The sequence below is a fragment of the Astatotilapia calliptera genome, chromosome 14 (genome assembly GCF_900246225.1).
Source record: "Astatotilapia calliptera chromosome 14, fAstCal1.2, whole genome shotgun sequence".
NCBI lineage: Eukaryota > Metazoa > Chordata > Actinopteri > Cichliformes > Cichlidae > Astatotilapia > Astatotilapia calliptera.
The window spans coordinates 33,883,608-34,027,786 of record NC_039315.1 but is presented as its reverse complement, the minus strand read 5'-3'; the positions used below and the strand labels follow the sequence as shown (position 1 = coordinate 34,027,786).

The 144,179-nt window shown below is 43.5% G+C and overlaps 1 protein-coding gene and 1 long non-coding RNA gene across 2 annotated transcripts; both read right to left on the bottom strand.

Moving 5' to 3' along the window:
- Positions 1 to 117,165: 117,165 nt before the first annotated feature.
- LOC113036847 (uncharacterized) lies at positions 117,166 to 117,480 on the bottom strand. Its single transcript, XR_003274511.1, has 2 exons — positions 117,379 to 117,480; positions 117,166 to 117,299 (listed from the first exon to the last, which is right to left on the bottom strand). It is a non-coding gene; the product is annotated as an uncharacterized LOC113036847 (long non-coding RNA).
- Positions 117,481 to 118,667: 1,187 nt separating this feature from the next.
- Positions 118,668 to 120,244, bottom strand: LOC113035733 (extracellular tyrosine-protein kinase PKDCC-like). Its single transcript, XM_026191377.1, is given in 4 exon segments — positions 118,668 to 118,688; positions 119,356 to 120,011; positions 120,014 to 120,157; positions 120,160 to 120,244. Coding segments are annotated over 4 exon segments (888 nt in total). The 5' UTR covers positions 120,227 to 120,244.
- Between the last annotated feature and the right edge of the window lie 23,935 nt (positions 120,245 to 144,179).

Genomic DNA, 144,179 nt, shown 5'->3' with positions numbered 1-144,179 from the left:
AAATACTAATACTCAAGATGGGGCTAATACTCAAGCAGTCGCAGTGACCCAGCGCTCTCCACAACTTAGCGGCTTACTTTTTATCTTTTGTGTTTTTATTTCACTTTTCCTCTGATTAGCAGGAGCACTTGTGCAGTACAGCAAGGCTGAACTGCTTATGTTCTAAACCACAAAAACCTGCACACTTTCACAGACAATGATTGGGACTCTATCCCCCAGAGATCTGAAGGAACACAGACTCTAATTTCACTATACCACCGGTGAAGTGGCGTAGGCGATGGAGGCACAGGCAACAGAAAAGAGGGAAGAGAGCAGGGCTGAGGGCTAAGCTAAGTGCTAACCCACACAGACCGACTATTCTGAGTCTCCTCCTCACCAACTCATGGTCACTAAACAACAAGATGGATGAGCTACAACTGCAGATCACTTCGCGGTGTTTGGATTTTTGTGTAATGGTTGTAACAGAGGCTTGGCTGGACTCTTTTACTCCAGACACTGTGATTGAGCTAGCAGGCCATGCTACATTCAAAGTTGACAGGAGCAAAGAGAGGAGGTCCGTTAGTGTATATGAATAACACGTGGTGTACCAACACCACAGTTAAAGTTGTCCACTTCTGTCCAGACATAGAGTATACGATGGTACAGCATAGACCTTTCTATTTGCAGAGAAAGCTCACAGCAGTCACAATAATAGCAGTTTATGTGCTTCCCCAAGCTAACGCTAAGTTAGCCATGGAGCTTTTTCAGCGCTCCATTAATAAACAGCTAACAACGCACCTGAACTATGCTGTGATTGTAGCGATTTTAACCATGAAAACCTGAAATCTGTCCTATCTGGATTCTTTAAAAACGTGAGCTTTCCAATGAGGGAAAATAACACACTGGACCAGGTCTATACCAACATTTCAGATGCTTACAAAGTGTAGAAATGCTTAGCTGATTTAGAGTTTAGAAATGTGTTAACATAGAATGTAGAATTATTGTAGAGACACTGACACTGCCCTCAATGTAATAAAGGCCTGACTGTGTCATGAACTTAGGAGTAGATTGTAGGAGACCCCCCCCCCCCCACTTGAACTATGAAAGTAAGACAAAGAGGAGTTAATGCTGAGTGGAAATTCCCCAGAGGATACCTGTGTGGGGGTCTCAACATTTGTAACTGGAGAACTGTGGTCTGGAAGGGAGATGGGTTTTATGACCTCTAGGGAGTCACCTACACCCACAGTGTTTTAACTGTCATGCACACACATCCACATGCACACTCACTCATGTGCACTCACACATACACACAGGTATGCGTACACAGTCACACACGAGCACTCACATAGACACAGACACAGAGTTTGCAGCACACTGTGGGGGGGTTTTATGATGGGGACGCCTCTATAAAGCTGGCTGTAACTAACAAAGGGGTGAAGATTTTGCAGAGGGACACTGGCCTCGTCTTCCCTTCTAGAAGTGCATGCTTAAATGAAGATGAATAAAGATGAATAAAGGTTTTGTGAAATAACTACTGAGTTCCGGTGCCGTCTCTGGAAGTTTCGACGAATAAAAGAACCGGGGTGAAAATGATTTTGTAGCAAAAGCCACCCCCTCACCTCAGACTCTCTGATCATCTCTCTCTGTCCCTGATCTCTACTTATAGATCTCTAATTCAAAGGCAAAGGCCATCTGCAAAAACAGTACAAGTGTGGACAGCGGTCACCACAGCCCTACAGGATTGTTGTGACAACATGGTTTGGGGTATATTTGCAGAAGGAACAGACTTGGAGGGTCACACATTTGCCATACTCTAATACGCTGCTTGAATGACTATTGTCCAGTTGCTAACGTCCATAATTGCCAAATGTTTTGAAAAACTTATCATGCACTCAGAAAAATTATGGTTCTTAAATGGTTCTTCAGATGTCTTCATGGTTCTTTAAAGAACCATCATACATCAAAGAACCTTTTTATTTTGTGGATGGTTCTTCAGATATTACAAATGGTTCTTTAAAGAACAATAGGTTCTTCATCCTTAGCTATCTAAGTTTGATGGTGTAAATGGCATAAATATTTATTCACTATAACGAGGCTGTGAATTATACTGTGTGTTTTCTTTGTGTGCATGTGTGTGCGAAGGGGGAGGGCGGATTACCTGGCAATTACCCTTTAAGAGAAGATGGTAGGAAACTGAATATTCAAATAAAAGTAAGAGTTGCTTAAAAATATACTGGTGGCAGGGGTGGGGGGAGCCTAAAGACCCTAACCCCCCCCCCCCCACACACACACACACACACACGCACATACCCCTAACCCCGCAAACCCATTATGAATATGGTGAGTTAACAAACAGTAGACACTAGGGCTGTACGATTTTGCATAAAATGAGAATCACAATTTTTTGGCTTAGAATTGAGATCACGATTCTCTCACGATTTTCTTTTCCAGTATAAATATTTATTGCACTTATTAACTCCACATCAACTTCGTAACAGTTGAGACTGAACATAAAAACAATAAATAAACATAAAAACAACAAATGTCTCACGTTTTGTTGTTGCCGCAAAATGTTGTACTGCTTGAAATTCCGTCTCCACCGTTGCTCGACACTGCGTGTATAGAGCAGGTAGTGCAACAATAGAAAAATAGTTGCGGGACGGCACTGTGTAGTGTTTGTCTAGGGTGTTGATCATTTTCCTAAATCCTTCGTTTTGCACAGTGTTGATGGGAGCCATATCTTTGGTCAGGTGATAAGTGATAGCCTCCGTAATTTCTTTGTGCCTGCGGCAGTTCGACGGGTATAGGGAAGCGCTGTGTAAGGTTCTCGTTATTGGTTTTTGGGTGGTTGATCGGGACGGATTTTCTCCTGTCACTTTCTTGTCATCCCTGACGTGCTCTCCGTTGTTTTTTCCCTGCTAATTTTAGCATCACACGGCACAGTTTCTGTATCACGTGGTATAAGGCTCCGCCCTTGTCATTTGTTGAGCAGGAAGAGTGAGCGCTTGTTTTCATGCAGAGTACGTCCCGGATCAAAATGCGGTGCAATCGTCGTCTTTTTTTTTTTTTTTTTTTTTTTTAAAATCGTCATTTGGAAATGAGATCGCACATTAGTATGAATCGAGATCGTGATTTTCTAACGATTAATCGTGCAGCCCTAGTAGACACAATACACACATTCAAATACTGTACTTTAGTTTTAAATTATAATAAAGCATTACTATTTTCTACTCCAAGGCATTACTTTTGAGATTATTATATATTTTTGAAAATATAGCATAATGATAATACTAGTTATTGTAAACTTTACAAACCACCCAGCAGTATGTAAAGTCAAATTATAAAATACAAGTAAATAACAATTGCAGAACAGAATGTCAGTGTAATGAACACACACTTCGTTTTGACAAAGCACACTGTTTAGGTAAATGATCTGAGTAGTTGTTCATCACTGAGCAATTTGTTAATATGTGTTTCAAGCCAAATAAATGACAGGGAGAGAGAGAGTGACGTCAGAACACGTCATACTATAACCTCCCGGGAGTGGACGGAGGGGGTCAGTCGTTGGGATGTGCATGCGCAGACAGAGTGCGCGAGCGGCGGGCCTTGGCCTTTCGGGAAAAAAAACACTTTCTCACGGCCGGTGACAGCGAAACGGATAACAGTCTTCAGTACCTGCTGGACTTTGAAGCTCTGGATTCTGGGACTGTTGGAAAAGGTAAAACATTTTCATTAAAACCTTATTACTGTTTTGTTTTTGTTACTCGTCATTGTAGCTTGCTGTTAATGTTGTGCTAACAGTAGCGATTAACTAGATACGTTAGCCGTTGACGTCAGCGCAATTTAGTATCCGGTATACAGAAACTGTTTTCCTAACAAAACCACTGTTATAATTAAGTGAAGCTGCTCCCAGCTAATTTGAACCTTTGGCTTCTAAAATATGTGGTTCAATTGCGTGCTGCGTACATAACCTAATGTCAGCTAGACCGAAATTAAAATTTTATATAATGTTAAAGTCACTAAAATGGCGCCTGAAGCCTGTTGTGATGTGAGCTCTGTGTCTGTTCTAGAACCTCTGAAATTCTGTAGATCTGAGCCATACATTAAATACTCACATGAACCTGTACTTTGAATTCTGTATGAGCTGTATAAAATACAGCTATGCATAAGTGTTTTGAATGAATAATTAGATTAGATAACTCTTTATTGTCTAATATAGAAATGAATAGAAATGTGACATGAGAAGGTGTATCTTTGACTGTTCCTGTATAACTTATTTTCGGACTAGTTGACAAGTTATGCTCCGGTCATTTGATGTTTCCAAGATAGATGTTCCTTTCTAATATAGTTAAATTTTCTTTGTATATTTCATTTATCCACCATCATACATCATACATACAGTGGGGCAAAAAAGTATTTAGTCAGCCACCGATTGTGCAAGTTCCCCCACTTAAAATGATGACAGAGGTCAGTAATTTGCACCAGAGGTGCACTTCAACTGTGAGAGACAGAATGTGGAAAAAAAATCCATGAATTCACATGGTAGGATTTGTAAAGAATTTATTCGTAAATTAGGGTGGAAAATAAGTGTTTGGTCACCTCAAACATGGAAAATCTCTGGCTCTCACAGACCTGTAACGTCTTCTGTAAGAAGCTTTTCTGTCTCCCACTCGTTACCTGTATGAATGGCACCTGTTTGAACTCATCATCTGTATAAAAGACACCTGTCCACAGCCTCAAACAGTCAGACTCCAAACTCCGCCATGGCCAAGACCAAAGAGCTTTCGAAGGACACCAGGAAAAGTATTGTAGACCTGCACCAGACTGGGAAGAGTGAATCTACAATAGGCAAGCAGCTTGGTGTGAAAAAATCAACTGTGGGAGCAATCATCAGAAAATGGAAGACATACAAGACCACTGATAATCTCCCTCGATCTGGGGCTCCACGCAAGGTCTCATCCCGTGGGGTCAAAATGATCATGAGAACGGTGAGCAAAGATCCCAGAACCACACGGGGGGACCTGGTGAATGACCTGCAGAGAGCTGGGACCAAAGTAACAAAGGTCACCATCAGTAACACACTACAACAGCAGGGAATCAAATCCTGCAGTGCCAGACGTGTTCCGCTGCTGAAGCCAGTGCATGTCCAGGCCCGTCTGAAGTTTGCCAGAGAGCACATGGATGATACAGCAGAGGATTGGGAGAATGTCATGTGGTCAGATGAAACCAAAGTAGAACTTTTTGGTATAAACTCAACTCGTCGTGTTTGGAGGAAGAAGAATACTGAGTTGCATCCCAAGAACACCATACCTACTGTGAAGCATGGGGGTGGAAACATCATGCTATGGGGCTGTTTTTCTGCCAAGGGAACAGGACGACTGATCCGTGTTAAGGACAGAATGAATGGGGCCATGTATCGTGAGATTTTGAGCCAAAACCTCCTTCCATCAGTGAGAACTTTGAAGATGAAACGAGGCTGGGTCTTCCAACATGACAATGATCCAAAACACACCGCCAAAGGAGTGGCTCCGTAAGATGCATTTGAAAGTCCTGGAGTGGCCTAGCCAGTCTCCAGACCTCAACCCCATAGAAAATCTGTGGCGGGAGTTGAAAGTCCGTGTTGCTCGGCGACAGCCCCAAAACATCACTGCTCTCGAGAAGATCTGCATGGAGGAATGGGCCAAAATACCAGCTACTGTGTGTGCAAACCTGGTAAAGAGCTATAGTAAACGTTTGACCTCTGTTATTGCCAACAAAGGTTATGTTACAAAGTATTGAGTTGTATTTTTGTTATTGACCAAATACTTATTTTCCACCCTGATTTACCAATAAATTCTTTACAAATCCTACCATGTGGATTCATGGATTTTTTTTTCACATTCTGTCTCTCACAGTTGAAGTGTACCTCTGGTGCAAATTATTGACCTCTGTCATCATTTTAAGTGGGGGAACTTGCACAATCGGTGGCTGACTAAATACTTTTTTGCCCCACTGTACAAGCTAAGAAGAGGTCTTTATACTAACAAGAGGTATCAACGCTGGGCCAAAGTTCAGCACATGGTTAAAGTTTGTAATCCAGCCAGGGTGTAAATATCACTCAGCAGCAAGAGTTGAAGCAGGTAGCATCAACACATAAATCTACTCTACCCGGCTTAAATCACAAGAGCACCTCTGACCAAAAAGCTGTAGATTTTTCTTATTTGCACAAATTAATCCAGATTCACATTGTGTTCACAGCTCCAACAAAATGAGGAAGAGGAGGGGGAGAAACACAATTAGGTTGAATTACAATTGGATGGAAGGCGAGGACAAGTAGAAGGAAGCTTAGGATGAGGAGGAAGAGAAGCAGCAGGAGCGTCTTTAGGGATCCCTATGATGTCATTGAGGTTTGTTTCATTAATATGGTCCTCTCACAAAGAAAGATGACTTGTTTTAGTTCTTCCTGTATTAAATAGTGATGTGCAAAATGTTGTGAAAAACCATGGAGCAGGTACGTATAGTGCATCTGCAGGTAAATGAACATCAAATTTCTAAGACAGACTGAAATCTGTATATTTATCACCCTTATGATAAAACCCATGTCAGCTATTAGTTTATGGACTTTGTATTTTGAAGCCTCAACATTTGCTTTACTGCTGTTGCTATGTTGGGACCATATTAGGATGAGGGATCAGAATCTGGAGTCATGCACACTAATCTTTCATCCATAAGATTCGTACAGCAGATCCAAGTTGTGCCTTAAAAACAGGAAAGTCGTCTGCATAGAGGAGAACTTTAATAGCAGGCTTGTACAAAGTGAGGCTTTGTGCTCACATTTGCAGCAAACTCTCGTTTTACTTCTGTTACCCTGTTTTGATGCAGAATTCATTTGAAATCAGGCCAGAACCGGACTTGTTTTTTATAATGTGTTCTTGTGAATTGATTGTGTATCGCATATGTTTGATTTGACTTTCTGCAAGACAACAGTCGTCCACTGGCCAAAAAAGTTTTCCAAATACCTCCACGTGATCAAGCCTGGATTTAGAAAAGAATAGCAAAAAAAATCTGCACCTCCTGCTTCAGATGCAATTTGTGTTTCTGTGTACAGAGGCAGCGGCGAGAGGGGAGACCTCGGCTCATCCAGCTGGAGAGCCTGACCAGGAGGAGTCGAACATTAACTCAGCTCTTCCAGGGCACCCTGCAGACTCGGCTGTTGGCATCGACGAGGGATGACGTGAACGCCAAACTGGAGTCCATCACAGGTCAACTGCAGGTATGCGAGTCAGACCTTCTGAGGAGGGTTTCACTTTTCTCTCTTCTTTATAATTGACTCTTTTCTCTCTCTCTCTCTCTCTCTCTCTTTCAGCTCCTTGTCTCAGAGTGTGAGGGATTTGAAGCACAAAGGGAGGAACTTGTCGTTTGGTTGGCTGATATGGATGTCCGCCTGAGTGAGGTTGACCAGCTGACAGGAAACACCAGTGAAAAACTGAAACAACTGCAGGTGTGGGCTTGTTTTGATATGACATATATTTGATATGAAACATATGTCAGAGACATGGTCCTAAACTGGACTAACAAAGGACCATGAGTACAACATGAAACGTACATTACATAGCGTAAGGCTGATCATTGATCATTTTAATCATAAACTTGTTGTTGAAATATTTTTATTGAACATGCAAGCATCTGCTGATGAAAATGTGTTGATTTATTAGTCTGTTATGAAGCTATTGCTATTCCTAATGTGTTTTATCACTTTCTGATGTTTTAGTAGTGATGTTGTGCTGAGGGTTAAAATGCCTTTTTGTCTTTTGGTAACTACAAAATGACAATAAACCATTAATATATGTCTATGCTGTGCTCGTATTTATTTTACCCTACACAAATTCAATTTATGATACATTTTATTTTGAAAGATTTAAAATGGTTTTTAAAGAACCACTCAAAAATGGTTCTTTAAAATGGTTCTTTAAAGAACCATTTTTAAAAAGGTTCTTTGAAAAACCATTAAAGGTGCCCCAAAGAACCATTTCTTGATGGTTCTTTGGGGTACCTTTAAAGGTTCTTCAATGAACCACTGAAAGAAATGGTTCTTCAAAGAACCATTGTTTGAAAGGTTCTTTGTGGCACCAAAAAAGGTTCCTCTATGGCATCAGTCTAAAGAACCACTTTTGGTTCCAGTTGGCACCTTTATTTTTCTGAGTGTGTCACACATTAAGGCTGTCATTCCTGCAGACCTCCATCCATACCAGTTTGCATACGAGGCAAACAGGTTAACAGAGGATGCCATAATAACAGCTCTTCACACAACACTTATATGAGAATGCTGTTTGTGGACTTCAGCTGCACCTTCAATACAGTTCAAACCGACAAACTGGTTAAAAAACTAAGCAACTTAGGAGTCAGCGGTTCTTTGTGCAACCTGGATACTGGACTTCCTGAGGAATAGAGCCCAGAATGTCAGGATGGGAGAGCACACCTCGTCTACCCTCATTCTGAATGTAGGCATTCCACAGGGGTGTGTGGAATTCCTCAGTCCCCTCTTATACTCACTTTTTACCCATGACTGTTCTCCAGTTCACACCAGTTACGCCATTATAAAATTTGCTGATGACACCATCATCATAGGACTGATTGAGTACAACAATGGTTCGGCCTACAGAGAGGAGGTCCAGCATCTGAAGCGATGCTGTGACAACAACAACAACAACATCTGAACACAGCCAAGACCAGGGAGATAGTAATCGACTTCAGAAGAACAAAGCGATCTGAGCACCCCACCCCCCTTATTGATGGGGACGAGGTAGAAAACTTTAAGCTCCATAGCTTAACGTTTGGGGTCCATATCTTGGCCGACCTTACTTGTCCACAAACATTTCCACCAGGTAGGAAAAGCACAACAAAGGCTATATTTTCTCAGGAAGTTGCATCAGGCCCAATCAGGGGTGGAAGTAACGAGGTGGAGTAAGTGCATATGAGAGCATGAGGGTGGGAATGGATGTTTGTATCTGTGTGTGCCTGTATGTCTGTGTCTATATGTCAGGTTGGGTGTCAGGCGCCACCTCTCTGGGGACATCTCAGGCCCTCCAAGGTTTGGAGGCCTATCTCCCCCTACCACCACTTCCCCTGCCAGTGGCGGACCCCCTCAGACATCAGTGCGTTGGTGGTTCTTTGTGTCCGGGGATGGGCGTCCGGGTACACACCGGCTCACTCCTTGGCGGCCGCTTATCGGGGCCTGGAGCCTGGGGCTCGCTCGGGCCACTTCGGAGGTGGGGGCTCGGTCACTCAGGCGCAGCTGGCTGCCGGCGGAGCTCACGGGCGCGTCACTGCAACTCCCCCTGGCTTCTGCTCCGCGGCTGCTGAGTGAGCCCTCATCTGGGACTCTCCTCAGCTCTTTCCGGGACAGTGGCGCAGCTGCCCCTCTGTTGGTCTTCCTTGGTCTCTTGTGTTCTGGGGGCCTCTGGATGTCTGGAGTTTTGATCTCCTCCACACCTGCTTCACGCCCTGGAGGACGGGGCTGTGGCCCCCCCACACCCTCTAGCAGATTATTACATGAAGGAACCTTTTAAAAAACAAAATCAAGCGCGTCCATGCTCACAGGTGTACACACAGGTGATCACACCCACAAACTACACCCTTTTTGGCTCCTACCTCAAAGCACACTGTGTTCTGTTGATCTTATGTGCTGCACAATAATGTTTAACATTTAGTATTTACTGTCATATTCCCATATATCATTGTGATGTTGTTTATTCTATTACTCGTGTTCTCTTCTGCTTGCTTTCTTTTTTCTTTCTCAGCAGGTGATCCAGGTGATTGATATATGCATTTTTTTTTCTCTGCCCGTTCTGTTGGTTTTTGTCTTTTGCCCTTCTCCCCCGTCCCTCTTCTCAGCTGTTTCTCTTTCCCTCTTTCTTTCTCCCCTTCTTTCCCCCAGTCAAGTCTGTCCCGTATTCAGTAAGTGAAAATAAAATAAACAATAAAAGGTGAATCAAATGGACCATTACGGCAAGGCTGGGATGGTCAGTTTGGTAAAGTAAATCCGTTGGGCATCTTTCTTTGCCTTTAGACAACAATTCTGATGGCAAAAGAGCCAAACGGGACAGGCAAAAAAAAAAACAAAAAAACCCGGCATTAATAAGTCTAAACAAAACACAAAAGCTGTGAGTATTGAAGCAAGAACCAAACAGTGTTTGTGCTACATACCTGTGAGGAGAGCATGGTAGTGTAAGCCTCTTTCCTTGTCTTCATGTGAACATACATCAAACAGGTAGGCCTTGATGGGTCCATCGATGAAGTCTGCAGCAAAGTCAAACAGCACGACTCCAAACATCACCACCACGATGGCCCATATGCTCTTCAGAGACCTATCTCTGACGAGTGCTGGAAAACAACAGTACACATCAGCACTCAGCACGTACCACAGAGAAAGATTAAAATAATAATACACTGAAAAAAAAAAAAAAAAAAGGGGTGGAAGTAACGAATTACAAATACTCACGTTACTGTAATTAAAAATATTTTTTGAGTACTTGTACTTTTATGAGTAATTTTTCAAGTGTGTAATTTTACTCGTACTTGAATACAATTTATATTATGTAATCTACTTTGCTACTTATAAAAGCAAAAGTCGCTACTGAGTACGCCCACAATTTGAATTAATATTCAAACCAATCATCTGGATTTTTGCAGCCAATAAGGCCGTGCAATCGCGACTGCGCCAATTTAAGACGTAAGCAAAGAAAAATCTCAGCTGCAGCAGCAGGCACAGGTGTCTAGAGGTACTAAACGGTGGAGTATAAACTAATTTATAAGATTTGGAGACAAAGGGCCTGTGCTTCGTACCGCGCTAAGTGAGTTAGCTGGATTAGATTGTTGACGATTTCGCGTGATCCTGGATCGTTCGGTTCCCCGAAGCCCATCCGGGACTTGCTGTCATAGCAACAGAGCCGTAAGCGTAAACCTGCTGGGGAGCAGGTTTACTTTATGTAAACAGGATTAGATCGTGGCCACGCAGGTATGTCCGCGTCATTCATACGAAAGCAACAGCGATATTCCACCACTGTTTCACCATAAATAAATAACATCAATGTAACTAAAGATAATGCAGCACTTGATCCTTTTATTGATTTCACACAGATACATACAGGTCATTCCCTAAAAAAGGGAAATGTACTATTAACATTCTATTACATGTATGTGATTATTACAGATGTAATTCATATTTCAGAGTAGTAATTGCAGATTACTTCGTGTAATCAAGATGGGAGACCACAGCTATAAAAGCGAAGGTGGATTTGGGAAGTCTGTCGCAGCCATGTCCTGTCCGTTTACGCGAGCAACCCATTGCGGAAGGTGCAAGATTGATAAGGAGAGTCCTCAGAATTCAGCGTATATTGCGGGACAGACAGGATCCTTTAGCTCAGCGCGACAGTGTGCTCATAGAGAGATATCGATTTTCCCGTGAGGGTATTATTCACTTAACCAACTTGTTGACGAGGGGGTGCAGGACCACCACCTGTCTTTTTTTTTGCTCTGCCCTTTTCTTGGTTGCTGTTATGAACAAACAAACAGAGTATTCCAGGGTCTCTTTCCAAGAGACGACAAGCAATATAAGTGATAAATATTACCATTCTGTAGAATATTCTTATATTTCACTTTTACTTGTTCCCATGTTCTAGTGGGTCCTGTTGTGGCTCTAATGTGAAAGGGGATATAATATAACATATTATAATATAATATAATGTAATATAATATTGGATAATATGGTGTGATATGATAAATCTACCCTACCGCCTACTGGTGTTGGCCAGAGGGGCCGATGGCGCAATATGGCAGCCTGGCTTCTGTCAGTCTGCCCCAGGGCAGCTGTGGCTACAACCGTAGCTGCCTCCACCAGTGTGTGAATGTGAGAGTGAATGAATAGTGGCATTGTAAAGCGCTTTGGGTGCCTTGAAAAGCGCTATATAAATCCACTCCATTATTATTGTTATTATTGGATTACTTACGAGTTTGATTTGTCAGCAACTTTCTGCCAGCCCTCTCTCCTTGCTTTTGCAGCCTTTGCAGTGTTCCCTTGCGTTTTAATTAAACTCTGAAACTCCTGAAATCCCTCACTCAAGAGTTCTTGCTCTGCTGCCGAAAAATACCGAGCGCGCTCCTTCGCCATTTTCGCCAACCAATCAGCGGGTTGCCGATCACTGTTTCTGCTATCGATGCGTATCCCCTTTTACAGCACCCAGTGATCGCACATTACTTCATCCAGCTGTACTAATCGTCAACAGCAGGTGTGTTCGGGGAACCGGATTAGCGAGCTCACGGTTAGCGCGATGATTTGATCTTGGATGTTTCATTTGATCTTGGATGTAGTAAGCGACGTACGAAGCACAGGGCCCAAGAAGCCAAAATGGAGACAGAAGACAACACTGTCAACCGTGAAAACGATGTAGAAAAGACAGAGGGCGAATGCCCGTGGCCGTACCTGGAGGAATTTTTTATGTACAGGGGAGAAAAGGAGAAACTTTGTTTGACCTCTACAGTGATATCAGCTTAAAAGACTTCAGCGTCTAATCTAAGAAAACACATTGAGGTAAGAGGTTTTACAACTATACCTGTACGTTATTGCTTTTTTATTTTTCATGTGTGTTAAGGTTATTAGTTTGGCTAAGATATTGTCATTGCCATTGGTTAGTCTGATATGTGTGTGTGTGTGCATAATTGAGCTACAATTCGAATGAATGTTTTAGCCTATTATTTGGACAACCACCGTCATTAGAATGAATTAAATCTTTAGTTATTTAAAACTCACAGGCCTACACTCAGCTGGCCTATATTAAAAAAACAAAAAACAAAAAAAACAAAACTGGTACACAGTGCTGAGCTGCATCTCAAATTAATCTTCCAGCTCTCAGTTGACATGTAGCAAAGCCCGATTAATGGATTGCTGATCAGTATCATTGGCCTGATATAGGTCTATCATAGTGACATGGCTCTTAATCAGTAGGGTTATGTTTCGCAATCTGATATATTTATTTTAAAGAACATAATATGTATTGTTTTTATTTGTTAGCTGTGTAGGCAGCATTTTTTTTTGTGTATGTGATCCTTTTTCTTAATTTAAATTTGCTATATACACACATTTTGCTCTCTTAGTATTTTTAGAACCTGACTAGTACTGGAAACTTTAGGCTAATACTGATAAAGGACTTAAAATATTTAGATACTGACACACTGTTTGATACTCTTTTTACAGATAGTATGTATACAGATTACAGAACTTAGAATGTATACAGAAATACTTTTTTTTTTCTTTGCAATGATCGTTCAAAATTGGTTTACATTTGTGAATAAATACAGCAATATATCTGCAAAGTTTAACCAAATTCACCACTTTTTTATACTATGCTAAACAATAAACAATGAGGAGGTAATTCAGCAATTTGAATCAGCTGTGTTGTGTCACGGCTGCCGATGGCGAGCCGTGTGGAGTTGGAAGAAGGACCCAAGATGCAGGCAGTGGATGAGATACCGGTGGTTTTATTTACAGAGGTGTAGTGGCAAACAAGCAGTGGGGCATAACAAATAACTAAAGACACCTAAACTGGGAGGACTAAAAATAACAGACCTGGGAGCATACGACAACGGGATGAGAAGCAGAGAGACGCAGACGAGGAAGAGGACACCGTGGAACACAGGGTAACAGACTGACACGGAGTTACACAGACGAACCGGCAACAGGCAGGAGAACACACAGGGCTTAAATACACACACCAGTAATCAGGGGATGAGAGACAGGAGGGCAACACAGCTGGGAGGAATCGGAGCTGACGGGACAGGGGAAATGAAAACTGAACACACTCACATCAGACAGAGACCTTCACAATAAAGCAGGAAACTCAAACACGGGGAACCAACCAAGACACAGAACTAAACAGCTTCACAAACAGACGGGTTGACACCATAGACAGACAGAGACACAGACGCAGACTCAAAGGCAGACCGAATATAACACATAGAACTCAAACAATCATCATCATCATCATCATCATAAACTAAAAGCACTGGGTCACCGACCCAGGACCATGACATGTTGTATCAAGGACACATTTAAAACCTGCAGGACACCAGCCCTCGAGGCCTGTAGTTGTCCACCCCTGCTTTAGTTGAATAATTTTTAAAAAATGTGTTTTCCATTAGTGTTAATCACAGTGGTGTTATGAATTAATTTACAAACCTGATGTATGATAACATTTATCTCTACAGAGGAAACATCGAAGATTGAGCAGTACAATATCACTGTGGCATCAACATCTCGTCAGCGAAAGACCACAGCCACACCAAACAATCTCTCAGCAAATACACAAGCCAAGTTACCAGACCTGATGTTGAGAGCTGCAAACAAACTGTTCCACAAGCAACTGTTGACAAGCTTGTCATCAATTTCATATGTGAGGGTCTACAGCCATTTGCAGTGGTAGAACAGCCTTTCAAAGAATTGATTACTACATTACAACTTCAAGCCAATGTCATTTCCAGACTTTCCTGTCTGTGCCAAATCTATGAAGTTGCTGATCACATTAAGACAACTTTGGCTGCAGCATTGGATAAAGTCAAATTTGTTGCTACCAATACTGATTGTTGGTCAGCTCATCAGAAAAGTTACCTTGGAATCACATGCCATTAGATAGAAGAAGAGTCCCCAGAAAGAAGATCTGCAGACCTAGCGTGCAAAAGATTGAGAGGGTCTCACACATTTGACATGCTTGCTGGTGCTCTGGATGATATCGATTGAAAATACAAGATTAGAGGCAAAGTTGTAAGAACCACAACTGATAGTGGATCCAACTTTGTCAAGGCCTTCCACGTGTTTGGGGCACAAAATGATGCAGATAAAGATGAAGCAGACCCAGATACTCTTGACCTGACTGACCATATTGACTACCATGAGTGAGATTCTTGATGAAGACTGGTTTGGAGTATCAACTCCCGCCTCATCAGCGATGTGCATGTCACTTGCTAAACCTTGTGGCAACAACCGATGCTGCCCTGGCAAGGAGCATGAATGACAACTACAAGAGGCTCTTCTGTGCAACCTTTGCAAAATGCCAGGCCATTTGGAACAAACTGTCCGGTCTCATTTGGCAAATGAAGTGATAGAGGACAAGTGTGAGCTACAGATCATTCGTCCCAATGCAACACGGTGGAATTCAACCTACCTTGCCATTGAAAGGATAATATGCATCATTGATGAAAAGGGGGAAGATGCCATCAGGAGCATTTGTGAGGACTTCAAGATGAAAATGTGAGTAAAATTGGACACCAATGTGGTTGCAAATTTTGTGAATTTTCCTTAATGGACGGTTAAAAACGTGAGCAGACTCTTAATATTTAATCATAAGATCTCTATTATAGTCATAGTGGGTTTTGTTGTTGTGTCTTACAGGTTGAGTCCTGCAGAAGTTGCATTCCTAAGGGAGTACTGTACCACCATGAAGCCACTGGTGAAAGCTTCAAACATACTTCAGTCTGAGTCCACTTCCTTTATGGGATGGCTCCTGCCAGTAATCCAACAACTACTGTCCAAACTTAGCAGGCTGGAGACATCAAGCAAGACATGTGTGCCACTCATCGGAGCCCTGCAAAATGGCCTTCAAAAGCGTTTTGGACCAATGATGGAGGATCCAGAGTTGGCTGCAGCTGCAATCCTCTTACTCAAGTTCAAGACTTCCTGGACTGACAGAGCAGATGTAATAGAGGCTGGTAAGACCAGGTTTTTTTCAATGATTCATATGATCCCATTTTTTCTGTATTGTTACATTTGAGCATATGCTTAAGAGAGTGTTTCACCTAATATGTTGTAAGTTATTCATGGTCTGTCCTGAATACTAAACAATCCTTTTTGAGAATTTGCTGATTTTAAGTTTGTGTGTTCAAGAATAATCACTGAAATTTAAATAACACAATTGTGTTATCTACTTGCAATTACAGCCTTGACATAGGGGCAGTACCCTCCATGGAGAAGGAGGCTAGAGGGCAAGATCAAAGTAGCACGGAGGGAGGTTAGCCAACTAACGGAGTTGCAGACAGGTGCGACAAAGAAGGTGCATAAGAAATACAGCAAGCTGTCCATACCTGAGGCCTTGGAGACTGCCAAGCAAAGACTCACAGCCTTGGCCAGCCGCTTGAGGAGGTACACCAGAGAGATAGAAGGCAGGAGAATAAACCAGCTGTTCTCCACAGAACCAGCAAAGGTGTACTCTCAGTTGCAAGGGAACAATAATAATAAGAGAACAGCACCACCCAGGCTGGAGACCGAGCAATACTGGAAGGGCATATGGGAGAAGGACGCAACCCATAACGGCAATGCTCAGTGGCTAGCAGATCTGAGGGCAGACCACAGCGACCTCCCCGAACAGGGTCCAGTAACCATCACAGTGGCAGATATCCAAGAAAGGGTCTCCAGTATGAAGAGTTGGACAGCACCAGGGCCCAACATGGTTCACGCCTACTGGCTAAAGAAGCTGACTGCACTCCACGAGCGTCTGGCAGCACAAATGAACCAGCTGCTAGTTAACGAGAGACACCCGGAATGGCTAACCGAAGGTCGGACGGTGCTGATCCCCAAGGACCCCAAGAAGGGACCGGTCCCCTCCAACTACCGACCAATAACCTGCCTCAGTACTACATGGAAGCTCCTGTCAGGCATCATATCGGCTAAGATGAACAGGCACATGGGTCAATACATGAGCAGGACACAGAAAGGAATTGGCAAGAATACCAGAGGCGCAAAACACCAGCTACTGGTAGACAGAACAGTCAGCCGAGACTGCAAGACCAGACTGACCAACCTGTGTACTGCCTGGATTGATTACAAGAAGGCCTATGACTCAATGCCCCACAGCTGGATACTGGAATGCCTAGAATTGTACAAGATCAATGGGACCCTAAGAGCCTTCATCAGGAACTCAATGGGGATGTGGTGCACAACACTAGAGGCCAACTCCAAGCCCATAGCACAAGTCACCATCAAGTGCGGGATCTACCAAGGAGATGCTCTGTCCCCACTGCTGTTCTGCATAGGCCTGAACCCCCTCAGTGAGATCATTAACAAAACTGGCTACGGATACCAACTACGGAATGGAGCAGTTGTCAGCCACCTCCTGTACATGGATGACATCAAGCTGTATGCCAAGAGTGAACGAGACATCGATTCACTGATCCACACTACCAGGCTATACAGCAATGACATTGGAATGTCGTTCGGACTGGAGAAGTGTAGTCGGATGGTAACAAAGAGAGGGAAGGTAGTCAGAACTGAGGGGATTGAACTACCAGAAGGCAACATTGCAGACATAGAGGACAGTTACAAGTACCTGGGGATCCCGCAGGTGAATGGGAACCATGAAGAGGCTGCTAGAAAAGCTGTAACCACCAAGTACCTGCAGAGGGTCAGGCAAGTCCTGAGGAGTCAGCTGAATGGTAAGAACAAGATCCGGGCCATCAACATGTACGCCCTGCCCGTGATCAGGTACCCTGCTGGGGTAATAGGCTGGCCAAAGGAGGAGATAGAAGCCACTGACATAAAGACAAGAAAGCTCCTTACCATGCATGGAGGGTTTCACCCCAAGTCCAGCACCCTGAGGCTGTACGCTAAGCGGAAGGAAGGGGGCCGGGGACTGGTGAGTGTCAGCACCACAGTCCAGGATGAGACAACGAACATCCAAGAATACATTGGGAAGATGGCCCCAACTGACCGAGTGCTCAGTGAATACCTCAGGCACCAGAAACCCAAGAAAGAGGAGGGAGACGAGGAACCATCATGGAAGGACAGGCCCCTGCACGGTATGTACCACCGGCAGATAGAGGGGGTGGCTGATATCCAGAAATCCTACCAGTGGCTGGACAAAGCTGGACTGAAAGACAGCACAGAGGCACTAATCATGGCAGCACAAGAACAAGCTCTGAGCACAAGATCCATAGAGGCTGGGGTCTATCACACCAGGCAAGACCCCAGGTGCAGGCTGTGTAAAGATGCCCCAGAGACAATCCAGCACATAACAGCAGGGTGCAAGATGCTAGCAGGCAAGGCATACATGGAACGCCATAACCAAGTGGCCGGCATAGTGTACAGCAGGGGTGCCCAATCCCGGTCCTCGAGAGCTACCATCCTGCAGCTTTTAGATGCATCCTTGTTCCCACACACCCGAATCAAATGAATGGCTTGTTATCAGGCCTTTGCCAAACACGATGGCATGCTGAAGAGGTAATCAAACCATTTGATTCAGCTGTGTTGGAGTAGGGATGCATCTAAAAGCTGCAGGATAGTAGCTCTCGAGGACTGGGATTGGGCAGCCCTGGTGTACAGGAACATCTGTGCCGAGTATAACCTGGAAGTCCCGAGGTCAAAATGGGAGATGCCCCCAAGGGTGGTGGAGAATGACCGAGCTAAGCTCCTGTGGGACTTCCAGATACAGACGGACAAAATGGTGGTGGCTAACCAACCGGACATAGTGGTGGTAGACAAACAGAAGAAGACGGCTGTAGTGATCGATGTAGCGGTTCCGAATGACAGCAATATCAGGAAGAAGGAACACGAGAAGCTGGAGAAATACCAAGGGCTCAGAGAAGAGCTCGAGAGGATGTGGAGGGTGAAGGTAACGGTGGTCCCCGTGGTAATCGGAGCACTAGCTGCGGTGACTCCCAAGCTAGGTGAGTGGCTCCAGCAGATCCCAGGAATAACATCGGTGATCTCTGTCCAGAAGAGCGCAGTCCTGGGAACAGCTAAGATACTGCGCAGGACCCTCAAGCTCCCAGACCTCTGGTAGAGGACCCGAGCTTGAAGGATAAACCACCCGCAGGGGCGTGCTGGGTGTTTTTTTTAAATATATATATATATACAGTGGGGCAAAAAAGTATTTAGTCAGCCACCGATTGTGCAAGTTCCCCCACCTAAAATGATGACAGAGGTCAGTAATTTGCACCAGAGGTACACTTCAACTGTGACAGACAGAATATGAAAGAAAAATCCATGAATTCACATGGTAGGATTTGTAAAGAATTTATTCGTAAATTAGGGTGGAAAATAAGTATTTGGTCACCTCAAACAAGGAAAATCTCTGGCCCTCACAGACCTGTAACGTCTCCTGTAAGAAGCTTTTCTGTCCCCCACTCGTTACCTGTATGAATGGCACCTGTTTGAACTCATCATCTGTATAAAAGACACCTGTCCACAGCCTCAAACAGTCAGACTCCAAACTCCGCCATGGCCAAGACCAAAGAGCTTTCGAAGGACACCAGGAAAAGTATTGTAGACCTGCACCAGACTGGGAAGAGTGAATCTACAATAGGCAAGCAGCTTGGTGTGAAAAAATCAACTGTGGGAGCAATCATCAGAAAATGGAAGACATACAAGACCACTGATAATCTCCCTCCATCTGGGGCTCCACGCAAGATCTCATCCCGTGGGGTCAAAATGATCATGAGAACGGTGAGCAAAGATCCCAGAACCACACGGGGGGACCTGGTGAATGACCTGCAGAGAGCTGGGACCAAAGTAACAAAGGTCACCATCAGTAACACACTACAACGGCAGGGAATCAAATCCCGCAGTGCCAGACGTGTTCCGCTGCTGAAGCCAGTGCATGTCCAGGCCCGTCTGAAGTTTGCCAGAGTGCACATGGATGATACAGCAGAGGATTGGGAGAATGTCATGTGGTCAGATGAAACCAAAGTAGAACTTTTTGGTATAAACTCAACTCGTCGTGTTTGGAGGAAGAAGAATACTGAGTTGCATCCCAAGAACACCATACCTACTGTGAAGCATGGGGGTGGAAACATCATGCTATGGGGCTGTTTTTCTGCCAAGGGGACAGGACGACTGATCCGTGTTAAGGATAGAATGAATGGGGCCATGTATCGTGAGATTTTGAGCCAAAACCTCCTTCCATCAGTGAGAACTTTGAAGATGAAACGAGGCTGGGTCTTCCAACATGACAATGATCCAAACCACACCGCCCGGGCAACAAAGGAGTGGCTCCGTAAGAAGCATTTGAAAGTCCTGGAGTGGCCTAGCCAGTCTCCAGACCTCAACCCCATAGAAAATCTGTGGCGGGAGTTGAAAGTCCGTGTTGCTCGGCGACAGCCCCAAAACATCACTGCTCTCGAGAAGATCTGCATGGAGGAATGGGCCAAAATACCAGCTACTGTGTGTGCAAACCTGGTAAAGACCTATAGTAAACGTTTGACCTCTGTTATTGCCAACAAAGGTTATGTTACAAAGTACTGAGTTGTATTTTTGTTATTGACCAAATACTTATTTTCCACCCTGATTTACGAATAAATTCTTTACAAATCCTACCATGTGAATTCATGGATATTTCTTTCACATTCTGTCTCTCACAGTTGAAGTGTACCTCTGGTGCAAATTACTGACCTCTGTCATCATCTTAGGTGGGGGAACTTGCACAATCGGTGGCTGACTAAATACTTTTTTGCCCCACTGTGTGTGTATATATATATATATATATATATATATATATATATATATATATATATATATATATATATATATATATACACACACACACACACACACACACACACACACACACACACACACACACACACACACACACACAGAAATATATTATCAAATATAACCTTTAAGGACAGATACTGTTACATCATCCAGCTTCTCCATTGCTCAGTCACCTGCAAGACAAATGTTTTCATTAGTGTTATGTTAAAAACATTTGAAAAGTTGAATCTTAATTGAGTCCCATGAGAATCAAATTGATTCACGTCAAAGAATCGTTTTGATTGTTCAACATTTTTACCCTTTTTAAAGCTATAATAGAAAAGAAATGTCCAGACAGCCAGGCTGAGGTCTGAAAGGGTTATACAATATTGCCCAGTGAACTTTTACTCACCCAGATTTGTGTCATTGAATTATGCTGACTAGGGCTGCCAGATCATGCATCCATTGGACGGAAAATGTACAGCTTATTGCACCAGCAGCATCTGCTCTTATATAACCATCATTAGCTTATAGCTTTAAGTGTTTAAGGTATGTGCTAACTAAAAATAAAGGCAAGATGATAGTTTATTATATTTTAAAGAAATTTGCAGATTGCTCATTGCTATCTAAAATATAAAAGGACACCGGAGTATATTTTCGAGCATCTCACACTTCTGATAATCAGCTGTCTGCTTGACGTTTATTCAGCTATGTAAAAACTATAACTTTAATCTCAGCCAAACCGATTTACTCAGAAACAAATAAAATACTGAAAAAAGCCAAACAATAACATTTTTAAGTTATTTAAGTGACTTATATATCATGTTTCACCTGAGTAGTGAAAGACGGCGGTGGTTTTGAAAATGGTTCGCCTGGAGTCCGGTGTTCTCACGGGCTCTAGTGAGCGTTAAACCCCGGCTAGCTATCGAACTAGTGGGTAACAGATGTCTCCGAAAATGTCGGAGGGCTTTTGAAAATGTTACGATTCGGTGTTGTCAGTGTTTTGTTTTAGGCGTGACTGTTATGTGCTTCCTGCTTTACTTTGAAAGTCTGTCTTATCTCAGTGTGTTCAGTTTACGCTTCCTTGTCTCGTCAGTTCTGATTTGCCCCAGCTGTGTTTCCCTCCTGTTGTCCATTCCTTGATTGCTCCCTCTATGTATTTAAGCCCTGTGTTTCAGTTTGTCATATGGTGATCTTCCCCCCCGGTTGTAAATAGTTTGGTGTTTTGCTGTAAATAAATGTCCTATTTTGCTTTGATGTAAATAGTTGTCGATACTTTCGTTTTGGGATTTTGGTGGAGACCCATATTAGTCTTTTTTGTTGGTTCGCCCTCCTTAAGAGCAGTAAGCGTGGGGGCATTTTTTCCTTACTTTATTTTTCCTGTGTTGCACGCCGGTTGCCTAGGCCGGGGTGCAACAAAAATATGTGGTGTCTTGATAAACTGTCCAGATATTTGAAGTTTACACGGCTACATTCTCGCCTGAAAATATGTTAAACGTTTATTTTGTGACCTAGAAAGAGTAATAAGAGAAATTTTAAAACTAACTAGCTGCCGCCATTTTTGGAAACTGAGCTAGGCTATGAATTCTGGGATACAGCTTCTTCGTCTTCGGGGTTTAACGGCAGCTGGCATCCTTGTACATGCAGTGCTGCCATCTTCTGTTTCAATTTTGAATCGATACACAGCCCTACTTGTTTTACCAACCAGCCTGATTCCTGAATAACACTGTTTTGAGCCCACTTTAATAAATCCAGTTAATATCAAAATATTAATTTAAACCCACACCTTGTAAGGGAATTCAAGCAGCTAGTAAATCAGTCAAAGACAATTGGAAAACCCTGAATGTGGTTAATTAGCTCTCTTGCTAATTGAAAGAAATTCTCAGTGTGCCTATTAACTTAAGTTAATACAAACAGCTAACACTGCCCCTTATAAATAGCATAGCTAGGAATTCTCACAACATTACAGTAGATACTTCACTAAATGTTCTCTGAACCACATGCGAGGGCTGCTAAGCTAACGCTAGCATCCGTTAGCATGCTACATTACTTAGTAACATTACTTGCTAAATTTATTATTCTGTCCGCTTGACTTTAGAACAGTGATTAGACTACACACTACTTACATTCAAAAAATTAAAATTGCTTACCTCTCTTTCTTGACGAAGTTTTCTCTTACAGTTTTTCTTTCAACGCTCAGGTGCAGAAGATTCCTGTGACTCCAAATTCAAACGGAGTTAGGTAACAACTAACATGGAAGATGAAGGGGGTGGACATCTCAATTTTTGCTTCTATATACAATTTAGTGGTTTGTACGTTCATAAAACACAGTCAGTATGATAGGTAAATTTTTTCTTCATTGATTTAAAATAAACTCTTATAGGTGTTATTTCATTTTACCTTATTTGTGACCATTTTTTGTTTTTACAGTTACAGTTTGTAATACCCCCCTCCCCCCCATGAACTTGGTATTTCCCAAACTAGCTCCACACTGCAACATATTTTCTGCTTGACTTTAGTCTAATACAATGGCCTGTTGGAGGTGTGTGATTTGCTTCGTCTTTGTGGCGTTAACATTGAAGTCTCTCTTAAGTCACATTAATACTGCACACAGTCGCAGTCCAGATTTCCGTGTCATTTGTGGAGTCGATGGATGCGACGAGGATTACCGTGTTTTCAACTCGTTTTACCACCATCTCAGACGCACACATCCACAATACATCGCCACTGGGAACCCGCCTACAGGATGGCTGACAGCTTCATCCGATGCAAATGTATTAGGAGGCGAAAATTTTGGTACAGCCATTTTTGCCGACTATACTGCCGAACCCAGACAAACTGTTAGCAATGGCACTGAAGTAGAGCCACCACCACTAGACCCCCCAGTAACATCGGAGGTGTTGGAGGAGGAGCGACAGGAAAGTCAGAACGTGATGGAGCGGCTGAGCTTCAAACACCTCATCAGAATCAGGTAATGTACTTTATGTGTTTCTGTGTGTATGCGCGTGAATTTTTAAATGTATGTGTGTTGTTTAACCTTAACCAAGCACAGTTACCCGAATTCAGCTTTAGTAAAACCGTAGTAAAGCCTAACTAGAGAAAATGTACTCAGTTCAAGTGAAGATTATAGTTTTAAAGTTATGTGTTTTCTAAGATAAACTACTTGATTAGAATATTTTAATAGGTATGAAGGCCAGTGCTGAATTTGCCCCAATGCCAGTTTTTTGTATGGCATTAATGATGGAATTATTTTTAAAACCCACCCACTGTTTTACAACTGATACTCTATTCTGATGAGATAGAAATGTGTAACCCCCTAGGGTCATGTGCGAGTGTAAATAAACTACTAATGTTTTATTACACCTTAGGCAACATAGACCCTAAGTTTAGATCAAAGTTGGCTTCCATCAGACTTCTCGCAATCGCAAAGTCTAGGGACATAGATGAGTGTGGGGTAGATATAATACTACGGAGAACCAATGAGGACTTGAAGTTACTGTACGATGGTGTTGTGATTAACACTGTCAATGGGGAATTTTATTTAAACGGAGCAGTTGTTGCTGTGTGTGGAGACACTCTGGCCCAGCATGAGCTTGCAGGATTTAAGAAAGGAGTTGGTTTTGCGTATAGCAAATGTCATCATTGTGAGTGTACTTTTGATGAAATGCAAGAAAATTTCAATGAACATAGTTTCACCAGACGGATATTGGACGGACACATTAGGCAGTGCATTGAAATAGAAAGGGCAACTACTGAATTTTTGAAATCCTCGCTCAAAACGACTTTTGGCATAAATAGACAAAGCTAATTAGTTGATTTCCCAGGTTTTAATCTCATAGAGCAGATGCCACAGGATATTATGCATGTAATTCTTGAAGGAGTGGCACCAATGGAAATTAAGTGTGTGTTGAAATACCTTGTTTTATCTGGAAATTTGGAATTGAACATGTTTAATTCTGCAATGCAGAACATTCCTTTTTCATCAGTGGACATACGTGACAAGCCTTCACCAATTAGTATTGCTACTTTAGCTTCAAGTAACAACAGACTCAAACAATCCTCTGGACAAATGCTTATATTGATCAAGATTTTGCCATTCTTATTGTACAGTGTTGTAGAGAAAAATCCCTTTATCCAGTTTATTTTGGATTTAATTGAAATTGTTAAAATACTTTTTGCCCCAGTTGTGTCTTTACAAACTGTGTCCAAACTAAAAAAAACGATAGAAGATCATCTTAAACAATTCAGGCAACTATTCCCAGAAAAAAATGTAATACCAAAGCAACATTACATGCTGCATCTTCCCTCTTAAATTATTGCCCTAGGACCTCTAATACGTCATGAGATTCGAGTCTAAACACAGTTTTTTTAAACAATGGTCATCCAAATTAAACTTTAAGAAAGTGTGTAAGTCTCTTGTAAACCACAATCAGCTGCTGGAGTGTTGCCAAAGTGAAGCAGGAACTGAGCATTTGATATTTGTAAATGAGAAAGAACTAGGTCCTATATCAGAGGTTGCTAACATGGACCATTTGCAATCAAAGGTTGTAGATTTTTTGGGATTGAAGATGCTATACATCATGAAGTTAGAGTAAAGTGGCTTATTTTACATGGAAACAAATACATCTGTGACAGGTCTCTTGTACTCATTTCAGCAAATGGTTTAAACCCTATCTTTGGACTTGTAAAAAACATTTTTATTGTTAATAGTTTACTTTATTGTTTTGAATACCAGGTGTATGAAACCTTGGGTTTCAACAAAGACTTTCTTGCCTATGAAATTGCAATTCCCAACCTTGCCCAAGCAATGGAACTGACTGATGTTGAAGACCTACTTGATTTTACGTCATATTACCCAGTCAATTTCAGAAACAGTGTCTATGTTATGATAAAATAAAATACAACCTTGAAGATGTCCTTTCTTTAAAAACCTGAAATAAATACCTTCCAATGAGTGACTTTCTTATTTCAAAGAAAAAGGTGAATGTTTCTTATTTTGAGATAATTTTTGTTTTACACTCTATCTAAAAGCTATTTTTGCTTGAAATAAATGTAAAATGGTTCATTTTTAGATATACAGACTAAATAAGAAAAAAAAAGTAATATATACTTGAAACAAGTTTAATCATCTAACACATGAGACTGGAAACTAGCTTGTAATGTTCAAAACAAGATGGACAAGATAATCTGGCTAAAATTAAGACAATAAATCTTGTCAAGCTACAAGGAATTTGCAGTGTTCCTAGAGTATTTAAAAGTAGAATGGGAGGGAGAGTCTTCAGTTTTCAGGCCCCTCTTCTGTGGAACCAGCTTCCAGTTTGGATTCAGGAGAAAGACACTCTCTGTACTTTTAAGATTAGGCTTAAAACTTTCCTTTTTGGTAAAGCATATAGCTAGGGCTGGACCAGGTGACCCTGAATCCTCCGTTAGTTGTGCTGTAATAGACGTAGGCTGCCGGGGGATTCCCATGATGCACTGAGTTTTTCCTTTCCAGTCACCTGTCTCTCTTCCACAGCATGTCTTTATCCTGTCTTCCTTCTCTCACCCCAACTGGTTGCAGCAGATGGCCCCGCCCCTCCCTAAGCCTGGTTCTGCCGGAGGTTTCTTCCTGTTAAAAGGGAGTTTTTCCTTCCCACTGTCGCCAAAGTGCTTGCTCATAGGGGGTCATATGATTGTTGGGTTTTTCTCTGCATCTATTGTTGTATGATCTACTGTACAATATAAAGCACCTTGAGGTGACTGCTGTTGTGATTTGGTGCTATATAAATAAAATTGAATCGAATATTAGAGTTGGATGTCTCATGACCGGTCTTGGTCTCGAGACCGGTCTCGACGGACTTTGGTCTTGGTCTTGTCTTAGTCTCGGATCCCTCAGTCTTGTCTTGGTCTCGCTGTCTCAGTCTTGCTGTCTCAGATCGACATAGTGGTCGGGAGATTTAGAGTCAACAGTATCCATGACACACAACGTAACGTTCGATAATGTGTCATGCGCAAAAGCATTGGCTCTAAGAGCTGTGTAAGTGCTCTAAGAGAGTGCTTAGTAGTGAATCAGAAGAATTGACTCCCATTGAGCGAGAACCGGCTCCTCACTTAATTTCCTTTCGCTGCTCAGCTCTCACACAGTGGCTCAGCTATGCTCCAATCCCTCAATATTGTGGCCAACCACATGCGAGGATATAGAATAATATCATTATGTGAAAAACAGTCAAGTGGAGCGTGCATCTGTCCTCTCAGTAAGTGAGTGAGAAAGTAGACAGTGGTGAAGAGGGCAGTGCGAGTGCATCGCAAAAAGAGATAAATATGCCTGACACCGTAAATGAAGCAGCATCTGGCTGCAGTTTAAAGACTTTTTTGTCTTCATACATATATATATATATATATATATATATATATATATATATATATATATGAAGACTTTTTTGTCTTCATACATATATATATATATATATATATATATATATATATATATATATATATACACATACACACACACACACCGTAGCATAGAAGCTGTTTAGCAAATGTATTAAAATGTATTAAGTGAGCTGTGCCTCTTTTGGTATTTTTAATATATTGTACTTATAAAGTTTTAATTCTTGTCACCTATTTCTCAACTGCACGGGATTAGACAAATCAGCTACTGCGGAAATATGGCCTTTGGTTGTCAAAGTGTTAATTTTTAGACAGACCAATCAATAAGCAGCATTGCCATGCTAACAATCAAAAACTTTGATGATCCTGATGCAACGAGACAAAAACAGCAGCAAAGTAGTTTGAAACATGCAAGACAGTAGCCAGGGGACTGTGAAATTTTTCTTGTGAATTTTGCCATTCCACGTCCCTTGCCTATTCTAGAACTTGTCAACAGCATTTCTTAATCTTTCTCGCTTTTAATTTCAGACTTAACACAAGCTGACAGATCACAGCTGAAGGGAGCAACTAAGCCGCTGAGCAGCTTTCAGTATGAAACTCAGTTGTTAGTTATGATAGGCTTCACAATGTAGTGTTTCTGATTTCATAGAACAGATTTTTTTTTCTAAACCAAGGATTAAAACAAAGACCTGCATTCACAAAAGATTTGAAAGCTTAAAGTGTTAGCAGTTGAGCTATATTCACATTAGTTCAGTGTTTACACTATTGATGCAACACCACAAACACAGAAAGCTAAAAAAAAATAGGTGGCACTGGTGAAGGTGATTTACAGAACTTTATTTACAAGCGCAAGATGATAACGAAGGTGATTTGACTGTGAACTGTGAACGATGAGGAATAACATGAGACTCTAATAACATTAGCAAACATGAGTGATACTAAACTACGTGAAATACTAGATTTAGAGAAAGGCACTTTGGAACTGTGACAAGGGGAATAGGTACAGGGGCTCGGAACAGCAAACACAACCAGGAGGTTCTGAACACTAGAATGAGAGGAGACGAGGTTTAGTGGCTGGGTCAGTCAAGTGCTGGTGAGTATGAACCACAAACAGATTTTATCTTACTTTGGCAGGTGGAGGAATTTCAATAGAGGGGTAAGTGGTCCGATGTGAGGCAGTGTGGGTTCCGTCAAGTACTGTGACAGAAGGGCAGGCAGATGAGTGAATCCAAAAGGTGTTGTGATGCAAAGAGGTGCTGAGTACAAACCAGCGTCCGGATGAAGGAGTGTATTGCCAGAGGGTGGATGTGGCAGGCAACAGGATGGCTGAAGGTAGGAAAACACAAGGTAAATAAATATTACTATGAACAAAACTCTTTCTGTGAAACACTATGACGGTCAGCACTAACTGCGGTTAGCTTATGACTTGGCGAAGAGTAGTGGTGAGTGCTTGTAAGTACTGGCAGCTCAATTGCCAGCATGTGTGGAGACATGCAGGAATGCAGCGACTCCGCCTACGGTCGGAGACTGGGACTCCAGCACTCACCCGGACCATGGCACATAGCTTCCCAGACCAGCTTCTATGGAGTGAACATTCTAGTCCTTAGACTTGTTTTAATATAGCTGATATATTAATATAGCTACTTTTCATGTGTATGTGCCAGTGAGTCATTCTTATGCCACCTGCCTGGATAAAGAATAATAACCCTATTTACACTCTTTGCGGGATTATGAGGGGAAGGCCACATTGACTGAGACAGATACAGTGCACAGGAGCAGTCATGATCCCTTGCTCATTCATCCTTCATCCCTCTCTTCTTTTTTGCTTTTACTGGTCACAGCTGGACAAGCCCGTCTGTCAGCTTTCAGTGAGGGGAATAAACAGTAGGAAGGCAATTGGTCCAGCTGACCTGTAGAGGTATGGAGATTTCTAAGAGAGAGGGCAGTAAACTTTTCTTTTAACAAATTGTTTCTCAGAAGAATGGAGATGTGCACTTGTATGGACTTATGTTTTAGCTAAATTAAAGAGAGTGGCGAAGATCACTGAGCAGCACTGTGACTTCATGCCAGAAAGAGCACTACACTTTGATGAAGAAGAATAGAGGAGGTCAGAAGGAGGTGCACTCTGCCTTTGCAGATCTAGAGAAATTATATGATAGAGGGCCATGACAAGAACAGTTGTACTGTATAAGGAAGTCAGGCATAACAAAAAAGTATGTGAGGGGGTGTAGGACATGTATGAGGACAGTGGAGGTATAGTATGGAGAGAATAAAAAATAAGATGAAAGGACTAGAGGCAGTTAAGGTGGATGAGTTTAAATACCTAGTGTCAATCATCCAAAGCAACAGACAATGCACAAGAGAGTTGAGGACAAGAGCGTGGGCAGGCTTGAGTGGGTGCAGATGAGGGTAAGTGGTGATTTGTGACAGAAGGATGACAACAAGAGAGAAAAGGAAGGTTTACAAGATGGTAGTGAAACATTGCTGATCTAGAGATGGCAGCACTGAAAAAAAAAGACAAGACGCCAACCATGAGGTGGCAAAGCTGAGAATACTAAGATTTGAAGTGGGAGTGACTAGGATGGACAAGATTAGAAATTAATTTTTCACAGATAAAATGCTGGTTGAGAAAAGCTAAAGAGTGTGAGATGTGTAAGATGATGAGTCAGTTCACTTACCAGAGAGAAGCCATTTTAGTCTAATTATAAATGAAATGATGGCGTTGAGGCTGTCGTTTTTAACATCTACATGGATGCTAAAATCAGCCACAATAATTCTTATAGAAAGTCTGAGAAATCCGCCGGAAAGTAAGTAAGGGGCAGCCAGATGATGGACAATACAACCATCATTTGTATTTTCAAGTGGGGAAAATGCACACGCCTAAGAATAAGGCTTTCAATTTAATTGACATGCTACAATGAATGATTGCTGGAATTGATTAACTGAAGGTAGGATAATGTACTGAGACATTTTTGATATAAATCTGCAGCCGTTTACCTGGATGATGAAGAGGAAATGAGGGTAGTTGTTTCAGCTAGATAATAATTCCAAAAACACAGGCAAGGAAACTATCAATTATTTTAGAGAAAGAAATTAAAGCTGCTAGAATGGCCCAGCTAATCACCTGGCTTAAATCCAGTTGGAAATCAATGGAAAGAACTAAAACTCAGAGTTCATAGAGGGGACCCATGGAAATTGGATGGGTTACTTATTTTACCCACTGCACATGCAGAAAAGAATCTGATAAATTACCACAGTTCTGCAAAATCTGAAACTGAGCATTGCATTGTATTTAACAATGGAAAAATTTTGCATACTTTCCCTGACGGATGGGAATGCATTGATTCATTGTTTTGAGAATATCAGTTATTGTGCTAGAACTTCTAATTATTTAACAATTCAAGTACTGTATTTTCTGCAAGATAAGGCACACTTCAAATCCTTTTAATTTTCTCAAAAATCGACAGTGCACCTTGTAATCCAGTCTGCCTTATGTATGAATTCTGGTTGTGCTTACTGACCTCAAACACATTTTATGTGGTACACGACAAAAATCTGTCAAAAAATGTTTTAGTGTGACTTTGGTAAGCTACAAAGCCGCATCCCTTGATGGATTGTCGGAGCATTATGGCTACCGTAGTCAGGATCCTCGCAGAGTAATCTGGGTCCAAACTCTGCTTCAGGTACCAAAGTCAAACAAACACTGTTGCATCACTGAGAGTTAAAAACTGTCTAAATTCTTTTGTCTTTAATAAAATGATCAGCGTTGCTGCTTTACCAGGTGTAACAATTAACTCATTCACTGCCAGCCATTGGCAGTGAATGAGTTAAACCTATTGACTCATTCACTGCCATTGACGGTTATAGACGTCAATGGCAGTGAATGAGTTAAGTTTAACATCCAGGCATCCATGAAAGCAGAATTTATCAAATTTAACGCTGTTAGAAGTTAGCAGGAAGTTAGCTCGCTCGTTTCCACCTAAACATGATATACCATGTTCTGACTGAGAGATTTGTGAAAAAATTAAAATGTAATCACTTCCTATCACGGGACCGAGTGGTCTGTACTGGCAGGAAACAGTCATATTGCAGGAGGAGAAACAGAGAGTTGAGAGGGGGGGTGACAAGAATCCAGGGAAGCTGAGTGGCGTGGAAAGGCTGACCTGAGATCTGGGGTTTTCAGATGGAGTGTGATGGCAGGAGGGCAGGCAGGTGAGGCACAGAGTGATTTCCACAATGATTCCACAATGATTCCACAAGGATCCTGAGTCCGAGAGTAGAGTGTGAGCTAGAAGCTGAAGCTTCGGTGCGTGTGTCAAAAACATCAACACACTGCTTCAGAAGCACTGTGTCGAAGCTTGATTCGTTTGGCCAGAGTCACGTGATCAGTGACGTCCGAAGCTTCATTTAGAACCTAACTGCTTCGGTATCTGATTCAATGGTTTATAAGGAAGCGAATCATTCGAAGGATTTGTGGAGTGTTTTGATGGTGACAGATAGCGAACCACTGATCATTCCACTGAGAGATTTGGAGCCAGCGAGGAATAGAGGAGGTTCTGTTGTGTGGGAGAATTTTGAGTTGATTTTTGTCAATCGGGTGGGTTTTCCAGCTTTGTGTTCTGGCCGTTTGCTTTTGTTTTGTGCGTGTTTATTATATCTGAAAACGGGAAAAAGGTAAAATGTCAAAAATCTGCTTCCATAATATAAATATCATTAAATAACTTAACTTTGTTGCTTAACTTAAAAAACTTCCACTTGACTCTTTACATGTAATGTTGTAAAAATATTTTATTGTTTAATTAATCTGAAAATGTTAGTCTGCCAAATGTGCAGCAATTTAATTGATTTATTCTCTTTAGCTGATAGTTGGTAGGGCCCAGGTAGAATGTATAACTGCATCTCTACCAGTTTCTCTGCACTTCAGCCTCCTCTGTGCCATGTGAAGGGATTTTCCTTAAGGCAGGAGAAATGATCTCCACGAAAAGGAACAGGTTCGGCCATCGCACAGTAGAACAAATTCTCTTTTTAAAGAAAAATCAAAAAGGGTTACCTTAAATGCATCATGATTTTAATTTGCAAGTTCATAAGCATTTTCCTTTTCCATTTCACAATCAATTCTACCCCCAGGTCAAAAATATGTCAGGGAAAATTTCCCTAATATAATATTATTTATAAATACATCCGTATTTATAAATAGCGATTAATTGCATAAGTACATGGAGGCAAGACCTCAGAGCAGAAGCATACTCCATAATGTGTTGTACATTATTATATGTATATATTATATGTAACGTGGTATTTTTCAATTATTGTATTTACCAACATCAAGAATTCACAAGCAAAGAAAGACCACACCATGGTGCATGTTTAAACAAGGAGAGTTTACTGGTCAAAACTATTTATTAAACAAATAAAACACATTTTTTTAACCACCAAAAAAATACACGTTCAAAGCAACACAACAGCGGCCCAATATCAGACAGAATTCCACTCTGTCGAATGGGCAATCATAATGAAGCAGTTGGTTTTATTTTGTGGATTCAAGCTGCTCTTCATATTTTTGGCCACCAGATGTCACCAGAGAGGACTGTGTTGAAAAGCTTCGAGTAATGAACCGTTTTTAAGTACAAGCTTCAGAAAGCTTCATTTGGCCATCACTAGTGTGAGCCAAAGGTTTGAGCCAAGGTGAATCCAGAAACTGCAGCACAAGAAAGTTTTGTTAACAAGGTAAATCACATAGAGAACTTGAAACATGAGGGCCGATTACCAACATGGGTTCTAGCGGGGAATGAACATCAGCATGAGGCTTAAATCACTCTGGCTTGATTGCCTGCAATTGGCTCCAGGTGTGCAGGAGCTGAAGGAGGTGGCCCTGCCCAGGGGCGGATCCCAGGTAGGTTCAGGAGCCTCATGGAAATTCCAGCCACCTACCGCAAACCATGACACTTCCAACATAAAAAAAGACAGAAAACTAAACAGCAGTAACTTTTGTAGTGTTACTGAAGTTGGACAAGCTGGTATATAACGATGTTCTAGTGATCGCTAGTGACACAGCTATGTTAGCATAACATAAACACAGTGAAGCTTAAGGATGAATGCTAACTTTTTTCCACTCGATAAAAGTCAACAAATGCAGTCGCATGGCAGTATGCTGTAAAAGGACCAAACTTCAGTCAGGAGGACAACTGAGATAATCCATCCATAATACGAGGTTAGTCATTAATATACTGCAACAACATGGGAATAGAGCAACTGCGAGAGAATTCAGTATTAATCAATCAATGGTACGGAAGTGAAAATGTAATTATTTTATAATAATAATTAGAATAAGAATAAGAATTATTCTTATAACTATAACCATTATTATTAATATTAATATGCAATGATGAGTTTAATATACATTGCTCGTGTGCGACAAGAGTATTAATGAAGTGCAGTACAAGGGCAACCAGCCCATCTGCAACAGAGTGCACTCAGACATCTGGTGACTTCTTTGAAAGTCCCAAATTAAAGCAGAAAATCATCTAACCTGATGGGTTGGGATGTGAAGCAGAGTGAAGCGGTTTAGAATATCAACACAGACAAATGTATATGCATCAACACACACACATACCTTTGTAAATTAGTACCAAAAGCAAGCACACACATGCAAATGAGGAAACCGAAGTATCCAGACAAAGCACACAAGCATACACACAAACACATGCTAATTAATAGAAAACAAACAGTTACTCAGGCGGTCTGTAGGGACTGGATTATACTGCGTCTCTCCTTGCTGAACAAATTGCTCTCTAAATTCAATCAAACACACCAAGCTCTTATGTGAGTCTACGGGAGGCTATAATCAGCCTGGCAGAGACTGCGAAGATGAAAAATGGACAAAAGAAAAAATAAACAAATAAATAAAAATAATACAGCACACATAAGAAAAGAAAAGAAGCCGTCCCCTTAAACTACTCAGTGGAATTATTTATTTTGGCACAGAGTTAGCAGTCTTAAGGAGCAATGTGTTGATTAGGTGCAGTTGATCTCTGCCTTTGGAAAGCTTCAGGCTTCAAGTTCCCACAAAGTGCAGCAGGCAGCATGGGAGCTGCTCTTTTGATTTTTGCAAGTGATGGCTGCAGCTTCCAAAACATTTCTCTCACTAATTCAACTTCTTTTCCTCATGTAGTCAACCTCATTTGCTTTTAGAGTAATACAACTGTGAGCAACTACTGGGAAATTAATTTGGGTTTACTGAAAACATTGCCATTGACAAAGACAAGTGAGCCCATTCTGATCCCAACACAAATCTTGGAGAGCCTTCAGTCAGCTGTTTTGTTTTGCTGATTTGCAGAATACCTAACTTCAGAAATCAGATTGTTGTTTCCAAGATGAAACAAGGTAGAAATATATTTCTACCTTGTTTCATTAAAAGCAAATATATTTGGTTTTGCTTTTTGCGGGTCATTGCAACAAGTGCCTCACCTTCCACTTCTTGTTGAGTTCTTCCGTCAACTCTTAGTACTTCTACAGCTTCCCGTGTTTTATATCATACACACACACACACACACATACATATATATATATATATATATATATATATATATATATATATATATATATATATATATATATATTAGGGGTGCAACGATACACAAAATTCACGGTTCGGTTCGATACTTTGGTGTCACGGTTCGATATTTTTTCGATACAAAAAAAAAATGTTCATGCCTTTTTAATTTGTCATTTATTAAAATTATAAATATATATTTTAACACAAAAGTACAGTTTTTAAATTTAACCCTAACCCTTGTGCGTGTTGTTTTTTAGCTCGTCATATTGCAGCCACAGAAATTCTTTTGTCCATGAAACCATAAAGCTGCACTTTCTTTTTGCCTTATAGTTTGATTTGTCATAACTTCTCCGTTTTGTGGTAAGCTTTTCTTTGGCTGTCACTTCTTCACCCTGACCTGTCTTATTTGGCTCAGCAGAACTAAAATATATATCTGTCTGTGAAGGTTCTCAGTCATCCAGGTCATCGTAGTCAAATATAAATCCTGCTGCTTTTACCCACGCACTCACATAAGCTCAGCGATTCTCTGCGCGATCAACCTCTGACATGTTTAAGCTTGCTGCGGGAGATTTCACTTGTCATGTTTGCATAGTAAGGTAACGATTAATAAGACGATGTCAGAGGACTTGGTGCGCAAATTATCATCACTCACAGATCAGTGCTGTCACTCTCTATACACAGTTCGCGCGATTGCAAAGTGAAAGCAAAAAAACAAGCGCAAATTCAAACGTGATTTCAATATGTCACATATTGAGAGTGGCTCACCGATGCCAATGACATAATAACCCAGCTACATTTCTGACAGAATGCAAAAGCATTGACATGTATTTTTCCTTCCTACAATAGCCCGACGGGCAGGGCAGAGATAGATTTTGGTACCCCGACTGGAAAAATCGCTAGCCCCGGGACGTCGGGCTAGCGATATTGCGAGCCCTGTATCTGATTGAGGAATCACTCATCTTTGGAAAAGAGAGTTTATTACAGAGAAATGGCTCTTTCCAAAATAAAAGCTATACTATCCGCTTCTTCTGGGCTATATTCTCAGCAGCATATTAAGCAGCTGTCTAAATGACTCGGCTAAAGTTAGTAGCATGCTTGCTTGTTTTTTTTCTGCTTCCACTTGTCTTTGCACTAGGATGATGTCGGCGTAAATGTGCAGTCATATTCGTTGTGTTCCCACTAGTGCTTTCAGGTTAATCTCGTTGAAATGACCTTAACGCCACAACATGGCAAATCTCCGTTAACGAGCTACCGCTGATCGCCCCGTGCATGGGGCTAGACGGCCAACACGTTAACGAGCTAACTGTGCTAACACACTAGTTCCCACCCATGTAATTGAGCATTGCATGGCACATCCAACATACTGTTTTACTTTAGTCCATGACTCGCTTACCTTCAGGGTCATACGTCACATGAAAACCAAAATAATTCCAAACGCCAGATCTGAATGAGAGTGGGGGAGGTCCATGTTGTAAGGAGAGCTTAACTTCTGTCTCGCTAGCTTGCCCTGCGCTCTTCGTTCTGACTATGCTGTCTGTGTTGAGCGCTCAGTGAATCTGCGTTCGACTACTCCGCCTAGGCTGCACTGTCGACCCCAGGCGGAGTAGTCGAACGCAGATTCACTGAGCACTCAACACAGACAGCATCGTCAGAAGGAAAGTTGATAAAATAAATTACAAATTTTGTATTGTTCGATACATATGCGTACGGAACCGAAAGCACTGTATCGAACGGTTCAATATCGATACGAATATCGTTGCACCCCTAAAATATATAAATATATATATATATATATATATATATATATATATATATATATATATATATATATATATATATATATATATATATATATGAGACAAGGAACATCCAAGAATACATTGGGAAGATGGCCCCAACTGACCGAGTGCTCAGTGAATACCTCAGGCACCAGAAACCCAAGAAAGAGGAGGGAGACGAGGAACCATCATGGAAGGACAGGCCCCTGCACGGTATGTACCACCGGCAGATAGAGGAGGTGGCTGATATCCAGAAATCCTACCAGTGGCTGGACAAAGCTGGACTGAAAGACAGCACAGAGGCACTAATCATGGCAGCACAAGAACAAGCTCTGAGTACAAGATCCATAGAGGCTGGGGTCTATCACACCAGGCAAGACCCCAGGTGCAGGCTGTGTAAAGATGCCCCAGAGACTATCCAGCACATAACAGCAGGGTGCAAGATGCTAGCAGGCAAGGCATACATGGAACGCCATAACCAAGTGGCCGGCATAGTGTACAGGAACATCTGTGCCGAGTATAACCTAGAAGTCCCGAGGTCAAAATGGGAGATGCCCCCAAGGGTGGTGGAGAATGACCGAGCTAAGATCCTGTGGGACTTCCAGATACAGACGGACAAAATGGTGGTGGCTAACCAACCGGACATAGTGGTGGTAGACAAACAGAAGAAGACGGCCGTAGTGATCGATGTAGCGGTTCCGAATGACAGCAATATCAGGAAGAAGGAACACGAGAAGCTGGAGAAATACCAAGGGCTCAGAGAAGAGCTCGAGAGGATGTGGAGGGTGAAGGTAACGGTGGTCCCCGTGGTAATCGGAGCACTAGGTGCGGTGACTCCCAAGCTAGGCGAGTGGCTCCAGCAGATCCCGGGAAAAACATCGGAGATCTCTGTCCAGAAGAGCGCAGTCCTGGGAACAGCTAAGATACTGCGCAGGACCCTCAAGCTCCCAGGCCTCTGGTAGAGGACCCGAGCTTGAAGGATAAACCGCCCGCAGGGGCGTGCTGGGTGTTTTTTTTTTTTTTTTTTTTTTTTATATGTGTATGTGTGTGTGTGTGTGTGTGTGTGTGTGTGTGTATATGTGTGTGTGTGTGTGTGTGTGTGTGTGTGTGTGTATATGTATGTGTGTGTGTATATATGTATATGTGTGTGTGTACACACACACACACAGTGGGGCAAAAAAGTATTTAGTCAGCCACCGATTGTGCAAGTTCCCCCACTTAAAATGATGACAGAGGTCAGCGACAGCCCCAAAACATCACTGCTCTCGAGAAGATCTGCATGGAGGAATGGGCCAAAATACCAGCTACTGTGTGTGCAAACCTGGTAAAGACCTATAGTAAACGTTTGACCTCTGTTATTGCCAACAAAGGTTATGTTACAAAGTATTGAGTTGTATTTTTGTTATTGACCAAATACTTATTTTCCACCCTGATTTACGAATAAATTCTTTACAAATCCTACCATGTGGATTTATGGATTTCTTTCTTTCTCTCACTCTGCACCATGGTACTCATCTGAACTTCGCCAACTTAAAGCTACTGGACGCCGCCTGGAATGTCTCTCCAGGAAAACAGGACTTACTATTCACAAGGACATGTATCTCAGTCATATACAGTGGGGCAAAAAAGTATTTAGCCAGCCACCGATTGTGCAAGTTCCCCCACTTAAAATGATGACAGAGGTCAGTAATTTGCACCAAAGGTACACTTCAACTGTGAGAGACAGAATGTGAAAAAAAAAATCCATGAATTCACATGGTAGGATTTGTAAAGAATTTATTTGTAAATTAGGGTGGAAAATAAGTATTTGGTCACCTCAAACATGGAAAATCTCTGGCTCTCACAGACCTGGAACGTCTTCTGTAAGACGCTTTTCTGTCCCCCACTCGTTACCTGTATGAATGGCACCTGTTTGAACTCATCATCTGTATAAAAGACACCTGTCCACAGCCTCAAACAGTCAGACTCCAAACTCCGCCATGGCCAAGACCAAAGAGCTTTCGAAGGACACCAGGAAAAGTATTGTAGACCTACCATGTGAATTCAAGGATTTTTTTTTTTCACATTCTGTCTCTCACAGTTGAAGTGTACCTCTGGTGCAAATTATTGACCTCTGTCATCATTTTAAGTGGGGGAACTTGCACAATCGGTGGCTGACTAAATACTTTTTTGCCCCACTGTACAACACTATATGGACGATCGTGGCTCAAGAGTTGGGAGTTTGCTTTGTAATCGGGAGGTTGCTGGTTCGAGCCCCGGCTTGGACAGTCTCGGTCGTTGTGTCCTTGGGCAAGACACTTCACCCGTTGCCTACTGGTGTTGGTCAGAGGGCCCGGTGGCGCCAGTGTCCGGCAGCCTCGCCTCTGTCAGTGCGCCCCAGGGTGGCTGTGGCTACAGTGTAGCTTGCCATCACCAGTGTGTGAAAGTGTGTGTGAATGGGTGGATGACTGGATATGTAAAGCGCTTTGGGGTCCTTAGGGACTAGTAAAGCGCTATATAAATACAGGCCATTTACTATAAAGAATCTAAATCTGCTTACTACACCTCTGTTATTGAATCCGCTGAAGGAAACACTCGCACTTTGTTTTCTTCATTGCATAATATTGTTAAACCCCCAGATACCTTTGCCATACATACACACTCTGCCGCAGTTTGCAACAAATTTATGGACTTTTTTACACCAAGATTGAGAATCTTCATCAACAATTTCACATCCTGTGAAATGGTCCATTGTTCTATCTGCATTTTTTTATCCTTCTCAGTTGTCATCCTCTCTGTCCAATTTTGAACTTCCCACAATAACTCAGCTATCTTCCACAATTACTAAATTAAAGTCATCATCATGTAAACTTGATGATGACACCCAGCTCTACCTATCCTCCAAACCCACAGCTACTCTCCCACCCACATCCATTTCTGACTGTTTAAGTGAAATCAAGGTCTGGTTTTCTCACAACTTTCTTAAACTTAATGGCAATAAAACAGAATTCATTTTAATAGGCACCAGATCAAAACTGACTACAGTTCCAACCAGTCTTTCGTTATCCATTGATAACTCTGTTGTCACACCCTCTGCTCAGGTTAAGAGTCTTGGTGTCATCCTCGATAGCACTCTGTCCTTCACAGCACATATAAATAATATCACTCTGTCTTCCTACTTTCATCTCCGTAATATTAACCGTCTTCGTCCCTCACTCACTCCACACAGTACCGCCATACTTGTCAATGCTCTTGTCACATCTCGTCTGGATTACTGTAATTCTCTTCTCTATGGTTTACCTCATAAATCCCTCCATAAACTGCAGTTGGTTCAAAATACAGCTGCTCGTATTATTTCCAGAACTAGATCCACTGAACATATAACACCTGTTCTTAAACAGCTCCATTGGCTCCCAATTCACCTCCATGTCAATTTCAAGATCCTGCTTCTCACTTTCAACGCGCTTCATAACCTAGCTCCTCCATATCTATCCGATCTTCTCCATACATACTCGCCCCTTCGTACACTCCGCTCTTCTTCAGCTTCCCTTCTGTCAGTTCCACCTGCTCGCCTGACTACCATTGGACTCAGAGCCTTTAGTTGTTCTGCCCCGAGACTTTGGAATGCAATTCCACTTGCTCTACGGACCACACACTGTCTCACCACTTTTAAATCACTACTCAAAACCCATCTCTTTAGGATTGCATACACCTGATCTCTCTTAGGCCATTTTTACCTTGCTCAGTTTTTATACAGGGAGTGCGGAATTATTAGGCAAATGAGTATTTTGTCCACATCATCCTCTTCATGCATGTTGTCTTACTCCAAGCTGTATAGGCTCGAAAGCCTACTACCAATTAAGCATATTAGGAGATATGCATCTCTGTAATGAGAAGGGGTGTGGTCTAATGACATCAACACCCTATATCAGGTGTGCATAATTATTAGGCAACGTCCTTTCCTTTGGCAAAATGGGTCAAAAGAAGGACTTGACAGGCTCAGAAAAGTCAAAAATAGTGAGATATCTTGCAGAGGGATGCAGCAGTCTCAAAATTGCAAAGCTTCTGAAGCGTGATCATCGAACAATCAAGCGTTTCATTCAAAATAGTCAACAGGGTCGCAAGAAGCGTGTGGAAAAACCAAGGCGCAAAATAACTGCCCATGAACTGAGAAAAGTCAAGCGTGCAGCTGCCAAGATGCCACTTGCCACCAATTTGGCCATATTTCAGAGCTGCAAAATCACTGGAGTGCCCAAAAGCACAAGGTGTGCAATACTCAGAGACATGGCCAAGGTAAGAAAGGCTGAAAGACGACCACCACTGAACAAGACACACAAGCTGAAACGTCAAGACTGGGCCAAGAAATATCTCAAGACTGATTTTTCTAAGGTTTTATGGGCTGATGAAATGAGAGTGAGTCTTGATGGGCCAGATGGATGGGCCCGTGGCTGGATTGGTAAAGGGCAGAGAGCTGCAGTCCGACTCAGACGCCAGCAAGGTGGAGGTGGAGTACTGGTTTGGGCTGGTATCATCAAAGATGAGCTTGTGGGGCCTTTTCGGGTTGAGGATGGAGTCAAGCTCAACTCCCAGTCCTACTGCCAGTTTCTGGAAGACACCTTCTTCAGGCAGTGGTACAGGAAGAAGTCTGCATCCTTCAAGAAAAACATGATTTTCATGCAGGACAATTCTCCATCACACGTGTCCAAGTACTCCACAGCGTGGCTGGCAAGAAAGGGTATAAAAGAAGAAAAACTAATGACATGGCCTCCTTGTTCACCTGATCTGAACCCCATTGAGAACCTGTGGTCCATCATCAAATGTGAGATTTACAAGGAGGGAAAACAGTACACCTCTCTGAACAGTGTCTGGGAGGCCGTGGTTGCTGCTGCACGCAATGTTGATGGTGAACAGATCAAAACACTGACAGAATCCATGGATGGCAGGCTTTTGAGTGTCCTTGCAAAGAAAGGTGGCTATATTGGTTGCTGATTAGTTTTTGTTTTGTTTTTGAATGTCAGAAATGTATATTTGTGAATGTGGAGATGTTATATTGGTTTCACTGGTAAAAATAAATAATTGAAATGGGTATATATTTGTTTTTTGTTAAGTTGCCTAATAATTATGCACAGTAATAGTCACCTGCACACACAGATATCCCCCTAAAATAGCTAAAACTAAAAAGAAACTAAAAACTACTTCCAAAAACATTCAGCTTTGATATTAATGAGTTTTTTGGGTTGATTGAGAACATGGTTGTTGTTCAATAATAAAATTATTCCTCAAAAATACAACTTGCCTAATAACTCTGCACTCCCTGTACTTTTATGACTGTTTATGTCAAAATTTTATCTACCATGTTTGCTATACATACATTTTTCTTATGTTTTTTATGTTATGTTTGCGTGTTACTGTAAGGTGACCTTGAGGGTCTGAAAGGCGCCTATAAATAAAATGTAGTATTATCATTATTATTATTAAAAAAGACACGAGACTAGACAAGGACATAAGAACTAGCAGGGAAGATAAGGGAGAGGAGAAAAAGTGTGTCTGCCTCCTCAAGCTACTGCCAACAAGCTTTAAAGAGTGTAGGAAGAGAGTACTACCATAATGGTAGGAGCAGGAATGCAGCACTGTCACCAAGTTCTTGCTTATAGGGGGTTTGTCTGATTCTAGGGCATGGCTATTCAACTACGAAGTTAGTTGGGCCAGATTTTCAAACCGAGGAATTTATCTGGGCTAGATGTTTTTTTTTTTTGTTTTTTTTTTTGAAGCCAGTAAGCAGCAGATCATGATCAATTTCAAACCCACACAACTGTATTGAAAAACAAGTATTTTTTTTTATTCCCTTTCCCCTGTAAATCTGGTGACCTCTCACAAATGCACACCAAAAGGTCCGTTTAAAAAAAGGGAGCTATAACTAAACTATTTTTTGCACATTTGAAATAATAATAATAATAATAACAAAAAACATTTTGATAATTCCTTTTCAAATTAAAATAAATATTTCGCTGACCACTCGCTTTTCCTGCCATGGATGGAGCCCCATCCGTCACAAGTATACAGACACGGTTCATATCCAGACCATTTTCCTCAAAAAGAGCTTAAATCTTCTCAAACATTATTTCGCCAGCTGTGTGTCCCTCAAGCCGAGCAATTTCCCATCCAAAAAACGGACATGTACGCACAACTGTGCATTATCAGTTCTGTCTGTGATCTCCTGCTATAGACATTACATCAGTTTTCTTCAGGTCATCTAGCAGCATTTCAAACTCCTCTGATGCCAGAACTTCAACTCTACGAATATTTGAACTGTCCTACAGGGGTACGTTTTTAATAGCAGATGTCACACTTACTTTAATTTTTTCATCACTTTTCACTGCATCCACCATGGCAAGCATGCAGTATTTCACTGTTTCAGAATCTGTGAAAGGCCTTTTCTTCTTCGCCAAGAAGCAAACACGAAGGGAAGATGCTGCAGCTCTCTCTTGGGCTGTACAGGACCCTCACCATGGTAGTACAACTCCGGTTGTAAGATTATTAAATTCGGTAAAATGAACAAGTATTTGTCAGTCCAGGCAGGGTTAAACCGACAGTTTTCATTGTCAATTTTGCGCTTTTGGAGTGAGAAAGACATGCTGTTGTTGCATCATATATTACGATGATTGTTTAATATGTTTACATCACGGTGCATTGTGGGTTAAATATTGCTAGGCTACTAGGAGTGTTGCATTCATAGTCTACACTACACTGTAGGAATTTTTAATTTTTTAAAAATTAATTAATGAATTAATTTTTTGCGTTTTCTCTGTGTTTCTGCCAGGACCACAGGCAGGGCCACTCGCAGGTTGCTTCTGGGCCGCATTTGGCCCGCGGGCCGCCATTTGAATAGGCTTGTTCTAGGGGTTTTCTCTCTATTTTTTTAAGGTTTTTACTCTGTGATTGTTATTGTAATTTGGGGCTATATAAATAAACATTAATTGAACTGAAAATTGAATTCGGCCTTTTCAAAAAGTTATATTTTGAAAGGTAACAGTCTACTGTAGCTCTGATTAGTATACTAGTTTCTGATATTGTCTTGTTTATCATATGGCTAAAATGCAACTTGACTTGGTATGCAACTTGGCATGTGTTTTTGACGCTAACGACTGGTGGCGTGCACTGACAGAAAAGGCAGGCAGAGGCAGAAAGATTGCCTGCAAAGTCTGCATATTCATATGCATTTGTAGGGCTGTGCGATATGACCAAAATCTCATATACCAATATAAGACATCTATCGTCCCGATAACGATATAAATCACAAAAATTTAACATTTTCTGTAAATTCTGTGAATCTCAGGCAGCTCAACTTGTGTGAAGTGTTTCTAGCTGGGCGTCGTATGCCTGGGGTCGAGTGTTTTAACCGATGCATGAAACTAAACATTTTTAGACAGAAGTTGTAACGGACGCCGTTATCCATAAATACTCTGCATACTCTTTCACGTGATTCAGTTTATTTTGAAAAGTCTCAACAGGATCTTGAGCTTTATTATGAAAGGTTTATATGGAAAATAAACAAGCAGACACGCGATGGTTTTACCGTCGTTGTTGCTAATGACAACGCATAAAAACAGGCGCTTGTCCGTCCATAATTTGGTTATATTAAATATAGGAGAAAGAGAAAACTTTAAAATTAATATAGCCACTACAGTGAGCATCAAAACCATAAAAAATATTGACGTAAACAGTTTATTTTGCAACACTACGAAACAATAGCGTAAAATGAAACAATAGATGTTTTTATATTGTCATCCAATATATATCGTTATATCGAAGAGCCCTATGCATTTGTCTACGTACTTAACATATTCAGCATTAGCTTCAGTTTTATGCTGTGGATTTTGCTGCTTGGTCTAGATACACTGAGGCTAATTAGATAAAGGTGAGGTTCGTATGTGGGTCAGGACCGGGTGTATGAAAACATCTGCGGATGGACTGAGTGTGACAAGAGTCAAACAGCCACAGCAAAAAGAACAACACTGACAACTTGTCTCTTCATTTCTTTTCAAGAACATTAATTAATTTGCATCACACACGGTATATAAAAATGTAGTTTTAGGGCCAAAGAGGTGTAATTATTATCATTCCAGTCCAGCAGTCCTGATCTTTAAGGTGTCTAGTATGAAAACAAAGCAAATCTCCTGTGTCAGTGACAGAAACATTGCCAGCTTGTTCACATGTGGTCTCAGTTATACCCTGCTCATTAATGAGATTTAATGAGCCAACAACCAAATGAGGGTTAATGAGCTGGGTGACCCTAACAATACCTAGCACATGCTGATGTGACAGAATGTTTCTTCAGATTGACGGTACTAGTGTCCAGAAGACTACAGAGGGATTCGAAGACAGACCAGAATCACACAGATTAGATTGTGCTGGGCTTTTATATTAAAAAACCTAAATTTCGATGCACTACAAATTGCTTCATGGACTTTGAGAATCCCTAAGATGAATGTGGAAGAAAGCACAATATTCAATATTCTTTCTTCAGTATTATCAATCTCTATTATCTCTCTGGCAGGTAGCTCCATGCCCTCCTGGGTTTTAAATGCACCTTAGAACACACATGCATCAACACTACAATGAGCGGGTGGAGGGAGGTTTGGAGTCTCCTCTCACCCCCATTCTCTGCGGCCTGCTGGAGCGGGAGGGCTAGGAGGAGGAGTTGGCCTTCCGACTGCGGTCTGGAGTGTGGGGCCTCCCTGCTGCTGTGGAGTCGAGGCGGTCTGCCTCGTTGGCCTGTCTCCACGTTGGTTGAGTGTGGAGTAAGTGCATATGAGAGCATGAGGGTGGGAATGGATGTTTGTATCTGTGTGTGCCTGTATGTCTGTGTCTATATGTCAGGTTGGGTATCAGACGCCACCTCTCTGGGGACATCTGGGGACTCCAAGGTTTGGAGGCCTATCTCCCCCCACCACCACTTCCCCTGCCAGTGGCGGACTCCCTCAGTCATCGGTGCGTTGGTGGTTCTTTGTGTCTGGGGAGGGGCGTCCAGGTACACACCGGCTCACTCCTTGGCGGCCGCTTATCGGGGCCTGGAGGTGGGGTGCCCCCGGCCTCTTGGCCTGGGGCTCGGTCACTCAGGCACAGCTGGCTGCCGGCGGAGCTCACGGGCGCGTCACTGCAACTCCCCCTGGCTTCTGCTCCGCGGCTGCTGAGTGAGCCCTCATCTGGGACTCTCCTCAGCTCTTTCTGGGACAGTGGCACGGCTGCCCCTCTGTTGGTCTTCCTTGGTCTCTTGTGTTCTGAGGGCCTCTGGATGTCTGGAGTTTCGATCTCCTCCATACCTGCTTCATGCCCAGGAGGACGGGGCTGTGGCCCCCCCACACCCTCTAGCAGATCATTACATGAAGGAACCTTCTAAAAAAAACAAGCGCGTCCATGCTCGCAGGTGTACACATGGGTGATCACACCCACAAACTACACCCCTTTTTGGCTCCTACCTCAAAGCACACTGTGTTCTGTTGATCTTATGTGCTGCACAATAATGTTTAATATTTAGTATTTACTGTCATATTCCCATATATCATTGTGATGTTGTTTATTCTATTACTCTTGTTCTCTTCTGCTTGTTTTCTTTTTTCTTTCTCAACAGGTGATCCAGGTGATCGATATATGCATTTTCTTTTTCTTTTCTTTTTTCCTGCCCATTCTGTTGGTTTTTGTTTTTTGCCCTTCTCCCCCGTCCCTCTTCTCAGCTGTTTCTCTTTCCCTCTTTCTTTCTCCCCTTCTTTCCTCCAGTCAAGTCAGCAAGTGAAAATAAAATAAACAATAAAAGGCGAATCAAATGGACCATTATGGCAAGGCTGGGATGGTCAATTTGGTAAAGTAAATCCGTTGGGCATCTTTCTTTGCCTTTAGACAATAATTCTGATGGCAAAAGAGCCAAACGGGACAGGCTAAAAAAAAAAAGTATTATCAATCTGTTAAATTGGAGAAAATCTCACGTTTACTCTAAATGTATGCATTATCATTGATTAATGATTAATAACTGTATTGCTTCTATCATCCTAGAATTTGTTAAATCTTTTTGGTGTTAAGTGATTGTTCAGTAGGAAATTAAAGCAAGTCTTCATTGCCCCAAAGACTGAACAGAAAAAGAAAAGAGTACCTCCTACATAATCTCAAAGAAAGAAGACAACACACTAAGAAGCTTGACATTACTGTAGTTGCACCACAGAAACACAGAGTTTCCTGAACATCTGTCTCTTGAACAGCACAATAACACAATCATGTGACCACGGAGTATCATTTGTAGGAAAATGTGCCTTTTTTTTTTAAATAAAGCTTTAAATTTTCCCTTGTGTAAAATATAAACCAGACCAGTCCAGACCAGAGGGACAGACTTGCGTCAGGGCTGCTGCTAGATACATTATGAGAAGGATTCTACATCTGTTAGGCCATGATTGAAATTGACACTTGTGGCATATGGCAGCATGGCATTATTTTACTTCAGAGGTTCATTCACAACAGGGCTGTCTCTCCACGAGAAACCTGACATTACAGGTCTGGAGAGAAGAATGTTAAACTGGGGATACTTTCACTAAAATAGATCTTGACTACTGATTAGATAAAAGTCTACATTCGAATGATATCTCTCTTAAGCAGGACTCAATTATGAATTGTGGGTTTTTGTTTGTTTTTTTTAGCACAAGATAAATGGCTGTCCAACTAAACAACAAAGGGATAAAATAATAAATCTATCTGATTGAGAAATCACTCATCTTTGGAAAATGGCCTGTATTTATATAGCGCTTTACTAGTCCCTAAGGACCTCAAAGCGCTTTACATATCCAGTCATCCACCCATTCACACACTGGTGATGGCAAGCTACATTATAGCCACAGCCACCCTGGGGCGCACTGACAGAGGCGAGGCTGCCGGACACTGGCGCCACCGGGCCCTCTGACCACCACCAGTAGGCAACGGGTGAAGTGTCTTGCCCAAGGACACAACGACCGAGACTGTCCAAGCCGGGGCTTAAACCGGCAACCTTCCGATTACAAGGTGAACTCCCAACTCTTGAGCCACGATCGCCCACTTTGAGTAGCCAAGTAGAGTAGAAAAGCATCAAATAAGAACCAGTCCATTTATCATTTACCATGTACTTTGCATGGCCTTCAAAACAAAGTATTGCTTCCTGTGTCCTAAAATTCCTAGGGAATTTTGAGCCAAGTTTTTCTCTCTTCATTATTGTGGGGCTCTTCTAGCCAGTGGATGTTACACCGATTATTGCTATGAATTTAACACTGAAATTAACAATTCGGGGTGTGACTCAGGTTATTAGGTTTTAGTCAGTCTTCATTTTTGTTGGAAAAGCAGAAAGGAATTTTGGCTTGAAAAACGTTCCCAATAAATACTTAAACAGTGAGCTTCAGTTCCTTAGATGGATCATTTAAGGTCAAATAAGGTTTATTCATAAATTTTATAGCTGCACTTTATGCAATTTATGTTTCATTATCTTTAATTTTCCGCAGAGGAACCGGCATGTCGCAATAAGTAATTATAGATAAGGTGGGGCCAGGTTTCACAATGAGCTCACCCAAAACTCTGGCTGATTGGGACCCACGCCCAGTTTCACACCTTGGCTCAGGCGATTAGAGGATCATCAGGGGGTCCTTTTGTCCCTCTGATGACGGGGTTACTCCCACTAGGTTTATATCTGGGACTCTCCACCATTTGACCTTAGAACTGAAGAAGCTTCTCGGATGAGAGGTGAAACGTCTTCAAGCAACTTAAAGAAGTCCAGACGCTTCTCTTTGCAAGCTCCTTTGACTACGATGACCTGGATGACTGAGAACCTTCACAGGCAATAAGTAATTATGTATGTATTGTATTCCATATTCTTGCACCTTTTATTTATTTTTTTTTTTTACCTCTTACTGTTGTTCAAAAACAACAGCTTTACGAACTTCTTCTTACAGTCATTCTTGTTCTTTCAAGTGCACATGTGTGGAACGTGCCCGTGAATACATGTCCACAACAATGATATGTATGAAAGTCTTTGCATGTCTGCTGTTGCTGTGATATCCATGTCCATCCTGGATGATAATTCAGATTTTAGGGTTTACCATAAGGTAGCTTGGATTAGTTTGTTTGATTATGGCAGATGGTTTGTGTTTAATGTTCCCACCACTAGACTGGCAGTGCAGTGCAACAACATCCACCGGAAAAATAAAATTTTTTTTAGTTATGGCTGAGGTGGCTGATCTTTTTTCGCTTTTTTTTTTTACTTTTTTTTTGGAACAGACGGTATGTTGCCAACAGTTTTACAAATGTCTCTTTTATAATGGAAGCCTAAGGGACAAACTAGGGAGAGGTTTCTTATGCATCTGTGTCTGGGAATTATAAAGGCTCCTTAAATGTTTTAGGTGAATATAAAAACTAATATGTAATATGTAAAATAACTAAGGTCTGGCTAAGCACAGCACTAAAATTTAGTTCTAGTAGATCTTGTGCTTCCTATATTTTCTAAGTAGAGAAGCTGGACATTTTCAGCCAGAATGTAAAATGTAACGGTTAACTAATTAATTATACATAAGAGTAGGTTTGTATTGGTTTATACTGAAGCCCTGGAATAAATACTTCCATGCATATAATACAACACTTAAGTAATGCACACACATTCTTCATTCAACCTGAACATGTGATTGAGCCTGATTTAAAATACTGTCTTAATATTGAACATTTCTGGCCCCCGATACGAATAATTGCTTCAGTGTGAACATAATGAAAAAGAAATTTCATTGACAGTACTGTGCGTTGAGCTGCTTAAACTCTCTTTAATCAGCAGAAGAATTCTGATGCTTATTTTGTTATTCTAAAGACTTCACAATATCCTGCACCTCAGTGAGTGTCATTTCAAACTATCAGTTTCCTCATAACTACTACACCAACTTGCGACTGTAAAAGATCTATTCATATATTATAATATTCTCTTGACAGTGCTGTATGTCATATATTGTGGAGATGGAACCCACAAAGTGGCCTCCTACACTCGATGATTGAAGATACTATCTACACCATTCAATCTAGCTTCTCGCTGTTGTTATGTTTGATTAATAGCAGGCTTGACATGCTGTTCCTCAGATCTCATTTGGATTGTAGCCTGTAGCCGAAAGGCCTGGTGTCATTACGCTATGGCACACACAAGCACACGCAGATGCACACTCACGGACAGACAAACATGTAATCAAATGCCTTCAGACAAGCACACAAACACTTATTAAACACACATTTGCATCACTCAAAGTCTCATTTAGGTCACCCTCATTAGACTTTACGCTCCCTGTCTCCCCTTTCCTCTGTCTCCAGGTTTCTGCATGCCTGTCTTCAGAGAGCTGTTGTATTTTAGTAGACAGGGCAAGACGTAGATGATGCATTCAGTGCAAATCCAGTAGAATTCTCCAGTCAGACTGGGAAGCACAGCTACCAGTGAAGCCCACTGTTGTGATGACAATAGCAAACAGTGAATAATGTTAACTGCTGTTTTTCCACACAGTAGCACTCTCTTATCCCTCATAAAGTGAGTCCCACCTCCTCACATAGCCCCATTTGTGTGATAATAGTCATAAAACTCATTGACGGCTCTGTATGGATGTGTTGGAACGCTGAACCCCAGTCTCGTTCTCCTCCCAAGTTTTCTCATCTCCGCTGCCCACGCGGCTATGCTGATTATACAGCAACATAACAGATGTTTGTCTTGCTTGTCTCTCCCACACATGGCAACTGCAGTCAAATGTTAGTTCACCACAGCTAACCCTGCATTGAGAGGCTGTCAGCAGATGTGTGAAAACCAAGTGCGTGTCTGGAAGGCAGCAACAGAAAATGCATGTGTAGGAGGGTAGACAGTTAAACCTAGGAAGTGTGTGCGTATGTGCGTGCATTTTTGTGTGCGTAATAGAGAGAAAGATTCACTAATTACACAGGTAATTTCAACAAAAGCCATTTCTTCTTCAGCCACATGTGGAAACACATGAGGAATGACACTGTACAACATAAAAATATAGTGGTAGGTTCAGTACTCTGATTTCACATTAGGTGCTAGGATAGACAAAATACAAAACAGGACTAAAAAAAATCCTTAATTCTTAAATCCTGTAAGATGCAGTACCCTCACCAAATTTTTACCTGATCAGGAGTTGTCTTTTTATTCAGTATTTGGTAATCACATTTGCCATCATAGTGCATATATAAATGTAATCTCTTCTACATTTTTTGCACTCATGCAGCCTGAGAAGCATTTTCACAGTTTGCCTTCTGTAACTGTGACATCAAATAATTTGCACAGAATGGCATTACATTCTGTTCAAGCTTTTCATTTTGAACCTCAGTGTAATGTAACCTAGGAAGAACAACTCAAAATGTACATCAAAAGAATGCAACGATTATAGAGCAGGGGAGAGCGTCTGTGCAACATCTGCCCTCTGAGCACTTGTAATTTAAATGATTTTGGATAGATCAGGTCTTTTTGGAGCAAACCTAGCTAAAATATAACACAGACAGCAGCAACCGCAAACAAGAAATTTAGACTTTAAAACGCAAACAGACAGCCTAGTCTGTAACAGCAATGGATGAATTTAGCCAGTGGACTAGCTAATCCAAGACAATTGTTGGTTTTGTGCCCTGGTTGAACTTGCTCCACAGACTTCACTTCATTTGTCACATTGCAAAACGCAGAGGCCACTAGTAATCAATGCTTTAGGAAGGTGTTTGAGGGACAATGACATTTACTAGCTAAGAAGAATTTGCCCGAGTTGCTCTTTATCTTCTGATCTCTTGCATAGAAATAGGTAGCTACTAGTGGTGCAACAGATCACGGTTGATCTGTAATCCGAACCGATCCCACTTCACGGTTCGGCACGCACGTGATCCAAAGATTCGAAAAAGAAGGAAAAAAATTATGTGTATGGTTCGCATGGTCAGTCTGTCAAGCGATAGTTAAGGCCAGCGCTGGCGGTCCAAGTGGAGGAGCAGAGGAGTTTGCGGCATTTAAGCAGCCCTTCGCTGCCCAATCTAACCGGGCTAAAGCTATTACAAAAGCTACTGGGGTGTTTAGCTGCAGATGGGAGGCCTTATTCCCTTGTGCAAAACAAGAGGTTTAAACTATGATGAAGGTGCTTGAGCCACGCTATGATATCCCGTTACGTGTCCACTTCAGTGACAAGATCGTACCCAGGCATGTAGTTTTGGAGAATGCAACACCTAAGGTTTGGAAAAAGGAGCTAATAGCCAAGGTCAGCGGCTCTCCTAACTCATCATAAGTGAACTTCTGAGGTGGGCGTCTTTCTCTGTCAGAGCGCCTCAACCTCACTGGTTCTGTAGTACCAGCATCAGTACTAACAGCATCATCATTAATGACTGCAAGCTCTGGTGGAGTGAGATCTGCGTCCAATTGCTGTTGGGCTTTAGGATGAGCTGACTCAGTTTGACTGTAAGGGCCTTTTGTAATGATTTGTGGATTCCATGTGCCAAAACATAATTCCTCTTCATCACTCATCTCATCCTCATCACTGTACTCTCCTTTATTATCCTTGTCGTTGCCTTTTGTGCGGTTTGGTTTACTCCTGGTCCTCATTTTCCTTTGATTCACATTTTGAGAGTCCGATCCAACCTGATCTTCAACAGGTAAGAACCCGCAAGGGAGAAGCAAATCCCTGTGCAATGTACGCTGGGGGCCGTCTCCGTTTTCCGGTCTGACAACATACACTGGCCTGTCTTTGACCCGTTTGACAACAATGTGAATATTTTGTTCCCAACGGTTAGCAAGTTTGTGCTTCCCTCTAACATTCACGTTCCTTACTAAAACTCTGTCACCTGGAAACAGTTCTGCAGCTCTGATCTTTTTATCAAACCTCATTTTATTCTTCTCACCCATCTTTTGTGATTGTTCGCTGGCAAGGGTGTAACTCTCTTGGAGGTTTTGGCGAAGACCTTTAACATAGTCAGAGTAAGACTTTGGACTGGTTTTGCCCGGGTGAGTACCAAGGACAAGATCAATAGGCAACCTCGGCTGTCTGCCGAACATAAGTTCGTATGGACAGTACCCTGTTGTGTCATTTCGTGTACAGTTGTAGGCATGTGTTAATGGCCTAACAAAGTCTCTCCAATGGTACTTGTCTTTGTCCTCCAGTGTGCCTAACATGTCTAAGAGAGTCCTATTGTACCTTTCCACCGGATTTCCTCATGGATGATAGGGCGTTGTGCGAATTTTGCTTGTCCCAATCAATGTGCAGAGCTCTTTAACAAGCTTAGATTCAAAATCTCTGCCTTGGTCACTAAGCAGGCAGCTAGGGATACCATAGGGGATGATAAGGTGATCCCAAAGAGCCCTGGCTATTGTCTTAGCCTTTTGATCTTTTGTCGGGACCGCGACTGCAAATTTTGTGAAATGGTCCGTCAATACTAACACATTTCTGGTGTCTCGACTATCGGGCTCAATACACAAGTAATCAATGCACACTAGCTCAAGATGGTAAGTTGCCTGGATATTCTGTAGTGGAGCAGCCTTTTGGGGAAGGGCCTTCCTCATGAGACAACGTGAGCATTTCTTACACTTCTCTTCAATGGACTGAGCCATTCGTGGCCAGTAGAACTTTGCCCGAGCGAGATGTAAGGTACGCTCAACCCCGAGGTGACCAACCTCGTCATGTACACCTTTCAGGGCTCTGTCGCAGTACTTTTGGGGCAGTACTAACTGGTACACAAGGGAATCTCTGTCATTGAATTTCCTGTAAAGCACGCCATTACTGAGCTCGAGTTTGTTCCATTGTTTCAGAAGGAGTTTAACATCTGACGATTCAAGATTTGCTTCTCTGGGGCTGGGTTTCAAGCCTCTTCCCAACAGGGCTATAACACGAGCGAGAGAAGGCTCATCCTTTTGTGCAGCGCACCAATCAGCATCTGTCATTGAGGGAAGATGTCTTCTCCATAAGCCTCAGTGACTGAGCTGGGGTCAATAGCAAGACTCTCGACAACTGAGAGGGTTTCTGAATGGCATGACACTGAGTGACGCTGACACAAGGGAGAAAACGTTTCATGGTCAAGATTGTTTGGCATGTTAATGAGACGTTCTTTCATGTCATCAATGCGAGCCTTTTCTTTGACAAATGCCTCATCTTCATGAGGAGGCTCTTGGGGCCGCCGTGACAACCCATCAGCATCTTTGTTTGCTTGACCTGCCCTGTACTTAATATTGAAATTGTAAGTAGACAAGGCAGCCAGCCACCTGTGTCCTGCCGCATCTAATTTCGCAGTTGTCAAAACATAAGTTAGCGGGTTATTGTCGGTCAGGACTGTGAAGCTAGAACCGTAAAGGTAGTCATTGAACTTTTCACACACAGCCCACTTGAGGGCTAGGAATTCAAGTTTGTGTGTGGGATAGTTCTGTTCACTCTTAGAAAGCCCCCTGCTAGCGTAAGCAACTGCTCTCAGCCTCCCCTCTTGCTCCTGATAGAGCGCAGCTCCCAACCCATCCCGACAAGTATCCATGTGCAATACATAGGGGAGTTGTGGGTTGGTAAAAGCAAGAATTGGTGCAGAAGTCAGCTTTTCGATTATTGTTCGGAAGGAGGTTTCACACTCATGAGTCCATTGTTCCCCGAGAGGCTGAGTGGGACTGTAAGAAAGTCTGGGTGGTTCTCTCTTGTAAATCTTGCCTCTCTTCTTCGGTGGCCGGTAACCGGCAGTGAGACGATTCAACGGTTTGGCTATCTTGGAGTACCCTTCAACGAAACGCCTATAGTATCCAGCGAAGCCTAAAAAATATTTAAGCTCTTTGAAATTGGATGGGCGCGGCCAACATTTCAGAGCAGAGATCATTTCGGGATCGGTGTGGACCCCGTGAGCATCCACAACATGCCCTAAATACTTCACAGATGTTTTGAAGAAGTGGCATTTTTCTGGGGATAATTTAAGACCGTAGTCTCTCAAGCGAGTAAGAACTTTCATTAGCCTGGATTCGTGCTCTTCTAATGTGTCTGAGAACACAATCAGGTCGTCTAAAAAGACAAGCACTTCGGTGAGGTGGAGATCACCCACACACTTCTCCATCAGGCGTTGGAAGGTGCTTGGGGCATTTGTAACACCCTGTGGCATCCTATTAAATTCATAGAAGCCAAGAGGACACACAAAGGCTGTCTTAGGCTTGTCCTCCTCGGCTACCTCCACCTGATAGTAACCGGACTTAAGGTCCATGACCGAAAACCATTTAGCTCCACTCAGATCTGTGAATGTCTCCTCAATATTTGGCAGGGCATATGCATCTCGAATAGTTCTTAGATTTAGTTTACGGTAATCTATGCATAGCCTTATCGAGCCATTCTTTTTCCTTACCAATACAATTGGTGAGGCGAAAGGACTTTGTGACTCTCGAATGATGCCTGCATTCAGTAATTCTCTTAGATGTTGTTTGACAACAGGGGTAGGGACAGGCTTAGGGCGTCGGGGGGTTCCCCGGAGGCATCTTCCTTGGGGGGCTCAACCCGGGATAGCGGTCATGTCCGGTTGGGGGCTCTGTTGGCTCTCAGGTGACTGTTTCCTCGCGGCTGCGTGCAGCGGGGCTAGGGGAGGGTCTGTGCTGACGGACGTGGGTTACTGACCTGGTAGCCTGGCTGGCCCTGGGTGGGTCCGGGATGGGCGTGAGGTTCTGGGGGCGCTCCGTCTCTGGGCTGGGGCCCGGGCCGGGCCTCGGGGGCTTGGGTCCTGGTTGGTGTGTTGCCGGGGTTGTGGGCGGGTGGGTGCATGGGGGCCCGGCCCTGGAGCGGGGTGCCGCCGGTGCGTCGAACCGCCTGGGGGGCTCTTCAACTGGTGGGGGAGATGATCACATCTTGCAGGAGCTTTCCTCTCTTCAGGAACTCTCTATGCAGGAGGGGGAGATACAGGAGAGGTGGAGGAAGATCTCAGCCTGGGCGTTTACTGTCTTATGTAGTCTGGAAGATGAGTGGATGGTGGGGTGGGTGCAGTTTTCTCTGTGGTGGGGTTGGGTGGACTGTCCCGGGCTCTGTGGGGCCGGGAGGCGCTGCTGCACTGGCCCCGGTCTGGATGGGCCTGGGCCCCCTTTCCCTGGCGGGTCGCGGAGTGTGGGAGTGCCTACTGGGGTCAGCGGGGGAGCTGGCCCCAGGGAGGGGTTACCTGCCCCTCCCTTCCTTCCCTCCTCATCTCCAGCTGCCTCCCTCTTCCCGCTCCACCACAACCACCCACACATGCAGGGCCTTGGAGTAGGGGTATGTCACCAGGGTGCAGAGGAGGCTACCCCCCCACCCCCTGTCCCCTTCTGGCTGCCTCTGCCTCAATTTTATCCCACAACTTAGACATTCACATTATTCACACTCTCATTACACATACATATAGGATCTTGGGGGTGGGCACAATCACGGAGTCCAAATTACCATCAGGGTGTACACCTCACCCCTGGCGTCGTTGCCCACCTCTCAATTTTAAATACACTTAGACATTGAGGGCTATCAGGAGGGACTATGTGCATACCTGCTGCTCCTTGGCAGGTAGCTCCATGCCCTCCTGGGTTTTAATTGCACCTTAGAACATACATGCATCAACACTACAATGAGCGGGTGGAGGGAGGTTTGGAGTCTTCTCCCACCCCCATTCTCTGCGGCCTGCTGGAGCGGGAGGGCTAGGTGGAGTTGGCCGTCCGACTGCGGCCTGGAGTGTGGGGCCTCCCTGCTGCTACGGAGTCGGGGTGGTCTGCCTCTCCCCACCGCAGGGAAAAGGGTAACACCACCTGGGTCTGGGTGCAGTTCCCCCCTCCAGGGGCAAGGGTACCTAGACCCGGTTTGTAGAGTACGCTTGGGGAGTGTGATCGTGTGTACAGCGTCTCTTTATGTCTGTCTCCACGTTGGTTGAGTGTGGAGTGAGTGCATATGAGAGCATGAGGGGGGGAATGGATGTTTGTGTCTGTGTGTGCCTGTATGTCTGTGTCTATATGTCAGGCTGGGTATCAGACGCCACCTCTCTGGGGACACCTCAGGCCCTCCAAGGTTTGGAGACCTATCTCCACCTACCACCACTTCCCCTGCCAGTGGCGGACTCCCTCAGGTGTCGGTGCGTTGGTGCTTCTTTGTGTCTGGGGGTGGGCGTCCAGGTACACACCGGCTCACTCCTTGGCGGCCGCTTATCGGGGCCTGGAGCCTGGGGCTCGCTCGGGCCCCTTCGGGGGTGGGGTGCCCCCGGCCTATCGGCCTGGGGCTCGGTCACTCAGGCACAGCTGGCGGCCGGCGGAGCTCATGGGCGCGTCACTGCAACTCCCCCTGGCTTCTGCTCCGCGGCTGCTGAGTGAACCCTCATCTGGGACTCTCCTCAGCTCTTACTGGAACAGTGGCGCGGCTGCCCCTCTGTTGGTCTTCCATGGTCTCTTGTGTTCTGGGGACCTCCGGATGTCTGGAGTTTTTGATCTCCTCCATACCTGCTTCACACCCTGGAGGACGGGGCTGTGGCCCCCCCACACTCCCTAGCAGATCATTACATGGAGAAACCTTTGGAATACAAGCGCGCTGATCAACACAGGTATGCACACGGGTGTTCACTGCTCGTAGACCTAAATTACACCTTTCTTGGCTGCTACTTCGAAGCACATCTGTCCTGCGTGCTGCACAGCAACATTGAATATTTAGTATTTACTGCTGTTTACACTTAGCTAGATTAATGCGATGGTGTTGTGTTTAGTATGTTGCTTTTTTTTTTTGTCTTTTTTTTTTTGCTTGTTTTCTATTCTTCTCTCAACAGGTGATCCAGGAGATTTTTATTTTTTTTCTCCCCCCCTTTCTCACTGTCCCTCTCCCCTTCTGTTTTTCCTTTCTTTCCTCTTTCTTTCTCCCTTTCCTATCCCTCACTCATGTCTGTCCGGTCTGGGGCAGGTATTGTTTGTGTCTTGCAGGGATTGTCACTGCCCCTTTGCTATGCAACATGACAGGGCAGGAATGAGTATCATTTCTTTGTACTTGGGCAACATGTTGAAGGATCGTTGCAAACTGCTTAAAGTGTAGCTTACGAATGAATTTGGGACCATCTTGATGTACTAACTGTCCATAAACCCGTAAAAGCACATTTGTCCCTATCAACAGTGGAATTCTACTGTTAAAGTGACACTCAGGAACAACAAGGGCCAAAACAGCTAATTGTTGTTCTTTGCCTGCAATATTTTCAGGAAATGTAATGCAAGTCTGAACATAACCCAAGTATGGCACGTTTTGCCCTCCTGCTCCTTCAATTTCAAGAAGAGCATGTATTGGCTGGATGGGAAGGTGGGAAAGGTGCATCTTGTGAAAAGACTCAGAAATGGTTGTAACCTTTGAGCCTGAGTCCATTATGGATTCACAGGGTACCCCGTCAACAAGTACTGAGGCTGCACAGCGTGGGCCTATGAGACCTTGAGGGAAGAGGAAGTTAGGATCTAGGCTGTCTATGGGATGAATGGGTTCTGTGATTTGCACTTCAGGACCACAAGCTAATGTCTCGGGACTGGGGGAATCAAGGGTTTCAGCTCCTGGGTGTCCCACGACAGGAGCTGCCACTAGTTTAAAGCAAATGGGGCTGTGGCCTGTCGTGCAGCAAAATCAGCCTGTTTCTTTCTCAACTCTGCATGCTTTTCTCGGACAAGTGTGGGATTAGCGTCATTTGTGCAGCTTACTGCAATATGATTGTCTTCCCCACACTTAAAGCAAAACCATGCCCTAGGTGTGCCAGGGACTTTAGCAAATGTCTGTGAGTTTCTGGTGTTGACAGCTAGAGAATTTTTGGGCTCATATTTCTCAGGTTTGGTTGAATGTCTTTGGCTTTGGACAAGCATTTGGACTTGTTTGGTCAACTCGGCTATTTGACTTCCAAGCTTGGCAGTTTCATTCGGTTTTGGGTCCACAGATTTGGATTTAGTGCTTACAAGAGGTTCAGTACTTGGGGTGGTGCTCCTTGGCCTTTGAGTTAAAGTTAACTGTTCAACTTGCTTTGTGAGTTCATTGACTTTTTGTTCGAGTTTCACAGCTTCACTGTCGGTTGGAGTAGGAGTCGCAAGTGGCGCTTGGCCAAAGGTGGGCATACTAAAAACTGAGTGTGCATGTGCAGCAGCTTTTGTTGCACCCAAATGTTTCTTCATGCGGTCCAACTTGGCGAAACGACGCTCTTCCTCAGTCCTTAACATGAGGAGAAGCTCCGAAAATGAGGGTGGAAAGCTCTTTTTTGCTTCAAGCTGGAGACTTATTATCAAGCTTTGGTCCCAGCAACCTCTAATGAATTGCTTAAGAAGCAGTTCATTTACATTTGTAGGAGGGGCTCCCCCTCTAGAAATGACTCGTGTGAGAAGGCTGTGAAGACGGTTCAAGAAGGCAGATGGGTTTTCTCCGCTGTTTTGATTCGAGCCAAGAAAGGCAGTGTAAAGCTCTTCACCGTCCTCAACAACTCCAAAGGCTGAATCAAGCTGAGTGACATAAGTGCTTGGTGTCGCAGTGACCCCCAGAGGCTTTACAATTTCAGATGCAGGGCTAAGTAAGCTCTCAAGTATCTTCCTCACTTTGAGGGCATCAGTCAGAAAAGGGTCACTCTCTAGAAGATCGACTTGGGTACGCCATGTCTCATAGTCGACTTCACCGTTGGGCCGTGGAAGTCGGCCTGAGAAGGTATGTATCTTAGCATGAGCAAGGGGTGCGTGACTTGGCTCATTACGAATAACATGTTCAACCACTACTTTCTGAATATGCGAAGGGTTGTAGATGCTCTCGTCTACATGTACTGGACCAGCAAAAGTGTCAGTATGTGGGCTGAAAGCACTTGTGGGTTCTACGGGTTCACTTGAATCAGTATTGGGAATGATGTCAGCTGTCGTATTAACGTTATGGTCAACGGGTGATCGTGTCTCAGTCTGGGGGTTAGGGCTGGCCTGCAACTCGCCTTGGAAAATACTGAGGAAGCCTGCCCTCCCACTGCCCCCCATAAACTCAAGTTCCTTCAGGTATCTACGGGCCACTTCCTTGCCCATTTCTTCTTGGGTGATATCTCTGACGGTTTTGGAAACCCATTTCACTGTAGGGTCTACAGGGCTGACAACTTCCCCTAAGGTGGAAGGGTCTATCTTTAAGATATAGTGTATGAGTCTGAACAGGCTAAGTGTTCTGCCTTCGGGCTGATGTGGCTCATCAGGGACCCTGACAATGTTGACTTCAAAAACATTAGTTATATCATGTTCACTACGATGTCTTTCAATACCTGTAATAAGCAGGGTTTTCTGGCTATCAACTCTAAAGCGTTCACAAAGGTCAAGTGCCATTTTCGAAAATAAACGTATCACTCAGTGTGTCATATGAGTTGGAGGTAAAACCACTATGCCAATCTCCTGGCTGGCTCGCCACTAGTTGTCACCCTTTTTAACTGAGTAGTCCAAAATCAGTCAAATCCACAGTAATCTGTCATACAAAGTCAAGGAAAAAAACAATATTTGAGAATCTACTCTTGTTGGGTTCAGTTAGGATCGTAAGGAGACTGGCAGTGGTAACTCAACTTAAAGAAGGAATATCCCTCCACTCAGAATGAGACACTGACAACAACTTAAAGGGAGAAAAGTGATTTGAGTGTATTCAACATTTAAATGCTCCAAACATAGACATGAACAAAACATTTAGACCATTTCAAACATGTAAATCTCAACAATGTACAATATATCACTTAAAGTGTCCATAAATGTATCAGGTAGGCTGTCCATTTCAGTTCAGTGCACTTAGTATTCAGTGTTCTTAGTAAGTGTTAATTGTCTTTAGTCACAGTTTTGCTTTTTTGATGCATCAGTTTTTTGTGTTAAGTGGAATCAGATCTGACCCAAAAAAGAAAAAAGTAACAACATAAAGTGTCCTGAGATCTCAGAAAAAACGTTAATCCAAAAAAAATTGCAATCGTTGTATCCTACCACCCTCCAAGGAAACAGGTGGCCTTCAGATTGAGAACGTCCTTTCTAGGCACCTCCAGTGGCATCCAGTCCTTAGATGGCACCGCTCGGTCCTTGCAGCAGATCTCTACCACGTAAAAAAAAAAAAACAGCCTGCACACAACGTGCAGTGCAATCACTCACTTGTAAAATAAAACGTGTTTCTCTAGTGTTATCCCTTTTTTTCCCCTCGCACAATCACACATCTATACAGTTCTTATTGGCCAATAACAATTTATCAACAACAAAAATACATTCCACTGCAAATCATGAAGCATGAAAAGTGTCTCTGTGGTGTGTTAGCTAAAACTTCACATGTAAGCGCATTAGCCCAGGGAGCACATGTGGGTACGCTAGTGTTACGTCTGGTTCAGTTTGGGTAAGAAGGAAAAACAGCCGAGTCCGTGTAGGTGTCAAAAATAGTGATTTTATTTACACACTTCTGTGTAGAAGTGCGGGGAAAACAGTCTTGCATCAACAATCTCCGCCGGGCGGAGGCTTTTCATCCTTATAATACCGTGATGACGTCACACAGTCAGACCTTACTGGAAATGATAACAGTTTGGGCCTGTTCAGAGAGTTTACCTAATATGGACATCAACTGCTAGTTTTTAGAGAAAAACAAGTGTGTATTACATTCGTGCCTTTTGTGAAAGTATATCTATCAGAAAACTGTCCTCAGACGACCCTCCTATTCTTACTAAGTGTGTGTGTACACATGCATGTGTTATATAAGAGCGTGCATGTACTTTAAAGGCCTGTGTACGTGCAGAACTGAACATAGAACTAAGGCAGGGTCCAGCAGGACCCACAGGCTTCTGAGTGGTTACAGAACTGTGAAACAGCTTTAAGCAAATAACATGAATAGTACAGAACAACAATAGACTGATTAAAGTACTGATAATCTGTGTAGATTAATGTTAACATAGATGTGGTTCAAAGATTATTCTATCAACTGGTTCAACAATGGTAAATGATTAATGATTGATACTTCTGATTATAACTGTGATCATAAGAATACAAAATAAAATATCTCCTGGTCACATTCCTCCTCTTTGGGCTGGCTTGCCAGCCCAACTCACACCAGGATTTGTTTCCAAACCAAACAAACACGTTATGACACTTATCAACCCCAACACCTCCGTTGTTTTCCAATTTTCCCACAACCCAGCTGTTCTTTTAGCTTCAGACTCGAGTTTCAGCCTGTCACGCTTCAGGCCCCTTTACCACCTCCTCTTGGAGTGAAGAAACGCCCTCGGATTCTTCTTTCTTCGACTCGCCAGGTAGACTACTGAGCGAGCCAGCCACGTTGCAGAGGATTATTCTGCCTCTGTTCACCACCCGTGTTGTGACTTGGAATACGCCTTTCCCTGAGCTCCCCTCTGCTCATTCACCCTGAGACCACAGGAAGCAGAACTATTACTTCCGGAGCTTGGCACGCTCCCTCCATCCTTCCGGTTTTCATGTTCCAATGCTGCTGAAGGTTTGAGGCAGAGGAGGTTACACCTCTCCATCCCCTGGACGCTCAGTAGCACAGCTCTCGGTGCCAGTTCCGCTCAGATCTCCTCCACGCACTCCTCGAGACCTCATTGTTCTGGTGTCTACTCCTTTCTCTGCAAGCCGATTTACTAAGAAACTAAGAAACTGATAAACTGATGCAGACTAATGAAGTAATAATGAACTTACAACAGTGCATGTAAATGATATCAGTGAGATTAAAATAACATCCATTATCCTAACAACTCCTTTGAAACAATGTAAGACATTCAACATAATACAGGTCAATCCAACAGATCTAATGATTTTCACACTCTTCTAAGTCAGAGGTCTAATGCAAACTAAAACTACATACCATATTATAATGCAACTACTTTGATCTCATATATAAGGTAACATATGATAACAAATTAATCTCCACATTTCCCCCTTTAATCTCTTATCTCAAAGAGATTCCTTACATCATACACTCTAATGTTGCAACGTCCACATCTCCTTGGTCCCGAGACCCTCTGTCCCCCTTTAACGGGTGGAACGTATGGGGGATGACCTCTGCCTTTACGTAGTTCAGATGCAAGCAAAGTTAGATTTACACCCATGACAGCAGTTACAGATGACACTCCCATCAGTCCCCAATTCTCCCACAGCTTTATTTTGGGGCTCTGGTTTTTCACCCCCTTTTTCCCACTTATACCCTTCAAATGTACTTAGAATAGCCCCTCTGTCTAACGGGCTTTTAACCTTTATTTTATTGGTGCAGCTACCAGTATCTTCCAGTCGGGTGATTCTCGGCTTCTTTCTTCGACTTCCGGGGTTAGACCACCCTTTAGTCGTTACACAGATCTGGGGATTATTCTGCCCCACTTTCAAACAAAGATCTGTGTGTTTGATGTCCGTTGTCACCGCCGTGTCCCCCTTTTTGCCACAAGCCTCTCGAACCTCGTTGGTCTCCGGTGTTCCTAGTTTTCGCCAACCCCTTCTTGGTCATTGTTGTGGTTATGGGATCCATCTTCTCAAGGAGCCCCAAGGCCATGACACTTGACCCCAGTTGCTGTGAAGGGTCCCCATATCTCCGTGTCCCCGTCTGGTGTCTGTTCCCTTCTCTGCAAGAGACAGAAAGCCAACACCTCTCCTGCGCTGGCTCTCCTAACCTAATGTTGTTGACTTTGTTTATTCCAATCCTATGCTATGCCTATGTGTGTAAGCGTGCATGCATTTAACCCTCTGCACGTGAAGTCAATAGCTCCAATATATCAATCCGATCCGTTGTCAGATGAAGCTTTTGACCTTCATAGACTAAGTGCCAGCTCCTTATAAGCACATTTGCAGTGTGTGTATAAAAGTGAACAACAGACCTCAAACAAATTGGGCATTCTTAATTCTAACTTGAGTGTAGTACTCAGTTTCTGATCATCTAATTATGCTTCTCGCTGGTCCCCTAAATTGTCTAAAAACCTTTAATTTTGCCATACCTAAATTATTAAAACACAAACCAAATCATAGACCCCCTATATAGCTTTTGCCTTTATGAGCACACTTCAATAATGAGCAACAACCTGCAATCTGTACCAAAAATCTTCATGGTCACACCTGCAATTAAAGATCAAATGCACTTTATACCTGTTTTAATTCTTCCTTATATAGAACCTCCTCAGTTTCAGGTTAGTTGCGATTAGTCTCAATTAATCGTTCTAGTTGTATTTTGCAATTCAGCTAAAAAGCAAACCTGTTAAAGCAAACAGCTTATTTACAACCACCTGCAAATCATAAGAGTAATAAAAGATTCAGCACAACAGACAAGTATCATGTTCAGGATTTCTCTGATCATTAAATCACTATTATTGCCACACTTTGTTTTATTCACCCTTTGGGCAATGTTACTCCACTTGTGTATCACTACCAAGAGCTCCCTAGTGGCCAGTTAGTGAGCTCTGTCAAACTGTCCCCAAATTAGTTATTTGTTATTATTACTTGTTTTCATGTCACTTGTCTGTTTTCTACTGCACCCTTCTCACGCATTCTTAACAAAGCAAAGCAAACATTAGCAGCACATTGACCGCAGTCAGGCATCCACATTCCAGAGGTGCTATAAAAAGATTTCCTGTCAGAGGAGGAGTGTAAATGTTAACGCTGCGCAGTTACCTCTGTAAACAACACAAGACACAAAAATGGCATTTACAGGTTCACTCATCCTCGAATATTTTGTCATCCTGTAAAAAGAAACACACATAAATTCATCCACCCTTTTATCCTATCTAGGTGGAGGTGGTTAACCTTGAGTCATGGTCAAGTCTTGTCATCTTTTACCAGTCAGTCCGTTTGTTTTTATTTCCAGTCTTTCATCCATTCATTCTTCCATTCCTCCATTCTTTCTTTCTTTGCTGATTGTGGAAACCATCGCCGCATTTAGATTTCCGCCCTCAGCAAAATGACGTCATCTCAAAAAGAAAACAAGAACTTGAGATCGGATTACCTCGCTGAATCCTTTTTTAGACAGGGACTCTCGTTTCTAATTGTCCCCACAAGTGTTTCCTCCAGAACCCATTTCAATGCGGAGAAACTCACTTACAACAATTTTCTCGCCGACGTGTAATGCTTGTAATTTCCGATGTGCAGATCTGCTTAAAGAAAAGATTCAGAAACAAAAATCAGTGCACTGTTCAAAATATAAAACAAAATAAAATAAAAGATAACAAAAACAAAAATACCAACGCCCGGGTCTTAGGACTTGTCACTGAATATTCCTCCCATCAATAAAAATACCCACCTAAACCTACACAGAGTCAAATCAACAGCACCTCAACCTTTTCATATTCCTAAACCTATATGTTTTGCGTTCGTGAAACAAAATAGAACCGTTTCCATATTGAGTCATTTGAGCTCTTGAAATGTTTTAATTCTCTTAATTCTGCCAGTTTATTTCAACACTTATTCAATGACTTTTATTCAACTGCTACTTGGTCACTCAAATTTTACCTGTTCAAATTGCCTAGGGTTCAACAAAGTCTAGATCCCCGTTATCATGAAACTTGAACAGGTGTACGATGATTTACTTACAGTAATTTAGAATCATCACTCAACCTAGCTCTACTACTGGCACTGCGTGACTTTTCTCACACTGGAAACCAGAATTTAGTACAGAACTTTAATACCTCAGGCAATCGGGGTCAAGGGCTGCCCCCCCTTTCTCTTCTTCTTTGTCCGTGTGTTCCTCCTTTTATTAAATCTCCATCACAATGATGTGGCGCTCTGAAATAAGACTCACACTGTTAATTCATCGTTTTCACTCTGCACCACTGCTCAGGCTGTTTTCTTTTCTTTTTAGTGTACAGTAAACAATTGAGTCGAGGCCTTAAGCCCCAGATATCTCGCACAGGCATCGTTTTCATAACCAAACCGCTCCGGACCCTGCTCCCCAGACCACACAAATGCCCTCTGGGCTTATTATTGTAACAGATTCTATATTTGAATTTGTTGTGTGCAGCATTGAGCCTTTGTCAGTAAAGCATTCTTCATTGCAGCAGCTGGATCATTGTGTGTCACTTCTTTGTGAATTAAATCAACATTTTGATTTTGGTGCATAGGTATGTATCAGTTTTCACTCCCTCAACGAGTGCATAAGTGTTCATGTGTGTGTTTCTCTTCATTCTAAGTCGGCGCATGCAGAAGTGTGTGTTTGTGTGTTGGTGTATGTTTGTGTTCATCACCTTCCTGTTCTGTAGTTTAGGTAAACCAACGGCCTGAAGCCTGCCCTGGGGTCCTGTCCTCCTCTTTGGGTCTGTTTGCATCCGTTGTTGCAGCTGCCTGCATCTTCTCCTTGTAACTTGACCCTTTTGCTTCTGTAACTCTTTCAGGGTTTGCTCCTGCTGTTGGAGCTTTGCGTCAAGTCTGACGACCTCCTGCTCCAGCAAGCTTCCGCCTGATTTCAAGTCCTGTACGTGAAACTCCAAGTCTGACTGATGAGTTCAATTAGCAGCCAGCTCCTCCGGAGCCATGCTCAATTTCTGTTCTCATGCCTTGAGCTCTTACTGAGGGCAAAAACCTCAGAGTCTTTTCCTTCCACGTCAGATCGGAGTCTGTTTATGTTGTCTTTACTTTGCTCCACGGCCTTCTGCAGCTCTGCTGTTCGGCTCTTCTCAGAGGTCAGCATTCTTTTGCTCACCCTCCCTTTTCCTCCGGGCTTAATGCGCGTCTCGTCACAGCTCTGTCAGCTGACGCAGTCTGGGAATTTCCCCCGTGTAGTGAAACGGGCTTTAGGTTTAGTGCTCTCCGTCTCTGCTGCATGAGATCGCTTTTTTGCAGCACTGTTGACATCCTCAAGTTGTTGTTGTGAGTCCAGCTGCTGTGGCCTTCAGGGGTCAAAGGGTCAAAGATGGTCGCGGAGAGGGCAACAATGGTAGAGGGGAGGGTAGGAGTCCAGGTCAGCTTCGGCTTTCAGAAAAAACAAAAACAAAACAGGCAAACAGGAAAATGATGTTGTGTTGGCTGTGTTGTGTTGGCTGTGTTATCCAGAGAGGGGAGAAACAACGGGGTCTCCTCTCCCCCCTTTTTTTGTTTTTTTTTGTTTTTCTCACCATATAATCAACTCATAACCCCTCAAGTTGACAGGACAACACAGGTACGTGTTAAAATTCTTAAGATCCTGTTTAGAAACCTAAAAAGGAATTTTCTACCATTCAGTAGTCATTTGTCTTAAACAATCAACAAAAACATGTCCCAATTCGACCCTTTTAACCACTAAATTTGTCATGTCCTCACTTAATCATCAGACCAGTATCTTTTCTTTTGAAGTTAAGTTGTTGTCCTGCAACCCAGAGAGTTTATTTGTCAGTAGTGTATAAACTATATCATTTAAAAACAGGTGTATGTTAAGTGTCGCTACTTTAACCTTGCATGTACGTGCACATGTATGTAAGCTGTTTCTTCATTGCATGTATGGGTGCGTCTGTATATGGGTTAATTTAACTTTTTTTCAAACGAGGCATTTCACTAACACGCACATGTGTCTGTTCCTCACACTTCTCATACCTTTCTCTGGTTGTGTGTGGTTTTATTTGTTTCAGTCATTTACCAGGAACATCTTTTCCTTTTCTCCATGTCTTCCGCCAGAGGTTAACACTGGTGAGATTCAGGGACACAGCACCCAGAGCAGTTCAGCGAGAAAAACCTGCCTAAAACTACATTCTCTCTTTTTTTCCGGGAGGGGTGGGGACAACTCTGGTGTCCAGCCGTGAATTTTTAGCCAAAGCTTGGCCTGTCTTCTGCTGCCGTACTCAGGTTTCCAGGTTAAGAAAAAACACCTGTATGAAGACACTAAACATACATTTAGTATTTGTATAAACATAACTGCCTAAATTATTGAACTCTTGAGGAGGGTTGATTTCAGAATCAGAATCAGAATCAGAAACTTTATTGTCATTGTCATGAGAACAACGAAATTAAGAATGGTCCCCGATCATTGCATCATCCCTAGCAATATCAAAATATAAATAAAACAATAAAATTCAATAAATAAAATAGATAGAATACTTAAAATACTAAGTATTCCCACACACATGCTTCAGACCGTGCATAGATTAACACAAGAGTGGCGTGATGGACATTTTTTGTAGTATTCAGATGTGTTATTGCAGTTGGATAACAGCTGTGTTTGAGTCTATTAGTCCTTGCTCTGATTGCCCTGTACCGTCTGCCTGAGGGCAACAGTTCGAACAGGGAGTGGCCAGGATGTGAGGTGTCTTTTATGATGTTTTGAGCCTTTTTAAAACAGTGGGCGTTGTTTAACTCTTTACTAACTTTAAACCCCACCATAACAATTTCTCACTCACAAACTTCTATGCATCCATTTAAACATGCGAAGCCAGCACAAATTCACACTCATACCCCTACAGCAAAGCTTTAACATAACCACAATCCAACTCCTCCCTTAAACGGGAGAAATCACCCTGGATCAACCAACTCTCTATAAAACGTCAAACAAAGATAAACCACAAACATTTCTACACTTCTGTGTCTTCCACGCAGCACAATAGGCAGAAAAACACCGATTACTCACAGTCTATTGAATTTATACTTAACATCACAACAAAAGAAAAACCTGCTCTTTTCACAACTCTCACAGCTAAAGTCACCAACTCCAAAACCACAGAATTAAATCAATATAGTCAAAACTCTTACCCAGAGCCTCTGAAATAATAAAAAAATCACCAAACACTCGGTTACTCTTTTCACTCGCTCCCTCTCACTCCCTTCTTCCTCATTCTCCTCTATACAGCATACACGCTCGCTCCCGCGGACCCGCTCGGCCCCGCGGGCTCACTCGGCCCCCACCTTTTTTCTCTCACAGAGACAGAGAGAGAGACCCTTTTCCTTTTTTCTCCAGCACACATACACACACAGAATCCCATCTGAGAGAAAGAGGGAGAGAAGAGAAAAGAGTTTGTAGAGAGGAAGTTTTTAGCAGAAGTTTCAGATTTAACAGATTTATAAAATTTATTTACACACACAGGTAATTTATAATCTATATACACACGGGCCCGCATAGACGTCGTATGCCAGAAGAGGTTACACCTAAGTTTTTGACTAATTTAAAAGCACCTATAGCCCAGGCCTCGCCTTGCTGATCAATTACCGTTTCAAGTACGCCGCCTTGAAAACGGTCAGATTCCTAAGTTCTAATTAATTTATAACCGTTTCCCGCAGCTGGAAAGGAGCTCCACCTCTGGCGCTAGTATCAAACCCACGCCTTCAGCTTTACTTAAAGCTCTCAGGCCAACGACGTTGTGTGGTCCCGGCCGAGTCTAACTCTGTCGATCAATCAATGCAGTAAGGCAATCAACCATTGAATGCCTAGCCTGTTTAGGGAGTTCGAATCCCCACGGAAGGCCAAATCCGGGCAAAAGCCTAAACGCGCGTCCGCGATTAGGAGTCGCCACCACGGCGCTGAACAAAGCTGCATTCCTAGGGGACCCCCGTCCCCAGTCCTAAATGAATTTACTTGTTTTATAAGCCTCACGGTGAGCTCTCAGCCCCGTTTAATTACCTGACGCCCGAGACCGCGTCTCTGCTAATCGATTAAACCAAAAACCCTACACTAACCAGGTGACTGCTGGCATCCAGCCACCCACATCGGTTTCCACACACCTTAAACCGTATTATTTGGTTCCACACACCTTAAACCGTATTATTTTAACCTCATATAACCTCTTAAACCTCTTAAAATTCGCTCCCACAATGAACAGCAATAAATGTTATCAGTCAAATGTTCCCCAAACTTTAAACACAAATTACCCAAAAAAAATCACTATGGACAAACACCAGAAACCCAGACTGAGTGAATATTATTTAATTAAATTTAGTTTTAACTTCCAATATAGCGCCTTTGGATAAAAATCAACAGGTGGCACTCACCTTTCTTATGTCGCCTGGCGTCACTCAGATAGGCTGCTGGCCTTCGCCCCTGTTTGTCACCCACACGATAGCTGCAAGCTCCCTTCTCCCCCAACCGGAGTTTCGGCACCAAGTTGTTACGTCTGGTTCAGTTTGGGTAAGAAGGAAAAACAGCCGAGTCCGTGTAGGTGTCAAAAATAGTGATTTTATTTACACACTTCTGTGTAGAAGTGCGGGGAAAACAGTCTTGCATCAACAATCTCCGCCGGGCGGAGGCTTTTCATCCTTATAATACCGTGATGACGTCACACAGTCAGACCTTACTGGAAATGATAACAGTTTGGGCCTGTTCAGAGAGTTTACCTAATATGGACATCAACTGCTAGTTTTTAGAGAAAAACAAGTGTGTATTACATTCGTGCCTTTTGTGAAAGTATATCTATCAGAAAACTGTCCTCAGACGACCCTCCTATTCTTACTAAGTGTGTGTGTACACATGCATGTGTTATATAAGAGCGTGCATGTACTTTAAAGGCCTGTGTACGTGCAGAACTGAACATAGAACTAAGGCGGGGTCCAGCAGGACCCACAGGCTTCTGAGTGGTTACAGAACTGTGAAACAGCTTTAAGCAAATAACATGAATAGTACAGAACAACAATAGACTGATTAAAGTACTGATAATCTGTGTAGATTAATGTTAACATAGATGTGGTTCAAAGATTATTCTATCAACTGGTTCAACAATGGTAAATGATTAATGATTGATACTTCTGATTATAACTGTGATCATAAGAATACAAAATAAAATATCTCCTGGTCACACTAGCATACTTTCCACAGGCTAACACAGCTAAGCAATCGTTAGCAGGTTCTAAGACAAATATCACATTTCCGACAAGCATTGTATCCTGACTGGTTTTATGTTCAAAAACTAGACTATGAATCACAATTTAAACTGCAACTGTGAGACTCACCAGGATATTCTTCACAGAAAACATTAATTCCGTAGCGCAACACGTTACAAGACTGAATATCCACACAGCTTCGCGCATCTAGCTCCGTGCAGGCGGATGCAGTGAAAGAAAGTCACCACGCAAGCGCTATGGTGCATTCATGGTACATGGGAAAACTCAGCATTTAACAAAACAGTAACACTTCAAATTAGAATAAAAACAGAATACAATTGGCAATAAAATAACCATGGGTTACACGTAGAATGAGTCTTGAGTTGAATATTTTTAATAGGCAAAAAATACTTATAGAATAAGTTAATAAGTAAATGTTAAAATTTTGTCTTTGTTTCTTTTTTTGCTGAAAATTGATCCGATCCGTGACTTAAAACTGTGATCCGATCCCAACCGTGAGATTTTTGATCCGTTGCACCACTAGTAGCTACACATATTTGATTTGGCAGTTCTTACACTGGATGGCCTTCCTGGCACCCACTTAAGGGGATTTGCATCTCCTACTGGGATCTTTCTCCTGTTAGACAAACGTGTAAACAGCTACACAACATTGCCACTGCTCTCTCTAAATGTGAGTTGATGATGTCAATCAAACAATCACTAAGTGGTCTGATTAAATATTAAGTTGTAGAATGAAATTAACAATTGAATAAAGGTAATCACTAAATGTTCACAAATGAATCCATTAATCACTAACAAAGTGCTTCCATTTGAAAAAAATAAACAAATAATTTTTTTAAAATCAATGAGCTTTATTACTGATATGCATATTGCAACATCGTCGGGTTTAAGTGAGCCAGCAGCAGGCAGTGACGTTTCATATATTAAAATCATGCATAAAATAGACACACACCTACCTCCTGCTACAATAAATATAAAACACATCACCAAGGACAGATGCTCAGAGGCAAACACAAACTGCTGCTTCTTGATCTCAAGGAGCGTGTGAGGAATGTGTTGCCTGCAAGCAGAATTAAGTCATTATTTTAAAGACATAAATCATCTCTTCATTCAGATGAGTAACAGTTTCTGTAACTTAGATGAGTTGCAGTTTTTCACACTAAAATCATAGATAAAGCCTGGAGGAAAGAACTTGTAGCATCAAAAATTAACATTGTTGTCAGGTTCAGTGATCCTAACTGCTTTTGGTGAACTGTTCGTAACTAAAGTTGTCATCTTGATTCACTCTTTTGAGAGAGGAAAGATTCAGTTTTAAAGATTTTTTAAGAGTTACACATACAAAACTTGAAACTATTTATGCTGTTTTATCTCTGTCTATTACAGAAGCCTTGTGTTGAAAACTGTGTGACTGTCACTGTTGTAACTTGTAGAAATGTTGTTGGTGTGTATGTAAAAAAAAAAAATGAAGCATTTGGTTGAACAGCGCCTGACTTTGGCTACGTTCACACTGCAGGTCTTAATGCTCAATTCCAATTTTTTGATCAAATCCAATTTTTTTGTCTGCTTGTTCACACTACAAATAACATGTGACAGCAAACACGCTCTAGTGTGAATGGTTCACAGCCCTCAAAGCAACCCGGATGCGCAAAAGAAGACATCACACACAACACGCTCTGTTTACGGAAGTAAAAATGGCGGCTACAGAGCGAGTAGGTGCTGTTGCAGCAGTTTGTCAATTTCTGCACAGTCGTAACCCTCAGAATCTTGACAAATTAATCACAGAAAGGAGGACACTGAGAAAAAAAGAGAGCCTGTGCTTTAACAATGGCCTTGTTTGGAGCAGTGGCTGCTACCTCCGTGCAGAGGTATATGTGGACACGGAGTCAGAACCAGGAGTGGTGGGATTTGGATCTGAGAGGCTTCACTGACACAGAGTTCATCCACAATTTCAGGATGTCAAGACAAACATTTGAATATCTCTGTCAGCGCCTATCAGCAAGAATGCTTAGACAGGATACTCATCTCTGCCAATCCATACCTGTGAGCAAGCGCGTTGGAATCGGGCTGTATTGGCTGGCAACAGGCGCATGTTATCGGACCATGTCAAACCTGTTCGAAGTTGCCAAATCCACAGTTTGTTCCATCCTCCATGAATTCTGCTTTGCAGTCCGCTATGTCCTCATGCCTGAGTACATTAAATGGCCTTGAGGAGATGACCTGATACAAGTTATTGAAGGCTTCAGACAGCGATGGGGGTTCCCACAGTGTGCCGGAGCAGTAGATGGGAGTCACATTCCCATCACTGCTCCTGAGGACAATCACTGTGATTATTTTAACCGTAAAGACTGGCACTCTGTCATCCTACAGGGCGTCGTCGACCATAAATTCTGGTAAGCATACTATGATCTACTAATTATGAAAAATTGGAAGGAAAAAAAACATGCATTTGAATGGCTCAAACGTATATACAGAGCTGGGCAGAGTAGCCAAAACTCTAGTATTGTAACTCTACAATCCCATTTCTAAGTAAAAGCAAAAAGTAGTCGCCTAAAGAATTATGCAAGTAACCGTTTGATCATAACTGTGATGAACATTTTGTGTTGTTTTCCTTCAGTCTCTCCGTTTTCTCCTAATTACCCACATCTTTCCTGCCTCCTGTGATTGGTTTCCCTATGCATTTAAACTCACTTTACTTGTATAGTTTTTTTATGTAACATATTTTTAAATGATTACTATTACTATTACTATTACGGACGACACAACGGTGGTGGGTCTCATTAGCAACAGGGATGAGACCGACTACAGAAGTGAGGTGAGACGCCTGGCCACGTGGTGTGTTGACAACAATCTCTCTCTGAATGTGGAGAAGACGAAGGAGATTGTTGTGGACTTCAGGAGAATGCACACCCAACATGCTCCTCTGACCATTGACGGAGCGTCTGTGGAGAGAGTGAGCAGCACCAAGTTCTTGGGTGTGCACATCACAGAGGATCTCTCCTGGACGTACAACACCACAGCACTGGCCAAGAAATCACAGCAGCGTCTCTTCTTTCTCCGCAAACTAAGAAGAGCAGGAGCACCAGCCCCCATCATGTACACTCTCTACAGAGGCACCATCGAGAGCATCCTGTCGAGCTGCATCACTGTGTGGTTTGGAGCCTGCAATGCGTCCTGTCATAGAACCCTCCAACGCATAGTGAGAGCTGCAGAGAGGATCATTGGTGTCTCTCTCCCCTCCCTCCAGGACATTTACAGCACCCGTCTCACTAAAAAAGCCCTTTGCATAGCGGCTGATCCCACGCACCCAATGCAAAGCTTCTTCAAGCTGCTGCCGTCAGGGAGGAGACTGCGGAGTCTCCAGGCCAGGACCAGCAGACTGAAGGACAGCTTCATCCATCAGGCTGTCAGGAAGCTTAACTCCCTCCCGATTCTGCCCCCTCTCCCCTCTTCTCCTCCATGGTCTCACTGAACTCTGTCACACACACTCTCTGACTCACTCACTGGCCTGCACCAGTTACCAGTCACTTTGTGGAGCATTGGACTGCCATTACCTCATAAGACTTTGTTGTTATACTATCTCTTACCGTATATTACTAAATCTCCATTTGCACTATTTGCCTATTTGCACTACTCTGCCTGGTTTACACTCAATGTCATTTACCCAATGTCACCAATGTTACACCCAATGTCATTTAGAAAAGCACAGTGTGGAGAAAGCAAACGAACTCAACAACTTCTTCAACAGGTTTGACCAGCCCACAACCCCCCCACCCTCACCCTCCAATCCTCACTCTCCTACCTCCCTCGCTTCCCCCCCTTCCTGACACCATGATACCCCCCTCCTCCAATCCCTCTCTCAGCAGCAAGACATCTCCCCCCCTCCCCTCCTCCCAAACATCTCCCAGTGTCACAGTGGATCAGGTCAGGAGACAACTGAGGAAGCTTCGCCCCAGAAAGGCAGCAGGCCCAGACAAGGTGTGTCCTAGGATGCTAAAGGCGTGTGCTGCTGAACTTGGGGAGCCGGTACAACGAGTCTTCAACCTCAGTCTGCGACTGGGGAGAGTGCCCGCCCTATGGAAGACATCCTGCATCGTCCCGGTCCCCAAAAAGAACCGGCCCAATGAGCTGAATGACTTCCGACCGGTGGCACTGACGTCACATCTTATGAAGACTCTAGAGCGGCTCTTCCTCAACCTCCTCCGACCACAGGTACAACATGCCGAGGACCCACTACAGTTTGCATACAAGGCGGGTGTCGGAGTGGAGGATGCCATCCTGTACCTCCTACACAGAGCCCACTCACACCTGGATGGGGGAAAAGGCACGGTCAGGATCCTGTTTCTTGACTTTTCCAGTGCCTTTAATACCATCCGGCCCTGTATGCTTCAGGAAAAACTGAACAGGATGGAGGTGGACCCCTGCCTGGTCACTTGGATCTCCGACTACCTCACCGACAGACCACAGTACGTCAGGCTGAAGGACATCACGTCTGACACAGTGGTCAGCAGCACAGGAGCACCACAGGGAACTGTGCTGTCCCCTCTTCTCTTCACCCTGTACACCTCTGACTTCTGCTACAACTCTGAATTATGCCACATTCAGAAGTTTGCAGACGACACAGCCATCATGGGGTGTATCTGGGATGATCAGGAAGAGGAGTACAGAAGTCTGGTGAGGAACTTTGTCGCATGGAGTCACACAAACCACCTGCAACTCAACACCTCAAAGACTAAGGAACTGGTTGTGGACTTCGGGAGGTCTAGAGCAGGTCCACTGCCGGTTCAGATAGAGGGGGAGGAGGTGGAGGTGGTCAACAAGTACAAGTACCTCGGGCTGTGGGTGGACAATAAACTGGACTGGTCATGCAACACAGAGCACCTGTATAAAAAAGCACAAAGCCGACTGTACTTCCTCAGGAGGCTGAGGTCTTTTAACATCTGCAGGAAGCTCCTGAGGATGTTTTACCAGTCAGTGGTTGCTGGAGTCCTTTTCTATGCTGTGGTGTGCTGGGGGAGCAGCACAGCAAAGAAGGACTCATCCAGGCTGGAGAAACTGATCAGGAGGGCTAGCTCTGTGGTCGGCATGAAGCTGGACACTCTGGTGACAGTGGCAGAGAAAAGGACATTAAAGAAACTGATGGACATTATGGACAATGCCAGGCATCCTCTGCACACGGCCATTAACAACCAGAAGAGTCTGTTCAGCGACAGGTTGCTTCTCCCCAAGACAAGAACTAACAGACTTAAAAACTCCTTTGTCCCACACGCCATCAGACTGTTTAACTCCTCTCTGGAGGGGAGAGGGAGGGGAAACAGGAGGACAAAGGAGGGGGGAACAACTAAGCTGTAGTGCCTCTTCACCTCACTGTGCAATACCTTTTGTGCAATACTTTTGTAAATAGTCAACAGTGCAATAGACCTCAATACTTGAAATGTGCAATTCACTTGTATTTTTATTTTTTATTCCTATTTATTCTATTTATCCCCTTCGTATATTTTATTTATATTGTCTCTGTATTTATATATATATGTGTGTGTGTGTGTGTGTGTGTGTGTGTGTGTGTGTGTATATATATAATATTCTGTAACTCTGTAACTTCTGTCGGTGCTGGGCTTTTTTGGAAATCGAATTTCCCAGAGGAACCCACCCGAGGGATTAATAAAGTTCTATCTTATCTTATCTTATCTTACCCTTACCTGAATATTGTATATTGTATATTGCATAGCTTTCTTGTTAAATTGTATTGTATTTATTAAAATTTTTACTTTTTAATTATTTTATTTGCATTTTTTAATCACTCTCTTATATTTAAATGTTCATTTGCTATTTCATCTAGGGTTTGAGAGTAATGAAATTTCTATTCTCTGTATGTCCTGTACATGTGGCAGAATTGACAAATAAAGTTGACTTTGACTTTGACTTTGAAATCAATGAGTGATCCTTTATAAATTGTCATAAGTAATCAAGTGTTGCTCAATGTAGTGGTGAACTGTTACTTTTACACTAGTACTATAATAGTAACAAAATATGTTGCAGTAAAACTACTCTTAAAAGGTCAAACTTATACTACCCACCTCACAAACAGATTTCATATACTTTATTAAAATATATTGCATTTTCTGGCACCCATACCCAGACCAAACAGTATTGTTTGACTGATGGCCCGTAATATAAAGACTTGTTTTGGACTTTACGTTTTGCAATTTTGCCTTAAGTTATGAAGTTATTTTGCTGTTTATGGCCTGATAATTATCCTTATTGCTGTTTTAGAGAGGAGCAGTGCTTCAAAGGATACTTGCAGATTTCTGTGAGAATCTGCAGATTTACAGTAGAAATAAAATGTTCACTTTTCTCAAACGTTGTCTTCCCAACAGTTTCACTAACATCTACACTGAATGGCCAGGAAGCGTTCACGATGCCAGGGTTCTCAAGAATTCTGAGATACACACAATGGCAGAGAGAGGGAAGCTATTTCCACCAGTCAGTATCTTTGAACACAGTGAATTGTAATTAAAATTGTTTTATCATTCCTCTTTGTTGATGTGTGTCACCTTGTATTCAAATAATCTTAGGTTACAGAAGAAATCATGGGTGTTGAAGTTCCAGTCTAACTGAAGAACAACAATACTTCAATGAGCGACAAAGCAGAGCCAGGATGACAGTGGGGTGTGCATTTGGCCAACTTAAGGGTCAGTGGAGGTGCCTTGGGAAACGTGCATGCTGCACACTCCACAATGTGTGTGAAAAAACATGGTGAAGCCTACAATGAAACTGATAAAGCTGATCTGCGTAATTCTAGAGGTACCGAAGGAGGCATCTTACCAGATGTTCAGCCAATAAGAATCAGAGAGGTGCTGACAAAATTTTTTCATAGTCAACGTTAAGGCACAAAAGCCATGGTTTCATCTCATTGTCAATAAATTTGAGCTTGAAGTTTAAGTGATGCATTCACAAAATTTAAAGTAAAGCATTCAAAGTAATTTTTTATGGAAAATATTTATTTTGACATGTGTAACATGTACACTTCTTCCTTTGTGTACTGAAATTGCAATGTTGTTTGTCTCAAAACATTGCAAAACTTTGCATATGAAAAGCACAAATTAAATCTGAAAGACCCACTGTCCTTCAGCAGTACTGAAAATCTCTAACAACAAATATAAAGCATTTTTGGATTGTCATGAATGAATGACATGACATGACATGAATAGCATAAGCATAACGTGGAGCATGTCCAGCATAAATAAAATAAAATAAAATTACCTGTGGTAGTTTCTGTGTAATAAGCAGGAAACAGAACTGCATAATGCAAAACTGTTTCTATTTAATAACATATTAACAACCTATTAAAACAGGTAATTATTACCTGGAAACCACTGTGCTATGTAATAAGCAGGAAACAGAGCTGCAAAACAGACAGACAGAAAGACACATATAGGGAGTGCAGAATTATTAGGCAAGTTGTATTTTTGAGGAATAATTTTATTATTGAACAACAACCATGTTCTCAATCAACCCAAAAAAACTCATTAATATCAAAGCTGAATGTTTTTGGAAGTAGTTTTTAGTTTGTTTTTAGTTTTAGCTATTTTAGGGGGATATCTGTGTGTGCAGGTGACTATTACTGTGCACAATTATTAGACAACTTAACAAAAAACAAGTATATACCCATTTCAATTATTTATTTTTACCAGTGAAACCAATATAACATCTCCACATTCACAAATATACATTTCTGACATTCAAAAACAAGACAAAAACAAATCAGCGACCAATATAGCCACCTTTCTTTGTAAGGACACTCAAAAGCCTGCCATCCATGGATTCTGTCAGTGTTTTGATCTGTTCACCATCAACATTGCGTGCAGCAGCAACCACAGCCTCCCAGACACTGTTCAGAGAGGTGTACTGTTTTCCCTCCTTGTAAATCTCACATTTGATGATGGACCACAGGTTCTCAATGGGGTTCAGATCAGGTGAACAAGGAGGCCATGTCATTAGTTTTTCTTCTTTTATACCCTTTCTTGCCAGCCACGCTGTGGAGTACTTGGACGCGTGTGATGGAGCATTGTCCTGCATGAAAATCATGTTTTTCTTGAAGGATGCAGACTTCTTCCTGTACCACTGCTTGAAGAAGGTGTCTTCCAGAAACTAGCAGTAGGACTGGGAGTTGAGCTTGACTCCATCCTCAACCCAAAAAGGCCCCACAAGCTCATCTTTGATGATACCAACCCAAACCAGTACTCCACCTCCACCTTGCTGGCGTCTGAGTCGGACTGCAGCTCTCTGCCCTTTACCAATCCAGCCACGGGCCCATCCATCTGGCCCATCAAGACTCACTCTCATTTCATCAGTCCATAAAACCTTAGAAAAATCAGTCTTGAGATATTTCTTGGCCCAGTCTTGACGTTTCAGCTTGTGTGTCTTGTTCAGTGGTGGTCGTCTTTCAGCCTTTCTTACCTTGGCCATGTCTCTGAGTATTGCACACCTTGTGCTTTTGGGCACTCCAGTGATGTTGCAGCTCTGAAATATGGCCAAACTGGTGGCAAGTGGCATCTTGGCAGCTGCACGCTTGACTTTTCTCAGTTCATGGACAGTTATTTTGCGCCTTGGTTTTTCCACACGCTTCTTGCAACCCTGTTGACTATTTTGAATGAAACGCTTGATTGTTCGATGATCACGCTTCAGAAGCTTTGCAATTTTGAGACTGCTGCATCCCTCTGCAAGATATCTCACTATTTTTGACTTTTCTGAGCCTGTCAAGTCCTTCTTTTGACCCATTTTGCCAAAGGAAAGGACGTTGCCTAATAATTATGCACACCTGATATAGGGTGTTGATGTCATTAGACCACACCCCTTCTCATTAAAGAGATGCACATCACCTAATATGCTTAATTGGTAGTAGGCTTTCGAGCCTATACAGCTTGGAGTAAGACAACATGCATGAAGAGGATGTGGACAAAATACTCATTTGCCTAATAATTCTGCACTCCCTGTATGTATGGTGACTGATCCACACCACCAGGATCTACAGCAAGGACACTGGAATGTCGTATAGTAACAAAGGGAGGGAAGGTAGTTAGAACTGAGGTGATTGAACTACCAGAAGGGAACAGACATCGGGGACCGCTACAACTACCTGGGAATCCCTCACAGGCAAATGGGAACCATGAAGAGGCTGCTAGAAAAGCTGCAACCACCAAATACCTGCAGAGGGTCGGATAAGTCCTGAGGAGTCAGTTGAATGGCAAGAACAAAATCTACTGAGATCTACTGACTTCCGGCTTGAGTGAACGCTGGCGCGTCTGGCTGCCGCTACTCACCGGTTCATTTTTCGATTATTTGGATTTATTTGGATTAATTGGATTATTTGGATTCAGATTTGAATGAACAGGGACATTCACACTCAGCACCAGATCGATCTCTGCCAGGGATCGAATTGCAACTCTTGTCCTCAACTTCTGTTATTTCAGCTGAATGTGTTCTCACGTCTTCTTCTCAGTTAGCGGCACTAGCTTAACTGTTTGAGCTATTTTAGCCTACCTGTTCGTTGCTCCGGCCGGCTCGGCTCCTTTTCCTCCACACAATCGAAGATGCGGACCAAGATGTTCCTGAGCTGGTCGGCACTATTTTGGATTCTCCTGACGCTCGTCTACCATCCTACGGCTGGACTGCTCCGCTATACAGCCGCTGAGCTCCTGTGCCTTCGTGGGCAGCTATCGCTCCCGTCGCCGGCGGAGCTTCACTACCAACCGGGCATCACTTTCCAGCCTCGCCGGAGATACATCCATCGCGGGTCCCGCAGGATTTTCGATAACTTCAATGGAACTAAATCGTTCTGGTCTGCTACTCGCCGCCCTCGCAGGAACCCTGATCGGGCTGTCAACCATCGATCTCTAGCCCACCTGCCTAGGGCGCCCACCGCGATTAGCAAAAAAGAAGATACTCCACTCAACTTCGGTCTTCTAAACATTCGTTCATTGACAAGTAAGGGACCTCTCATCCAAGACCTCCTATCTGACCGTAAGTTTGACTTTTTCTGCTTAACTGAAACCTGGCAACAACCTGATGACTTTCCTCAGCTAAACGAATCTGCTCCTCTGGGGTTTGTTTACTTTTCTAAACCCCGCTGCTCAGGTCGTGGGGGTGGTCTCGCGATCCTTTTTCGCCAGCACTTGAAAGTCCTGCCAGTTAATGTTGATACCTTTAGTTCTCTAGAGGTCCTTGCATGTGAGCTGACTGGACCCATTCCCACTATCATAGCTACTGTATACCGCCCCCCCAAACCTAACCCTGTCTTCCTCAGTGACTTTGCTAATCTACTAACCCATCTTTCATCTCTCTCCCCAAATGTGATCTTGGTGGGAGATTTCAACATTCACATGGACAATAATGACCCTCTGCTCACCAGAGACTTTTCCTCCTGTCTCGAAGGTTCTGAATTTAAACAATTTATCGACTTTCCCACTCACTCTAAAGGACACACCCTGGACTTTGTCTGCTGTTCTGGTCTTACTCCCTCGAATTTTTCTGCTACTGAAATCCCCATAACTGACCACTTCCTCCTTTCATTTAACCTCACTCTCTGCTGCTCTTCTACCAAGCCAACCCGTCTCATCTCGTTCCGCAACATCAAGAACATTGATATGGACATTCTCACTAGCAGTTTGGACAATGTTCAGATTCCGGACTTCTATTCTACTCCTGATGATTTGTTGTTATATTATAATAATTGTCTACACACTGTCCTTGATTCTCTGGCTCCTGTAAAAACCCACTCTGTTTCCTTCGCTCGCTCTGCTCCCTGGTTTACCTCTGACCTCCGAGCTCTGAATGCCAAAGCTCGGCAGCTAGAGCATAAATATAAGAAATCTGGTTTAACTGTTGATTCAGAAATCTATAAATACCACGTACTTCAGTATAAAGACTCCATTAACAAGGCCAAACAAAGCTTCTACTCTGGTATTATCAGTTCTTATGAGGGTAATGCAAGGACTCTGTTTTCAGTTTTCAACAAGCTAATTCAACCCCCCAACGCTTTACCACCGCACTTCTATTCCTCTGAAACATGCAACTCCTTGATGCTGTTCTAGACTACGAAAATCAATGACATCCACCAGCAACTCAGATCAAATGTTGTGTCTACGCCCTCTCCAGAACCTCTTCTCCTTTTTGAGCCGTTTTCCACTTTTCATCTTGCTGATTTATCTGATATTTCCGAGTTAATATGTAAATCAAAGCCTGCCACATGTCATATTGACCCCATGCCCATGGGGCTTGTGAAATCCTGCCTCTCTTCTTTTCTCCCACTCATTTCTGCTATCATTCACTCTTCTCTCACCACCGGTATCGTTCCCTCCTTATTGAAGACTGCTCTAGTCACTCCTATACTGAAAAAACCTTCCTTAGATCCTAACAACTTTAACAACCTTCGTCCGATTTCCAATCTACCCTTCATTTCTAAGATACTCGAAAAAGTGGTTGCAGCTCAACTTCATTTACACCTGATTAATAATAACATCTACGAGAGATTTCAATCTGGTTTTTGCTCATGTCACAGTACCGAAACTGCTCTACTTAAAGTCACTAACGATCTTCTAATTGGAGCTGACTCTGGTCTTCTCACCATTCTCGTCCTTTTAGATCTGAGCTCAGCCTTTGACACCATTTCTCACTCTGTCCTTCTAAGCAGACTTTCCTCTCTCGGCATCTCTGACACACCCCTCGTCTGGTTTCAATCATATCTCCTCGACCACTCCCAGTTTATTCAACTAAGATCATTCCGCTCTCGTCTATTCCCCGTCACCTCTGGTGTACCCCAAGGCTCAGTTTTAGGCCCTCTTCTCTTTATAATATACATCCTCCCTCTAGGTACCATCTTCCGCAAATTTGATCTTCAGTTTCACTGTTTTGCTGATGACACCCAGTTATATCTCTCTTGCAAACCTGATTCCTCCCTCCCACCTTCTTCCCTTACAGAATGTCTATCCGAGTTGGTTTACCTCTAATTTTCTAAAGCTCAATGAGGATAAAACTGAGATCCTCCTTATTGGCACCAAATCCAACCTTTTGAAGGCAAACCATTTCTCACTCACCATCGATAACTCCACAGTTTTCCCTTCTCCTCAGGTTAAGAGCCTTGGTGTCATCCTAGACAGTTCACTTTCCTATAAATCTCACATCAATAATCTCACCCGTTCTGCCTACTTCCATCTACGTAACATTAACAGATTGCTTCCTTCTCTTTCCACCCAGTCTACGTCCATTGTTGTACATAGTCTTGTTACCTCCCGTATTGACTACTGCAATTCTCTTCTGCATGGTCTCCCCCAAAAATCCCTCCATAAGCTTCAACTGGTTCAGAACTCTGCTGCTCGCATTATCACCAGAACCCCCTCCTATCAGCACATCACCCCTGTTCTTCAGGAACTTCACTGGCTCCCTGTGAAATTCCGGATAATTTTCAAACTTCTTCTGCTCACCTTCAAGGCCATTCATAACCTCGCTCCTTCTTACCTTTCTGACCTGTTAACCACCACTTGTTCTGCCCGTTCACTTCGTTCTTCTTCTTCTATCCAGCTTACTGTACCTTCCTTCCGCCTCACCACCATGGGAAGCAGAGCTTTCAGCTGCTCTGCTCCCAGGCTGTGGAACTCTCTGCCCCCTGAAATAAGAAATATTGGTTCTCTCCCCCAGTTTAAATCCCAACTCAAAACTCATCTGTTCAAATCTGCATATTCACTGTGAATCCACTGTTTGTTCATTTTATCTTGTGCTTGTATTTTATTGTTCTTATTCTGCCATTGTTTTACTAAGTGTTTTATCCTATTGTAAAGTGTCCTTGGGTGACTTGAAAGGCGCTCATAAATAAAATTTATTATTATTATTATTATTATTATTGAAATCCGGCCTATCAACACCTACGCCCTGCCTGTGATCAGGTACCCTGCTGGGATAATAAGCTGGCCAAAGGAGGAGATGGAAGCCACTGATATCAAGACCAGGAAGCTCCTGACCATGCAGGTTTCACCTCAAGTCCAGCACCCTGAGGCTGTATGCTGAGTGGAAGGAAGGAGTGAGTGTCAGTACCACAGCCCAGGATGAGACAACAAACATCTACAAGTATATCAGGAAGATGACCACAACTGACCACATGCTCAGTGCCTCAGGCAGCGGAAACTGAAGAAAGAGGAGGAACCATCATGGAAGGATCGGCCACTGCACGGTATGCACCACCGGCAGATACAGGAAGTGGCTGACAACCAGAAATCCTACCAGCGGCTGGAAAAAGCTAGACAGCACAGAGGCACTAATCATGGTGGCACATTATACAGAAACATCTGTGCTGAAAATGGCCTGGAAGTCCCGAGGTCAAAATGGGAAACATCCCCTGGGGTGGTCGAGAATCCTCTGATAGAAGACCCGAGCTTGAAGAATAAAGGCCGCCCTGCAGGGGTGAGCGGGGATAGATGCACTCAATTGGACAATTAATTACTTGTCTAATGACTATTCATCTGCTGATGGATCCAAAATCATTGGCCTTTAAAACAGGCACAGTGATGCAATGTGAAGACAAAACGACAAGTGGCAAATTACACAAAAACATATTTTCAGAAAATCTAGAAAATATATGTGAATAAGAATATATTAACATTTGTGTTAACATGGAACACTGGGTTACTAAGGAGTGTTTACAAAAAGGCAACAAACAAAAACAGTAGCCTACTTCATCCCTTCATTGAGGAAAGCAACCATAGGAAGTTTATGGGAGTTAGTGAAAGTAAATGGAGAACACCTTCGGAATCACAGCAATGCGTTAGCTTTTTGAACAGAGGAAGCGTATTGTTTAAACTGCCTCTGTATTTCAAACAGGCAGGCACAATGCTGCCTTTTCTTGACATTCCATTAAAGATGCTGTTTGCAGCTTCAACATGGAGAAGAAAAGGGCTGCAGGAGGAGAAGAGAAAGGGGAGGAGGATGAATGATGCAGATTTTACTTGAGTCATACTGCCATCTAGTGTCACCTCACATATCAACAAGTGTTTTCCATGATGCTGAGCTTGAACATAAAAATAGACCAGATTTTTTTGGTCTTTGGGAAAAATCGTTATATTCTGTACACAGCAGACTAAAGATAAGATAAGATAAGATAACCTTTATTAGTCCCACACGTGGGAAATTTGTTTTGTCACAGCAGGAGTGGACAGTGCAAAAGTTATGAGGCAAAAATTAGAATACAATAAGAATAAATACAGTACACAGCTTTAGCACAAACATCACTGTCCTTAAGGTTAGGGCCAGGCCATTCAGATGTGAGTAAACCATGATCACTTGTATTGGTTCAGAGTGACCACAGGACTCAGCTCACAAACTCTCCTATGTGCACAAGTAATACCAAATACCCTCATAAAAACAGCCCAGGCCCTGCAGCTTAAGCCCAATAAATTGTAGAACTAATTCATCCCTGGTTCAATTTAACTGCTAAAGCAAAAATATGCACCCGTAAGAGGCCCAGGGCTGTGTGCAGTGCAGCTCATAAAGAAAGAAATGTTTGCATATGTTGTCTGTGGTGAGATGAAGTAGCTCATGTCACGTAGGTGATACTACTGGAATGTAAATTTGTAGAATATACACTGCAGTATACTGTTTCTCAACTTAGCAGGAGCTAAAATCATACCATACAAAATAAAAAAGTAAATGATGCTTTTCTCAAATAATGATACATGTTTCGGGTGACTATGTGAGCCTTCTCTTAATCAATTGAGTTGATTAGTCCATTTATGATATGACGGAACATTGGTCTATCAGTACATACGTGAATTGATTAATTCTTATATTATGAAAAAATAATAATGATCAAATTAAATATATTGATACACCTTGTCAAATTATAGTATAATTCCTTCTACTTTCCAAAAGTACAGTAACTGAACTGAAAATGAAATGTTTTACACTGAATATGAATAATTGTCAGTAGCACCCTAAGAGTACATGCAGTAATAGAACTGTAACTGTTAACACCGCATGATGTATTAGACATATTAGTTTATAATTTAGTAGCATTTAATTCATCAGTTAAAGTATTTGATGTGCTGAAGCTCTTGCTCATCACTATATATGTCATAACTTCAACCTAAAACAGTCCTTGATATTTCAACATTATTCACACATCTTTCTCTGTCTTTGATTAACCATCTAAAATTAAAAATAAAATGCAAGATCTATGTAAGAACAGAGATTGGTCCAGATGGATTGAGGTTCAGTTATACAGTACCTTAAGTTTGATAAGATAAGAGATCACATTTGTGAAAAATCCTGAAACTATCCAGCTGCCAAAAATAGATCACTAAGATGTGTGATATTCATTTTCACTGTAAAAAAAATCCTATATTTATATTATTTCAGTCTTTTATTGACTCACAAAATATGAAGTAAATCAGAAAACCAACTTGTCAGAGTTGTTTGCTAAAACTAGTTGGTTTTCCAGTCTTGCAGAAGGATGGTCTTGGTTTGGTGATGTCAGCCAATTTAAATTGGCTGACATCACCACCTTTTGTTCATTGTACTATTCAGATGGTGATGGAATTGGACAGGTATTCACTGTAACTGCTAATCATATTGCTTAACTTGACATTTAACTTTCACTAATATGGGTGGTCATGTCAAAATATTACTTTTACTAACACTTCCAGGGGTGGCTGTAGCTCAGGAGGTAGGGTGGGGTCAAGGTTGGTGGTTCGTTCTCTTGCTGCTCCTCTTTGCACTAATCACTTCTTAGATAAGATACAGAACCCTGAGTTGTTCATAATGCATTTACACTACCAGTCAAAAGTTTCAGAACACCAATTTTTCCAGTTATTTATTACAATTCAAGTTGTTCAAGTCCAATGAATAGCTCAAAATGGTAATAAGGTAAGTGGTGAACTGCCAGAGGTTAAAAAAAAGTTTACGTTACCCAAAAAATGAAAAATAATGTATATTTCAGAATTATACAAAAAAGCCTTTTCCAGAAAACACGAAATGTAGAAAATGTTAAAAATGTAGGGTTTCCCTACAGAGACATTGCAAAGAAAGTCAAGGTGTCAGTGAGTACACCATCAAAATGCACTCAAACTAGGACACGCTCTCACAGGATAAAGTCTGGCAGACCTAAAGCCACAACTGAATCAGAGGACAAGTTCCTAAGAGTAAACAGCTTGAGTGATAGGCAGCTCACAGAACAACAGCTTCAAGCACAGCTAATCAGTGATCATAGTAAGCAAGTCTCAGTTTCAACTGTGAAGATAAGACTTCGAGCTGCAGGGTTGACAGGACAAGTTGCAGCAAGAAAGCCATTGCTAAGATGTCAGAGTAAGACAAAGAGGCTTGCCTGGGCCATAAAACACCGCCATTGGACTACAGAAGACTGGAAGAAGGTATTATGTACTAATGAATCATAATTTGAAATCTTCAGTTTATCATGCAGGACCTTTGTATGCCGTCGGGTAGGTGAAAGGATGGTTCCAGAGTGTGTGGCATCAACTACCAAACGTGGAGGAGGAAGTGTGATGGTCTGGAGCTGTTTTGCTGGATCCAGGGTCAGTGACTTGTACAGAGAGGCACCCTGAACCAAAACAGCTACCACAGTGAACTCCACTACTACTGAGAGTCACTGCTCACCTAATGCGGAGTTTTTAATGGTCAAATGCAGACCTTATTACCTCCCCAGAGAACTCACTTCTATCATACTCACTGCCGTGTATATACCCCCCGACGCTAATGCTAGGTTGGCCATGAAAGAACTTTCTGCAGCCATTAACAAACACCAGAATAAACACCCCGAGGCTGCTTTTATTGTTGCTGGCGACTTCAACCACACCAACTTAAAGACAGTCCTCCCCAGATTCCACCAACATGTCTCCTGCCACACCAGAGGAGACAAGACTTTAGACCATGTGTATTCCAACCTGGCTGGAGCCAGGCTGGAGCCATGTACCCCAACCAGAAGCCTTGGATGAACCGGGATGTTCGTCTCCTCCTGAAGGCCCGCAACACCGCCTTTAGGTCAGGAGATGCACATGCCTACAGTACAGCCAGGGCTAATCTAAAGAAGGGCATCAAAAAAGCCAAACACCATTACAAAAAGAAGGTAGAAGAACACTTCTCCAACTCCAACCCCTGATGCATGTGGCAAGGACTCCAGACCATTACAGACTACAGGACCACCAAACCCTCCCCTGCATCCTCTGATGTCTCCTTCCTCAACGAGCTCAACAACGTCTATGCTCATTTTGAGCGAGGGAACCCCACAACCACAACCAAAGCAGACGTGACGCCAGACCACCAACCTCTGACTCTCTCCCCTACCGATGTAGGAGCGGTGCTGAGCAGGATCAATGTCTACAAGGCTGCAGGTCCTGATGGCATCCCCGGGCGTGTTCTCAGAGCGTGTTCTGGGGAGCTTGCAGGAGTGCTCACAGACATATTCAACCTGTCCTTGGCCCACGCTGTGGTACCGGCCTGCTTCAAATCCACTTCCATCGTCCCGATACCCAAAAACTCCAACCCATCTTGCCTCAATGACTACCGCCCAGTAGCACTCACCCCCATCATCACTAAGTGCTTAGAGCAGCTGGTCCTAGCACACTTCAAATCCTGTCTCCCCCCCACCCTGGACCCCCACCAATTCGCATACCGCCAGAACAGGAGCACAGATGATGCAGTCTCCATCGCACTGCACTCTGTCCTCTCACACCTGGACAACAACAACACCTACGCCAGAATGATGTTTATAGACTTCAGTTCAGCATTCAATACAATCCACCCCTCACAACTCATGAGGAAACTGACAGACCTGGGCATCAGTTCCCTCATCTGCAAATGGTTACTGGACTTCCTGACCAACTGCCCCCAACATGTCCGGCTGGATAACCACTGTTCATCTACAATCACGATGAACACCGGTGTACCACAAGGCTGTGTGATGAGCCCTTTCCTCTACTCCCTCTTCACCCACGACTGCAGACCTGCTGATGGTTCCAACACCATCATTAAGTTTGCAGATGACACCACGGTGATTGGCCTCATCAGTGACAACGATGAGGCCGCCTACAGGGAGGAGGTGGATCGTCTGGCTGAGTGGTGCGACAGAAACAACTTGCTGCTTAACACCGAGAAGACCAAGGAGCTCATCGTGGACTACAGGAGGAATGCTGACCCACATCCACCCATCCACATTAAGGGGACGGCTGTGGAGTGCGTGAGCAGCTTCAAGTTCCTGGGAGTCCACATCTCCGAGGATCTCACCTGGACGACCAACTGCTCCAAGCTGGTCAAGAAGGCTCATCAGCGCCTCTTCTTCTTGAGGACTCTGAGGAAGAACCACCTGTCCTCAGACATCCTGGTGAACTTCTATCGTTGCACCATCGAGAGCATCCTGACCAACTGCATAACAGTCTGGTACGGGAACTGCTCTGCCTCGGACCGGAAGGCATTGCAGAGGGTCTTGAAAACTGCCCAGCGCATCGCCGGAGCACCACTTCCTGCCATGAAAGACATCTACAGGAAGCGGTGTCTGAAAAGGGCTGGAAAAATCATCAAAGACCCCAGTCACCCATCACATGGTTATGATTATGCGAACGTGCACCCGGTCAAATCCTTCTGCTCACCGGACCTGGGGTACCTGATGATTAAGTGCCGGCCATTCTGGCTACCGAGGGAATTTACAGCAGTGATTATTACGGCTGTTTACATTCCCCCACAAGCCAACAATGACCGAGCACTCAGGGAACTGTACAGCGCGATCAGCAGCGAGGAAACCGCACACCCAGAGGCAGCGTTTATCACGACCGGGGACTTTAATAAGGGAAACCTGAAGAAAGTCTCACCGAAACTCCACCAACACATCCACTTCAACACTCGTGGAGACCGGCTACTTGACCACTGCTACACCTCTTTCCGGGATGCGTACAAAGCCCTCCCCCGCGCCCCATTCGGCCAATCAGATCACCGCTCCATCCTGCTCCTGCCCGCCTACAGGCAGAAGCTGAAACAGGAAGCTCCAACCCGGAGGGCGGTGCACTGTTGGACGGACCAATCGGAGTCTGCGCTGCGGGACTGTTTTGATCACGCGGACTGGGAAATGTTTCACGTGGCTGCTATGGACATTGATGAGTACACAGACTCAGTCTGCGGATTTATCAGGAAATGCGTGGAAGATGTCGTCCCATCCAGAACAGTTAAATCCTTCCCAAATCAAAAACCCTGGATTAACGGAGATGTTCGCGCGGCACTGGCGGCAAGGAGCACCGCCTTTGCCTCCGCGAACACATCGGACTACAAACACGCACATTACCAACTCCGGAAGACGATCAAAGCAGCCAAACGTGAGTACAGGGACAGGGTCGAGCAACAGTTTGACAACCCTCGGAGTATGTGGCAGGGACTAAACACGATCACAGACTTTAGAGGGAAACCAGCACACCGCAGACCACGGCCTCTCTGTGTGAGGATCTAAACGTATTCTACGCTAGATTCGACACAGCGAACACCATGAGACCGGACAGTGTGCGCACCGCGGATGACGTCAGTGCACACACTGTGTCTGAGGAGGATGTGCGGAAGTGCTTCAGGAAGGTGAACGCACGCAAAGTTACTGGTCCGGACGGGATTCCCGGCCGCGTCCTCAAGTCATGCGCGGCTCAGCTGGCTGGAGTGTTCACACACATCTTCAACCTTTCCCTCTCTCTGTCTGTAGTCCCAGCCTGCTTCAAAATGGCCACCATTGTCCCTGTACCCAAATCCTCCACCATCTCCTCATTGAACGACTGGCGACCTGTAGCCCTGACCCCCATCGTGAGCAAATGCTTTGAGAAGCTGGTCAGGGACTTCATCCGCTCTGCACTACCCGACTCACTGGACCCTCTACATTTCGCATACCGCCACAACAGGTCCACCTGGAGAAGAGAGACATGTATGTGAGAATGCTGTTTGTAGATTACAGCTCAGCATTCAATACCATCGTTCCCTCAAAGCTGGACAGGAAACTGCAGGATCTAGGACTGAGCAGCTCCCTCTGCAGCTGGATCCTTAGCTTCCTGTCTGACAGACGCCAAGTGGTCAGACTGGGCAGCATCACCTCATCCCCCATCACACTGAACACTGGTGCTCCACAGGGGTGTGTACTGAGCCCTCTCCTATACTCACTCTACACCTACGACTGCACGGCCACTAACAACTCCAACATCATTGTGAAGTTTGCGGACGACACTACAGTGGTGGGTCTTATCACCAATGGTGATGAGACGGCTTACAGAGAGGAGGTCAGCGCCCTGACCCACTGGTGTCAAGACAACCATCTCACCCTCAACGTCGCAAAGACAAAGGAGTTGATAGTGGACTTCCGGAGGTGCAGAGAAGTACACACCCCCATCACCATCAACGGCGCTGCTGTGGAGAGAGTGAGCAGCTTCCGGTTCCTTGGTGTACATCTGGCTGAGGATCTTACGTGGTCAGTACACACAAACAAAACAGTGAAGAAGGCGCAGCAGCGCCTCTTCTTTCTCAGGAGACTGAAAAGATTTGGCATGAGCCCCTGCATCCTCAGGACCTTCTATCACTGTGCCATTGAGAGCATCCTCACTGGATGCATCACCACCTGGTATGGCAACAGCACCGCCTACAACTGCAAAGCTCTCCAGTGAGTAGTGCGGTGCTCTGAACGGATAATTGGAGGTGAGCTTCCCTCCCTCCAAGACATCTACAGGAAGCGGTGCCTGAGAAAAGCGGGGAGGATCATCAAGGACTCCAGTCACCCCAGCCATAAACTGTTCAGACTACTTCCATCAGGAAGGAGGTTCTGCAGCATCCGGTCCCGTACCAGCAGACTGAGAGACAGCTTCTTCCACCAGGCCATCAGACTGCTGAACACTTCATAGACACCTCACCTTCACTACTGGAACTTCAACATTATGCACTCCATACTGTACAGTAATGCCACTGTTTTGCACATGTCTCAACTCTGTATATTTTTATATATTTTATTTATTGTTTACTCTATTTAGTTTGTAAAATATGTGTACACACACACACACACACACGTAGAAAAATATTTAGTATACACATCCAGAAATGCATATACTATTATATATTGTACATATATTTATTAGTTTCAGATACTTATGGCTACAGGCTGGAGAAACTGATCAGGAGGGCTAGCTCTGTGGTCGGCATGAAGCTGGACACTCTGGTGACAGTGGCAGAGAAAAGGACATTAAAGAAACTGATGGACATTATGGACAATGCCAGGCATCCTCTGCACACGGCCATTAACAACCAGAAGAGTCTGTTCAGTGACAGGTTGCTTCTCCCAAAGACAAGAACTAACAGACTTAAAAACTCCTTTGTCCCACACGCCATCAGACTGTTTAACTCCTCTCTGGAGGGGAGAGGGAGGGGAAACAGGAGGACAAAGGAGGGAACAACTAAGCTGTAGTGCCTCTTCACCTCACTGTGCAATACCTTTTGTGCAATACTTTTGTAAATAGTCAACGGTGCAATAGACTCAATACTTGAAATGTGCAATTCACTTGTATTTTTATTTTTATTCCTATTTATTCTATTTATCCCCTTCGTATATTTTATTTATATTGTCTCTGTATTTATATATATGTGTGTGTGTATAACTCTGTAACTTCTGTCGGTGCTGTGCTTTTTTGGAAATCGAATTTCCCAGAGGAACCCACCCGAGGGATTAATAAAGTTCTATCTTATCTTATCTTATCTTATTCTTGTTTACATTATTGTATTTGCACAACTCTGTTGCTTGTGAAGCTCGCACACAAGAATTTCACTCACATGTACTGTACCAATGTACCTGCATATGTGATGCGACAATAAAAGTGATTTGATTTGATTTGATTTTGATTTGACATGGACTCTTCACCCTCCTGCCCTCTGGGAGGTGCTACAGGAGCCTCCGGACTAAGACCACCAGGTACCGGAACAGCTTCTTCCCCACAGCTGTCAGACTCCTGAACTCTGCCTCCTGACATCTGACCCATGTTAACACATGGACTGAGCCTCCTCCTGAGCCTCTCCTCAGAGACCGCTGGGTCCACACGTGGCGGGATCATTCTGTCACGGTCTGGCTGGCAGACCGTGGGGATGTGGGGAAAAGGAGGACCCAGGCGCGGTACTCTGTGTATAAACAGTGCGTTTATTTACAGTGATGGAAAGTAACAATAAACCCCAGTGTATTCCCCAGACTCCCGTGTCGTGTCTCCCTCGTGCTCTCTGCTCCCGTGTCAGCACCCCCCGGTGCTCGCTGCTCTCCCAAGCCTTCCACGCTCCACCTGTGGGAAACAATAGCGGCAGCTGTCAGGACACTTGGAATGGCAGGCATACACTTTAAGACAAAACCTAGACAGGGTGACTAACGTGGAGTCTCATGCAATGATCCCGCGTCGGTGGGAGCTCCAAGACTCTCCTAAGTAGCTCCCCCGACGAGCCCTGATCAGCGGCAGGTGTGTGGCTTCGGGTGTGGCCAGTCCCTCCGCAGGGCCACACCCCTCAGGCCTGGAGGTGGCCGAGCTCCATCCTCCAGGCACACCCGCAGACATACACACCCATACCTCGCCTAAACATATGAGTGGGACACAGACTAACACAGCACAGAGAAACACACATATGTACACGCACAGAGAAGGGGAAACGACACCAAAAATACATAATAATACACAGGTCCATGACTGCCCAGGGATCCTGGGTCGCCCAGTCCCAGGACCCTGACAGTACCCTCAAACACACAATAATAACATGGACTGAACCACCACTCACAACCACTAGCACTTTATATAGCCTCTGAATTATATCTCACTTATCTTAACTGCACAACCGTATAGCTCTGTGTAAATAATCATTCTGTACATTCGATAATTTTTAACCCTACAAATGTTTACAACTTGCATAGTTCCCATTTCTGTATAGCTGTATATCTCAGATTCTGTAAAGTTATTTATTTCATATTCTGTATAGTTTTTCATATTTATATCCTGTTCATATCCTGTACATAGCTTGAACTCACTACAGCCTGTACATACTTATAGTTATAGATAGGGATGGGTATCGTTTAGGTTTTATCCGATACCGGTGCCAAATCGGTACTTTTGAAACGGTGCCGGTGCTTAAACGGTGCTCAAACTGGTGCTTAAAGAATGGAGAACACAAAATTGGTCCAAAAACCTCTCATGTTCAGCTGGTTCACCAGGCCATCAGACTGCTGAACACGTCATAGACACCTCAGCTTCACTACTGGAACTTTAACATTATGCACTCCATACTGTACAGTAATGCCACTGTTTTGCACATGTCTCAACTCTGTATATTTTATATATTTTATATATTTTATTGTTTACTCTATTTAATTTGTAAAATATGTGTACACACACACACACACACTTAGGAAAATATTTACTATACACATCCAGAAATGCATATACTATTATATATTGTACATATATTTATTAGTTTCAGATGTAGCCATTCTTGTATTTTGCTTGTTTACATTATTGTATTTTGCACAACTCTGTTGCTTGTGAAGCTCGCACACAAGAATTTCACTCACATGTGCTGTACCAATGTACCTGCACATGTGATGTGACAATAAAAGTGATTTGATTTGATTTGATTTGATTTGGTTTTTGTAAAAAGATAACAATGTTAGCCTTTTCTGCAGCTATAGGGCATATATGGTATCACTCTTGGCTGGAAGCAGTGCTTAAAAAATGGAAAAAACACAAACTTTGTCCAAAACCTCTCATGTTCAGCTGTTTCCCTCTTTTACTTTGGTCATTTTAGCCTTTTTGGCCAGGGTGAAGGGAGTATCTGCCATCAAACAAGAAGACAGCCGCATGTAGATATGATGATGTTTGCTAGTTCACCTTACATGCATTAATTTAATAACGTGGTTAGCCTACTCAACGTAAATTACTCACGCAGAGAAGAACGGCTGCTGCTGCATCATCATCCGTCATCATTTCTGCTACACTGGCAGGGCTAGGGGCCAGGACTCTCCTCTTCGTGTTTTTGGGTATGTTGCTAACTCCGGGTCCGATAACAGGCACCACACCGCAGTAGATGCGCTCGGTGTGAGGTCTCGCAGCAAGCTATCAAATACAGCGCATTTCTTGGTTTTTGGAAAAAAAAAACGCTATGCGTCGCCAGGTGTTTCATCGGATTTGAGGAGTTACCTCCTTTGACAGTATCAGCTTAAAGCACTTGTTGCAGGCTGCTGAGTTTGCATCTTTTGCTGTGAAGTACAGCCAGACTTTTGACCGCTTCGCCTTGGGCATTTTTAATCTGTAGCTCTGCATAAAAGAACGTACGTACCTGGCCCCGCCTACTATCCTCGGAAACGTAAAATGATTGGGTAGAAGTGTATCACAGCTCAGGAAAAAAAAGCACCGAAATAAAGCACCGAAATGTGCGCTGCTTTCGGTCTGGTTACTACCGTTTATGTCAGAACCGGTGCCATCATGGCACCGGACACCGGTACCCATCCCTAGTTATAGAATATTCACAACATACTTCATACCGTGTACATTATAACATACCATAATAGACCCATTTCTGTAATATACTCACATATCTATATTATTGCTAATATATATTGTAATATATCTATATCACTAAAGCACTTCTGGATGGATGCAAACTGCATTTCGTTGCCCTGTACCTGTGCATGTGCAATGACAATAAAGTTGAATTCTATTCTATTGAATTCTATTCTATTCTACTCTGGAGCATCATGCAATACAATCTGGTATGCACCTAGTTGGTCAGGGGTTCATCCAACAGCAAGATGATGACACAGAACATAACTGTGTATACTGTTGGGTTGACAATAAAACATTACTTGACTTGACTTAACTTGAAAACATGGATTTGCCAGTACAGTGTCCAGACTTAAACCCTATCAATCTTGTTTGGGATCAACTCTACAGAAGAGTGAAAGCAAAGCAACCTACAAGTGCCACACATTTATAGGAACTTCTGCAAAAGATATGGGAAGAACTTTCTGAAGAAAATTTGAATTCTATTGTAGAAAGAATGCCACAGGTGTGTTCAGCTCTTATCAAAGGTGTCTACTTTGATGAGTCAAACGTTTAGGATACTGTTGGGTCTGTGTTTCCACAAGCCCTGCTGGTTTAGAGAGTTATTCATTATGAAGAAAACAAGACAGTCAGCGATCGATCGATTTACCTGCAAGGGAGGCCTCGTCGGTATCTCAGAAACGCACTTCGAATCTCATAACGAATGGCCCCAACAACGGCCTCCGCTTGCTGCCTTTTATTGGGAAAACAGTTCACACAATACACATCACAGCAAAGCAACGCCCACCATTGTCATTATGTTCTTAAATTTGTACAGTCTTGGTTCAAGCAGTAGGATCAAGACATTCCTTCGATCCTGAGCACCTCTCTATACACACACATAGTGCCTTGTCTTAGAACCATTCCCCAAATGGTTCTAAGACAAGGCACTGTGTGTGTGTGTGTGTGTGTGTGTGTGTGTGTGTGTGTGTGTGTGTGTGTGTGTGTGTGTACAAACTTAAGAACATAATGACAACATTCAACAATTAGACTTAACAGATACATTTTGGTTTATAAATGGATTCCATGATTTCTTTTTTAAACTCCAACTGCTCATTTAAGAGTGCAATGAGAGATTAACTTACTTACTTATTTAGTTCCTCCTGCGCCGGATGGTGCATTGGGCGGCAAGGGATCGCCAACGAGCTCAGTTTGCAGCCACATCTTCAGCCTTGTCCCATGAAAGATCGACCGCTTTCAGGTCCGCAATGAATGACCGTCTCCACGTCTGTTTTGGTCGTCCATGACTCCGTGTCCCTCGGGCGGGTCTCCATGACACAATTATCCATTCCTTTTAAGAGAAGTTAAGTAACGCCACATGAAGAACCTCCTTGTTGGTAACATAATCTTGATACGAGTAGCACAATGTCGTCTGCTCAATCAAAATCTGCAATTCGTCGTCCGTCGTGTCCTTGAACTCGCATGATGAAATCCACAGCCAGCACAAGCAGGAATGACGAAATAACGCAGCCTTGTCGCACTCCCATCTCGATCTCGAACGAGTCCGAAAGATTTCCTCTGTAATTTTCGTCGGTAGCCACGTGATTATCAGTAGTTACCACGCCTACCTAGCCGCATCAGAGCCATTTTCCATCAACAACTTCCATTTTAGACCCACAGACACGTGACTGGACAGTTGCCACATGCAGTAAATTTGGGCCCACGTGGGTTTTGGCATTGCAACGTCTGATTGTTTGAAGTGACGTGAACGCGACATCATTACTGTGATTCTATTGGCTCAAATGATTAAAAAGAGGTGTCAATCATGCAAATTGACCAAAAGAAATCAAAGTTACAGCCCCTCAGAGTTTAAAGGACCAGAGACCAATTAAACGCTCCATGCCCACAGCAGAAAAGGGCCATTGCCATGTAAATGTGTGGTTAATTCTTCAAAAAATATATATATATATATATATATATATATTTTTTTTTTTTTAAAGCATTTGTAGGCCTGTTAATAAAATTAATTCATTTTTTCATGTTAACTGACACATTTTTAGAAGGGTTATGTGCTAAAAATAAAAAAATATAAAATCTACTTACTTTTTCTGTGTTCCACTCTCAGGAACTTTGACACCGTAATTTCTGCTTCAATAATTACACCTCTGATGAAATTTCAGAAGTGTCAGACAGAGTTTGTAATTGCAGAGGAATAATCAATTAAATTTGGGCATTACATTTTCGAGCAGGAAGCTCAGAAACTCCCTGGGGGCTTAAGAGGTTTTAAACTGCATAATTTATAAAAATAAAAAAAAAAGAGTGGAAAAGCACTATTTAAGAATTTTGAAACGCAGCTTGGCGTGATGGTGCATTCGTGGCCTTACAGGTTACCTGAACATAAGAGGCAAATTGTTCAGAAGGAAGTTGCTGAAATGCTGAGAATGGGAGTAATAAAAGAGTCAAACAGCGTCTGGTGTAGCCCCATAGTTCTGTTTGTAAAGAAAGACTGGTCTATACTGTCATGTGTCGCTGTGTGCAGGCAGGAGTAGTAGACCCAAAGTGCAGACTCACGGCAGGCAAAAGTGTACTTCAAAACTCAGCTTTTATTGCTGGATGGCAAAACGTAACAAAAATCCAAATAAACTCACTCACACACACACACACTCTCACACACACACACACACACACACACACACACACACACACACACACACAGCCAGACAGCCAGACAGCCAGACAGCCACAGCATGAATGAGGGTAGATCACGACACAGACACAGAGAAACACAGAGGGAGCAATCGGGGAATGGGTAACAGGAGGGAAACACAGCTGGGGCAAATAAGGCCTAACGAGACAAAGGAAGCAAAACCAGACGCATTTACATGAGACACAGACTTTCAAAGTAAAACAGAAAACCAGTGTTGCCAACTCCTCAGTAAGGAAAATCGCTATTGGTTGTCCTAAAAGTCGCTAGAAGTCACTAAATGATGTCATCGCCTAATTTGCATAATTGGTCATGCTAATCTAATTGTAAATTATGTTGTTGGAGAGAGAAATAACATCGTGGAAGAGACATAAAGTGAGTAAAAAACGTCCTAAATGCATTTAGAGTTTATTTAGAACTACAAATTAAATTTCTTTTACCAATTATTGTTTTTTTTTATGTCACAGTTCCACCCCTGCTCCTTTACCCGGGCTTGGACCGGCAAAAGTGACCTGAAATAGGCACTCTGGTGGAGTTACTTTGTGTGTGTGTGTTTATAAGTAGTTTTAAACCTTGTGATCCACAAGACAGCATAACAGTAAAAGAGTAAAAGAAGAACTGACTGCGTTACAGCACCCGCTGCTTGTTGAGAGTAAAAGCGATATGCGCTTTCACGTCTTTTTTTAGCGACTTTTTTTTTAGAAAAAAGTCGCTAAGGGGTCTGAAAACTCGCTGGGTCAACGACCCAGGCATCCTAACATATACAGCCTCAGTGTGGACTCCCGCAAGGTTCAGCCGATGTCGGCACAGCCTCAGTCGGGTGGTGCAGGTGTGTGGCAGGGGTGTGGTCTCTGGCTCTGCTGGAGGGGTGGTACGGTAAGCTGACGGGGCTGTGCCGGGAGGATGGAGTGGACAGGTGAGAGTAGTGATGGGATTTCTGGCTCTTTTTAGAGAACCGGCTCTTTTGGCTCGACTCATTAAGAAGAGCCGGGTCTTTCGGATCCCAACCAACTCTTCAGGTTGTTTTGTTGCTTTAACAACATTATAAAATTATGCACAAAAGGAATTACTAATGTAAAAAAAAAACCTGTGTTTATATATAAATATATACGGTGGCCCCTAGAGACAAAGCATGTACAAACTCCAAAAAGCATGTACAAACTCCAAAAAGCACGTACAAATTCCAAAGCATGTACAAACTCCAAAGCACATTTCTAGCGTTAACTGAACTTCCAAAACAGAGCTACCTAGATCACTTAAATTACACAATTGAAAGCATATGTGTAATGTTTGTGTATTTATACACAGGCACTCATACATATTCAAATAATTTTAAAAAATGTTCATGACTGTTACTACCACACACCAAATCCGGTCGTTGGTACTTCCTGGCTTGTGTAGCCACTAGGTAACAAAAGCTCAACACTGCCCCTAGCATGCTGGAGCACTTCTGTTGTTTTGTACATGTTTTGGAGTTTTTACATGTTTTCGAGTTTGGACGTGCTTTGGGGTTTGGACGTGCTTCGGAGTTTGTACGTGTTTTGGAGTTCGTACGTGTTTTGGAGTTTGTACGTGCTTTGTCTCTAGGGGTCACCGTAAATATACTTTTGTTTATTCACTCCACATAAAATGTAATAAATAACTCATATAATACAAAAACCAAGTATTTACATTTCAACTTTTAACTATTTAAATTTTCAGCTTTTTCCTTTTAAACAAATTTAAAGTGAAACATCACAAAACACTGCAAACTCAACCCTATTAAATATAAATATGAAAAAATAGGAAAACAAAAAGAAGATGCACATTCTGTCATATGGGCCTGCATGAATTAACTTTCTGAATCCTTTATCATCCGCAATCATCCCGTCTTCCCAGCGCAAAGCACAAGGCTCGAGGGAAGCGGAAAAAAAGAGGGTGAGAGAAAGAAAAAAGCCGGCTCGCGTCGTTCACTTCAAAGAGTCGTCTCTAAGAGCCATTTCATTCACAACCGACAAATCACTAGGTGAGAGGGATACAACTAATGAACCATGTTCTTTTTAGTGCCTAGGCCCAGAAATGAGCGGTGTGTGGTGTGGGAAGGTGCTGGAAAGCTGGCTTCCCGGCTGGAACATATATGGTGCTGAAGCAGTGGGAATGCTGTATTTTAAAATAAAGGTGCTCAGAGGGACCCTGGAACACTGTGTGGATCCTGATCATTTCACAAAGAACTAGTCCATTTACAACGGGTGCACCTCAAAATATCCTTCGTAATTTTTCAGTGTGTGAAGCTTTAATCTCTTTTTTCTTTGTTCACAGAAAATAACTATAACAATATTATAAGAAGTGCTTGCATGTTCAAGGTATCCCTGCTAACCCTGGATGAATCTAAACAGATTTCACCATAAGGTTCTGTGTCCCATGCAGTGTTGGGACTAACGCGTTATTAAGTAACGCGTTACAGTAACTACGTTATTATTGTGGTAACGAGCACGGTAACTAGTTATTATGCCAAAATCAGGAACGCGTTAGTCGTTACTCGGATTTAGATAGGGTCGTTACTCGTTACTTCGTCTGGTGGCTATCACGGAGCTTCCACAGATTCAGTAACATTAGTAGGTGGGGGAAGCCAGCAGGTGGATGAAAGAAAAGGGACGCAGAAGGAAAAGAGACCTGAGGCGGCCACCGGTCCAAGTGTGAACTGAACTTCAGGTAAGAAGTTATGACCTGCAGTCTCTCTGTGTCAGATATAAACCAAGTTTAGGTGGAGTTTATTTTTGTTATTCTGACTTTTTCCGTACTGCGTGCTAGCTAGCATGACGGAGTTTCTATAGAGCTGGGTGGGTGCTATGAAGTTAATGATGTTGAACTTTATTTTGTTCATAAGTTATTAGAGTTGCCAACCGTCCCGTCTGGTATTCAGAGAAAATATTACGCGTTTCTTATTGAGGTGAAAAGGAACAGTTTGTCCCGTAATTCAGCTACAATGAAAAAGGCACAAAGCTGGAGTTATTCTGTGTCTTTACGCTGCACAGCTGCCTCTTCTTCTTTCATTCTACCCCCTCCCTCTCCTGTTTCTACTTCAATCATGAAAACTGATCAATGATCAGCTGATCGGCTCTCTTGTTTGTTTATCGCTCACTTTGCGCAAGAAAGAGGAAACCAGCGGATGTCGCTCTAAACAACAGCAGCACGTTTAAGCTTGATCAGCTATTGTTAGAATTTATTTAATATTAATTTCTAGTATCAGCTGATGTTTGCTGGCGCCACAGCTGCAAAAAAGCTGCTGGTCATGATATGGTTTGGTTATCTGGTGAGAGGGAAACATGAAGATGAAACCAGGAGATGTCCTTACTGGATCATCAGAGCTGAACAGGTGATGGAGAAACAGGTTTACCTTTTAGGTAACATGAATGAGTTGAAGGGAAGTTATGAACTGTTTCTGAGAGACAAATAACCCCAGGATCCTTTTTTAGGTAGCTGACAGCTGGTAACTGTGTAGGTGCGAATCTAGCAAAGTGTTGCCAGGGGGCCAGGTAGGGCATTAACAGGGAAAGGGGGGCACAAAGAAATACTTTTCTTTCTTATTCTCATTTAAAATGTCTAGCTTTTAAAAAATAATTATCTGAATCTTACAACAAACGATTGATAGATTGATGCATACAGTGGGGCAAAAAAGTATTTAGTCAGCCACCGATTGTGCAAGTTCCCCCACTTAAAATGATGACAGAGGTCAGTAATTTGCACCAGAGGTACACTTCAACTGTGAGAGACAGAATGTGAAAAAAAAAAATCCATGAATCCACATGGTAGGATTTGTAAAGAATTTATTCGTAAATCAGGGTGGAAAATAAGTATTTGGTCAATAACAAAAATACAACTCAATACTTTGTAACATAACCTTTGTTGGCAATAACAGAGGTCAAACGTTTACTATAGGTCTTTACCAGGTTTGCACACACAGTAGCTGGTATTTTGGCCCATTCCTCCATGCAGATCTTCTCGAGAGCAGTGATGTTTTGGGGCTGTCGCCGAGCAACACGGACTTTCAACTCCCGCCACAGATTTTCTATGGGGTTGAGGTCTGGAGACTGGCTAGGCCACTCCAGGACTTTCAAATGCTTCTTACGGAGCCACTCCTTTGTTGCCCGGGCGGTGTGTTTTGAATCATTGTCATGTTGGAAGACCCAGCCTCGTTTCATCTTCAAAGTTCTCACTGATGGAAGGAGGTTTTGGCTCAAAATCTCACGATACATGGCCCCATTCATTCTGTCCTTAACACGGATCAGTCGTCCTGTCCCCTTGGCAGAAAAACAGCCCCATAGCATGATGTTTCCACCCCCATGCTTCACAGTAGGTATGGTGTTCTTGGGATGCGACTCAGTATTCTTCTTCCTCCAAACACGACGAGTTCAGTTTATACCAAAAAGTTCTACTTTGGTTTCATCTGACCACATGACATTCTCCCAATCCTCTGCTGTATCATCCATGTGCTCTCTGGCAAACTTCAGACGGGCCTGGACATGCACTGGCTTCAGCAGCGGAACACGTCTGGCACTGCGGGTGTCACGGTGCGGCATGGCACACCGTGGAAGGAGTGGGGAAGGAGGACCCAGGCGCGGTACTCTGTGTATAAACAGTGCGTTTATTTACAGTGATGGAAACAATAACAGTAAATCCCCGTGCTCTCCCGTGACTCCCGTGTCGTGTCTTCCCAAAAAGTCCGTGCTCCGTGTTCTCCACTCTCGTGTGTCCACACACACCCCGTGCCTGCTGCCCTCCGATGTTCCACGCTCCTCCTGAGGGGAAAATGACAGAGGCAGCCGTCAAGACACTTAATTCCAGTAGGCATACACTCAGACTTTAACTAAGCAGAAGACTAACGTGGAGTCTCATGGAATGATCCCGCGTCGGTGGGAGCTCCAAGACTCTCTTAAGTAGCTCCCCCGACGAGGCCTGATCAGCAGCAGGTGTGTGGCTTCGGGTGTGGCCAGTCCCCTTGCAGGACCACACCCTCCAGGCCTGACGCCGCCTATAAACAGGTGCTCAGCCACACACACACATATATATATACATACACACAAGCACAGAGAAGGGAAGCAACACCAAAATACATATAATAATACTAATAATATAATTCATAACTGCTCAGGGATCCTGGGTCGCTCAGACCCAGGACCCTGACAGCGGGATTTGATTCCCTGCCGTTGTAGTGTGTTACTGATGGTGACCTTTGTTACTTTGGTCCCAGCTCTCTGCAGGTCATTCACCAGGTCCCCCCGTGTGGTTCTGGGATCTTTGCTCACCGTTCTCATGATCATTTTGACCCCACGGGATGAGATCTTGCGTGGAGCCCCAGATCGAGGGAGATTATCAGTGGTCTTGTATGTCTTCCATTTTCTGATGATTGCTCCCACGGTTGATTTTTTCACACCAAGCTGCTTGCCTATTGTAGATTCACTCTTCCCAGTCTGGTGCAGGTCTACAATACTTTTCCTGGTGTCCTTCGAAAGCTCTTTGGTCTTGGCCATGGCGGAGTTTGGAGTCTGACTGTTTGAGGCTGTGGACAGGTGTCTTTTATACAGATGATGAGTTCAAACAGGTGCCATTCATACAGGTAATGAGTGGGGGACAGAAAAGCTTCTTACAGAGGACGTTACAGGTCTGTGAGAGCCAGAGATTTTCCTTGTTTGAGGTGACCAAATACTTATTTTCCACCCTGATTTATGAATAAATTCTTTACAAATCCTACCATGTGAATTCATGGATTTTTTTTTCACATTCTGTCTCTCACAGTTGAAGTGTACCTCTGGTGCAAATTACTGACCTCTGTCATCATTTTAAGTGGGGGAACTTGCACAATCGGTGGCTGACTAAATACTTTTTTGCCCCACTGTATATACCATCAAAACAGTGTACATCACTGTCACAACAGTGTTTATTTTCATTCAAAGGCTTTATGATTTTTCCTATAATGGTGGGCCAGTCTCTAGTCAAAATGCCCGGGCCAATTTTCTGTCCCAGTCCAGCCATGTATGTAGCTCATCTGCAGTCTGGTGTTGCCTACATCTTCCTGTTCAGAAGGCAGAATTTCTGAGTTCTGAGTACAATCGAAAGCACCACGACTGCAGTTTTTGTGTTGGATGTAAAAGGCGCACATGACGCTGTGACGTAGGCTAGAATCATGGCAGCAGTCAATGACGGTCCAGGCGTGGGATTTCTCTCGTGGAAATATGCACATTATCTTTTCCTTTCTATTGGTAGGTGGCACAGTGCACTTGTGGCAAGTAAGCAAGCTAGAAGACTGGCAAAGTTATGGAAGAAACACATTAACAAGAGAATTCTGAGTAAAACCAAAGTTACTTTCCCTAGTAACTAGTTACTTTGAAAGTAATGAGTAACTTGAAGTAACTGAGTTACTTTTGAGAGAAGTAACTAGTAATGTAACTAAGTTACTATTTTAAAGTAACTTACCCAACACTGGTCCCATGGCAACCTAAATGTTTCTTCACCCTTACTGAATCAGTTTGCCATGAAATTTCCCAGTTTAATCTTTTTATATATTAGTGCAATACATCAGAAATCCCACACTGTTGTACAGCACAAAGCATTTATCAGTTCTTTGCGCCACTCCATTGTCTCATTGGTCTGAAATCGATCACAGCAGTTCAGGAGTCCTCAAAAATTTCACTGATTCACAGCAGAAGATTATTCCCACTACACACCACACACACACACACATCACCATCAGTCTTTTTGACTGGGGGGGCCTGTGTTTTTCTGAGGTCATGGAAGATCAATGTTGACTCCATGGCATAATCATCTGAGGAATAAGATTAGCATATCTTAGCCCGATTGAGTTGTCTCATGAATGCAGTGGGGAGGGCTGATTAAGGATTGATAATCCCAGTAGGAGCAGTTGTGAATTTCAGGAGGCAAGGAGAGAGAATGGAGGAAAAAGAGAATGGAATAGTGGAGAAATACTGACTTTGAATGTGGCACCCAAAACCATTTTTATTCCAAATGAATAACTAACCTTAATCATAATCATTTACAGCTTGCCTGATTTTGCTTTATTAATTCACATATATATCACCTATTACATCTCATAAAAATATTTTTGCAGTGTCACCATGTTCAGGGTCTTTCCAAATTTTGTCTAACATAGAGGTTTGTTGAAATTCCAACTTTTTTAGGTACTTGAAAAGTGAGAGGATGATGAGAACTATATGTTTAACATAACATCAATGTAAAAATATATACTGACCATCAAGAGCACAGCAAAAACAAGATTTATACACAAAAAGTTGCCTAAAGAAGTAAGGGAGTTTTCAGACATTACAGTAAAAACCCAAAACAAATCCATGTTGGGTGACACTTTATAATACCCACCCAATATTGAACATCATTAAGGTATTAGTTAAAACTTAATTCATCATTTAAAAACCAATACTCCCTTTTAGCTTGTCATTTAGAAACATTGATGTAAATAGTTGCTTTGTATTTCATAGTAATTTCACACTATTAAGCATTATTAAGGTATTAATAAAGTATTAGCAAGTGCTGAATTCATCATTTATATAGCATTAATCATCCCTAGTTTGCCATTTATAAATAAAGATATATTATTATGAATATGATTATTACTAGTAGTGATGTAATTGCAGTGATATCTGTATATAGTGTAACAGTAACAGATGGAAAAACATATCTGTATTTATAAATGGCATACTAAGGAGGAGCCCTCGCTGATACCTCACTAATGTTTAATGGTGTGACATTACAATAAAATGCTACCAAATAGTTTTGTAGAATTTATTTGGGAGTTGTTAACGGTTCATGATATAATTTTAAAAAGTCTATGTAAATGATTAATAAAGCATTTAAAGGCACATTTGAAATGAGCTAGTTGTATTAATAAAGGTTTTATAACTATTTCATATTCTAATTTGTGGTTAATTTAGATGGTAACTAGTTGTTAGTTCACTTTTTTCTGTGGCTTTATTAAAAATGAGAATCATCTATATCCTACAAAGCATTTACAAAAGGAAACTAAAATGCCACCAGAACTTTGAGACTCGAACAAGTTTCAGCTATCTTTACAGTAAAAGAAGGGAAGAGACAAAGAACAAAATGATGCAGAACATATAAATATGTATTGCAAGACATAAACATAACTGAATAGGTGCAGAACTAGAGTGTGAATTTTACAAGGGTTTAAAAGAGAAAGCGTCACAGTGAGCGATTGGAGCCACAGGGTACTTTAACTTAAATATACTGCTCAAAAAAAAATTCATGGGACATAAGACTGGCATCAAGTCTGTTAAACTTGTGAGACATTGATCTGGTCAGTTAAGTAGCATATGGGGTTGTTAATCAGTTTCACTAGTTCTACATTTGGCTAGAATCAGTGTCACAACTGATAGCATGAAGTGATAACTGCAGAGATTCCACAAGTAGTCCAACTCCTCCAGGATGCCAAATCAATACGTGACATTGTCTGAAAGTTTGCTGTGTCTTCCAGCATAGTCTCAGGAGCATTCAGGAGATTCCAGGAGACAGGTAGTTACTCTTGGAGAGCTGGATTGGGCCGTAGAAGATCCTTAACCCATCGGCAGGACCTGTATCTGCTACTTCTACAGTGCACAGAATTAGCAGGTCCACCACTGGTGCCCTGTGCTTTTCACAGATGAAAGCAGGTTCACCCCGAGAACATGACAGATCTGAAAGAGTCTAAAAAAGCTGTGGAAAGCATGATACTCCCTGTAACATTGTTCAGTATGACTGGTTTGGTGGGGGGGGGGTCAGTGATGGTGTGGGGAAGCATAGACCTCTACAGTCAGGCAACTCTGAGTAGCATTTTGAGTTGTTGGCATGAAATTGGACTAGCCTGTGCATCCTTTTTTCACTGTGAATTTTGGGGTGTTTTTGAATTTGGCCCTCAACCTGTGCATCAAAATGACGTGGCATCCTTTTATTCCTAACACATTACCTAGTTCATATTGGTATAGATGCCCGGCATGATTGTTTTCCCCACTGAGATCTTTTCGAAGTGTGCCTTTAATTTTTTTGAGCGGTGTATACTGAAATGTCATCATGAAAAAAATAACAAAGATTAAAAATCAAACAATGTTCTAAAAACAGTAGTGAGTATTTCAGACAACTTCACAAACAAGTACAACCACAAACAAAGTATCTATCATATTAAACTGTTAATGCCTATTTTAAAACTTTAGTTTAAATTCTTGACTTTGTTTCTTGAGTTCAAGCAAAGACATATGGCAATATAGTGTAGCTTTAAGTAAAATGTGACATGAAAAAAAAATTGCCATTCAGGTTAAGGCAGAAATATGCAATAGTCAAAGTCAAAGTCAACTTTATTGTCAATTCTGCCACATGTACAGGACATACAGAGAATAGAAACTACGTTACTCTCAATCCCTAGATAAAATAGTAAATGAACATTTAAATATAAGAGTGATTAAAAAATGCAGGTAAAATAATTAAAAAGTAAAAATTTAAATAAATACAATACAATTTTACATATAACAAGAAAGCTATACAATATACAATATAATGGGTAAATGACATTGGGTGTAAACCAGGCAGAGTAGTGCAAATAGGCAAATAGTGCAAATGGAGATTTAGTAATGTACGGTAAGAGGTAGTGTAACAACAGAGTCTTATGAGGTAATGGCAGTCCAATGCTCCACAAAGTGACTGGTAACTGGTGCAGGCCAGTGAGTGAGTCAGAGTGTGTGTGTGTGTGTGTGTGTGTGTGACAGAGTTCAGTGAGACCGTGGAGGAGAGAGGGGAGAGGGGGCAGAATCGGGAGGGAGTTAAGCTTCCTGACAGCCTGATGGATGAAGCTGTCCTTCAGTCTGCTGGTCCTGGCCTGGAGACTTCGCAGTCTCCTCCCCGACGGCAGCAGCTTGAAGAAGCTTTGCATTGGGTGCGTGGGATCAGCCGCTATGCAAAGGGCTTTTTTAGTGAGACGGGTGCTGTAAATGTCCTGGAGGGAGGGGAGAGAGACACCAATGATCCTCTCTGCAGCTCTCACTATGCGTTGGAGGGTTCTATGACAGGACGCATTGCAGGCTCCAAACCACACAGTGATGCAGCTCGACAGGATGCTCTCGATGGTGCCTCTGTAGAAAGTGTACATGATGGGGGCTGGTGCTCCTGCTCTTCTTAGTTTGCGGAGAAAGAAGAGACGCTGCTGTGATTTCTTGGCCAGTGCTGTGGTGTTGTACGTCCAGGAGAGATCCTCTGTGATGTGCACACCCAAGAACTTGGTGCTGCTCACTCTCTCCACAGACGCTCCGTCAATGGTCAGAGGAGCATGTTGGGTGTGCATTCTCCTGAAGTCCACAACAATCTCCTTCGTCTTCTCCACATTCAGAGAGAGATTGTTGTCAGCACACCACGTGGCCAGGCGTCTCACCTCACTTCTGTAGTCGGTCTCATCCCTGTTGCTAATGAGACCCACCACCGTTGTGTCGTCCGCAAACTTGATGAAGAGGTTGGAGCTGTATGATGGAGTGCAGTCATGGGTCAGCAGAGTGAAGAGGAGGGGGCTCAGCACACATCCCTGCGGGGCCCCCGTGTTTAGAATGATGGTGCTGGATGTATTACTGCCGACCTGTACTGCTTGAGGTCTTCCGGTGAGGAAATCCAACAGCCAGTTGCACAGTGAGGTGTTGAGCCCCAGCTGGACCAGTTTTTGAGTGAGCTGTTGGGGGATTATAGTGTTGAATGCTGAACTGAAATCTATGAACAGCATTCGAACATATGAGTCTTTTTTGTCCAGGTGTGTGAGTGCCGAGTGGAGTGCAGTGGAGATGGCATCATCGGTTGAGCGGTTTGGCCGATACGCAAACTGGAAGGGATCCAGGGAGGGGGGCAGGACAGTCTTGATGTGTTGCATGACTAGTCGTTCGAAGCACTTCATCAGGATGGGAGTAAGTGCAACAGGACGGTAGTCATTAAAGCAGGAGGGAGATGACTTTTTTGGAACCGGAATGATTGTGGTGGCTTTAAAACATGTGGGGACGACAGCCTGGATGAGTGATATGTTGAAGATGTCTGTGAAGACATCAGTGAGTTCCACTGCACAGTCTCTCAGTACACGACCAGGAATGTTGTCAGGACCCGGAGCTTTACGTGCATTGATCCTGCTGAGGGATCTCCTCACGCTGTCCGGGGACAGAGTCATCACCTGGTCACCAGGAGGGGGTGGGGTCTTCTGTGCAGTGGTGCTGTTTTGGACTTCAAAGCGAGCAAAGAAAGTGTTCAGCTCGTTCAGCAGGGGGATAGTGCTATCACAGGTCTGTGGTGGGGGCTTGTAATCTGTGATGGTCTGAATGCCCCGCCACAGGCTCCGTGAGTCTCTGCTGTCTTTGAAGTGATGAGATATTTTCCTGGAGTACTGTCTCTTAGCCTCTCTGATGCCACGGGAAAGGTTGGCCCTAGCTGTCCTCAGGCTTGCCTCGTCTCCATCTCTGAAGGCAACATTCCGAGCTTTCAGCAGCCTGTAGACCTCTCCTGTCATCCATGGTTTTGATTGGCCCGGACAGTTATGGTTTTCGTGACTGTTACATCCTCAATACACTTGTTGATGTAGGCAGTAACAGTCTCTGCGTACTCCTGGAGGTCAGTGGTGTTGTTATAGGTGGCAGCCTGCTTAAACATGTTCCAGTCTGTGGTGTTGAAGCAGTCCTGTAAAGCCTCTGAAGACCCTTCTGGCCACACTTTTATCCGCTTACGAACCGGTTTGGTGACTTTAACGAGCGGTCTGTAAGCAGGCATTAGCATGACAGTGATATGGTCTGAGGCGCCGAGGTGGGGGAGGGGAAAAGCTTTGTAGTAGCTAAAGATGAATCATTTACACAGTCTGGGGCATGATCAGGTTCAAACCTCCCTTTCCTTATGTCTAGTATGCTGGGGTCTTCCCATGATTCATTCACTATGTGTTTATACACTACTCTGCATTTAATAATTATTTAATATTGATCTCTTACACAATGTGTCTTTCTCAAATCACCCCCAACCAGTCGGAGCAGATGGCTGCCCCACCCTGAGCCTGGTTCTGCCTACGATTTTTCCTGTTAAACGGAAGTTTTTCCTTCCCACTGTCTGTTAAATCTTGGTGAAAGGGGGTTGTTTGATAGTTTCCCTCTATTATTTTAGGGTCTTTACCTTACAGTATACAGTTGTGAGGTGATTGTTGTTGTGATTTGATATCATTTATATAAAATTCAATTAAAACATTACATTGAAACTAAATTTTCAAAATGATACCATGAACCAATAACAGCTACTAAATAACAATTTATTTAAAAAAATGTATAAATGACATACTAAAATGAAGTGATTTAAAATTCTATATGGATTCTATAAACACATACTTTATATGGATTCAATTTTAGGTTGGATTTGCCCTGAAAAATACTTACTTGCCTTACTTTGAGCTTTGGAGTAAAAAAAAAATGGAACATTCCTTACAGACTTCTTGTTCATTGTTTATTGTCTACATGTTTGTCCTTAAATATTCATACATAAATTCCAACCTCTGACATTAGCTGTGACAAGGAACCACAGAGGGCTCATCCACATTTTGTGCCAGTTTCTGTCAGAGCATATAAAGAGCCCATTACTGTGTCTGTTTGAGTAGCCGCAAATATCATTAGCAAGTCCTCCATGCCACCTCTGATTGCTTTTTGTGGCTCTCCAGTGGGGTAAAGGTTACCTTGCATTCATTTACTGAGGCCATTACCTGCATATTCACACCAGATGCCATTACACATTATCAGAGTGTGACTGACAGATGCCAGAAGTGATTAGATCCAGCGGTTTAAAGTGGATGCTTACTGCCTGAAAATACACCTCCTGAGCTCTTAGATGTCAGCATGAAATGAGACAGACACTCCAAATGAGAGAACAGCTCAGGCTAATATCCCATCACAAATGCTATTTACTCTGGGTGTCTGGGTTTAGCTGGCTGCCCATAACTCTGTCTGCCCAAGCTGTGTGTTGCACGGAAGGAGCTCTGCCAGAAACATTTCTCTTGGAACCTAAGAAGACATTCGCAGTGTTTCAACCAGAATGATGCATATCAAATACATCCAAATTTTTGTCAATCATATCTAAAATCTCCTCCAAAAGCAGGCTAAGTGGTAGTCAGAGAGTGGCACAGTACCATGCTGGATCACCTCACAGCTAACATACAGGAAATAAAATTATTTAGTAAGTCTTGCATTTTTGATGGTCCCTTCCTCGTTTATGGATGAAGCTGCATTCATCATTAAGAGAATACCACAATTTTGAAAGGCAACATAATGGCAAACAGTCATCATAGTGTATGGCTTCCCTGAAAAAAATAGTAGAGGTTTTCACTTCTGCTAATTCCACTCAGTGCAGAATCTGAGCACTGTACCCGACTCTTTCTTCCACATCAAACATTCACGATATAACTCTGTAAAATTTAAAACTGAATATAATTTAGCATTATGAGGTCTATACAGTATTAGATGTATAGAATAGATGTCTCCCCTATTGGCTTCTCTTCATTGGTCCCTGTTAAATCCAGAATTTTCACATACAAGGTTTTGTATATTCAGGCCCCATCTTATCTTAAAGACCTCATGACCCTAACAGAGTACTTTGCCTCACATTGTACTTTTAAAAACCCTATGAACCACAAGTAAGTCAACTGTCTGAAAGCGGGGGGCAGATACTGCCAGCTTTTCTGGGCACCTGGAGCCCCTGGGACCCTGACCTCAGCTTGCACTGAGGAGCCTGGTCTCCAGCGGGATTGGCTGCCTGTCCTCTTAGGTCTTCAGTACTCTTGGGGGCTGCAGATGGCCTGGTTTCACCAGATCTATCTCTGCCTGCCTCTGGCTCGTGGGGGATGTTATTGCAGCTTCCCATCCTCATTGACAAGTACACTTCATAACAAAGACAAACACACACACCACAAGAGGATTGTTGATTTATGTAGGTATTTCAGAATCAGAATCAGAATACTTTATTGATCCCTGGGGGAAATTATTTTTTGTTACAGTGCTCCATTTTAAACCAACATTAAGACAAGACAGACAATACACTAACTAAGAATAGTACAATATATACATATATATACATACATACATAAGTCACTCATAAATAAATAGTTGGAAAAGAAACGTGTAGTTGTAGCAGCAAACAGTTTATTATTTATTAGGGGTGCAACGATACTCGTATCGATATTGAACCGTTTGATACAGTGCTTTCGGTTCGGTACGCATATGTATTGAACAATACAAAATTTTTTAATTTATTTTATCAACTTTCCTTCTGACGATGCTGTCTGTGTTGAGTGCTCAGTGGATCGAACCCAGAATCACTGAGCTCAGGGCAAGTTAGCGAGACAGAAGTTAAGCTCTCCTTGCAACATGGCAAATTGAACCTCCCCCACCCTCATTCAGATCTGGCGTTTGGAACTATTTTGGTTTTCATGTGACGTATGACCCTGAAGGTAAGCGCGTCATGGACAAAAGTAAAACAGTATGTCGGATGTGCCACCCAATGCTCAATTACATTGGTGGGAACTAGTGCGTTAGCGCAGTTATCTGTCACGGAGGAGCAGGGAGGACTCGGCGCAGACTGAAATCTCAGAAAAACAGGTTTATTTACACACTCCAGGTGCACTATATACAGGTGAAGGAGAAGGGGGCCAGGGTTCCCAGGGGTGCAGAGCGGGGTCGGGAAAAGCGTCCAGAGTCTCCAAACCAAACACGAGAAATCTGCATACAGAGAACAAGGGTTAGCACGGAACTTTCACGGACAGAGCTCAAAACTGGCTGAGGCTAAAGTAGCACTGACGAGCATTATTCAATAGTCCAGCGGCGAGGTGCTCTCAGTCACTGCCTTAAGTAGCGGGAGCAAACAAGGTGAGGAGCCACAGGTGATTGCCTACAGGTGGTGGAGGCCGGGAGCTCACAATGAGCTCCGCCCAGGCAGCGAGCAGAGAGAGAGGAGAGAGAGAAAAGACAAAACATAACATGTAGCTAGGGGGCCAGCTGAGCAGGCACGGGGACCATGACAGTACCCCCCCCCCTCAACGGGAGCCTCCCGGCGACCCACCAGGCTTACCCGGATACCGACGATGGAAGTCCCGGATCAACTCCTTGGCCAGGACAGCCGACCGGGGCACCCAGGATCGTTCCTCCGGCCCGTAGCCCTCCCAATCCACCAGGTACTGGAAACCCCGTCCCCGGCGCCGAGAGTCCATAATACGAGTGATGGCGTACACCTCCTGACCATCCACAAGCTGGGCGGGCGGAGGGGCCCTAAGAGGGGGGCACAGCGGGCTGGAGAGCACGGGCTTGACCTGAGAGACGTGGAAGATGTTGTGTATGCGCATATTGCGCGGCAGCTTCAGGCGAACAGACACCGGGTTGACAACAGAGTCAATTTCAAAAGGCCCAAGGAAGGTGGGCGCCAGTTTCTTAGACTCAGCGCGAATAGGCACAAAGCGAGTGGACAGCCATACCTTCTGACCCGCGGCGTATGCAGGGGCAGGGGTCCGACGGCGATCAGCGAGGGCCTTGTTTCGCTCCTTAGTTCGGAGCAGGGCCGCTCTGGTAGTACGCCAGGCCCGACGGCACCTTCGGAGGTGGTGTTGCAGAGAGGGGACCGCATGCTCGCCTTCAAGAGCAGGAAACAGCGGCGGTTGGTACCCCAGAGAAGCCTCGAACGGCGACATTCCCGTGGCGGACGACGTGAGGCTGTTATGAGCGTACTCAATCCACGGTAACTGGTCGCTCCAGGTGCCTTGATTGTGGTAGACAACACAGCGAAGGGCAGCTTCCAGCTCCTGGTTGGCACGCTCCGTCTGTCCGCTGGTCTGAGGGTGAAAACCAGATGAAAGACTAACCTTTGCGCCCAGGGTCATGCAGAACTCTTTCCAAACCCGCGAGGTGAACTGAGAGCCTCTGTCGGAAACGATGTCGTCAGGGATGCCGTGCAGCCTAAACACATGTGCCGTGAGCAGTTGAGCAGTCTCCAGTGCGGTCGGGAGCTTTGTGAGGGCAACAAAATGTGCAGCCTTAGAAAAACGGTCCACAATGGTTAGTATTACTGTGTTACCTGAAGAGGACGGCAGCCCCGTGACGAAGTCCAGGGCGATGTGGGACCAGGGCCGGCCAGGAGTGGGGAGAGGCTGGAGCAACCCGGACGGCGGTTGGTTGGGACGCTTGTTTTGAGCGCACGTGGGACAGGCGGTCACATAGTCTCTAGTGTCTTTTATCAGGGAGGGCCACCAGAAGTAACGTTGCAAGAAGGAGATCGTGCGATGAAGTCCAGGGTGGCAGGAAAAGCGGGCGGTGTGACCCCACTGGAGAACACGTGACCTGACGGATGTGGGAACATAAAGCCGCCCTGGTGGGCCCTTCCCTGGGTCGGGTTCGGTGACTTGCGCCTCGAGGATTTGGGATTCAATCGCCCAAGTGACTGCTCCGAACACGCAGGAGGAGGGGAGGATGGGCTTAGGGTCAGGGTCTTTCTCCGTAACGGTGAACAGCCGGGAAAGGGCGTCAGGTTTTACGTTTCGTGACCCGGGCCTGTAGGTGAGAGAAAAGTCAAACCGTGAGAAAAACAGAGCCCACCTGGCCTGCCGGGAGTTGAGACGCTTCGCTGACCGGATGTACTCCAGGTTTTTGTGGTCTGTCCATACAATAAAGGGATGCTCAGCGCCCTCTAGCCAGTGCCTCCATTCCTCTAGTGAGAGTTTCACAGCCAGCAGCTCTCGGTCCCCAATGTCATAATTCCGCTCCGCTGGTGTGAGGCGGCGAGAGAAGAAGGCACACGGGTGGAGTTTACCTTTAAAGCGCTGAGACAGGACTGCCCCAACCCCCGTCTCCGACGCATCCACCTCCACCACGAACTGTTGGTTGAGGTCAGGCTGTTGAAGGATAGGAGCGGTGGCAAACCTTTCCTTTAGGCAGGCGAACGCCTCCTGGGCTGGCGGGTCCCACTGAAACGACACCTTCAGGGAAGTAAGTCTTGTGAGAGGCAATGCGATCTTACTATAATCTTTAATGAAGCGCCTGTAGAAATTGGCAAAGCCCAAAAAACGCTGGAGCTGCAGGCGATTTGGGGGCTTGGGCCAGTCTAGGACTGTTTGGACCTTTGCCGGGTCAGGCTTCAGATTACCTTGAGCGATGATGTACCCCCAAGAACGCCACTGAGTCTACGTGGAAGTCACATTTCTCCGCCTTCACAAAGAGTCTGTTCTCCAACAGGCGCTGGAGAATCTGTCTCACATGGACTTCGTGCTCCTTCACAGTCTTTGAAAAAACAAGAATGTCATCAAGGTAGACAAAAGCACAGCGGTTAATAAAATCCCTGAGGACATCATTGACTAGCGCTTGGAACAGCAGGGGCGTTCGTCAGACCGAAGGGCATTACCAAATACTCAAAATGACCAAGATGTGTATTGAATGCCGTCTTCCACTCGTCTCCCTTTCGAATCCTTACTAGGTGGTAAGCGTTTCTCAGATCGAGTTTGGTGAACACTGTAGCCCCTTGAAGTAGTTCAAAGGCAGAGGAGAGAAGGGGCAGCGGGTATTTGTTTTTGATCGTGATTCTGTTGAGGCCATAGTCTATACACGGCTGGAGGGTTTTGTCTTTCTTGCTGACGAAAAAAAACCCCGCACCCACAGGAGAAGAAGAGGACCACATAATGCCCGCGGCCAGCGAGTCGGTGATGTATTTCTCCATTGTCTCTCTCTCAGGTTGGGTGAGACTATACAAGCGGCCAGAGGGAAGCGGCGCCCCCGGGAGGAGGTCAATGGCACAGTCGTAGGGCCTGTGGGGGGGGAGCATTTTTGCTTTGTCCTTGCTGAATACTGCTGCCAGGTCGTGATAGACAAAGGGAACAGCGGACAAATCGCACTCCTCTGTGGGCTCAACTGTGGTTAGCTGAGTGACCGGGGGGGTGGCAGTTTTAAGACAGTTCATGTGGCATTCCACACTCCACCCCGTAACACGCTCTTTCTTCCAGTCTATCTGGGGGTTATGTTGCACCAACCAAGGGTAACCTAACACAAGTGGTGCAAACGGTGTCTTGAACATGAAGAAGCTAATCCTTTCAGTATGGTTACCGGAGAGTGTGAGAGACAAGGGTTCAGTAATATGAGTGATGTCTGGCAAACGTTGGCCTGATAAGGCAGACACACGGAGCGGATTTGTCATGATCCGGAGTCTGCGACTCCGTGTTTGTTTAGTTTATTAGTATTCTGTGGTTTTGGTTACCTTGGGTGTTTTTACTCTTCTGTTTCATGGTTCATGTTCCTATGTTCTGTGTCCCCCCCGTCTGTGTTAAGTTGGTGTGTTATGTCATTGCGTGTATGTGTTTCCTGTTTTATTGTGAAGGTCTGCGTCTTATGTGAGTGTTTCAGTTTGTCTCCCTACTCTCGTCACGTGATCACTCCCAGCTGTGTTCCCACCTGTATGTAATCTCCCTGTGTTCTCTGAGTGTATTTAAGTTGTGTCTTCTGTCATAGTAATTGCTGGTTCGTCTGTATTGTTTCCCCTCGGTCTCCCTGCGTCTCCCCGTATGTATTTCCCCGGACCTCCCTGCATCTTCGTTTCTGGTTTGTCTTATTAGTTTACCCAGTTTAGGTTTCTAGTTTCATGTTTTGCCACCCTTGCTGTTTGTATTGACCCACTATCATAAATAAACACCCACCTGCACCAGAACTGCCGTCCTTTTGGTCCTACTACAAATCCACACGGCTTGCCCCGCAAACCGTGACAGGATTAGGCAAAGCTGTGGTAGCAACGTTCAGCTTTGTGGCTAGTGAGATATCAATGAAGCTCTGCTCAGCACCAGAGTCTATTAATGCAGAAAGAGGGTGAATCGCTGTCTGTATCGTGAGCTTTGCGGGCAATGTTAAACGTGGATGGGAGTGTTTACCATACAGGTCGCCCACCAGTACCCTCTCCATTACTGGTGGGCGCGCTCTTTTGCCAGAGCCGGGCAGGTGGAGATAAAGTGACCCTTACGGCCGCAATACAGGCACTCACCAGCGGAGAACCGACACTGACGTTCCGCGGGTGAAAGGCGGGAGCGACCTATCTGCATCGGCTGCTCTCCTTCCTCGCCCCCGCTGTACTCACGGGCTCCTCGTGACTCGGGGGAAGGGTCTCTTGTTGCCCGTGGCTCCGACGGTGCGTGCCTCCGCACGCTCCGGCGCGCACGCAGCCGATCATCCACCTGAATACACAGCGACATAACAGCCTCCAGAGATTGAGGGAGTTCACGCATCATTAATTCGTCCTTTAGGTCGTCGTTGATGTTATTTAGTAACGTGGTCCTTAATGCCTCCTGCCCCCACTTTGTTTGCGCTGCCAGGGTCCAAAAATCAACAGAATAATCAGCCATGCTGCGCTTACCTTGTTTAAGGTTGAGTAAGCGGTGACCGGCAGCTTCTGTGCTGGAGCCCTTATCAAACACAGCCTTAAACTTGGAAAGGAAGTCAGCATACGTAATTACAGGGTTTGCTTGAAGTTGAGCCTGCACCCAGGTCAAAGCACGGTCACGTAACAGCTGAACGAAATAGGCGATCTTGACCTCATCGCTAGAAAAGACGTGGCAATTGGCGAAAATGCATAGCGCACTGCATCAAAAACCCCGCGCACTTCCCCAGCTCCCCTGTGAATGCCTCAGGTGTGGGCAACAGCTTATCCAAAGACACAGAGGAGAGAGGTGGTGCAGCAGCGCTTGCAGCAAAGCCTGATGTTACCTGAGGAGATGAGGCAGAGGCTGGGCGCTCCGGGGGGCTCGTCTCGGGGGGGCTCGCCTCTAGTGGTGTTCGTTGGGCGACGGCCAGAGCCAAGGCGGCCACCTCTCCACTGAGCCGGACTAACATCTGCTCGTGCCGGTGTAGTAGCTCCTCCAAGGTAATCGGGGCCGGGGCCGAGGAAGCAGAGTCCGCTGAGTCCATGGTTGGCTGGACTATTCTGTCACGGAGGAGCAGGGAGGACTCGGCGCAGACTGAAATCTCAGAAAAACAGGTTTATTTACACACTCCAGGTGCACTATATACAGGTGAAGGAGAAGGGGGCCAGGGTTCCCAGGGGTGCAGAGCGGGGTCGGGAAAAGCGTCCAGAGTCTCCAAACCAAACACGAGAAATCTGCATACAGAGAACAAGGGTTAGCACGGAACTTTCACGGACAGAGCTCAAAACTGGCTGAGGCTAAAGTAGCACTGACGAGCGTTATTCAATAGTCCAGCGGCGAGGTGCTCTCAGTCACTGCCTTAAGTAGCGGGAGCAAACAAGGTGAGGAGCCACAGGTGATTGCCTACAGGTGGTGGAGGCCAGGAGCTCACAATGAGCTCCGCCCAGGTAGCGAGCAGAGAGAGAGGAGAGAGAGAAAAAACAAAACATAACATGTAGCCACACAGGGCCAGCCGAGCAGGCACGGGGACCATGACATTATCTCGTTAACGGAGATTTGCCGTGTTGTGGCGTTAATGTCATTTCAACGAGATTAACGCTGACAGCACTAGTGGGAACACAACGAATATGACTGCACATGTACACTGACATCATCCTAGTGCAAAGACAAGTGGAAGCAGGCAAAAGCAACAAGCACGCATGCTACAAACTTTACCCGAGTCGTTTAGACAGCCGTTAGCACATGATTCTCCTTATGGGGACCTGATATGTTTAATATGCTGCTGAGAATATAGCCCAGAAGAAGCGTATAGTATAGCTTTTAATTTAGAAAGAGCCATTTCTCTGTAATAAACTCTGTTTTCCGGGGTGATCGTGGCTCAAGAGTTAGGAGTTCGCCCTGTAATCGGAAGGTTGCCGGTTCGAGCCCCAGCTTGGACAGTCTCGGTCGTTGTGTCCTTGGGCAAGACACTTTACCCTTTGCCTACTGGTGGTGGTCAGAGGGCCCGGTGGCGTCAGTGTCCGGCAGCCTCGCCTCTGTCAGTGCGCCCCAGGGTGGCTGTGGCTATAATGTAGCTTGCCATCACCAGTGTGTGAATGGGTGGATGACTGGATATGCAAAGCGTTTTGGGGTCCTTAGGGACTATTAGAAGCGCTATATACTGTAAATACAGGCCATTTACCATTTTCCAAAGATGAGTGATTTCTCAATCAGATAGATTTATTATTTTATCCCTTTGTTGTTTCAGCAACATTAAATTCAAAAACTGTACGTTTGAGTTAAAATATATATTTATAGTTTTAATAAATGACAAATTAAAAAAGCATGAACATTTTTTTGTATCGAAAAAATATTGAACCGTGATACCAAAGTATCGAACCAAACCGAACCGTGAATTTTGTGTATTGTTGCACCCCTAGTATTTATGTATGTATTTCTGCCTGTCCTGCCTTAGACATTATATATGACAATGTATTAACTGAAATAACACTAATAGAAATGAAGAAATAAACAGATAAATCCTGAACAAGAGGAGCCTGTAGTGAATTTATACAGCTGATCTTGGAAAAGTAAAACATGTTTCTCACAACAGTGCACTCAGATTATTCTGACTGCAAAAGTTGCTGGAGAGGAGAGGACAAAAAAAGAGAAGTGAATTATGTCCAGAGGTAAGCTGATTAAGAAATTTTCATCCACCCAATTATTTCCACTAGTCATCTCAAATCACCATAATTAAGAGCAAAGTGTTAATATCACGGAAGAAATCAAGACTGCCTTTTATCTCTTATCATGCACATGATTTTTATCGATAGGCTGGCAAAGCGTGCTGTTTTTTCTACCTAATGATTCAAATAATGTTCTAAAAGCTTCCCACCAGATCTTTATGTAATAGTACAACAAAGGATGTAATCTGGGCGCTGAGCTACACCTAGCCTTGATATGTCATGGTCCTGGGTAATTAGACCCAGTGTTTTGAATTTTCTTGTATTTTGATGTCATTTTGTATTATTGTTTATGTTTAAGTTCACTTTGTTAGTCTTGAGTTTATTCTGTATCAACGAGGATGTTCTGTTTACCTTCTTGATTAGTAGATTACCTCATGTGTCGTTTTACTCTGTGTTTATGTGTGTGTGTGTGTGTGTGTATGTGTGTTTATATATGTTGTATGAGTGCTTGTGTATTGTTTCCGTCCTCATGTTTCATTCTATGTTCCCCCCAGTTTGTCATGTCTCCTCTCTCCCTTGTACTCCCACATGCTCTCTCGCTCCCTCTCGTCTGCCTTTCCCCCACTTTTGTCTTCTTTACATAAACTTCTGATGTCCCATCAGGCACCAGGTGACTGAAGCCACTCCTGAAAGAGGCTAGGAGGCGGCCCGTCCAAGTCTTCTGCCCCGTCAGAGTGAAGCTGTTGCACTAAGAGTGGGAGTTACAGATGCACGCTGCCTCTCGGGCACTGTGGACTGACAGCACGCAGCTCTGCTGGCTGTAGGATGGCCAGCAGCGGTACTCCACGTTCCCAGAAGTGACCATCCCTCGCATCACAGTGTGATCTCTGATTATTGATGGAGACAGGTTCTCCAGGTGTAGGTCAGACTTATAGAGGTGGAGGATGTGGTCAAAGGCCTCCAGTGTCTGATTGATGTCAGCTTTCAGCTCCCCTGTGGCGTTCATGATGCGGTCTACCAGGTGTGTGAGGCCGGGCGGGGCCTGGTGAGGCAGCAGGTAGGTGAAAAAATACCTGTAGGCGTTGTAAATGTTCCTCTTCTCGTTTAGCCCCTCACACACACCCCAAGCTGAGCAGGGCAGAGTAAAGTTTCTGTGTGGAAACTGGAGAGTACAGTCTGCGTCTGTGTGACAGGTGGTCTCCTCCGCGCTGGCATCATCCAGGTCCGTGAGCTTCAGCGAGCCGGACACTGTGACAAACTGCCGAGGCTGGAAGTCCAAAGGGCCACGGAGCCCAGAGGCGACTGAGAGAGGAAGTGGAGGAGCCGGACCAGGTCCAGACACACTCTGAATCTGTCCACCCAGGGGCTCTGGGGCAGCTGGATCATCTGGAGAGGGTTCCCCTGCTCCAGATTGACTGTGACTCTTTCGGCCTCTCCTTCTCTTCCTCCTTCAGCTTAATGATGTTCAGATGCTGGAGTCTTTGGAGAAGGACCATTTCTTTGCTCAGCTTGAATGAAACAAGTTTTAAATTAAGGCAACATGGTGGCACGGTGGTTAGCACTGTTGCCGCACAGCAAGAAGGTCCTGAGTTCAATTCCAACATCAGGCCAGGGTCTTTCTGTGTGGAGTTTGCATGTTCTCCCCGTGTTTGTGTGGGTTCCCTCCGGGTACTCCGCTTTCCTCCCACTGTCCAAAGACATGCATCTTGTGGGGATAGGTTAATTGGAAAATCCAAATTGCCATTAGGTGTGAATGTGCGAGTGAATATGAGCGCGAATGGTTGTCTGTCCCTGTGTGTTGGCCCTGCGACAGACTGGCGACCTGTCCAGGGTGTACCCTGCCTCTCGCCCTATGACAGCTGGGATAGGCTCCAGCGCCCCCCGCGACCCTGAGAAGCGGAAGCGAATGGATGGATGGATTAAAAAAAATTATACATGATGTAGTAGATTTCTTCAAGAAAAAAAAGATAATTGAAACTAATTTGAATTGAACAAATATTTAAAATATAATCTGATCATTTTTAGAGCAGCCTTCGGGATCTCCACGTATTAACATGCTATTTTTAGACATGATGGATAGCATTAACAACCTAGTAGCTGCAAATAATCAATAATCATCCACATGATTATTAACAGACAAAAAGAAAACATATTACTGCTACAGAAATAGTTTTCCATACGAGATCACTGCAAAAAAGTGCAGCCTTACCTAATGTCCACCCTACTGTTACTCATTTTATATTAACAGGAACCCCGACTATTATGACAAGTTACTCTAAATATATTACAAATTATCTCCACTACATAAAAACATACTTGAGAATAACTACAGTGTTTTTGTTATTCATTAAATCTTTGTTGTTTGAAACTATTTTGGAGCCGTGAGAGCGGTCATGTTTTTGCGCACTCCGTGCATTCTGGGACGATGACATATATAGGTTGTCGGCAGTATAGGCGCTTTCATTCTGCTAACCTGTTATTGCAGGAGAGGAACTGCCATGCCACATTATGCAGCTTTTTGTTGTAATTTCCTGTTGAAAGGCAACAAAGGAACAGATGTAAGTCTGCACAGCTTTCCTCATGAGAAAAAAAGAAGAAAGCAATGGGAGGATGCTTGCGGTAGAGTACAACTCCCACAAGACCCAAGGCTCGTCATTTTAGCCCTGATGCGTTCAAGGCATTTAGTCGACCACAGTTGCTAAAAGAGGTCACATGTGCATCTGGTTATAAGCGAAGACTGAAACCAAATGCAGTCTCGACAATTTTTCCCCATAAGGTGACCGTGCCACCACGCTAAGAAATGCAAAGACAAAGAGATGCTAGACAATTTCCTGGATGATGGTAAACAATAACAGTAGCAGACTTTATCTACAAATATTATCACCAATGTGCCCATAACCCTCGTGATGAAACAGTCCAGAGATGAAAGCTCTGGATAAAGCCAGGATCTGAAGCCCACAATTGTTTTCATCTTCATCTAAACTAAGTACTGGATGACTATTTTCATCCTCTTTCTCGGTTTGCTCTGGTTCAAACTGGAAAGGTTGAACAGAAGCCATCGACATGTGCTGCTTACTGTAAACATGATGCGGTGCAACCGTATGATGTTACTACGCAGAGTGCAGTGCTAGGTAAATAACTACTAGTAAATCGGTTTTATATAAAATGTGCTTAAAAGGAAAACATCTGGCATATTTGTCTTAACATGTCTTAATAACTGGGGTTCTTTTTAAGATTTAAAAATCTAGTTGGTATTTGTATGGCGAGTAGCTTTCAGTAATAGTAATAAATTACACAGCAATAGTACATTCATGTAGTTGTAAAATGGATGACAATATATTAAGTAATCCAAAGTATTCAGAATACTGCATTTGACAATAATGTTAATTTCTAATCAAGGATGATCTTAATAACATCACACCAATGTCTAATAGTTCATGATTTCATCAAAATCATTCAATTTTCAAGTTCAATTTGGTTGAATACTTTGTGACACTAAATTTTGCTGTAATTGAAATTCCTTCAGTTTTCATTGCATACATTGAATGATCACAGCTGGACTGATTTGTGTAAGCCTATTCCTAGATGCTGCTAATAGCCAGCTGGTTTTTAAGAAGTAAAGGGGAAATTTTTCACCTATGCAGTAGTACTCTCCAGTGCCCAACAAATAAATTGGTGTAGGCCTCCTTTGATTCTTACCCACATTTGTATTTTCTAGCTCCTAAGAAGAGCTAATCTAACTTTGTGAAATACGTCCCTATGCTTTTGAATTCCTGCATGTCATTAAAACTAAAAATTACATTTAGAACTAGTGGCTGTCCAAAAAAAAACATAACATCAAACAATAATGCATAAGCAGCACAAAGTCTAATTTCCCTGTGCAATACCATCCTCTACAGTGTTTGCCAATCACTTGAGTTGTGTAGCAGTCAATAATGGGTAAATCAGTGACTGAAACTGAGTGGTGAGAAAAGGCTGACAGCATGGTAATGTCGCTCCATTTTAGCCTTAAGATCAGCCAGCATGTAACACAAAGTGACAGGCAAAGCCGACTCCAAAAATCAAAGCTTCCTTTAGCTTCCACATTCTGCGAATGGAACTATTTGAGTGGCTTAGAAAAACTTCAAAGCCGTGGAAAAGGGGACTTTGAATGTGAACTGCTGGAATTGTACAAGTTCACATCTTAATTGACGTGACCGGCTGAATTGAGTAGTGAGGAACTCATCTTCCAGCTCCTGTTTTTCTTTCTCCCATCTGTTTTGACCCTTTATTGCAGATTTGTATAATCAAAAACTGTTGCCAGACCTCCGGTTAGAGAGAGGCTTATAATGTGTATTGATTCAAAATGAGCTTTGGTAAGTGCAAAGCACATTTCCGCCTAGTTAAGCTGCAGCAGTGTCATATGCTCCATTGATTTTAGTAAGATCGTGTTGTCATTATCAAGCCAAGATAATCTCTGTTACGTCTCCCTTTCTGCATCAGCAACAGAGTCAGTGGCTTTTCATGTATTAGGCTATTGATTCCAGCTTGCTCTTCTACCTTAGTGTGTGTGCATCCACAGCTTGTTCTAACCCCATTTATTTCCTTCCTTGTTTGTACTAAAGGTCTGACTCAGGAACAGATACCACAGCCATGCAAATACACATTGTCACATATAAATGAGCCCAGTGAAGCAGGAGTGACAGGTCTGCTGTGGAGACAGGGGAGAGGCGCGCTCTTATTATTCAGACTTATTGTTGAGGCACATGAATAAGCAACATCCTCTCTGGGTGCATTTTCTTGGTTAACAGGAGCAGACTTGGACTCCCTTAGCAACTGCAGATCAAAGCTGACGCTGTTATTTTTTTAAAGTATTGCTATAAGCATGTACAGCAGGACTTCTATTCATATAAGCCATTACTAATGGACTTCAGTGTTTAATGCACAGACTTGAGCATGCTATACTAACAGACGCCCAAATGTCATTTCCACTCACACTTCCAGTGCACATGCATCAACCAGCATGCAGCCTGTTACAGTTTCACCTCTGTCAATCCTTGATATTTATTATTCAGTGATTTGTATATAATGTGCTATTTCTTAAACCTGTAATATATTGTATTGTTAAATAGTCTAGTCTGTTTCTGTTACTGTACTGGAGCAACTGTAACCCATTTAATTTCCTTAGGGAAAAATAAAGTATGCTAATTCTGATTCTGATTTAATTTGTTTTTTAATCTGTTCAAGTATATGATGTCTATGAGAATTTTCCCACACTGCTCTGTGTCTATCTGATATTTCACCAGAGTTTGGTTAATGGAACAAGTCAGTTTAACAGGCACCCACTGACTTAAAATTGAAAGCACCAATAACTAGAAAACTAGTAGTAGGAACAAAAGCAGGACACTCACAAATATATATATAATAATCAGAAAAAGGACTTTAGTGAATTATTTCTTTGTTGTAACATTTCTTGGCTTTAAATCTTATATCACTGGAAAGCCTATTTATTTGCTCCATTTTTAAGGGAGATGTATTTATGAGTTGAGCAGTAAAATTGAGTATTTCATTAACCCACATACTCAACCATCCCACCATTAAAAAAACTCTGACAGTGCCAAAAAGCGTATGTTGTTTTTGACTCTTGTTTGGTGTCGCTTATTGCACTGGATTATTGAAATCTGTAAAAACCAAGACATTTTGGCAAGTCATCAGTTCTTTCATTTAACAAACAGGAGCTTCAGTAGCATGTGGAAGAACTCTGGCACAAACAGCACACACAAGCTGATCCCACAAGTGTTCTGCTGGGTTGAGGTCAGGCTTCCAGTGATGACAAGCCTTATTTTTCCAGCAAGGGACATGCTGCCCTATACTATCATCATCAAAAGCTGTTACTTTATGGTATCTTCTCCACACTTTGACCCTACAATCCACCTGTTGTACACAGAATATAGACTCATCACTGAACATGACGTCCCTCCAAACGTTCAGGTTCTAGTGCACATGTTGCAGACACCTGTGCAAACGGGTCTGAAAGAGAAGGCCAGTCTCATAGGCTTTGACGGCAATCTCTAGCCTTATGAGACTGGAGATTGCTGTGTGCAGTCTGTTCTGGATTGTTTGGGTAGAGAGCCATGTGCCATATTGTCCTGCAAAAGTACTGAGAGGTTGAGTGAATGGTCTTCTTGTGGGGTCTTCTCCTTCACTTTCTTGGACATCCCCCATGATGTGGAACCTGTCCCTAGGCATGGGGCTCACTACAAAAATGTTGCAAGTCGATTTTGTTAAACACCAGTTGCCATATAGATAGGGCCATATCCAAAACGGTCAAACCTTGCAGGCTTGGAGCAGGGTCTATGCTTGCAGGTACTCCTTGTCACCGTTGATTTACCAGAAACGATGGCCAAATAAGGCGGTACCACTCACGTCCTGAACTCTGCTGCTTAACCCACAAATACATTTTTATTTATATCAAATATAGCACCATTTACACATGAAAAGGGAAATCAAAATGCTCTCCAGCAGGACAAGTTTTATTAGGAAGAAGCATTGTTAAAAAAATAAATAACTGACCAAACGAAGATTTCCTTACTTTTTGTGCTAAGTTTATTTGTATAGTGAGTGAAATAATAATTTGAGCCTCTGCTGAATTTACAAAGAAATGAACAATCTCGAATTTTATGGTAGCTTTATCTGATGTAGAGAGACTGAATATCAACCACAAATCCATAAAAAAAATGTATTTAATCATTCATTCACATTCATTTGCATGTCACCGGGTAAAATAAGTATTTAAGTATTATTATTAATTGATGGAGAAACCCTTGCTGACAAGCACACCAGTGAGATGTTGGTCACCAGGTTTGCATCTCAGGAGGGACTTTGGCTCACTGCTCTTTACAGGAACTCTCTAAATTCTTTAATTTTCTTGGCTGCCCCTTGGTGACTTGCAACTCCAGCTCCCTCAACAGATCTTCTACAGGAAATTTCCTTTGTGAGAAAACAGCCATTTGCTTCTTAAGCAAACTAACGGCATGGGGAGGCAGCATACATCCATTAGGCACAGAGTTGTTAATGTGCTGTTCAGAATAGAAGGAGAACTTCTTCCTAAAAATATGATGTCTAAGTGTATTCCCAACAATCCCTTCTTTATACATCTTTGTTTGATTGTAATGGCAGATCAAACTGAAAAGAAACATGCTAAAATTTGACAAAATAACTTTCTTTTTTTTTTTCTTTTTTTTTTTCCCTGTCCCGTTTGGCTCTTTTGCCATCAGAATTATTGTCTAAAGGCAAAGAAAGATGCCCAACGGATTTACTTTACCAAATTGACCATCCCAGCTTTGCCATAATGGTCCATTTGATTCACCTTTTATTGTTTATTTTATTTTCACTTGCTGAATACGGGACAGACTTGACTGGGGGAAAGAAGGGGAGAAAGAAAGAGGGAAAGAGAAACAGCTGAGAAGAGGGATGGGGGAGAAGGGCAAAAGACAAAAACCAACAGAATGGGCAGGAAAAACAAAAGAAAAAGAAAAAGCATATATCGATCACCTGGATCACCTGTTGAGAAAGAAAAAAGAAAACAAGCAGAAGAGAACAAGAGTAATAGAATAAACAACATCACAATGATATATGGGAATATGACAGTAAATACTAAATATTAAACATTATTGTGCAGCACATAAGATCAACAGCACACAGTGTGCTTTGAGGTAGGAGCCAAAAAAGGTGTAGTTTGTGTGTGTGAGCACCCGTGTGTACACCTGTGAGCATGGACGCGCTTGTTTTTTTAAAAGGTTCCTTCATGTAATGATCTGCTAGAGGGTGTGGGGGGGCCACAGCCCCGTCCTCCAGGGCATGAAGCAGGTATGGAGGAGATCAATACTCCAGACATCCAGAGGCCCTCAGAACACAAGAGACCAAGGAAGACTAACAGAGGGGCAGCCGCACTGTCCCAGAAAGAGCTGAGGAGAGTCCCAGACGAGGGCTCACTCAGCAGCCGCGGAGCAGAAGCCAGGGGGAGTTGCAGTGACGCGCCCGTGAGCTCCGCCGGCAGCCAGCTGTGCCTGAGTGACCGAGCCCCAGGCCGAGAGGCTGGCCACCCACAGTGGCCCGAGCGAGCCCCAGGCTCCAGGCCCCGATAAGCGGCCGCCAAGGAGTGAGCTGGTGTGTACCTGGACGCCCATCCCCAGACACAAAGAACCACCAATGCACCGATGTCTGAGGGAGTCCGCCACTGGCAGGGGAAGTGGTGGACAAAATAACTTTCAAATATTACCACTAAAATAATGTTATGGGAAGTCTCACTATTAACTGCAGAGTTTTACTCACTGCCAGTTATACTTGACTCAATACTGCTAGGCCATATGATCTGTTTGTAAGATAATAATTTCTAAGTCCCAGTGGCTTTATGTTTTATGCTTATGATAAATTAAACATAGTCCATTGAGGGTTTGAACAAAAACATTTTTTTTATATAATTTTGCCTGTATACACCACAAATAAAACATGTGATTGAAGGACCATAATTTAAGATTTTATCAAATTGTTTTAACAAAACAAAAGGCATTAACTGTTTAAGAATTGTAGCTATTTTTATAATTTTTATACACTGTCTGGCAGTTTCAGAGGCTCAAAAGTATTTGGACAACTGACTGTCAAGCAGTTTCATAACCAGGTCTTTGTTTTTCAGTAACAAATTAAGCAGATAAAAGATCTAGAGTTGATGCTGCACTAATGAATTAGACTAACTATTCATGTTAGCTAAAGTTATTAAGTTAGCTAAAGAGTTGGATGCTGTGTAAGGCATAAATAAAGCTAAAATACAAAGGTTTGGGCACCGTTTTGCATGTTTCCCTACTGTAGGGGTCTCTGCAAGCATACAAAGGGGTACTCTGAGAGGGTACAAGATGACAACTTTGGAATTCTACTAGAAACAGTCGATCATATTTGTTTGTCAAAGCTGAATTCAGGGCAAACTACGCTAAATTAGCGTTTTTAGCTAGCAGCTGCAATAAGCATAAAAGTTACCTTACGGCTATCATTTGTTAACATGACACTTGTTCTTATACATGTAGTACATTTATTACCAACCTGAGAGTTTATCCGCTGGTCATTCGACATGACGAATGACTTCTGAAGTCGTAATTCAGCTCAAGACGCTGTAGATTCCCGTCAGTAACACTTTCGGTCCGCTAGTAAAACGTAGTTATATTAATCTGCGCTTGAACCGGAACCGGATGTAAGTTCCAAAAAACTGAATTTTGGAACTGAAATTGAATTGTAGAACTGAAACTGAATGGTGAGAAGTGAAACTGAAATTATTCGAGAGCTGAATTTTTAAAGGATAAAATGCAGTTTCAAAGCAAATCTATTCATTTTCAAAATATAAAATGCAATTTCACTTTAGTGATGATCATTTTCAAACCATAAATGCAATTTCAAATTAGACTAATTCAAATTCAGTTTTCAAAAGCATTTATTCAAGTTACAATTCAGATTCAATCTGAGCAATTCAAATTCAAATTTAACTTATTCAAATTCAGTTTCTGATGGCACAGATTTCTGCCCATAATAACCATGTATAATACACAGCAAATCCAGCATGTCCAAATTAACACTGTCGGATTTGATTTCAACACTATTAAAGTGTCTATATGGGTCCACACCAGAGAGTGTTAATTTAACTCTTTTTGGAGAGTTGGTACGTTAACTCTGATTTAGTGTTAAACACCAAATCTGTCTGGAGTTGATAATTTAACACTTGGTGTTAAATGTTAAAGAGTTTATATATTAACTCTCAAAGAGTATTTTAGTTTAACTACGTAAGAGTTATCTTCTAATTCATTCTAAAAAGCGGGAATTTTACTGTTCTGAACTTCTAGAAATTTCTTTTGGAAATAAACATTTACTAAAAAGATGCAATGGTTTTTGAAAAACATTTATTCTGAACTGTGCACCACAATTTCAAAACATTTTCTGAAAGATGTAACAGTATACATGTTCTCACTTTCATTAGAATTTTGTTTATCAAAAGGTCTGACATAGGTGAGCTGGTAAATGCAAATAACAGCATTCTCATCACTTATTTCTTCAATACAATATGCATGTCCTTCATTCATCCCTTTGTGGAACTTCAACGCACTTCTGCTCTCCCCCATATTCCATCTTCACAAGCATATCCTGTGTGGAGATCGAATAAGAATTAGTTGACACTAATTAATGGCACAAATAATCCAGTAAACAATTGCAGCACAGTAAAAAAAAAAAAAAAAAAAGGAATCCTCTTTGAGCCATTACTTGTGTAAAGTATTTTCCCAAAAGACAAACACACAGGCAACAGGTGTTTGCTCTTGTTTTTGTTTTTTTGTTTTTTTATGGGCGATCGTTTTCAGGCTTCAAGCAGCACCATTATACCAACATTTCACATTCTAAACATTGTTTTAGGAGTATTTGACCAAAAGTTTGACTGAAAATTCACATGCAAGCCTTTTTTTCCCAAGGCTGTGGTATTTGCCCGCAAACAATACCTTTCAGCTAGCTAAAACAGAATATTATGCTATCAGCGAGCAACATGGCTAATGCCTTTCACACAGCTTTGTCTCAACTCCAAAGAGCCACAGAAGTAAAAGCTAATAGAAATAATTGAAACAATCTTTGAAAAAATGACTTACCAAGCATGGCAAACAACTCAAATATGTAGAGCAAAATGTTCTGAAACGGCTTCACTTCAGCTTCGATTGGAGCCGTGCTGGGGGCGGAGTCTGTGAATTTACTCTGTTGGTGTCATAGCCCCTCTAGGAGTTCAGAGTTAAGAGGTCAAGAGTTAATGTTTCCATTGTAACACCTCCAGATTTGACAGAGAAACACTCATTTTTAACACTCGATTTTAACTACTATCATTTTACACCTCAGAGTTACATTAAAAGAATGTGACTCTGCTTAGAGTAAAATTAACTCTACTTTTGCAAGAAGACTATTAACACCAAAACATTTAACACTTTTGAATTTGCTGTGTATCCACTAAAGTTAAAAAGAGGTTGATAGGTTTGTAGCTTGAACCTATCCGCTGGAACGTTGAAGACAATATAATTACACAGCAAAGCAAGACACGAGTAGGCAAAGTTCTTCATGTTTCTCGTGCACGGGAGAGAACCGGACAACCGCCGTTCCTTCGCTTGACCCCAGTTGCTCTAGTTCGTTCTCCCGTAACACTGTTCTTTTATTGAGGTTACATGAATATGCATAGGTTCATTAACATATGACGTCTACATACACACAAAGAGTACCTTGCCTGTGTGTGTCTGTGTGTGTGGTGTGATTTGTGTGAGGTCAAGATGTGACCCTGTGAAGACTCCCCAAAGCTGGTGCCAGGCGTCTAGCAGATCTATCTAAACAAAAGGCTCTTATACTTAAAGAGATATACGCGTGTTTGCTATACCATATATCAACAAAGAGAAGATAGGACCTCTCTGATGTTCCTAGACTGTGGGTGTGCATTCTAGTGTGGAATACACACCAAGCCTTTACAGCCTGCTAAAGATCAGTCCTATCACTACACAATTGATTATACACCTCTAAGCATATATGGTTAAATATTTCTAAGCATAAATGACAATCAACAATACAAAATCTAACAGAGGTGCTTTGCAACATTAAACTACAGTGTGCCAAATAAAAAAATTAAAATACGTATTTTTTGGACCATAAGGTGCACGGGATTATAAGGCACAAAACAAAGCAAAACAAAGCAGTTAGATAAATCAAACTTTATTCAACTCATTCTTCTTGCTTCCTCCACTTCTGTACCATTGATTCATTAATGCTGTATTCTATCACAGCTGATCTATTCCCATGTTGTTGCAGTATATTAATGAAATACGACTGCAGATCGCCACTCGACGGACTTTTAATAACTGTTCATGCATGATTTTCACTGAAACCTGGCTGGACAGCGCCATTCCCGATGCGGCTATCGATCTAGCAGGCCGCACCGCCTATCGAGCCGACAGGTCTGCGGACTCAGGTAAGAAGACTGGCGGGGGGCTGTGCATCTATATTAACAACCTTTGGTGCACGAACGTCACGGTAACGGAAAAACTGTGCAGTACAGAGGTAGAACTGTTGGTGTTAAAGTGCCGTCCATTCTATCTCCCTCGGGAATTTTCTGCCGTTTACATCTGCGCTGTTTACATTCCACCAGATGCTAATGCTAAGCTAGCGTTAGCACAATTGAGCAGCAGCATCAATAACAGCCTGGTAGCACACCCGGACAAGTGTCTTTATTGCGGCTGGGGATTTTAACCACGCGGACCTGAAATCTGTACTTCACAATTTCCACCGTAATGTGAAGTGTGCTACCAGAGGAGATAGAACGTTGGACCAGGTGTACACCAACATGGCGAATGCGTACAGAGCCCAGGCTTATCCCCACCTGGGTCTGTCAGACCATCTCTCCCTTCTGCTACACCCAATATACACACAAAAGATCAAGAGCACTGGGATTACAACCAAAACCGTGAGAACATGGCCGCAGGACGCTATTCCGATGCTTCAGGACTGTTTCCACTGCACAGACTGGGATGTATTCAAGGTGCAGGACACTGACAATCGTGTCGCATTGGACAGTTACACCGCCACTGTCTTGGACTACATCTGTTTCTGTGTGGACAATGTAACAACTTGGAAACGATTCCGTGTGTTCCCTAATAATCCACCCTGGATGACACACGGAGTTCAACAACTTATTCGAACAAGGAACAACGCTTTCAAATCCGGGGACCAGGAGGCATACAGTGCTGCCAGGGCCAACCTGAGAAGAGGCATCAAGACTGCCAAGCAGCAGCACAGGAGGCGTATCGAGGCCAGGTTTGAGAACAACACAAACCCAAGGCAGGTCTGGGAGGGCATCAGGGCTATCACGGACTACAAAAGAAGAACACCATCACCCTCAGCCGACAGTTCTACTCTGGCTGAGGATCTAAATCTCTTTTATGCCCGTTTTGACAGGGAGAACACCGACCCTGTCCTGTCCCCTCTCCCCTCAACCGACCCTGCTCCGGTCCTGAGCACTCATGAGCTGAGGCGTGTGTTCCGGAGCATTAACACCAGGAAGGCGGCCGGGCCGGATGGAGTGCTGGGCCGGGTGCTAAAAGACTGTGCTGCGGACCTGGCGGACGTCTTCACCTCTATATATAACACCTCGTTGTCCTGTTCACTGGTACCATCCTGTTTCAAAGCAGCAACCATCGTTCCCATCCCAAAACAGTCAAATGTCACATGTCTGAACGATTTCAGACCTGTGGCACTCACCCCCATTCCCGCCAAATGCCTGGAGAGACTGGTCATTAAACACATCAGAGCTGCTTTTCCACCATCCCTGGACTCGCACCAGTTTGCATACAGGGAGAACCGGTCAACCGAGGATGCGATCGCCACAGTGCTGCACACATTACTGAAGCACTTGGAACACAGGAACACCTATGCACGGCTCCTCTTTGTAGACTACAGCTCGGCTTTTAATACCATCCGGCCATACAAACTCCGTCCCAAACTCCACCAACTGGGACTTAACTCCTCTCTGTGCAACTGGATTGTGGACTTCCTCACTAACCGTAGACAGAGTGTCAGAGTGGGTAAGAACACCTCTTCCACCCTTGTGGTCAACACCGGTGCCCCTCAGGGGTGTGTTCTGAGCCCTCTGCTATACACTCTCTTCACCCATGACTGTATTTCCTCCTGCGCGTCCAATCTCATTGTTAAGTTTGCAGATGACACTACAGTGCTCGGACTTATATCCAACAATGATGAGACAAACTATAGGACAGAGGTGCAACAACTAGAGTCATGGTGCCACGACAATAACTTGGTCTTAAACACCAAAAAGACCAAGGAGATCATTGTAGATTTCCGGAAGAGGGGTCATAACAACCATCTGCCTCTCTTCATTGGCAGTGAGGCGGTGGAGAGGGTGAGCAGCAGAGGTGGGACCAAGTCATTGTTTTGCAAGTCTCAAGTAAGTCTCAAGTCTTTATCCTCAAGTCTCAAGTCAAGTCTCAAGTAATGTCAGGCAAGTCAGAGTCGAGTCTCAAGTCACTGGTGTAAAAGTCCGAGTCAAGTCACAAGTCTGAAACTTTGAATTTCAAGTCCTTTCGAGTCTTTAAAAAAAAAACAACGAAAAAAGCATGTTGCAGTTATGCTAAATGTAAATATTAGACCATGTAATTTTAAAATCTGTGTTTTTCTCAACACATGACAAAATAGTGAACTTAGAAAATATACACAAATTGTGAAATTGCACCTCTTTAAAATGCAGCTCAATTAAACCTAGCTCCAAGAATAATTTTCACCGACAGTTCTGAGATAAGCTGCATGTCATTCTTGGATGCGGTTGTAGGACCAGCTTTAAAATCGCATGACAAAAATATACACATTAAAAAAAACTGTATCACCAACGTAGCCTGGACAACATTTGCTAGTTAGATGAAGTCAGCTATCTCATCGTAGCATATTTATATGCATATTTATAATTATACGCTTCTTGGAGTGAGTGCATACACTCATGAAGTTTAGTAACTTCCGGTCACTGCAACAAGCCCAGGTACAGTTTACCGACGGATGGGTACAGGACCTTGAAATGCACCGTGTAGAACGAAAGACCATCGTACGTATCATAAGTTTACCAGTCTCACAAATCGTCGTCATAAATACACATTCGTTAACCGTTTATTAATAGGACCTTTGAGCTCAACGGTAATTAATTAGTAGTGGAAATAATTTCTGGTAGCATCACAGAAATGTAGCAGTGACAATAATACTGTATGCTGTAATCGTACTGGGCAATTAGTGATACAAAAAACCTGTTTTATCCTGTGAATAAAAGTATATGTTTTTGTCAGTGTACCATAATAACAGAAGCGAAACGCAATATTGTGTCAGGACAATTCACTATTTATGCACAATAAATAAAGGAGCATAGCGCGACAATTTCTGTTCAGCGCCAGACTTGCTTGTAACCTATATCACCAATTATGTTATGAAAATGACGTATTAACTACTAAAAAACACTGACCTTCGTGTAAATGCTTGGAGCAGACTAACCTGTGAGCTGGAGTGTTCTGGGACGTTATATTTGATCTTTGAATGATCCAGGCCATCCGTCGCGTCTTTGTTACTTCGGAAACACGGCTCGAACAATTTCTCTTCAACGACGTAATCCGATAACAACCGATCTCTTTACCCGTCGGCTTCCCGTGGATGTCATGCGACCGGCTATTGCAGTTAATAATACAACAGCTTCTTGACATTTTTGTGTTTCTTTTTATCGCTGTGTGACTGATTTCAATTGAAAGCCTGCGTGCGCTAGTACCGCTTGCCACGAGTTCCCAGAATCCTTTGCGGTTCTACCCGTGAATGACGTCACATTTTCAATCTCTATATAATATGCATGTTAAATTTTATATTTGGGGTAAAATATCAAGTCTTTTCAAGTAAACCGGTTCAAGTCCAATTCAAGTCCCAAGTCATTGGTGTAAAAGTCCAAGTCAAGTCACAAGTCTTAGAACATTATTTCAAGTCAAGTCTAAAGTCATAAAATTAATGACTCGAGTCTGACTCGAGTCCAAGTCATGTGACTCGAGTCCACACCTCTGGTGAGCAGTTTTAAATTCTTGGGGGTAACTGTGACCGAGGACCTGTCCTGGGGCAACCATATCACCTCAGTTGTACGGAAGGCCCAACAGCGCCTCTACTACCTGAGGAGACTGCGGAGCGCACACATTCCCAGATCTCTGATGTTGAATTTCTACAACTGTGCCATCAGCAGCGTTCTGACGTATGGATTTCTAGTGTGGTTCCCCAGCTGCACCAAGGCCGATCAGCAAGCACTCCAGCGGGTGGTGAAAGAAGCTGGCAGAATTATTGGAACAAGTCTGCCAGAGATCAGTAATATCTTCCCCACTCGCTGTCTGAGGAGGGTGCACAGTATCCTGCGGGACCAACATCACCCTGCGCGCCACCTTTTCCATCTGCTGCCCTCAGGGAGAAGGTACAGGTCTATACAGGCCAGAACATCCAGACTGGCCAACAGCCTGTATCCACAGGCTGTGAGGCTCCTGAACTCTCTGCCCCCCTCTCACGGACAATAACCATATCCAACTTCTTAATAGCAATGAACTGGTCTGCATTGGTGCATCATATCTTTATTCTCTTCCCCCTCCTGCCCCCCCCCCCCCCCCTCTTTCTTAAATAGATAACTATCATATCTGATATCATATCTCACAGTACAATAATATTGAATGGGTTGCATTGTTGTATTTTGTCATGTTTCTCAGGTCTTTGTCTGAATTTCTACGAACATTATTGCTAAGGATTGTCTTATTGCATTGGAGTCACACTGGGTTAAATATGTACACTTGGGTTTTAAGGGGTATTTATTATTTTCTTCTTTTTTTTGGGTTGTATGGAAGCCCCAAACGCAATTTCATTGTTCTTGACAATGACAATAAATAAATAAATACTAAATACTAAATACTAACCTTCTATTGTGGATGGATTTTCTCAGTTGTTCTCCTGACTTCTGACGTTTGGTCCGTTTACAGCATCCTGCCATGCGATTTAGTTGCATTACAAATGTTTTCCGACTAACTAAGATAATGCCAAATTGATTCGTATATTAAAAAAGAAAAAGAAAAAAAGATTTATCAGTTTCAGCTTTTATATCCAAGCTTTTACATGACTTCTGTCCAGGTCACTGAATTCTGCTTAATTATACTTTACACGTTTTTTTGTTTTTGTTTTTTTTTTAAATAGGGCTGTAGAGCTGTAGAGTTGTGTTGATAAGACAGGTACATTATAACTGATGGTGTGAAACTAAACAGAAGAATGTACTTTTGCAAATAAAATCTAGTTTAGAACAGATTTTGCAGCAGTGTTACCTCAAAATACAAGCTGTTTTCATGCGGGGAGTTGGCTCGATTTACCACAGTGCTGTGCCTTGCCTGTGGCTGTTTAGCTTGTTTCATTATGTCAGAGTGTAGCAAAACAACCCTTTAGCTATCATAATCCTGTAGTCTGTGGCGTCTTTGGAAAACTCCAAAGAAAATTCCAATCCTGTGCTTTTAAAGACTGGCTTTCACACTTCAGAGATGGCCGACTTAGTAGCTGCAGGCAAGCGGTGGGAACCAAAACACCATCCACACTTCAGAGGAGCAATACTGCAGTCCTTTAGACAGACAGAAAAAAATTAACTCTGGAGCTGCAGCAGGTGACACTGAGGGAACTTCTTTACCCCTGATGTAATCAGCTAAAGCGACAGAGCTTCTCACATATCTCTAAAAAGAATTGTGGATTAGTTTGTATTCTAATGCAGGTGTATAATCTTAATAATCAATATATTTTCCCCCTGTGATTATCATGTTTAATTGTAATTATGATACACCTTGTGTATGGTATAAACATACATATTTTTTCACACATACAGTATACAACCCTCAGTACTCCTTTCTCTCCAGCTTAATCCTCATTGAACCATGAAAAGCTCAGCAGGAATCTTTATGTGTTCCCCTCTGCTCTCTCAATCTTTTGCTTACTGGATGAGGCATGCACATTGATGCTATTCCTGTGTGTGTGACTGACGCTCCAGATGGATTGACAGGTCAAAGGGATAAAGCTTTTTCATCTTCAAAAGCCATGCAAATAGGCTCTGTAACACTTGGAATACACTTTTTAAAAATATTGTAACATTCACAAGAACCAGACGGTTGGATCTCAGTCTGTCCGTTTATTCGGCAACACAGGCAAACGGGCCGTTAACTCTGGGGAGAGAGCCCTCGTACAACACTTCACTTCGGCCCCGCACAGTCACACAACAACCACCACAACCAGAACCCCCCTCCCCTTCCTGCACACATTAACTCCCTATTTCCTGCAGCACAACCAAACATGTATCTTAAAGAAATAACAACAGTGTGCAGAGATAACCAACATGTCACTGTAAAATAACATTTAACCATCGTTACACTGCCCCCCCAGCAATAAGTTCCTTGTCCCCGAGGGAACAACACTGTCTCTGAGGCGGGGTGGTAGCCTACGTTCCCTCCTTGACCTCCTGTGGTGTACACGGAGCTTCGGGGCTTTGAGGTGAAAAGTCCGAGGGAGGGGAACGCAGGTCCGGCCGGGGCTCCCTCTGTGCAGGGTCATGGGAGCTCTGTACACGTCCCTCAGGGAAGGAGGGGAGGGACTGCCACTTTCCTCCCTCTAGGAGGCAACTGCACCCTGTAAACAACTTCCCCCACTCGCTCCAGGACGCTGCAGGGCCCCACCCAGCTGCTATCCAGTTTAGGACACCGTCCCTTCTTTCTCTTTGGGCTGTAGACCCACACCAGCTCCCCAGCATGGAAGTGCCTCCCCTTAGTGGTGATGTCATAATTCCTCTTTTGGCACAGGCCTGCCTTTGCCAGCTGCTCCCGGGCGTAGGAATGTGCAGAATCCAGCCGGTCCTGCAGCTTCCTTGCGTAGTCCCGGCCTGGTGGTGCCACTGGCGCGTCCGGGGGCTTCCCAAAAGCCAACTCTGCAGGAGTTCTCAGCTCTCTCCCTAACATGAGCAGGGCAGGCGTGCATTGGGTGGAGTCTTGCACTGCCGACCTGTAGGCCATGAGGATAAGGGGAAGATGGTAGTCCCAGTCCCGTTGGTGTTCTGAGGTAAGGATGGCTAGCTGCTGGGCCAGCGTCCTGTTAAACGTTTCCACCAGTCCATCGCTTTGGGGGTGAAGTGGGGTGGTGCGGGTCTTCTTAATCCCAAGGCGTTCACACATGGCAGCAAATACCTTGGACTCAAAGTTACGCCCCTGGTCACTGTGGAGGGTCTCTGCTGTTCCAAAGCAGCTGAACATCCCCTCCACTAATACATCAGCGACAGTCTCAGCCTCCTGATCTGGGATGGCATATGCTTCCGGCCACTTGGTAAAATAGTCCATGGCCACAAGAACATAGCGGTTTCCTCTGTCTGTATGAGGAAATGGGCCCATGACGTCCACAGCTACTCGCTCCATTGGAGCTCCTGCTGGTTGCTGCTGAAGCTGAGCCTGGGACTGGTCCTGTGGCCCTTTGTGCGAGGAACATGCATCACAGCTGCGGCAAAAGTCCTCCACATCCCTCCACTGCTGACCCCAGTAGTAGCCCTGGCAGAGGCGGCGGAGGGTCTTGGAGACCCCAAAGTGGCCGGAGCCAGTGCTCCCATGGCAGGCTTCCAGCACAGCTGACCTCAGCGACCTTGGCACCACAACCTGCCACCTCTCATCCCCTGTGGCAGGATCCTTCCAGGCACGCTCCAACACCCCCTCCTTCAGCCTGAGAGCGGCAAACTTGGCCCACAGCCCCCTGGTACAGATGGAAAACCCAGTGACCTCATCCCAAAGGGGTTGCTCCTCCCTCTCCAGCCACTGCAGGACTGGCAGCAGGTCAGTGTCTTGTTCCTGCCGTGCCCTCCACTCCGCTGCATCCACCACCTGCAGGCGAGCTGTGTTACTCTGTCTATTGTTGTGAGTTCCCGCTCTATCTCCTCTCGCTTCTCACAGTAACGGCAGCCAGCTGCAGCACATGGGCGGCGAGAGAAGGCGTCTGCATTAGAATGGTGCGTCCCTGCTCTGTGCTCCACAGTGAAATTGAAGGCTTGGAGCTCCTCAGCCAGCGAGCCACCTGTCCCTCTGGCTCCCTGAAAGACATCAGCCACTGGAGGGCAGCATGATCAGTTCTGATAACAAATGATGTGCCACACAGGTAGTACTTAAAGTGTCTCACCCCTGCCACCACGGCCAGCAGCTCTCGTCGTGTGACACAATAGCGCCGCTCACTCCTTTTCAGGACCCGGCTGAAGTACGCCACCACCTTCTCACCTTCCGGCCCAACCTGCGACAACACAGCTCCCAGCCCCACATTACTTGTGTCAGTGTCCAGGACAAAAGGCAGGGAGGGGTCAGGGGGGGCGAGGACTGGGGACTCTGTCAGCGATCTGCGGAGGGTGTTGAATGCCTGCTGACAGTCCTGGGTCCAGATGAAGTCACGGTCCTTCTGCAGTAGGCGGAAGAGTGGTGCAGCTATAGAGGAAAAGCCCTTCACAAACCTCCTGTAATAAGACGCCAGTCCTAGGAAGCTTTTGAGCTGTTTCTGGTCCGCTGGTGTGGGCCACTCAGTAATGGTGTGAATTTTTTCCTCCAAAGTGCTGATGCCCTCATGACCCAGCTTGTGGCCCAGAAACTCCACTTCCCTCCTCATGAAGTGGCACTTGTTGGGGTGCAGCTTCAGGCCTGCAGCCGCCACCCTCCCCAACACTTGTCTCAGGGCATCCAGGGCAGCATCAAAGGAGCTCCCGTGTACTAGAAGATCATCCAGGTAAACCAGACACCGTTGCCGTGGGACGCCAGCCAGCACACTGTCCATAAGCCTCTCGAAGGTAGCAGGAGCGTTGCAAAGACCAAAGCTCAGGACTTTGAACTGCCATAGTCCCCTGTTAGTGCAGAAGGCTGTCTTCGGTCTGGATTCAGGGGACAGTGGCACCTGCCAGTAGCCACTCCGCAGGTCCAGGGTGGAGAACCAGGAGGATCCGGCTACTAAATCGAGAGACTCATCAATCCTGGGAAGGGGGTAAGAGTCCTTTTTTGTCACTTTGTTGAGTGGTCTGTAGTCCACACAGAAACGCATCCTTGGGCTTTTTTTCTTAGGCAGCATCACCACAGCGGAGGCCCACAGGCTATCGGATGGCTCTATGATGCCCGCCTTCATCATTTCACACAACTCTCTGTCAGCAGCCTCCTGATGAGCCAGGGGCAGGCGGCGGGGGCGCACTTTAATAGGCTGGGCATCCCTGGTCTCAATGACGTGCTCTACCAAGTGTGTCAAGCCAACATCACTTTCTTTCAGGGCAAAAATGTCATTTAGTCTATATATATATATATATAGACTAAATATTTAAAAAAAAGAATGGACTCTATATTTAAACGTTAATGACACTCCCGGAACATCAGCTTCTGTTCTATGGGAAGCAGGGAAAGCTGTGATGAGAGGTAAAATAATTTCTTTCTCATCACATAAAAAGAAAGAAGAAAACAAAAATATTCAGGATTTTAAAAAAAAAACTTTAAATCCCTAGAAGAAGGCTATGTGTCACACCAAGATCAGGAAACATAGAGCAAAATACACAAAACAAAACTAGAATTAAATGAGATAATTAATTTAAAAAAACAAAATTCTTAGTACAAAGACTACGCTTACAAAATTATGAATATGGTAATAAATCCAGTCAATTTCTAGCGAACCAGCTAAGAAAAAATAAATAAAAAACAACTATATGTGCTGTTCAAGATTTATCTGGGAACACAATATATGACCCGAAAAAAATAAACAACATTTTCAGGGATTTCTATAAAACGTTGTTTTCACCACAAATAAACCCATCTAAAAATGAAAATGATCAGTTTTTGGACAACATAACTGTTCCAAAATTATTAGACACTCAAGTAATGCCGCTGGATTTGCCACTGACGCCAGGTGAACTCCAGGAAGCCCCGATAAGTATGCCCAATAATAAGGCTCCAGGTCCAGACGGCTTTCCTGCAGAAACATTCTACAAAGAATTCTGGACAACAAAAGCACCAGCTTTTAGAGAACATTGTAGAAAATCAAAGAAAAGGGCAGACTTCCACCAAATATGAATTCTGCAAACATTAATCTCCTGCTAAAACCAGGCAAAGACCTTCTATATCCCTCAAGCTATCGTCCATTAGTCCTTATAAATGTAGACCTTAAAATAATCTGCAAAACTCTCTCAAAGAGATTAGAGAAAATAACCCCCCTCTTAATTCATCCTGACTAAACTGGTTTCATAAAAGGTAGGCACTCAACAAATACACGTAGATTACTTAATTTGATAGACTACTCATACAGTAAAAACAAAGAAGCTACAATATTTTCTTTAAATGCAGAAAAAGCATTTGACAGAGTTAACTGGAAATTTCTATTTGCAACGTTACACAAATTTGGTTTTGGAACCTCTTTCATTAACTGGTTAAAAATATTATACAATTCCCCAACAGTTTGCGTCAAAACAAATGACCAAACATCCTCCAGCTTCTGTCTCCTGAGGGGCACCAGGCAGGGATGCCCACTTTCCCCTACACTGTTTGCAATTTTTATTGAACCACTAGCAGCAGCAATTAGACAGAATACAGTAATTAAGGGCATAAAATGCAAGAACATGGAACATAAAATCAGCCTTTATGCGGATGATGTGTTACTTTTTCTCCAAAACTCAAACCAATCTCTCTGGTGTAATTGCATTGATAAACTCTGTAATGTTCGAACTCTTATTTTGAAAATCACCTGAAGTAGATAGGTACGCCGGTTGTGTGTTCATGTGCTAGCTTAGCAGTTTACAGTGTGTGGATACGTTTTTCTATATCTACGGAATAAAAGAACCTGTATGACAGTTCCGAGGCGATTTCTTCATAAGCAGTGAAGACACAACATGGTGTCAGAGTGAGTAACTCCTCAGCGGACCCACTCGAAAAAACAAATATATAAATAAAAAAGAGGAAGAAAATGGAAGCCTATGGTGTACCAGCCCCGAGAATGGACTGGGACTCGTCCAATCTACCCGACGCCTGGCGCCGCTTCAAACAGCATGTGGAGCTAATGTTTTCTGGACCACTCAAAGACAAGTCAGAGGAACAAAAGTGCAGCTTTCTACTTTTGTGGATCGGAGACAAAGGACGAGATATAAGTAATACGTGGAACCTAACAGAAGACGAAGCTAAGCTAACGTATTACAACGGCTTCACAACGTACCTCACGCCGAAAGCTAACCCTATATTCGCCAGATACAAATTCCACGAAAAAATGCAAGACAGCGGTGAGTCTTTTGAGCACTTCGTCACAGAGCTAAAACTCCTTGTTAAAGACTGTGATTATGAAAAAAGTGAAGAAATGGTCAGAGACAGAATAGTTTTTGGAACCAACTCTCCTCACGTCAGAGAGAAGCTACTTAGCCAAGGACGGACTCTTACGCTAGAGAAAGCTATAGACATAGCCCGTTCCTATGAGCTAGCACAGTCACAGCTAAAAGCTATGACTAACGACAACCATGAAGTGCATGCCATACGTCGCAAAGGCGCAAAACCACAAAACTTACCACGAACCAGCAAAGCAAGTGAAAGTTTCAGACACCAAAACAAAGCCTGCATGGCATGTGGGAGGAATCACGACAAACGAACTGATTGCCCAGCCAAAGGAAAGCAGTGTCTGAAATGCAATAAATTCAACCACTTTGCAAAAGTATGCAGATCTAAGAGCAACGTGGAAAGAAAAACAGGACACAGAGAGGTGCACACTGTACTAGAGGCTAACGATTCAGAGCCAGAGCTGTTCATAGACACCATAGCTGCAGAGGATAATGGAGACAGTCTGTTTGCAGACATACTACTGGGACCAAATAAGATAAAACTCACGTTCAAGTTGGACACTGGAGCACAAGCGAACATCATACCAGCCAACACTTTCCAAATGCTACAAACTCCACTCAGGGAGGACAAGGACAAACTGTTTGGCTATGGGGGCCACCCACTCAAAGTCAACGGACACTGTGAGTTGATTAGCAGATACAAAGACCGAAAATCAGAACAGACGTTTCATGTTGTTGACTGCACCGGCCCACCAATATTAGGCTTCAGAGCATGCAAAGCCCTCGGACTCATTAAGGTTGTGTACGCAGTAACGGAGAGCATGGAAGCAGGGCAGCCCACCGAAGCACCAGACATCATGAGCGAATATTCTGATGTTTTCAAAGGCATTGGGGAATTCCAAGGTGAGTGCAATTTCACCGTGGACCCGACTGTCGCACCAGTTGTGTGCCCACCAAGAAGAGTGCCCTTTGCCCTCGAAGATCGGGTCAATTCAGATCTGGACAATATGGAAAGAGACAAGATTATCGAAAAAGTCACAGAGCCCACCAAATGGGTCAATGCTCTGGTAATCTGTGAGAACCCGAAAAGACCCAAACTCCGGCTGAGCCTGGACCCAAGACCTCTAAATAAAGCCATAATGAGACCACATTATCCACTCCCCACTCTTGAGGATGTGACACACAAGCTTACAGGTGCAAACTTTTTCAGCATCCTCGACGCACGTTCCGGCTATTGGGCCATCAAGCTAAGTGAAGAGTCATCCTTTTTGACTACTTTCAACACAATCTTCGGCAGATACCGTTTCCTCAGACTCCCCTTTGGCATTGTGTCTGCTCAAGATGAGTTCCAGAGGAGGATTGATGAGACATATGAAGGCCTGGAAGGTGTGGCAGGCATCGTTGACGACATCATTGTGTTCGGAAAAACAAAAGAGAAACACGACAAGAACCTCAAAGCCATGCTCAACCGCACAAGAGAGAAAGGTTTAAAACTCAATCCAGAAAAGTGCCGCATCTGTGTTACAGAGTTGAGTTTTTTCGGACATAAGCTCACAACCAACGGGCTGAAACCAGACCCACTCAAGGTAAAAGCCATCAAAAACATGAAACCTCCAGAAAATGCTGCAGAGCTGGAAACAATCCTTGGCATGGTGAATTATCTCGCCAGATTCGCCCCAAACCTGGCAGAAATGAGCGCACCACTCAGACTGCTGCTGCACCAAGACATGCCGTTCAAATGGGAAGAAGAACATGCGCGTGCTTTCCAGCAAATCAAAGACACCCTTACTGCCGAACCAGGGCCAGTGCTTGCATATTTCAACCCTCAAAAGGAAGTAACTCTACAATTAGACGCATCTAAAAATGGACTAGGTGCAACAGTCATGCAAGAAGGAAGGCCGGTCACATACGCTTCAAAACTGCTTAACAAAACAGAGCAAAACTACGCCGTCCTCTATGGCTGTAAAAGATTTCATGACTACATCTACGGACATCATATTACAGTTGAGTCGGATCACAAGCCACTGGAAAGTATACTACGCAAACCGCTAGCCTTGGCACCGCCTCGACTACAACGTATGCTGCTTGCTCTTCAGAAGTACAGCATAACACTTGTCCACAGGCCTGGAAAAGAGATCCCAGTAGCAGACACGCTATCAAGAAAGTCAATAGACAACAGTGACAGCTCACTAAGTGAGGAAATGGAAACACAAGTGCACACAATCATCCGGACAGCACCAGTGAGCACAGAGAAACTGGAATGCATCAAAACTGCCACAGCCCAAGATGAACAACTCTCCACCCTCAAACGCATCATCCGGTCAGGCTGGCCAGAGACACGCAAAAAGTGCCCAGAACTTGTCAGTGAGTACTGGAACCATCGTGATGAAATCCCTGAGGTAGATGGACTTCTCCTGAAAGGTGAAAGAATAATAATTCCGCACTGACTGAGAAAAGACATGCTGCAACGAATACACACTGGACATTTTGGAGTCGAAAACAGCAAACACAGGGCA